The sequence below is a fragment of the Eretmochelys imbricata genome, chromosome 3 (assembly GCF_965152235.1).
Source record: "Eretmochelys imbricata isolate rEreImb1 chromosome 3, rEreImb1.hap1, whole genome shotgun sequence".
NCBI classification, from domain to species: Eukaryota; Metazoa; Chordata; order Testudines; family Cheloniidae; genus Eretmochelys; species Eretmochelys imbricata.
The window spans coordinates 47,267,011-47,411,189 of record NC_135574.1 but is presented as its reverse complement, the minus strand read 5'-3'; the positions used below and the strand labels follow the sequence as shown (position 1 = coordinate 47,411,189).

Sequence of the window (144,179 nt, the reverse complement as noted above, 5' to 3'; positions counted from 1 at the left end):
CCATCACACAAATTAAAGTTGGCTACTCAAGCCTTCTATGAAGCACTACGTCTACATCCTTTGTGGCTTCTTGTTAGAATTTTGCACAACTCTGTTAATGAACTTCTTGAATGCAGTGCATTCATCTTTGGTGGCTTCTTGTGTGTCAAGTACTTTCATTCCTTCAACTGATATGCTCATTAGTTCATTCACATGATCAGGCAGAAGGTGACTTCTTTCAGAACACAAAATTCTGTTCAATGATAAAAAAGAACACTCAACCTTAGCTGTTGTGACTGGGAGTAGCAAGAGATGAATTCCTACTTCTTTCATCCCAGGCAGCATATCACTAGTGCCTCGAGCCGATCTTTGTGCTGATAAAAAAGAAGTTGAAGTCAAATCTTCATTCATTCGTTGTGTGATATTCCACTCTGTGTTCAAATTCTCTGTTCTGTCCTGAGCATATGGCAGTCCCATTGCTGGTAGTGCCTCACTTCAATCAACTGTCGGTGTTTTATAGAACAAGGATCTGTAAAAGCTACGTAGAGGTTGAGTAGAATCTAGAAGTCACTGTTGTAGATTTTTAAGAATCAAGTTTTGTGTACTTTTTCAGTTGTCTTAACAAACACTTATTGTCCTCTTCACTTAAGGATTCAATATAAATGACTTCAGTCGAGAAGCTGACTAATGACTTTGATTCTTCCAGTACTTTTTCAATGGATAGCTCTCTGATCCAAATGTAGCTCCTATTGCTCGACAAAGGTCTACTACTGTGTGTTATAGCAGATGCCTGGATGGCATTGTTTAATGACCCAAGTGGTTTCAACAGTAGACTTACCAGAAAGAGAATGGGAATAGTCTTCTCTGAATGTAGTAGCAAAAGTAATCCACCAGCCTCACTACTTAGATCCATCCCATCTTGGTAGATACTTTCCAAAGCCAGTACTAACGGCTGGAGTAATTTTAAGACAACAGCCAAGGATCGCTCATGAGAAAGCCAGAGGGTTTTCCAAGGTTGCACTAATTTGAACTTCAGTCCCAGTGTATCTTTTATATTTTCCAAGATATTCAGTCTTTTTGGACTCTGGCTGAAAAAAGAATATAATGAAGACATTAAATGTATAGCTTTTAAAATGTCTTTTGAAGAGTCTGCAGCTCGTCCTAGTGCTAGTTGGAGTAGATGGCCTCTGCAGTGTGTATAGGAGAGATTAGGGTTACACTTTTCTCTGAGCAAAGCTTGTACTCCACCATGTCTTCCAGAGAAGTTTGCAGCTCCATCAAATGCACAAGCAGCCATCTGTTTGGGGTCCAATTGACAAGCATTTAACTCTTGTAAGATGTGGGTTGTCACAGATGAAGCTGATGTGTCTTCTATAACTTGAACTTCTATAACTTGAACATCTGCATAGACAATCCAGGAAGTTTTTGGAAAGCGTAGGGGACAATTTCCTGGTGCAAGTGCTAGAGGAGCCAACTAGGGGGGGCGCTTTTCTTGACCTGCTGCTCACAAACTGGGTAGAATTAGTGGGGGAAGCAAAAGTGGATGGGAATCTGGGGGGCAGTGACCATGAGTTGGTTGAGTTCAGGATCCTGACGCAGGGAAGAAAGGTAAGCAGCAGGATACAGACCCTGGACTTCAGGAAAGCAGACTTCGACTCCCTCAGGGAACGGATGGCCAGGATCCCCTGGGGGACTAACTTGAAGGGGAAAGGAGTCCAGGAGAGCTGGCTGTATTTCAAGGAATCCCTGTTGAGGTTACAGGGACAAACCATCCCGATGAGTCGAAAGAATAGTAAATATGGCAGGCGACCGGCTTGGCTTAACGGTGAAATCCTAGCGGATCTTAAACATAAAAAAGAAGCTTACAAGAAATGGAAGGTTGGACATATGACCAGGGAAGAGTATAAAAATATTGCTCGGGCATGTAGGAATGAAATCAGGAGGGCCAAATCGCACCTGGAGCTGCAGCTAGCGAGAGATGTCAAGAGTAACAAGAAGGGTTTCTTCAGGTATGTTGGCAACAAGAAGAAAGCCAAGGAAAGTGTGGGCCCCTTACTGAATGAGGGAGGCAACCTAGTGACAGAGGATGTGGAAAAAGCTAATGTACTCAATGCTTTTTTTGCCTCTGTTTTCACTAACAAGGTCAGCTCCCAGACTGCTACGCTGGGCATCACAAAATGGGGAAGAGATGGCCAGCCCTCTGTGGAGATAGAGGTGGTTAGGGACTATTTAGAAAAGCTGGACGTGCACAAGTCCATGGGGCCGGACGAGTTGCATCCGAGAGTGCTGAAGGAATTGGCGGCTGTGATTGCAGAGCCATTGGCCATTATCTTTGAAAACTCGTGGCGAACCGGGGAAGTCCCGGATGACTGGAAAAAGGCTAATGTAGTGCCCATCTTTAAAAAAGGGAAGAAGGAGGATCCTGGGAACTACAGGCCAGTCAGCCTCACCTCAGTCCCTGGAAAAATCATGGAGCAGGTCCTCAAAGAATCAATCTTGAAGTACTTGCATGAGAGGAAAGTGATCAGGAACAGCCAGCATGGAGTCACCAAGGGAAGGTCATGCCTGACTAATCTAATCGCCTTTTATCATGAGATTACTGGTTCTGTGGATGAAGGGAAAGCAGTGGATGTATTGTTTCTTGACTTTAGCAAAGCTTTTGACACGGTCTCCCACAGTATTCTTGTCAGCAAGTTAAGGAAGTATGGGCTGGATGAATGCACTATAGGGTGGATAGAAAGCTGGCTAGATTGTCGGGCTCAACGGGTAGTGATCAATGGCTCCACGTCTAGTTGGCAGCCGGTGTCAAGTGGAGTGCCCCAGGGGTCGGTCCTGGGGCCGGTTTTGTTCAATATCTTCATAAATGATCTGGAGGATGGTGTGGATTGCACTCTCAGCAAATTTGCGGACGATACTAAACTGGGAGGAGTGGTAGATACGCTGGAGGGGAGGGATAGGATACAGAAGGACCTAGACAAATTGGAGGATTGGGCCAAAAGAAATCTGATGAGGTTCAATAAGGATAAGTGCAGGGTCCTGCACTTAGGACGGAAGAATCCAATGCACCGCTACAGACTAGGGACCGAATGGCTAGGCAGCAGTTCTGCGGAAAAGGACCTAGGGGTGACAGTGGACGAGAAGCTGGATATGAGTCAGCAGTGTGCCCTTGTTGCCAAGAAGGCCAATGGCATTTTGGGATGTATACGTAGGGGCATAGCGAGCAGATCGAGGGACGTGATCGTCCCCCTCTATTCGACATTGGTGAGGCCTCATCTGGAGTACTGTGTCCAGTTTTGGGCCCCACACTACAAGAAGGATGTGGATAAATTGGAGAGAGTCCAGCGAAGGGCAACAAAAATGATTAGGGGTCTAGAACACATGACTTATGAGGAGAGGCTGAGGGAGCTGGGATTGTTTAGCCTGCAGAAGAGAAGAATGAGGGGGGATTTGATAGCTGCTTTCAACTACCTGAAAGGGGGTTCCAAAGAGGATGGCTCTAGACTGTTCTCAATGGTAGCAGATGACAGAACGAGGAGTAATGGTCTCAAGTTGCAGTGGGGGAGGTTTAGATTGGATATTAGGAAAAACTTTTTCACTAAGAGGGTGGTGAAACACTGGAATGCGTTGCCTAGGGAGGTGGTGGAATCTCCTTCCTTGGAAGTTTTTAAGGTCAGGCTTGACAAAGCCCTGGCTGGGATGATTTAACTGGGAATTGGTCCTGCTTCAAGCAGGGGGTTGGACTAGATGACCTTCAGGGGTCCCTTCCAACCCTGATATTCTATGATTCTATGATCTAGAAATGCATCTACTGGCCGACCACTGACATCAAGATAACGTACACAATGACTTAATACTTGATGCCTATTTGCTTTGGTGCATTCATCAGCCATGTATGGAAATTTTTTGAATGTGGTGAGAGAGTTCTTCACTTTTTCAACCGTTGAGTCTTTCACTGTTGCACCACATGCTTCTAGCCAGTCAGCTAAGTTTCTTGAAGAAAGATAGTGAGCATTTGTCTTGTTCAGAACCAGTGCTCAACTTCAGGATGAACAAGTGACAATGAACTTAACATTGGCCTCCAGTTTGTAGTGTGTGATCTCTTGCTTAAATAGAAAGTATGATGCCGCAGCCATGTGTGTCACATGAACTGGGTTGTGTCTCCAGCATTCTTAACAGCCTCATTAACACTCACCGGTGTTGTCCTTGGTCAGCGGAGACTCAGAGTTCAGAGGTGCTTTTACATGAGTTCACCTCCCAGGTGGGGGCAAGAAGGCACCTTGCTCATTCCTCCAGCTGCTTACTGTTCACTCTGGCCACTGTTGTTCGTTGTGCCACCATTCACTCCATCGATCTGTTGTCAATAGCCCTGTGCCGTAACCTTCTGCTACCACCTGCCAGTGTGACCTCTGTGAGTTGGTCTCTTGAGGTTCCACCAGCTCTGTGATTTCAGCTCTCAGTGGGGGAACCTCACTGCTAGTTCAGGCTGGGCCGTCTCTTCCACAGAAACTGTCCCAAATAAGGTCTAAGTGCTTAGACCTGATTATCAGTGATTTCAGCTGTGGTCACTTAACAAAACAAAAGATTCTCTATGGAGTCCAATCAGCTGTCTTTAAACAGTGGAGAGGGGCAGGTCAAATAGTACTTGTGACACAAGCAGACCATCAAGCAAAACACCTGTCCCCACCCTCTCTAGATGCCTTCAATCAGCACAGGCTAAGTACAGTTCTACTGCCCTTTACTCATACAATAAGAATAACACGATTTCATTACCCTCCCCCCCACATTCAAGTGATTTGTAACCCAACCCCAGCCAAAATCTATCACTTGGGTAACACAGCTCTATTTGCTGGATATCTAGGTAGATTAGGTGTGAATGTAAATACAATCTGGTCCTGAAGCCTGTCCCCCCAGCTCATCACTAGCTGTCAGGAAGAGCTCATTTAGACTTTGCTTACAAATCAGAATTTGAAATTATTAGGTTGGCCAACATCACCAAAATGAATGCACTGACATTGTCCTAGAAAACAGCTGTATAAGGAAGCTAGTCTATGTTCATACTTTTCAAATCTATTATACTTTTTCAGATACACATATTTTATCATACATGTTGTATGCTTTTAAAGTGTGTATTTCAATTCAAATTTCCAAACAATCACTAAATTGGCAACACTGCATGTAACTAGTTCACAAAACTGGGGGCGGGTTGGAGAAATTCGGGGGGGGGGGGAGGGTGTGTAGGAAAATCCCTGGGCTACCCCCAGCTGCTGTGGGCTGGGGTGGATTTGAGCACTGGAACTGAAAGCAGGGGGCTTGTCTCCTCTGCTTTGTGACCCCCTGCTGGCACCCCGATAGCATGCAGGAGGAAGCCATTTAATTTGAATGCGGAGGGGACAAAAGCCAAACCAGTGCAGAGGGAAAGGAGTTGACTGCAACAAGGAATCTGATGAGAGTGGGTCCATAGTTTCTGGAACTAGGTTTCCATCATATACAGGGTTTACAGTTTGGTTCAATGGCTCTTAGCACCCCACTATACAAATTGTTCCAGCACCCCTGACTGGGTCTGGAATCAGAGAGGGAACCTGGGACTCTGTCTGTTTGGGCAAAGTATCATGTCTGCGACCCTGGAGGTGACGTATCCATTGTGTAGAGTAATGATGAAACCAGATGTGAGTTGCTGTGTATATTTTTGGTCATGACAATACCAGACATTCTGAGAGGAATGAGAAGATACTCAGATAAAGCAACAAAAATGTGAGGTGGGGGCTATAGGGAAAGATTAATGGAACTAAATATGGTTCGTTGATCCATGAACATACATCTAATTTTTCAGTACTCTGATCAACAATAGGTCTTTCATTCCAAGTAGAAAACCTGGATACTTGTAGATATTGAAAGTGTTGCATGTGGCTTCAGTAGAATTCCTTTCTGTGAAAGAGGTTACAGTATTGGACCTAAAGAATTTTTTTTTCTTTTCACTAACCGATTTAATTGAGAGTAATTATCTGGGTAAAATTGGCTAATGGTATTTCTTCTATCCCTGACCATCACAGGAAAGTTTTTTAAGGATGTTCATGGACCTCCTATGAGAGTTTCTTCTCATGAGAGTTTTACTTCATTTGAGATCAGTTGGTGTTCCATGCGTGGGGTGGTTACAGAACTGAGTCCTCTATGACTGAAGATAAGGGCATTGGAAGACTCTCTTTAACAGTGATATAGATGTAAGCAGATTTTGGTGCCTTTCATACCACATAAACAGCCTGAGAAGACTTGAGCTAGAAACCAGTGGGAAAAAATTTCAGCTTGGTCAATTGAGGCTTTATTTGCCTACAGTCTTTTTGTCACTGTACAAGATAATACAGCCCTTCCTTAAAAAATGTTTCCTGTCCCCCATAAAAGCCTTGACTCTCAGTTTGCTCTTTTTGTTAGCAAAAGACCATTATTTCCAACTGTCGTGAAGAATCAGACGCTTAGCAAAAATCGTATCAAATAAATCAAATTGCTTTGGTCTTGATAGAACAAAACAAAAACACCATCCCATCCATGTCTGCTCAAGTTTCAATACAATCCTGGGGTAGAGAGCAGAACTCTACTCAATGTGAAAAGGAATCCTGTTAGTAATCAACCACCTGGGAGAGTATAAAACTAAAATTATAGGTGGCCACGGAGACGCAGCAATGCTGCCAATTTTAAAGGTTTAAATCCAAATAAAATGTTATGGTAGTCTCAGGTGGTAGCATCTGTAGAAATTTGGACCTCATTAGGGGAATTGTAAAACTTAGAGCTGCTTTCAGTAATACTCAATTTAGTTGGCTAAATTAAAACTGAACTAATCTCCTTTCCATAATGTGTTTTATGCAAGTTGCATAAAACCCCTCCATTAGGACTCTTGTAGGAGAGAGAAGCGGGGGTATTATACTTCAGTCAGTCAAAACACAAATTCTGTGCACATAACTCTGAAATCTGGCCATTCCCAGTTAGTTTGGTAAGGGCATTTCCATATAAGTTAGAATGATGCAAGATCTGACTGTTTCAAATCCATATAAAAATCATAGAATATCAGGGTTGGAAGGAACCTCAGGAGGTCATCTAGTCCAACCCCCTGCTCGAAGCAGGACCAATCCCCAACTAAATCATCCCAGCCAGGGCTTTGTCAAGCCTGACCTTAAAAACTTCTAAGGAAGGAGATTCCACCACGTCCCTAGGTAACGCATTCCAGTGTTTCACCACCTTCCTAGTGAAAAAGTTTTTCCTAATATCCAACCTAAACCTCCCCCACTGCAACTTGAGACCATTACTCCTTGTTCTGTCATCAGCTACCACCGAGAACAGTCTAGATCCATCCTCTTTGGAACCCCCTTTCAGGTAGTTGAAAGCAGCTATCAAATCCCCCCTCATTCTTCTCTTCCGCAGACTAAACAATCCCACTTCCCTCAGCCTCTGCTCATAAGTCATGTGTTCCAGTCCTCTAATCATTTTTGTTGTCCTCCTCTGGACTCTTTCCAATTTTTCCACATCCTTCTTGTAGTGTGGGGCCCAAAACTGGACACAGTACTCCAGATGAGGCCTCACCAATGTCGAGGGACGTGATCATTCCCCTCTATTCGATCTGCTGGCAGTGCCCCTACCTATACATCCCAAAATGCCATTGGCCTTCTTGGCAACAAGGGCACACTGTTGACTCATATCCAGCTTCTTGTCCACTGTAACCCCTAGGTCATTTTCTGCAGAACTGCTGCCGAGTCATTCGGTCCCTAGTCTGTAGCGGTGCATGGGATTCTTCCGTCCTAAGTGCAGGACTCTGCACTTGTCCTTGTTGAACCTCATCAGATTTCTTTTGGCCCAATCTTCTAATTTGTCTAGTCCCTCTGTATCCTATCCCTACCCTCCAGCATATCTACCACTCCTCCCAGTTTAGTGTCATCTGCAAACTTGCTGAGGATGCAATCCACACCATCCTCCAGATCATTTATGAAGATATTGAACAAAACCGGCCCCAGGACCGACCCTTGGGGCACTCCAGTTGATACTGGCTGCCAACTAGACATGGAGCCATTGATCACTACGCGTTGAGCCCGACAATCTAGCCAACTTTCTATTCACCTTATAGTCCATTCATCCAGCCCATACTTCTTTAACTTGCTGGGAAGAATACTGTGTGAGACCATGTCAAAAGCTTTGCTAAAGTCAAGGAACAACACGTCCACCGCTTTCCCCTCATCCACAGAGCCAGTTATCTCATCATAGAAGGCAATTAGATTAGTCAGGCATGACTTTCCCTTGGTGAATCCATGCTGACTGTTCCTGAACACTTTCCTCTCCTCTAAGTGCTTCAGAATTGATTCCTTGAGGACCTGCTCCATGATTTTTCCAGGGACTGAGTTGAGGCTGACTGGCCTTTAGTTCCCAGGATCCTCCTCCTTCCCTTTTTTAAAGATGGGCACTACATTAGCCTTTTTCCAGTCGTCCGGGACTTCCCCCGATTGCCATGAGTTTTCAAAGATAATGGCCAATGGCTCCGCAATCACATCCGCCAACTCCTTTAGCACTCTCAGATGCAGCGCATCTGTCCCCATGGACTTGTGCTTGTCCAGCTTTTCTAAATAGTCCCGAACTACTTCTTTCTCCACAGAGGGCTGGTCACCTCCTTCCCATGCTGTGCTGCCCAGTGCAGCAGTCTGGGAGCTGACCTTGTTTGTGAAGACAGAGGCAAAAAAGCATTGAGTACATTATCTTTTTCCACATCCTCTGTCACTCGGTTGCCTCCCTCATTCAATAAGGGGCCCACACATTCCTTGACTTTCTTCTTGTTCCTAACATACCTGAAGAAACCCTTCTTGTTACTCTTAACATCTCTTGCTAGCTGCAACTCCAGGTGTGATTTGGCCTTCCTGATTTTACTCCTGCATCCCCAAGCAATATTTTTATACTCATCCCTGGTCATTTGTCCAATCTTCCACTTCTTGTAAGCTTCTTTTTTGTGTTTAAGATCAGCAAGGATTTCACCGTTAAGCCAAGCTGGTCGCCTGCCATATTTACTATTCTTTCTACACATTGGGATGGTATGTCCCTGTAACCTCAATAAGGATTCTTTAAAATACAGCCAGCTCTCCTGGACTCCTTTCCCCCTCATGTTATTCTCCCAGGGGATCCTGCCCATCAGTTCCCCGAGGGAGTCAAAGTCTGCTTTTCTGAAGTCCAGGGTCCGTATTCTGCTCCTCTCCTTTCTTCCCTGTGTCAGGATCCTGAACTCGACCATCTCATGGTCACTGCCTCCCAGGTTCCCATCCACTTTTGCTTCCCCTACTAATTCTTCCCAGTTTGTGAGCAGCAGGTCAAGAAGAGCTCTGCCCCGAGTTGGTTCCTCCAGCACTTGCACCAGGAAATTGTCCCCTACGCTTTCCAAAAACTTCCTGGATTGTCTGTGCACCGCTGTATTGCTCTCCCAGCAGATATCAAGGTGATTGAAGTCTCCCATGAGAACCAGGGCCTGCGATCTATAAACTTCCGTGAGTTGCCGGAAGAAAGCCTCGTCCACCTCATCCCCCTTGTCCGGTGGTCTATAGCAGACTCCCACCATGACATCACCCTTGTTGCTCACACTTCTAAACTTAATCCAGAGACACTCAGGTTTTTCTGCAGTTTCATACTTGAGCTCTGAGCAGTCATACTGCTCCCTTACATACAGTGCAACTCCCCCACCTTTTCTGCCCTGCCTGTCCTTCCTGAACAGTTTATATCCATCCATGACAGTACTCCAGTCATGTGAGTTATCCCACCAAGTCTCTGTTATTCCAATCACATCATAATTCTTTGACTGTGCCAGGACTTCCAGTTCTCCCTGCTTGTTTCCCAGGCTTCTTGCATTTGTTTATAGGCACTTGAGAGAACTCGCTGATCGTCCCTCTTTCTCAGTATGAGGCAGGAGCCCTGCCCTCTCGCGCGCTCCTGCTCATGCTTCCTTCCGGTATCCCACTTCCCCACTTACCTCAGGGCTTTGGTCTCCTTCCCCTGGTGAACCTAGTTTAAAGCCCTCCTCACTAGGTTAGCCAGCCTGCTTGTGAAGATGCTCTTCCCTCTCTTCGTTAGGTGGAGCCCGTCTCTGCCTAGCACTCCTCCTCCATGGAACACCATCCCATTGTCAAAGAATCCAAAGCCTTCTCTCTGACACCACCTGTGTAGCCATTTGTTGACTTCCATGATTCGACGGTCTCTACCCAGGCCTTTTCCTTCCACGAGCAGGATGGACGAGAAGACCACTTGTGCCTCAAATGCCTTTATCCTTCTTCCCAGAGCCACGTAGTCCGCAGCGATCCGCTCAAGGTCATTCTTGGCAGTATCATTGGTGTCCATGTGGAGAAGCAGGAAGGGGTAGCGATCCGAAGGCTTGATGAGTCTCGGCAGTCTCTCTGTCACATTGTGAATCCTAGCTCCTGGCAAGCAGCAGACTTCTCGGTTTTCCTGGTCGGGGCGGCAGATAGATGACTCAGTCCCCCTGAGGAGAGCGTCCCCGACCACCACCACCCGCTTACTTCTCTTGGGAGCGGTGGTCGTGGAACCCCCAACCCTAGGACAGTGCATCTCATGCCTTCCAATTGGCGAAGTCTCCTTCTGTTCCCTTCCCTCAGATGTATCATCTAGTCCGCTCTCCGCATTAGTACCTGTGGAGAGAACATGAAAACGGTTACTTAACTGTATCTATGTTGCTGCTACATGGACGCTCCCCTTTCTTATTCTGGAGGTCACATGCTGCCAAATTTCATCACCATCCTCCTGTCCCTGCTGCACAGCCTGGCTCTGAATCTTCAGAACATTGTGCCTGTAGAAGCATATCCTGAAGGGTGTATGGCTTCAGATATATCCTCTATAATTTTGCTGAGGAAGATGAAAGATGATTGCTTCAGTGTAAAAGAGGCGGTGTTAAATCTTTCATTCTCATTTTGTGGTGTTCTCCATTTATTCTTCAGTCACAGAAATGGTGTCCTCAGCTTTCAGGAACTAATCACTCAACTGCTCAGAGAGCTTGTACGGCATCTGACTGGCCAGTTACAATATGCCAGTGACAACGGAGAAAGCTACCCCCCAGAATGGAGTCAGCAACCAAAGATATTCAACAAATAACAAGTGAATATTAATTAATATTAATTAATATTTGGGGGGAGGGATAGCTCAGTGGTTTGAGCATTGCCCTGCTAAACCCAGGGTTGTGAGTTCGATCCTTGAGGCGGCCATTTAGGGATCTGGGGCAAAAATTGGGGATTGGTCCTGCTTTGAGCAGGGGGTTGGACTAGATGACCACCTGAGGTCCCTTCCAATCCTGATATTCTATGATTAAGTTTAAAAAAACAACCAAACTTAAACAAAACAAAACAAACAAAAAACCCACCCAATTAAAAATTGTTAGGGAAGGGATTATGGACAATGATCTTTGGAAGTACCTGTGAGATTTCACATTCTACAAGCAATAGTCACACACACACCTCAAAACATAAGTCTAAATATTTATTCATAATTAAGCTTGCTCAATCTCATCATCTATCTGCTTTTTTGGTTTTAAATTGGTGCTATATTTGGTTTTCTCCATCCTTTATATTATTTTGCAGTTTTCCATAATTGTTGAGAAGTAATGGTCAGTGATACAATAAATGTTAGAGTGGCTAATTTGTGTATGTTCAAATTTACCATGTATTTTACTGTAGATTTCATTATAATGCTACAGCAAACATAGTGCCTTTTTGTAAAAAGTTGGGTGTTCTGGCTTCTGTGCAGTCACAATAACTTGATTTGTGTTTGCAATCTTAGTAATTGCACATATCTGAGTTTAAATAAAACAAATAAACAACCTCCCTCCACCAAAACAACCCCCTCCCCACCCGCCATAGTGCCCTTTTGGCTTTTTTGTGACTTACTGGTTTCCCTAGCTGGGCCTGGAGTCAGTACAGCACTTCAGGTGCTTGAGTACTTCGCTGATTAGGGACCCTATTTACTCTGCTGGTTTTGTGTCTTGTTCTTCAATAGGTATGTGATTTGTACATGGTTTCTATCACACTTTGTAACCAATTTCTTGTGCTTGTCACCTTTGTTCCTCTTGCAGCTTCACACAATTTCTGATCTCTGAAAGTACTCTTTGCATTGGGCGGGAAGTGTGGCACTGCAAAGTAAGAAGGTGGTTGTCCTGTGAAAACCATCTTACATCTGGGCCAAGAAGTAAGATGTGCAGGGATTGACTGGAACAGCTGAGTGTGTGGAAGGACTGAAGTGATGGAGCTGCTTTTATCCTCTGTGGAGTAAGGAAGCTGTTTACTTTCTCCAGCATACTGTTAATCAGGCATCATGTCAGACGCTCACTTCCTCCAATTTAACCTGCCTGTAGTGCACAGAATCATATGGAGGGTGAGAGGTCTTTAAAAACAAAAACAAAAAAACCCCACAAAAGCGAAAAGATTGCCTTCCCTGATATCATCATTAAGGACCCATCATCATGCAGACTCCACCCCTAGGAGGGGGAGGGATGAAAGGCTGCATATGCCGCTGCGTATGTCCATCTCAGTTCCTCTCGCTGAGCGCTGGTGTGAGGATTTGGCACATATTGCGCACAGCCTTGGGAAACTTTTGAATCTCTTTTAAATTTTGGTTTTTTTTAAATGTGGTGTCAGGGCATGGGAAGTTAAACAGAAGAAATACATTAAATACTGTTAGACATGATTTTAAAACAATACCATAACCAGAATGTTCCAAGTCAAAATTTCCAATCAGATCCATCCTGCTTTTCTTACTGTAACAATTGTAACAACTGCTACCATTCACATCCCTAAAATTACCCTCTGTTAAGGTAATCTCTGCATTCATTATTAGATACAACAAGATGGATTCAGGACACAGGTGATTCACCCCATACTTAGCATTTTGGTAGATTTTGCCAGTAGACCTGATGTCAATACAAGTTGTATACAACTTAATAGGAAATTACTTTGGTTGTTGCTTAGTCCCTGCCTTCCACCCTCTTTCCCCCGCCCCCCCTTCTGCCTACTACAGAAATTGACCTATGAGGTTACTGAACAGTTGAGTGTGGTTTTTTATTTGTTTATATGTTTTTGTAAAGAAGAGCTATTGCTCCAAGTCTGCTTTAAAGCTGACACTAATTATACTAAATAATAAATGTAACAATGCAATCTAACTTTCTTAAAGATAATCAACTAAAATCAAGGGCCTGAGCTAGCATTTTGTGTTCAGGCAAAACTCTCATCGACTGCAGTGTGGGAGTCTTGTCTGATTAAAGGTATGCAATACTGGGCCCCAAATTATAAAATCATAACATACTTTCATTGTAATGAGAGCTTGGAAGACTGTTAATCCAAAAATAAAATTATATGAACAAATCAGTTACTGAATGGCTATGTTATATTTTCAAAACTAATATATTTTTTATGCTTCATTCATATCGTATTGAGGGGCAGGGTTGTTGTTGTGTGTTTTTTTTGTTTTTGTTTTTGTTTTTAAATAACCATGTATGGTTCTCCTAAATGGCAAGAGTCTCTTTGGAATATATCTGTTTATTTTATTGTGCACTGTTTAGGTATTCTAGGGGAAAAAAAGTTACAGATGCATAATTGTAGCCATCTGTTGTGTTTTAAGTCCATTCTAGCCCCAAAGTCTAAAAAGTCATGGCAACTACTTATAAAAACAATGGCAATAATATGAACTCACTATGGTTACTGGTGAAACTTTATTTTTTGCCCAAATGAAGTAAGTTTCCTTAGAGAATTATCTTAACACTTTATTTTTTTTATTAAATTTGCCCATAATATGATCAGCATCTCAGATAAGATTGTCGTATGGCTGTCTACTTGATAGCAAACCAGCATTTCTCTCAGATGTAGGACTTTGTTGTCACTCAAAGCCAAACATCAAGAAAAGCCTCTGTGTTTCAAAGTCTCTCTTTAAAATATATTTTTCTGGAGTGAACTGAGAAAAACTTTGTTAAAAATCTGTTAGAGCTGGCTGAATAATAGTTTATTTAACCAATTTTATGATAGTTTTCAAATACATTATTTGAATATTTGCCCAATCATTCACCCAAACTACACAGCTGGCTGAATAATTCATGAACATATTCAGCAAATTTATTCAATGAATTTCATGAATATATTTCAATGAAATATTTGACAGATTTTTTTTTACCCAGTGTTAGTCCCTCTCCCACATATATCTATTATTCTTATGTATTACTCCTGGGCCGGGGGTGGGGGGAATTCTGCGCCTAAAAATTATGCAGATTTGGTTTGTCAACATAATGCAATATAATCACACCAGTTTCAATTGTTTTGGTGTTATTTAAACTACGATACAGAAAAAAGTCACTAACTATTCAGCATTTCCTAAACACGTGAAAGTTAAGTTACAAATACTTGGTAACTAATACCCTGCATTCCAGTGTTAATCCTGGATTTTCATTTAAATTACATTACAGAATACCAAACAAGGGGGAAAAAAGTAGAATGTCACTTTAAATTGTTCACACATGAAAGTCATAAAGTTTTGCTAATCATTGTCCTGGACCTAGGTGGGTACTTTGAGAAGTGCTTGGTTCTGATTGTCCTGACATTTTATTGACCGCTTGGTAAATTATTTATTTGCCCTCAAAAGTCTTTTTTTTTTTTTTTTAAATGGGTACGTAAAAATCTAACCCCATTGTGCCACTTTGGCAAAGGGAAAAAAGTGAGAGAGTGTATAGATCTTCCTAGCTGATTCCCTTACTATCATTTATAAGGCTTCCCGACACTGCCAGAGTGATGTAGCCTTCAATTTTCTACAGGTTTTTATGCTCCTGGGGGAATTGACTGAGAATGCGAACAGTTAATTAGCAATAGAATAATTAACAATTGGCACAGAATTCTGTCAGGAGTAATGTATGGACACATTGGTTCAGAAAAGAGTAATTGTTCTTTGAGTGCTTGCACATGTCCATGGCAATGTAGGTGTATGTGCTCCCTGAGCAGTTGTCATATTTTTTTCCCTTAGTGGTGTCTGTCAGGTTGGCTCTAGCACCCTCTGTTCCACACACTGATAGCGCCAGCATAAAGGGCCCTGCCGAGCCCGCTCCCCTTCAGTTCCTTCTTACCACCGGTAATGGTTGCTGGAACCCCTCAGTGCTCAGACAAACTTTGTCTCGATTGTTTTCTTTTCTCCAATCTTTAGTGTAAATAGTTGTTGTAGTTGTAGTATTTAGATATTTTCGAATGCCTCTGTGCTTTGTTTGCAGAATTGTCCACTTCCCCGGTGGCGGGGTGTCCTTGGTCACCAGGTGTCAAACCCTGCACTTACTGCAGTAAGTCTGTGCCTTTGAGTAACCTGCACTTGAGCTATCTCAAGTGCTTGGGGGAAGCTTATGGGAGAGACTGCTGCCAGATCTGCAGGGACTTCAAACCCTGGACCAAGAAGGACCAAAACACTCGACTGAAGGTCCTCTCATGGAGGCAGCCTTAAAGACCTACCTCAGAGCCACGCTCGGACTTGGCACCAAGTACCTCAGCTTTAGTGCAGAGCACTCCTCCATCGACCCATGACTCTTGGCACTGGTCATCTTCCCCGGTACCCAAGAAGAAGCATTGCAAACATCAAGACAAGCAGCACCAGTACCAAGGGTGAAAGAAGACAGGGAGACAGCGAGATCTGTGTTAGGCTGCTCTTCCTCCCTGGCACCACATCATCAGGTGCCTGCAACTCCAGTGCTGCAGAAAGCTCCTCATATACCTACAAAAGGGAGAAAGCCTCAGAGCAAATGCACCAGCCGTCAACTCCTGAGGCTTTTGCATCTGCCAGGGACCTTCTTATCCTATTGGTACCAAGGTCCTTGAAGGGTCAAGTCTCAGTGCTACCGAGTAACAGGGAGCCAGCACCAGAACCTCACCTGGTGCCCCGGCCATTTTCCCAGGGAATACCCCCAATTATCACCTTGGTGACTCTCCAGCACCTTGTGGTACGGCACTACCCTGGTCTCTGCACCACAGCTTTCCATCTTCATTGGACTTTGAGGTGGACTTGTTTTCCCCTTCTCAGCACAGCCAATCTCATCGCTCTCCGCGCCATTCATATCCCACCCATGACCCTGACTTATGCAAAGCCTCCAAGCATTTGGCCACCAGGTGGGCTGGGGACTGCCAGCTATCCAATGACTGTTCTGGAACCCTTGATGGTTTACCCCACTGTAGGGCACCCCCTCCAGATGCTCCTATTCTGTTGTCTTGGTGGTCCAGGCGCCCCAGCACTGTACAGAGAGGCTATGAATCTGGACTCTGATACTGAATATGGCACCAAGACTTGGGAGGAAGTCTAGCAGACTCCTGCAGACATTTAGGAACCAGCAGAGACTCCTCAGCGTGTTTTTTTAGCTTCCTCATCCTCTGCTCTGGACAAGGCACTAGTAACACCAGAGGTCTCCTCGCCACAGGATGCCTGCAAGGATTGCCAGGACTTGTTAAAGTGGATAGCCTTGAACATGGGAGTCCAAGCAGAGGTGGTCAAAGAGGCAGCAGATGGTCTCCTAGATATTTTTGTCACCAGTGGACACCTCAAGAGTGGCCCTACCACTAAGTGAAGCCATCATGGATCCAATAAAGGTCCTGTGGCAGACTCCTGCCTCCCTCCCTCTGACAGCAAAGTGCAAGTATTTCATACTGGACAAAGTGTACGAATTTCTCTTTTCTCTCCCTTCCCTGGTTCTAGTGGCTGCCAGTGAAAGAGATCACCAGGGACAGACCGCTCCTATGCCCAAGGCAAAGGAAAAAAGAAATTGGACCTATTTGGATGGAAGGCTTATTCTACAGGGGGCCTTCAGCTCCACATAGTGAACCAGCAAGCCTTGCTGGGTCATTAGGATTTTAATATGTGGCAGTCCCTGTTAAAATTCAAGAACCTACTCCCTGAAGACTCCTGAAAACCATAGCACCTGTCTCCTTGCAGGCAGCCCTGGACGCAGCTAGGTCTATAGCCAGATCAATGGCTACAGTGGTATCAATGTGCCAGAGCTCTTGCTTGTAGTCCTCAAGGCTCCCTCACAAGATGCAATAGACTATTCAGCACTTCCCATTTTGAGGGATCATTGCTCTTCTCAGAGCAAACAGACACTAGGCTGCATGTTCTCAAGGACTGGAAACCTTGAAATCCTTGGGACTTGGCATACCGGCAGGGTCAAGGAAGCAGTATAGTCCCCAGCAAGTAGGCTGCTACTTCTCTCAGCCATCTAGGTAAGACCAAGACAGGACAAAGAATAGGGGATTCAGGGACAGACCTCCTCCCCCATCCTCCTCATCAGGTCCCGCTCAACCTGGGCCCAGACACTTGCGATTGTCGAAGCGCTTGTTTTCATGAGGCGCTTGAGGTTGGCATTGCAATCCCCTGTGTATCAGATCCAGAGGGACCTTTCTCATGATCATCTGTTGGAACAAGAAGTCCAGTCCCTCCTTCAGGTGGGAGCCATGGAAAAAGTTGTGTTTCATGTGAGAGAAAAGGGGTTCTATTCCCATTACTTCCTAATTCTGAAAGCCAAAGGTGGTCTCAGATCCATTTTAGACCTGCGCCATTGTTACCCCCAACTTTGGATCCGGCTTTGTGGCTGACAGACCTCTCTGGGATCAGGGACTGCAGGGGAGTCCTCCCAGCACGGCATCTAATACTGTTCTCCCTGCACCCTGAGCTACCCCCCTGCCTGCACGCTGCCCCTCATACCCCTTCCCTTCACCTTGAGGTACCCCAGCCCTGCACCCACAATCACCCCCTGTGTGCACACAGCCCCAGCTACCCCTGCCTGCACCTTGAGCTGCCTCTTGTCTCCACGCAGCCCCTAGCTGCCCCCTTTCTACAATCTAACCTGGTTTCAAACTTTTTGAGCTAAGCCCCCCTCCTTTGAGTTATACGTTTTGGTTGTGCACCCCCAGCCCAGACATGCAGGGTGGCCTGCTGAAGTGAGTTGGTGGGGGAGGTGGCACTCCCTCCCTGGACCCCGCCATGCAGAGGTGGCTTAAGCCCCACTGGCCCCTGCACCCGCAAATAGAAGTCAAACTACACCTATGCCCAAGGCCCCTGCCCCGAGCCCCACTCTACCCTGCTGGGCCCTGGAGTTCTTCTAGCCTGTCGAGGAGGGCGTCGGAGAGAAAAAGGTGGAGAACCCCTGCCTTAAAGAACATTAAGCACCAACATTCTATGAGTGATGCTTAATCCGTCAGAGTGGGTGGGGTACAAGTCCATTCAAACATAGGCTTTCAGCTTTATTTACAATCATACTCATGCATTCCTTATTATTAAAAAGGAATTTTATGCTTATTTTTCTTTATAATCTCTCCATACCATCTTAAGAGTGCTTCTGTTTTGTCTGCAATTTTCACACTGCAGCTGTCACCTTCTCCACTGCTCACTCTTGCTCTTCTCCTCCTGCTGTCTTCTCGTCTTGCTCCTGCTTGCTCTCCTCCACTCACACACCTACACCCAAGCCTGCCAGTTCTCTGCCTTGTATATGATTTTTGGCCTTTTCTGATTGGTTGCTTTCTCAATTCCAGCTATTAGCATAGATCCCCAGTGGGGCAATACCTGCTTAGCCAATCAAGCTGGACATAGTTGAGAACCTCCTTCTCACTGCTTCCTTCAGGTGTTTTGGAGAAAGCTGAGCCCCACCTTGCTGAACTTTATTTCACCCTATTCTCCTGTCTGCTCTTGGTCAATTTAGTCTGAATCCTCCATTTTGATGTCTCTAATATAAAATCATTGCGGTCGCCATTTTGGATTTCAAACTATAATCTATCAATATTTATTATCCAGCTACAGGCTGGGGACCAACTGGCTAAGCAGCAGTTCTGCAGAAAAGGACCTGGGGATTACAGTGGACGAGAAGCTGGATATGAGTCAGCAGTGTGCTTTTGTTGCCAGGAAGGCCCATGGCATATTGGGTTGTATTAATAGGAGCATTGCCAGCAGATCGAGGGAAGTGATTAGTCCCCTCTATTTGGCACTGGTGAGGCCACACCTGGAGCATTGCATCCAGTTTTGGTCCCCCTACTACAGAAGGGATGTGGACAAATTGGAGAGACTCCAGCGGAGGGCAACAAAAATGATTAGGGGGCTGGGGCACATGACTTAGGAGGAGAGGCTGAGGGAACTGGGGTTATTTTGTCTGCAGAAGAGAAGAGTGAGGGAGGATTTGATAGCAGCCTTCAATTACCTGAAGGGGAGTTCCAAAGAGGATGGAGTGAGGCTGTTCTCAGTGGTGGTAGATGCACTGGTCTCAAGTTGCAGTGTGGGAGGTCTAGGTTGGATATTCGGAAACACTATTTCACTAGGAGGGTGGTGAAGCACTGGAAAGGGTTACCTAGAGAGGTGGTGGAATCTCCATCCTTAGAAGTCTGGCTTGAGAGAGCTCTGGCTGGGATGATTTAGTTGGTGTTGGTCCTGCTTTGAGCAGTGGATTAGACTAGGTAACCTCCTGATGTCTCTTCCAACCCTAATATTCTGTGATTATGATTACTTATCAAAAGCCTTAAATCTCAAACTAACTTCATTTCTATGCATGTTTAAGCATTATGACACTATCAGCACATTTGTTATGTTAATTGGGAGAGGTGATTTCTACAATGTTTTCCACCCCTCTTTGGCTGTTTACAGTTGCGTGGCCTGACTGCTTTCTATGGTACTGTTGATTTCCTTACACAGCATAGAACAGCTAAAAGCCTCTTGTATCATCATCTCAACCGGTATCTCAAGAACTTAAAGTTCTGCATGGTCTCCTTGCTTCCATCATTCCCTCGCTGGATCCCGGGGAGTGGTATGCTGCCCTCGATCTAAAAGAAGCTTACTTCCACATATCGATCTTTTGTGGCCACAGATGTTTCCTAAGGTTCATAATGAACCAAAGTCAGCATCAGTTCACAGTGCTTCTGTTTGGCCTCTCAGCCGCCCCGTGAGTTTTCACCAAGTGTATAGTGGGTGGTAGCAGTATTTCTCAGAAAAAAGGGAGTCCACATATTGCCATATCTCGATGACTGACTGGTCAAAGGCCTCTCTGGAGTTCAAGTGGAAGCTGACATCTGTCTCATCCAATCGACCTTCAGTGCATTGGGCCTCTTACTGAACGTACAGAAGTCCACCCTTATTCTGGTCTAAAGGATAGAGTTTATCGGGGCTGTGACACTGTATGGAATCTGGGGGACACTTTAGGACATTATGAATACCAATATTGTAAAATTGCAATGAGTTATGCCAGATATACCACGTAAGGTATCTGCAAAAATGTTATAATTTGCCAGCTATAATCATATCATTTATGTATTTGTATCACCTTTGCACTGTAAGTTATACGTGTAACCCTTTGGGGTTTAGAGAGCATGGCCCCTTTAAATCTTTTTCCTAGTGGGGAGGGGGAGCAGTGAGAGAAAGGAGGGAAATTTGGGGGTGTGGCTCTGGTGCTCCGGGGAGAGAAGGGCTGCAGCCTGGAGGCTCTGGACAAAGTGAAGCAGAGAGAACCTGCCTGAAGCCTGGGAAGGACAAGGCGGCCGGTCTGGTACACCCCAGGACGGGAGCCAGGAGGAGCACTGTGCCAGGGAGGAATCGCCCGAGAAGGACTGGCCGGAGCTGGACCCAGTATCACTGCCACCCAGAGCTGCAAGGGGCTGTGAGTACTGGGGCTTGTGATTCTGCACTGGGAATAAGGAGGGAGGCTGCTAGCTAGTTACGTGGGGAGGTTGTCGCTCTGTGCAGCTTTGCAGAGAGCGGCAGAAGAGGGCACCGTTGGGTTTGTTGGGGAAAGTTCACTGCTGCCGAAGATGACCAGGAGCACCCAAGACTCAGCACTGAACTGGAACTTTGCTCAGGACTCCTGAACTCTGTGCTCAGACACACTGCTCGGTGTCTGTCCTTTCAGACTGTGCTACCACTGGGCCTGTGGGGCCTTGGTTTGGATGCAACCCTGTTTTACTGCTCCCACTATACTTCCCTTGTTTTTCTCCTCTCATCCCTCTGTAAATAAATATCTCTTTGTTATATCCACTGTACTTTTCCTGTGGATGTGTGTGTTCACTCTGGGGGGTTTGGAACAGGTGCCCTTGGGGTGGAAGAAACTTTTCCTGTGGCATTCCTGCGTGCACCGTCTCTTGGCCAGAGCTGCCTGCAGAGGAGACTCCATCTTGGCCACGAGGACGCTAAAGTTACACTTGGTGGCCCGTACGGGGACTTTGCAGTGTACAGACACACACACACCCCTGCGCTGCACACCCTGGGCTCGCCTTCACAGAGCAAGGAAACTCCTGAGTGACTGTCATCTCAGTTTTAAAAAAAAAAATGGAGCGGGGATTACTAGAAGACCTGTGCTGAAGGGCATGAATCCCATGAACCAAAGCTGTGCGGGTGGTTGGGTTCCCAGAAGAGATGGAACCAAATGAAATTGAGGAGAGCCTAGTTGCAGCTGAAATACTGGGGAGAGTGAAGATCCACACTCGTATTTACAACCGCAAAGTGAAGGGCATGGTAGCACTATGTACTTACTCCAAGGAAGCAGATCTTGATAAAGTACCCAAAGAGGTGCAAGTAGGAGCTATCCCCTGGACAATTCTGGGGGCAGAGCAGTCCCCTAGTAGTGTGCTCGTGTCACTTGAGGTGGATTCTTTAGTGCAGGAATTGCAAGCTCTGATGGTGGATGAGAAGCGGACAAGAGAGGAATTAATTTTGGCATTAGGAGGGGCTCCAACACCTGCAGCATTCAGCGTGGTGGGATGGGCAAAAAAGCTGGGAAACGCTCTCAAAGATGCATTGAAGCCGGCATATGAAAGTGCTCCATACAAGCGGTTACATTCTTTCTCGGGGGTGTCACCTGTATCCTCAGGGGAGGATGATTACGAGACCGGGAGGGATTTTATGGTGCCACTTGTCCAAGAGTGGGCATGCTCTGATGCTGAGAAGTGGAAACGTGTGCTTGAACGTCTGAGGGGACTTGCCATGCAAATTGTCCGAGCTCTGAAAGATTCCCAACCAGCTGCCACAGTGCAAGACTATTTAACCGCTCTTGAGAGTGTCTACGGTTCTACTGATAGCAGTGATGACCTGTATTATTGTTTCTGCTATACTTATCAGGAGCCCCACGAACAATTGTCGGATTTCATCAGGAGACGAGAGGATTTGCTACAGCAGGTAGTGCGGAAGAAGAGAATCCCCACCAAGTGCATTGATTCCGCTAGGTTAGACCAGATCTGTCAGGGCACCCGACAAGATGGGTTAATGTTGTGGCAACTGCAACTGAGGGAGCAAGCCCAAAACCCACCCCCATTCCACAAGCTCGTTTGAGAGATATGTGAAGAGGAGGAGCGATTGTTGCAAGTGGATGCAGTGGTGCAACCGAAGAGGGCAGGGAGTCATACCACCACAGTACTTGGAGAGGTGGTAGAGGCCCCATCAGTATCTGGATGGACAACTTTATTGATTGAGGGCAGATGCATCCCCAGAAGTCTCACCCAAAGCAATTGGTGCCACCACAGAAGTATCGGCGAGGCATGTTAGAGGCCTGCCACGATAGAATGGAGCATTTGGGAGTCGAGCGATTGGAGGCACTAGTTAAGGCAAGATTCTGTTGGCCCCGGATGGGGCGTGACATTGTCCACCATGTTTGCACCTGCACAGATGTATTCAATGAAAGACTCTGCCTAAGCAGGCAGCCCATCTTGTCAGCATCATAAGTTCTGCACCCATAGAGCTTGTCTTTATGGACTTTCTATCATTAGAGCCTGACCGCCGGGGTACTGCAAATGTCTTGGTGGTCACTGACAATTTTACTCATTATGCCCAGGCTTATCCCACCAAAGATCAAAAAGCTTCCACGGTTACCAAAATCCTGTGGGAAAAGTTCTTCGTTCACTATGGGTTGCCCGCCAGACTACACTCTGATCAGGGACGGGATTTAGAAAGTCAGTTAATAAAAGAACTTTGTAAGATCTTGGGGATCAAGAAATCACACACCACCCCTTATCATCCACAAGGGGATCCACTGCCAGAACGATTCAACTGCACACTACTGAACATGCTGGAAACTCTGCAGCCTCAGCAGAAAAAATACTGGAGCCAGCATGTGGAGCATTTGGTACATGCCTATAACTGCACTCGACACGATGCAATGGTGATCACACCATACATGCTAATGTTCGGTCGAGAAGCCCGGTTGCTGGTCAATCTGGAGTGTCTTCAGATGGGGCACTCCCAGAAACATACTGGGGTATGTGACTCGCCCAAGAGATCAACTGAAGGAGGCATATTGGATAGCAACCCAAGCAGCTGGTCACCAGAATCAAAAGAATAAAACCCGATATGATCAGTGAGTGAGGCAACAGGAGATTCAGGGTGGTGACCGAGTTTTGGCCTGAAATCTTGGACTACAGGGAAAACACAAAATTGCAGTTGTTGGGAGTCAGACCCATACATAATAGAGAAGAAACTTGGGGATCTACCAGTGTATTATATATGTCCTGAGGGTAGTCACGGCCCCACCAGAAGTCGCCACCAGAATCATCTGTTACCTGTAGGACAAATATTGTTTCCCCGTAAGGATGTTTCTACAGATTCTGAGCCTCCCGGCCCCGTGAGTTGGACACAGTCCCAACGATGGAAATATACCTGTGCTCTGCAAACACCCAGCTCCTTGGAGAGTGAGGATGAAATGGCGTTTGGCAAACATCCAGTTTGGAATGCCCCAACTCTAATGGACCCTCTTGTTGTTGCACAAAGAGATGGTGAAGGGGAAGAACCCACACTGAGCATTCCCGAGGCCCCACTGTCCAAAGCTGTGGAGTGCCCCCCTTCTCCCCCCCGGAACATGACGAGGAAGGTTCAGTGCAGGCAGAGAACCCTGTACCGCAAACAGCCACTTTAAACCTAGATGCCCTCGAATTCACTCTCATTCTCTTGAACTCAGATGTGAGCTTTTCTCCAAAGACTAAACGTTTTGGAATTATCCTTAGTCTCTTTCTTGTACTTCCAGATCTCCTTTGTCTGTCAATCTCTCCGTTAGCTCTGATTTCCTAAATTTGTCCTAGTGTATAACCGGTAAAGAATCTCAATGAAGGAGAACCTATGGCTGTAGTTATATTGTCATAATGCTGGTTTATCAGTCTCCAGATCAACTCCATAACTATTCTCTTGGCTTTCAAAAATCTCCATGGACTTACTCCACCCTATTTCCTTGACCTCATATCACTTCGTCCTCCGCCTGCTCCTCTCTGTCTCTTCCTCTCAGACAGAGAGTGCTCTTTTGCTTACATTGCATCATCTGTCTGGAACTCTCCGAATAAATGAGTCACTTCCATACCTTATATCTTGCCTTTAAAACCCTCTCTCTTTCTCATGATTAAGGCCACTGGAAATCTGCATCTCAGAAAAAAATCTACAGAATCCTGCGGATTTGTTGTTCTCCACTGAAAAGGCCATAATCTCATACCGGAACTCTTGTGGGATGTTAATTCTCATGCTTCTAGCTGAGTGTTCCCTGGCTTATTGCTTGACTTTCAATACTTGGGAACTGAGCAGAACCCTGTCACTGAAATGAGCTTTCTAGTACTTTCCTCTCTTACTCATGGCAATTGAAATCTATTCTGTCATGATCATTACCTGGTAAGGAGGAACCAGTTGCTGCAGATATTTTGCAGAAACCATTTGATACAATTTCTGTGAATTTTCTATGGAATTTAAAGCTCATCAATTTTAGCTGTTTCTGTGGAACTTCAGTTCACTATTTATATTCTCTTTTCTGCAAATCTGTGCACTGAGGACATATTACCAAAAAGTTGTGTTGTACTTCAATCTTCCGTCAGCTGCTTGCCCATAGTAATAACACTATTTTTTCATAGTAATTTTAAGGACAGCTAAAGGTCTTTGATGGGTTTAAACAATTATAAGTATAAGCCTTGATTAGTATTTGCATTCAGACATCTTCAGCTATTTTCTTTTTTTCAATGGATATAGGGACACGTTCTTGTCAACCTTCTGTTTCTTTTGCACCACTCAGAAGGCACAAAGAGTAGAGACTGGCCGTAATCCTCTTGCTGAGGGTTCTCTTGGTATGGGGAACCCTGGGGTGTGGAGCTGGAAAAATTATCTCCTTTGCCATTCTCCCTGGTACAGGGAGTATGTTAGAGGGAGTGGCTGGACCATAATGTATACTGGCCCTCTCCAGCTGGTGGGTGTCTCTTGGGAAACATAGCCAAGTACCTGCTACATGTTAGAGCAGCCTCACTGTGAGGCCAGGTAGAGAGATTAGGGAGCCAACCGGTCATGTCTGGAGTGGCTCACAACCGTTAGTGCCTACCAAAGAGCAGCCATCCCAAACTGGTGGTATGTTCTATAATTAGACTTCGCTAACCCAGTACCAAACATGAACTCCTAGGATCACTATAACAGACTTACCATGGAGTCATAGACAGTCCCCTGAGACTCTCTGTTTGTAACACCTACAGACCCTGGTCATCAACAGGTGCGATCGAACCTGGGACCTCTGGAGCTTACTGCATGAACTAAAAGCCACATGGCTGTATTGCTGACTCATTAATCTCTCTAAGTGGTCTCGGTGCCACTATGAGACAGAATACCAGGCCCAGGAGGAGTGTGGGTTATACTTCCAGTCTTATCTTGCCACCCTGGCAAGCTGGCCTTGGTGATAAATGGTCACTTACACCAAAAGTCACAAAATACTCAAGTTGCTTTCAGTCCCAAGAGACTAGTCACTTACCCCAGATCAATTTGTATCTTAGATCTCACACCCAAGACGAAGCCTGTAGCCAGTCCTGTAATAAATTTAACTAAAGGTTTATTAATTAAGAAAAAGAAATGAGAATTATCCATGAGTCACCATATATGGTTCCTAAAGATGACAGAGGTTTGGTAATCTGTCAATTCAAAGTGTCTCTCATGGCAGAAGTAGTGGCAAACCCTGGGGATCTCTGCCTTAGTTTAATGTTTCTGGCCCTCTGAGAGTTAAACAGCAAAGGGATGAAAAATTTTCATGTCAACTATTTTTATTTCCCTCTTCCAGCATTTAAACCAATGAGATGAGGCACATAGTTCTCCATGGGTGGATGGGTCAATAAATAGAGCTTTTGTCTTATAATGTCCCACTTAATTTTTGATAGTCCTCCTGGATGGGGTGTGGGGGCAAGGAACAATTCTCATGCCTGGGTTCACAAGTGTAGAGCAAACATTTTCAAAGTTATAAAGCAAAACTTACATAGTTCCTTATAGCATGGAATACAGATATTACAAGTGAGATTAATGCATGCAGCAATTTACAAGCATTTCATAGTGTAAATACCAAATACGTTCTTATAAAACTAATATCTATTTTGAACAAAAATAACATATAGGTGAGCTGTTTTGGTTTCCAGCTATGAGTTCATCAGTTCTTAGCTAAAGCCTACGTCCTTGGCCAGAGCTGGCACTTGGTTTACCAGCATCACACCCCAATTCTCTGCTGCACCCAGTGAAAGGGGGATACAGAAGAAAAACTGCCCCATAGTTTCTAGTCTGGGATTCTTTTTTTAATGTTAAAGGAACTCAACCCCCCTGCCCTCATATTCACTATCTGATAGTCTGGTGGTGTTAGCAGTAATTACTTCCCCTGCTGTTTCAACCTCTAAAGTGTGTTACCCATATGCATATTCTCCACTTCTCCCTATAGCGCACATTGTCCCCATCCTGCAAACATACTCATGTACTTGATTTTAGTTGTTCCAAGCTCCACCTATGAACCTGCCTGTTTATGGCAGATTTAGACATAAAGAATTGAAAGCATTTGCCTGAAAATGTTAAGAGGTGCAGACTCAAGGACTGTATGCTTGCTGGAGAAGGTTGGGGATGCACGCCAACAATAATAAATGAGTTAAAAATAAATCAAGGAGCAGGTTTTTAAGTCTGACAAATTACAGTATATAAACACACCAAAAACTACTATTAATGGAAACAAAAACATTGTTATTAAAGCTGAGCACTGCCATTCAGTTAGCTTCAAAATAATGTTAGTGTCATGCGAATAGTCTGTGTAACCAAAAGGTGGCAGCATTCCATTCAATATTCACAAGGAACAGATCTTTCAATTACCCATTCTTTTTCAAGCTCATCCTGATAAAACAAATTTTACCCTATATGCTTCCTAGTCTATTTGAATGCCATATGCAAAATGACATCAGGTGTGAGAAGTAAATAGTTTTTAGCACCAGGAACGTAAAAACATCCCATGTATCTCAGCAATGGACAATACACAGCAGGATGCATAAGGATACAAAGCCGTGTATAAGAGTTTTACACACCAGTCATGTCATTAGTTAAGAGAATATCTGTAGCCCTTTTGGTCTCTACCTCAAAGATGGCCGTCAAATAACGAAGTTAGTAACAAAGTTATAAATAGTAGTGTGTAATCAAAAAATTATTTTCCCACTAAAAGACCTGTATGGGGGTACAGGACAAGGCTGGTAGTTGTGTATTGGAGGATTAAACTATTTAAAAATCTAAACTGCAAACTTTATCTAGTCACAGATGAGTGGAATGAAAATGTCCCCTACAGGAACTATTGGACTATTGAAAGTTACCGAAAGACAGCTAATGAGCATAAAATGTGTGCAATAATCCAGTCAATAATACTAAATTAAAAAAAAAAAATTAACCAGGAAAGACCACTTGAGGCAAGAGTCTCTTTTACAAGAGTATCCTGGCAAGAGGGTCAGCATAACAGTCAATTATTACAAACAAAATCCAGGTTTCTTAATTAAAATACAAAATACTGGCTCTGCTGTGTAGCCTGTAATAAGTTATGTCCTGAGAAGACTGTAATTATACTGGCGCCTGCTAGTGCCGCCATAGTTAAGTCTGTCACCATTTCCATTATAAACCCCATTTTTAAGCAATTTATAACTCGACCGTAAAAAATCATTCTGGACTGAATCTTGGCATGGAGGGTTTCAGACCAAGAAGTTTTCAGGGTTGGTTTTTTTTTGTTTTTTTTTTTCAACAAAAACAATGCAGTTGGTCATCCTTCATATTTTTTTAGGAGCATACTTAACAAACCAGAAATTTTATGGTTTCAGAAGCTTTCTATCCATCCTATAACATAAACATAGTTGCTTTTAAAAACTGCATCTGTTTGTAAACTGGACGAGTATCCTTTACTGCTTCTTACATAGGATTTCACCTCTTCAGAGATCCATACATACATGAAAGATCTCACAAGACCCCTGAGAATGGAGAAGTATGAATATCGCCATTTTACGGATGGTGAATATTCTCTGTGTGTCTATAAAGTCTGCTGCAGTTTCCACGGTATGCATCCGATGAAGTGAGCTGTAGCTCACGAAAGCTCATGCTCAAATAAATTGGTTAGTCTCTAAGGTGCCACAAGTACTCCTTTTCTTTTTGGGACTAAGAGAGTTTCAGTAGTAACTCCAGGCCCCATAGCAAATCATTGTATGATCCAGGATTGGAATGCAAGAGTTCCTCTCCCTCAGTCACACGCTCAGTTAATTAAACAGCACTGCCTGACTTAAATTCCAAATTATTATTGATCAAACTACTTGTGACATTCCCCAGCCTATGTAGAACAATATCCAGGGAAGATAGAATGATTGATGATTGGTACAACCTCCTATCTCTGTACTCTCTGGCCCATACTGGAGGCTGGTATTGGTTAGATACCAATGGCAGAAGGGTTGCAAGCCGGGTTGTGCTTCCATTACTGGAGAAGCACCTGTTATGGCTCTCATGGAAACAAAAAGGCTGAGGTTTCTTTGCAGATCACTAGCCTCTAGGTAGTCTCCATGCCCTGGCCCTTCTGCATCACTGCTGACCCCACAGAACAGGGAAGGGGAATACTTTCCCAAGGCCACACATTCCAGTGCGGTGGAATGTCTTCATTAATTTGTTCCTGTGCAGACCTTAACACAGAAAGGGAACATAGGGCCCACTGACAGAAGATTCTAGTATGGTTGTACTCTGAAAAGATTAGACCTGCGTCCTGAGTGTACTCATAATTCCTGCTCACTTTTCTAGCACTCCAAGCCAACAGTGCTGTGGGACATGAGCTATACCTGCTTATGCATTATCAATAGAACCGTTAATTAAGTTTCCATTGCATAACCTGCTCTTATTGATGAGGCATGAACAGACAAAACCCAGTTTCATTTTCAGATCCAAGGCTCCATTTGCAGGAAAGCTGTTAATCAAAAAGCAGAAATGCTTTTTAAAGTCTCAGTCTAGGATTTTTTACATGTACATGGTAGGGCTGTCGAGCGATTAAAAAAATTAATCACAATTAATTGCGTGATTAAAAAAATTAATCGCGATTAATTGCTTTGTTAAACAACAGTAGAATACCATTATTTTAAATAGTTTTGGACGTTTACTACATTTTCAAATATATTAATTTCAATTATAACAGAATACAAAGTGTACAGTGTTCACTTTATATTTATTTTTGATTACAAATATTTGCATTGTAAAAAACAAATTTTTTTTCAATTCACCTCATACAAGTACTGTAGTGCAATCTCTTTATCATGAAAGTTGAACTTACAAATGTAGAATTATGTACAAAAACAGCTGTGTTCAAAAATAAAACAGTGTAAAACTTTAGAGCCTACAAGTCCATTCAGTCCTACTTCTTGGTCAGTCAATCACTCAGACAAACAAGGTTGGCTACAATTTGCAGGAGATAATGCTGCCTGCTTCTAATTTACAGTGTCACCTGAAAGTGAGAACAGCCGTTGCATGGTACTATTGTAGCTGGCATTGTAAGATGTTTACATGCCAGATGCGATAAAGATTTATATGTCCCTTCATGCTTCAACCACCACTCCAAAGGACATGCTTCCATTCTGATGATGGGTTCTGCTCGAGAAAGATCCAAAGCAGTGTGGACTGACACATGTTCATTTTCATCATCTGAGTCAGATGCCACCCGCAGAAGGTTGATATTCTTTTCTGGTGGTTTGGGTTCTGTAGTTTCCGCATCAGAGCGTTGCTGTTTTAAACTTCTGAAAGCATGCTCCACACCTCTTCCCTCTCAGGTTTTGGACGGCACTTCAGATTCTTAAACCTTGGGTTGAGTGCTGTAGCTATTTTTAGAAATCTCACATGGGTACCTTCTTTGCATTTTGTCAAATCTGTGACAGTGTTCTTAAAATGAACAACATGCTGGGTCATCATCCGAGACGACTATAACATGAAAAATATGCAGAATGTGCATAAAACAGAGCAGGAGACCTACAATTCTTTCCCCCCTCCCCCCGCCTCCAAGGAGTACAGTCACAAATTGAATTGACACTTTTTTTTTTTTTAACAAGCATCATCAGCATGGAAGCATGTCTTCTGGAATGGTGGCCGAAGCATGAAGGGGCATAAGAATGTTTAGCATATCTGGCATGTAAATACCTTGCAACGCTGGCTACAAAAGTGCCATGCAAACACCTGTTCTCACTTTCAGGTGACATTGTAAATAAGAAACAGGCAGCATTATCTCCCGTCAATGTAAATAAACTTGTTTGTTTTACTAATTGGCGGAATAAGAAGTAGGACTGAGTGGATTTGTCGGCTCTAAAGTTTTACACTGTTTTGTTTTTGAGTGTAGTTATGTAACCAAAAAAAAATCTGCATTTGTAAGTTACACTTTCACGATAAGGAGATTGCACTTCAGTACTTGTATGAGGTGAATTGAAAAATACTATTTCTTTTGTTTACAAATATATGCACTGTAAAAAGGATAATCAGAAATAATAATATAAAGTGAGCACCGTGCACTTTGTATTCTGTGTAGTAATTGAAATCAATACTGAAAATGTAGAAAAACATCCAAAAATATTTAATAAATTTCAATTGGTATTGTATTATTATAAGTGCGATTAATCACTATTAATTTTTTTGAGTTAATCTTGTGAGTTAACTGCGATTAATTGACAGCCCTAGCACATGGACATGCTGCAGTTCCTCCATGATGCACAGCTCAGACCCACTAAAATGCCAGGTCAACAGCACTGAAATTTGTGAGGCTGTAGATATGTAAATGAGAGAAGAGCTGTGTGATTATGCAGTGTTTACATTATGGTGTAGTTTCAGATATGGAAGTTGGAATCGTTCTTTGACCATGCAAGGACGCAGCCTGTACATGTAAATAATTAGCCTGTTGCCTAGAGTAACCTGTGCTTTTCTTGCTCTACTGAGATGGGCCAGTTCTGTTAACCGTTATCCTTCCTAAATCTTGTCTGTTTTGGGTGGGGAGAGGGGAACAGATTACTCTACTCTAGGCCATGCGTTCTTTACCTGGGTGTCTTGGGTCGGTGAAGGGTGTTAGACTCTGTGCCATACCCATGCAATGGCTTTGCAAATCCCAACTTCACAACACTGGCTATGTGAATGGAGGAGCAGCAACTGCTAATAATTTTCATATTTGCATCTGGGAATTTCAAGGCACTGCACAAAAGTGTGTGAATATTTTCTGTTATTACAGAGGAAGTAAACTGAGGAACCACAGATCACCCAACAATAGAATAGAATAAACCCAGAACTCTCACTTCCAGTCCTGTACTTTTAACAGCCAGACCAGTCAGCTGTGCTGACGAACTTCATCGATCCAAGTAATGACAATTAATTTTAGCAACACCTGCCTAGCAATAGTGAAATAAGTTTGATCACGTGTGGCAGATGGTCCCCATCCTGCTGCATGGGGGCACTATGCCCTGGAGAGACAGTATGGTTCAGTGGCTGGGGATTCAGGACCCTTCTCTTCTATTCTCAGCGCTGCCACCTGCCATGTGACCTGGGCAAGGCACTTCACCCCTCTGTGTGCCTTGTCGAACTAGACAGTTCCTGCACTGGATGGTTTCTAGTCTTTCCCTATGTGTTTATGCAGCGTTTAGCATCATGGAGTCCTGATGTCGATTGTGGCTTTTAGGTGCTATCATGGTACAGATAATTAATAATAATAAAATCCCTGCCCTCCTGTGTCAGGATCAGTGCTGTGCCTACAAAAATCCCTTTTTGTGCGGCTCATGAGCATTTCACATGACTGTATACTTTGATTGTGTCTTGGGTGATACCACTTTTGTCTATTGTCCCAAAGCTGCTGTACAGGCATTTTGTACCCTGGTCCCTTCGTTGGCCATGAGTTACTGTTGATGATGCTCAAAGAAACCCGTGCACGAGGCTCAGTCAGCATAGTCCAAAGATTTTTAGGGTATATGTTGTGTCCCATTAATATCATGCACGTCTAGGCACATCTTTTCCTCTGGCAATATTCTTTGCACCACATGCGGCAATTAAGCTTTTAATAATTCATAAGATAGCACTTTTCTTCAGTAGGTCTGAAAGTACTTCACAATTTTTAATATAATTACCCTCACAATACTCTTTGAGGTAGGGAAAGTAGTATTATCTCCATTATACAGATAGGGAACTGAGGCACAGGGCGGTTGTGTTACTTATGGTAGTACAAACAAATTGAAAGTATTGCAGCAGCAGCTCCTTCTGTGCCTCAAGCGATGCTGATCTATTACAAAAAGAGGAGGAAGGTGCTGCTAAACAAGGGAGAAGGGAAATTGTAAACAAACAAAAAATAGAAATGACATCTGTCTCCAGAGATGTTGGAAAGAGTAGAAGAGATGTGGGAGCAGGAAGAGGAGGAAGGAAACAGTTATGCTGGGAAAGGGTTCTAAGTTAAGAAAGTAGAAAACAAATGGACATGTGCATATGGAATTAGAGAGAACACGTCAGTGCAACACTCTGTAAAGGAGAGAAACATACGGTGGGAAGATGTAAGGAAGCAAAATAAGAGAGGGCACACAAGCAATCTATGGAAAACACAATAAGACCAAAAGTTTGTAGGGCAAAAAGAGAGTGGGAAACAGTCAGATCAAAATATTTCCAGGAAAGGTGCTAAAGACGTAGGTAGAGTACTCAGTGAAAATACACAGTAGGGAAAAAATCCTGGAATTTTAGAATAAAGAATTTCAAAAGAAACTTGATCGTGTGACACAGGCATTCAAACTAACGAGCTATGATTTATTAACATAGTCATTTAATATATTGTACAGTAAAGAATGAAAAAGCAAAGGAAGACACAGAGCACAAGCTAGAGGACATCCCTGATAGAGAAATTAGGACAGCATTGGTGCAACAGAAAGGATATGGCAATCCTGAAGCTCGAGGACAATGAGTCTTAACAGGTACCAGTTTACAGCTGGGGCACAAGAAATTTTTTTTTAAGCCTAAGCCAAGCATAAACTTTGTAAAAAGAGCTAAGCACTGCTACTTACAAATGTTTTCCACGTCCAAGTGTTTTGCGTTTCCATTGTGCAATTCTTTTTACTAATTAGAGCCTTATTGTAAAGCAAAGGGGGTTACTGGAAGCTCTTTTGGTTTCTAAAATATGCAAATGACAATGCTTGGATGATGGATCATTTTATTAATTGTATGTTCTGTGGTTCAAGTATTGTAAATACTATTTGTGAAAGAAAGCTTCCAATTTTTTTCAATCATCAAACAAAATATGATTTAAAAGGCGCATTTAACACATTGCAAAAAAATTTTCTGACTCTTTTGAAACTAAAAATATTGTGGTGTTTTTTATAATAGAGACAATACCATGCTGATGGTTTTTACAGCATAGGACATGGAGCTCTAAATAGAAAAGCTTTCACAGATGATTGTATTTAAAGCTAGAGGTCCTTCTTTGCCTGTAGATTGAAACAAAGTCGACTTATTCTGTTATATGCTTTCTATAAAATGCCTGAAGACATACCACCTAGGCAGGGCTGTGAATTTGTCTGAACTTTCTAAGAATTGGATGAGAAACCTGTAGAGAAAACATAAGTTTCTCTAGGAAGTTGTGTTGTTGACCGAGTTGGTGTCTCTCAGCTGAACCAATGCCTCTGTGTAGTGGGCACTGTGGTGCAATGCATTCATCTGAATAAAACAAGAAAAAGAGGTCCTTTCTACTTGTGGTTCTCAATCATCCCATGATGGTACTGATAACAATATGGAAATTAGCAGAAATATCTCCTGGTAAAATTTCAAGGCCAAAGCTTACTCTAAATTTCCCTTGTGATTAAAATTTAATATGGTATCCTCCTTTTCCTGATGAGATGTAGTGGCAGATAAGTTAGCCCTGTCCACTATATGTAACTAGTAAATGCTTTGGGATCCTCCAGAATGAAAGATGTTTATATGGGTATGCTGCATTTAATCATATGTTGCTTCACTTGTCTCCAGCAGTTAATTTCAGCAATATCCCAGCAATTTATTCTGACTCATTAAATATAATTAAGAATTCCAAAATAGATCATATTCTCTCCTCTGCCAGCAGAATTCCCTTTCAGAGTTCTATGCATGGCTCAAGTGCAGTCCTATGCAGAGAAGTTGTTTCATTTGTACAGTAAGTAAAAATACAACTTAACACGCACTACCCTTTTCTGTTGAGATACAATTGAAAGCAGTTATGTGGATTTTATTCCTGAGTTATCTAACATGGCCAACACAGGGACATGCAAATCAAGCTCTCCATACCATTGCAAGTAAGTCTAAGTGCGGTGGTGGTGGTGGTGTAACACACGTGCATTTTTCTATTTGATGATACTCTATGCACTTTAGGTAATGATCCTGTCCCAATAAGAGAGTGGGGACTAAATACGCTTAATATATGCCAGGCTTTCCTTCCATGCTGCCTCTTGTACTTAGAAATCTCACCCTCTCCTTGTTCTTCAGATGGTTTCCCCCGGGTAGTGAAATTTCTCCATAAAAGTCTCCTCTTCCTTTTTTTTTAACCCCATCTCATGAGAGAGAACAAGTATACCAACAAAGAGCAAACCTGCACTGCTTTAAGGTTGGACCTTCATTTTATGTATGATACAGATCTGGGTGCTGGATCTATCCCATCGGTTGCATGCATAGAATTGACAGGATGATTGGGCCCTGAGCTGTATTGTCTGTGTCTAATTTAAATTGTAAACATGTGGGAAAGGGACCATGATTTCCTCTATTTTCTATGCAGCAAAACACAGTTATTTATAGAGAACCATTCCTATGATCCCTGATGTGATATACAGAATGCAGCAGGGTGCTCCTCTAGGCAGCCACCTGCTACATATATTTCTGAGCACCAGACAGTGTCCTCACGGAAAAACAGTGACAGATCCAATGACTGCTGTAACTCGCTGCAGAGTTAAGAATTTTCACTTGTTGAAATGCTATGGTCAAGTATCCTGAATCTGTGAATGGCTATTTCCTGAGCACAGGGATTATTATTTTTTGTTAATCCCGTCCAAGTTGTTGTTTGATCTGAACACACTGATGATGCTAATGTTGCCATTTGCAAGGTCTGGAGAGAGATTGCTTACATGCTCTCCTATGTAAATTCCAAGTTGAACCCCTGGGGATGAAAGAAGATCAAACTGTGCATCTTTATATTTCAGAATGAGGATTGTTGGTTTTAGAGAGAGCCAAAACTGGAACCTCAAATCCAAAGTAATCTGAATTTTGGATTCAAACACACTGCTGCAGTTTTGCTTCTGGATCAGATACAAAACCACCAGGGGCCTAGTTTCTGATTCCGATTTGAATGTAGCTAAAATCTTATGAAACTAGTTGGTTTCATACAGTTTCCATTACTTCTAAACTGAAATCTCATGCAAACAGCTCACAAGATTATGTTGTCATAAAATCTGAATCCTAGCTCTAATTTGATGTTGAACTTGAATCCTCACTTCAACCCAACCCAATCCAGATCCAAACATCACTTCTTGTTTCATCAGTAGTCAATTCTTGGGGGACATGGATTAGCGTGCATATCACACTCCCTGTCAGTACCTGGCCCAGGAAAGCTGATAATCCAGCCAGCGGACCAAATTCGGTGATGAATCCTGGTCATGTGCCACTTGAGGCATGTTGTGCATACACTAAGAAGAAGACTTGCCAATAAAAGACACCAGTATACTAGATTTGTGTGTGATGTCTCCATTTGCTAGCCAATCCACCTACAGAAGAGATAAGGAAAGGACCTTATCTACCTTAACTGCTTCAGGAGATCTCCTTTAGCTCAACTGATAGAGCCTTTAATTTTTGGAGCTGAAGGGTTCTGGCACCCTATGTGTGAGATATCTATGGTAAATGTCTGTTGTCTCTAGAACATGAACTTGTTATGGAAGGATGTTGGGTGTGTTCTGATAAAAATTAAGTAAAGGCTTTTCTTTAAAGGTTCTAGTCAAGTGGACTTGCTGGCTCAGTAGGAAACCTTTCATATATAGGTCAAGTGTTTGGTTCTGACTTAGTTTGATAGTGACTGAAATTGTCACCATCAGCTGCATGAGAGGTGGTTTATATGATTATTCTGATTCCTATCAGCCAGCTGTTTACATAATTAAAAAGCATCCTCACCACTGAGAACATTTAGTTGGCACTCTCAGGAGAGAAACCAAAGATTGACTGACTGGGTTTGTGCTTGAGGCACTTTAGCCCCCAGCTTGTCTAAGGGGCAGCAGGCAGCAGTACGAACTCCCAACATTGTTTCACTGAAGTCTCCAGGGCAATCCGTCCAAGACCTTTCATGAATGCTTAGAGGGGAAAAAAATGATGTAGCAATGTTGGTCCCAGGATATTAGATAAGATGAATGAGGTAACATCTTATATTGAATCAACTTCTGTTGGTGAAAGTGACAAGCTGTCATACTTACACAGAAGAAGAACTCTGTGTAAGCTTGAAAGCTTGTGTCTTTCACCAACAGAAGCTGGTCCTATAAAAGATTCTCTCTAGAGAAAAATGGGGACATTTTGGTGGAAAAGAGAAATAAGCAAGTTTACGAGAGATATGATGGGGCCAGGTGTACAATAACATCGTAGGCACCATTACACCCCTGTGAGTAGGACAAATAGGAGCTCAAACTTAAATGCAAACTGAGATTTACTTTGTAGTGGACACAGCAAATGGTTGCTGAGGGAAAATAAATGGAAAAAGACCTCAGTAGGGTTCTGATCATTCTCCCATAAAGGAGTTTTGCCATCAGCTTTGGTGTTAATTGTAGCCATCCCATTATGGGATAAATCCTTCCCTTGGCAATGCCCATCAACTCGACTGAACTCAGTGGGGTTGCCTGGTTGTCATCAGTGTGCCTTGAATGGGTCCTTGATTTAATGGAAAGTGTTCAGTCTACTTTAATGGGAGTTGGATTGGGCCCCAAAGGCATAATATGGACCAGAACATATGAGAAAAGCTTGTTTGTGCCTACTGTACTAGAGAAATTGTTCATGAGTGGCTTATTAGGGTGAGAATATAACTTCTGTAGTGCTCATAAGTTCACTGAGAACTATGGTCATCTGCTGAGTAGGTGCTGGTCACATGAGTGAAAGCTGCCTGAGGGCAATTTAGGAACCTGTTTTTTCTTTGATGTCCGACATTTCAGTAACTTTTTTTCATTTTTTGTCCTATTTCTTCCTTTTTCTGTATTCTTGCCCCCATCTCACTCTCCAGCTGTATCCTCATCAAGGGAAATTTCCCTAACGCTTAAACCAAATTTTAAGAAGCAGGTAACTGGCTGCAAGTAATTTTAAGCAATAGTGACACACAATACTATGATTTTGTGTAAATTATAAGAAAATCCAAGGTGCAGGCCTTAATAAAATTTGGAATGAGAACCATAATTTCAAGTAAAGCATTTGTGAGTAACTGTTTAGCTATCTAGCCAGTTATACTAAATTGGAGAAATAGTTTATTAGTAGCAGGCTATGAAGTTTAAATCTCAGTTTTGCACTTTAACTAGAAAATGCAGTACAATCATGTATTATACAAAACACACTTTAAACAAATGATTATTGCTAATTACTACCTATGTGATGTATAATTACACCATTAACTATGTGCATTTTGAATATATTGCTTGCTGACTTTAATTTAGATTGCCTTCTGTTAATTTACAGCTAAATAGAGAAATAAATTGAGCTTTAATTGATGAATTATCCTACAGGTTTTTTTTAAAGGTAATCTTTATTTATGTAAGCATCTTAAAATATAAACACTTCTCAGAATGAGATCCTAGTTTAATATGTCATGTGACTGAGTGTGTCATATTCAAATTTACTAATTTGCGGACTCAAAGACCTATATTATAAGCATAAACAAATTTAGGACATATAATTAAAGTAAAGCTAAATTATAGAGCTGGGGTTTTGTAGAAGATGTTTGTAAATGTCAAAATAGGTATGTACCCAATTTACGTATATTACTGTACATTGGGGTTCTGGGGGGGTGAAGCTTTGTCTGGCAGCAGAAGGGTTAAGGACTTTTTTGCTTTGCCCGTTTCAAATTACAATGAGAAGCCTCTTCTTTCCCAGCAGGGTTGTGCTTACATTAGTCTTTAGATCTCTGTTGAAGAGAGCTGTTATATTTGTGCCTGCTAGAGTTGGAAATAACAGTTAAGAAGCTGACAGGGGTTGAATGGATTTACAGAAGTTTTTTCAAGTAAATTCAGGGAAACATATGAATTAGATTAGTACATTCTTTAGAATTAGTTTATACTAAGGTGATTCAAAAGATGTTAAAGTTATCACCAAGCTGCTGGACAAATATAAATTATACTACCAAGGTACAGATCAAGACAAATCTGTGACTCAGGACTTTATCTTTGAAAGAGTGCAAGGTGTGAGAAGAACTCAGAATAACAAGAGAAGATAACTCTGGGAACTACAGTGTATCAGAAGATCAGCTCTTGCTAACACAACCCTGAACTAAAGACCTGGTTATCTAAGGTTTTTAATAGGAATGCCTAGGTCAGCTGACAAAATACTGGTCTTCTGCTCCATAAATGCAGAAAAAACGATAACAACAGTGGAAAATTGGAAGTCTGAATTTCAGCTTTCTTAGAAATAACTGCAACCTGACACATTCCATAATATTTAAACGGAGGGTGGGTGAGAATCACCAAAGATGTTATGTTTAGAGATGACATTGACATGAAGAATAGGTAAATTTTGTTTTTCAGCCACTGGTAAAGCAGATCTCATAGGAGCTCAGAATAAGCAGGAGAAATATTTTTGTTCTTTTTCTTTTCAACAATGAACCTAACGGCACTCAAAGCTTTCCTGGGCTTACTTTGGAATTGCTGGGTTCTAGTGGGTCATGCACAGGGAGGCTTAGGAGACAATCATGTCCATTCAAGTTTTATTTACAGGAGGCTGCGGAACCATGAGAGAAGGGAGATCCAGAGAGAGATTCTCTCTATCTTGGGTTTACCTCACAGACCCAGACCATTTTCACCTGGAAAGCAGGCTTCTTCTGCACCCCTTTTCATGCTGGACCTGTACAATGCCATGACAAATGAAGAGGATACTGAGGAACTGGAGTATTCACTGAGGGAATCAATGGGAGGAGAGAGCAAAGGGGTAAGAAAAGGATACTCCGCATCTCCAAATGGATACTCACGGAGAATACAATTATCTCGCATGACCCCCCTGACCACACAGAGTCCTCCCTTAGCCAGCCTGCGTGATACCAACTTTCTGAATGATGCCGACATGGTCATGAGCTTTGTCAATTTAGGTATGTCTAAACATTTTTTTTCTGCTCTGTTTGACAAACTATCACCCTGATCCTGTAGTTTGTACAGAGGCAAATCTCCCAGTGTGAGCTTAGCCTGTATAAACAAAACAGGATTGGGCCCTGGAAGTTGTACTACTAATAAAATAGAAGTTCTGCTAATGGTAAAGTAGCTACATTGTAGGTGGCCATGGAAAAAGGTTTTTCTCACTGTTTATATAAAGTCAGTTTCTATAACTCCCCTCTCCTGGCTTCTGTTTTCTTTCTTCCATTGATGTAATGAAAGTGCTAGCCTTAGGCCAGCTCCGTTTTTTTAAAACTAAAAAAAAAAATCAAACACTTATGTGTGTTGGTGGGTTATTTTCCCCTCCATTTTATGTAAAGCTCAAACATAAACAAACATCAGATGTTAATATTTTAAAGGCTAGAATGTGAAGAGGGTGGGGAATCAAGTAGTTTCTAACGAGAAGGTTTTGTTTTGTTTTTTTTTTCTGTTGGTAAATGTCAAATTTTTGTTATCTTTTCAGCTGAATGGCTGGATTTTGTGGCATCTGCTGCTGATTTTTTGTTGTTTCTATTTTATAACCAAGGGTTGTATTTTTAGTGTTTTGTCAGGGTGTCTGGAACCTGGGTTCGGTCTTAAAATTTTGTATGTTTATTTATAACATAAACAATAGATATAATATTTCAAAATTCCAGGAACTCTTCTTTTTTGACTTGTTTCTGATATGAAAGTGTATGTAAATTAAGGTATATGGATGAAACCCAATTATATTTGGTCTTGTGGAGCAACATGTTTACCAGTTATGAAACATTACATAATTCAATGAAAAAATCAATTGCACGTTTCTTAACTAGAATAGGCGACTTAAATGTCATTAAGAATGTTGCAAACAATCCATTTAATTTACTCACCAGTTTTACAATCTAAAAATGAAAAAGGAATATGCTGCAAGCCTGACAGCACTATTTATACAACTTCTAATTTGACTTTAGTAGCAAAAGTGTGTAAATGAAAACCTGAAGGTTTTCTACAAGTGCTGTAAAAGATCTGATAAACTGTCTTGCTTTCCAGAGTAATCGTTATTATGGTAACTTTTTTAATATTGGCCCATGTTCTGAAATACACATCATCACACACATTTTAGACTTTTTTTGTCTTCCAGGTCCCTAAAACCTGCCTCAGGATTAAACATGTCTAATCCCTAACCTTCTTAGCTACCAGAATTTGTAGGAAAATGACACCCTAGAGTTCAGTTGGCATAATAATAAAATCATATTTCACTAATTAGTTGGCAGGTTAGCGTGCTCAATTTCCAAATGTTTTTTTTTTAAGAAAAACAGCAACATATATGTGCAACTCCAAATACAATTAATAAATTAATGTAATTACATTTTTTTGTTCCCAGAAGTCAACAAGTTGAACAGAATAGAACTTATTATTTTAACGGGTCAGTTCCTTTCCAGGGATTTTCTAAATATTATACTTCTACATTATCTGCATATTAGTTTTAAAATGATTGGAAACATGATACAACTCACAAAAAGTACTCTACAGCATTTGAAGTTAAAATGCCAATATTTAAAAAAAAACAAAAAACAAACCACTATGATCTCCTAAGCAATAGTCAAGTATCCAATCCTACAAAAGTTTACATATCTACTTAACCTAATACACTGTGGTCAAATCCTCAGCTAGTGTAAATTGGTACAGTTCCATTCAAGTCAATTGAGCTACATCCATCTACAGCGGCTGACGATCTGACCCTTTGAGTAAGCCTGATGATTTTAATAGGACTTCTTACAGGATGTAATATTAAATACGTGCATAAGTCTTTGCAGGATTGGGATCAAGACTGGAATGGTCGGATTCTGCAGTGCTTACACAAGCAAAACTCCCATTCAGGTGAATGCAAGTCTTGTCTACGTGTCTTAATATTTCTGCCTCTCATTCTGGCCTGAGGTCCATGTTCCTTTAAAAACAAAAACCAAAAAAATCCCTTTAAAATAACATTATATGCTTTGTCTTACATTTTTTCAACTGAAAACTTGGAGTGAGAGTTTTCTAGTGGTTACAGTAATTAGACATGATTAAAATCTCAAGAATACTATATAAATTCCAGATTTTGTTTGGTATTTATAAGCCATTAAAAATGTATTTTAAACCTAAATTAGGTTTAACCCTGCATCAGTTTCAATGACCTTCCACAGTGTTCATTCTGTGTAATTGTGGTTTATAGCATGCTTCACTATGTAACATTCATAATAAATATTGATGACTAATATAGATTAGCTTTAACATTTTTATTAAATGAGCCCATGTTTTAGCATAATAACTTATGACTAAATAAGTCATTGAAGCAGGTAACCATTTGGTATGATTTAAGATCCCGACAGATGAGAGCAAGCTATGTTAACATATAATGGGGAAAATATGCATTGATAAATTAATGCTATCACTATACCTTAAAATCAATAAAAATTGAGGTATTGTTAGTAACAGAACACAAGTCATTTTGGGTTTGAAGCACTGAGCAACATTTATCAAATTAATAAATCTTTGTAATCCTAGATTGCACTGATAAAATGTATTTAATTAATTATATGCCAGTATTAATATGGTCAATACTGCTTCCAAAGCAGATTAATCATCCTGGCATTTTACATTTAAACCATTGTATTGCCAATTATAATTACTTAAAGCACATATGGTAAAACAACGAATGTGTAAGTGTCCTGCTGGAGAAGCCTTATTAGGTATGAGCTACAAAAATAAAATCATCCTTATGGGTAACATAATAAATTACAAAAGAAACTAGGGGAAAGTAAAAATCAGTGAAGGACAAATCACTTTCTACTGAAGAACAAAAACTGCAAAAAAAGCTACCTTTCAGAATGGAGTTCTAAACTTCTCACCTTTTAAAAATACAACCAAGGGAATTACAATTACAAGAATTTCCCTCGAGCAACCAGGAGCAAAAAATGAACATATTTATCTTGTCTAAAATTAAAATTGTAAGCACATGCTGCTTATATCAGTATTATGGTCTCTTCTTTCTCAAAAGATATAGACAGGGCAGGGACTATGTATTCTCCCATGTTTTATACAATGCTGAGCATATTGGCAACTCCCCATAAATATTGATGATTGAAACACAAGAGTTAACGGGGTTGGTCCAGAAGACAAAGAATAAAACCTCACCAAAATAAACCACAGAGCTTTTAATAATCTGATCATATAACCTACAACTTCAGAGCTTCTTTGTTTTGTTCATGGGTGGTTTTTTCCTGTTATGTTTTGACCCAGACTGTTGTAAGTGAGTGACTGCAGCTTAGAGTTCTGGCATCTTCTTTTTGGCTGATCTCCAAAATGACATATATGACACCGTATTCGCCAGGGAAGAGCTAAATCCTATAATAATTATACAGTCCTTGCTCACTGTGTCCAGTGGGAATTATGTCAAAGGAAGGACTTTGCTGGAAAAAAAACTTCACGGTTTGCCCACCCCACACCTTAAAACAAAAAAGCAAGATTGAATTAGAGAAAAAAAATTGGCTCAAGTTTGGACCAAAGAAACAGAAAGGATTTTAACAGTTATGTTCAAACATTTCCAGTAAAAGGATTACGTTTTCCATATGCCATCACAATGAGCACCGCTACCACTGTGCTTAAGGGTTTCTCCCCATTTCTATTAATATATCTATATATTTTCTTTTGTTTACAAGTCATCCGTAAAACTTGCTGTAAGCAGATATTTGCCTTTAATAAGCAATTCTGTTTTCTGTCTTCTTATATTTGGTTTGAATACATTTGGCCACTGTTATATTATGGAATACAAAAATAATCAAACCTTTGGTTTTCAATTATTTTCTTCTTGCCTAACATGAAAGTGGTTTGAATTTTTAAAAATGCAGATGGGAAGGGCATTATTATATTTGTCAGCCGGAACTTTACATGCTATTTTAAAGAAGGAACTGACTGTGATCTTTAGCTTTACAAAGCAGCTAATGTCTATAAACAGAAACTAGTCTTTCATAAGGAGTTTTTGGGCTGGATTCTGCACACCTAATTAAAAGTGTTCCCCCACTAGACCCTTTGGAGTCAGCTACTGAATCAAAGGTTGAAATCAAAGAGAGTTTGCTTGTTTAAGGCATATTTATGCTCCTCTTTAAAATGTGAATCATGTATGGACTCATTACAGCCTATTGTTTTTATATATTACAAAGATGATAGAAAACAACTTTTATGAAGTCATTTTAAGGCTGTACTATGTTTTTAGTCCATACTCAAAATACTTACAAATCTGTGTATTACTATTTGAGTTATATACAATAAAACGGGGGCTCCTATCCATATTTAGCCATTGTGCCTGTACGGTGGCTAGTTTCTTAAACCAAAATAATTGACTTGCTATAACCTCCCACACTAAAGTAACCAATCAATACTGAAGGATATGGCAAACTAAGCAAGAAAATGTCAAGAGTAGTGGAAATTGAGCTAGTTTTGATATATGACTGCAAAGAGCATCCGAAACCATTAACTTCTGTATTCGTTTAGCACTTAAGAATGGCCAAACTTTTTTGTATGGTTTAAAAAAAAAAAAGTGGTCAGTTTCTGACCTTTTAGGCTTAATTTTAGCTATGAGTGAATTTCTTTGGATGTAGTACAGTATTTACCTCACAAAAATACAAGTTTTTAATGGAAACATTGAAACAACCCTAATGAAAGTGATGCAAGTGATGTTTTTACTATCTTGTGTTAAACAGACAGATGCTATTATAGAAATGAATAAAAATTAAATAAAATAGCCCACAGATCTTAATTATTTGTATAGTTGGGCAAATGCTGCAAAAAACTTCATGACGATATTGAAGGGAAACTACAACAATCACTGTTTTTTCTTTGTTTTCTGTGAATTTTCATACAAGTGAAAATTTTGCAAGAAAACTTTGTAGCAAGTGAGTCTTGCTAATACTATCCAAACAAAAGCCATGCTGGCAACTTGAAATCTCCTTTGACTTCCCTTCACAATACAATTTTTAGTCATCCAGTCAGTGAACAGAAACAATCTAACGTGACTTAGAAGTCCAAACAAACATCACAAACAATGAGTAACAAGGGAATAATTTTATATGTTTACATGAAGTGCCCAATCGGCTTTGAATAATGAACAAATTAACAAATTTGTTACAGGAACAAAAATCCAAATTCATTGAATAACTTATTCACTACCAACAGCTCACCCATCTCTAATCATTTGTTAGTCAGGGCTAACCAATTTTGACATTATGACAGAGCAGGTTGTTAGGATTTCAAAAGGGAAATATTTGTCCATCTTTCTAGTCTGAAACTATATTGCTTTATCACTTTGTATTTCTATATTTCCTTGGAAATTTCTCATGTTACATGAATGTTATGAGTTCTATAGACATACCTCTAGATAGGTTTGTGTGTTTTGCATGACTATCATCTAACAAAATAATATTTTTATAACCGTCAGTTAATTCTTTGCCAAAGTTAACACTTTAAATTCAAGTAAATTGTTGTAGCAACTTGGCCAAAAATATGTCAAGCTCTCCATTAACTGGGGCATAAAACTGTCTAACTTCCCTTGCCGACAGATTTGAAAGAAATTGCAGATAACTGAAGAGAAACTGATTTAGCAGATGGTCAGAAGTGCATGGTGAAGGGATATCTATAATCTCTCTCTCTCTCTCAAATTGTACATAAACATATATTTAAAATATTAATATTTTCCCATTGGAAGGATGCTGACCCAGTTCTGCTTCTTTTTCTTTAATATGTGTTGCTTTTCCAAACTAAACACAGCTTGGGTTGGGGACGTAAGGATTGTGTGTATTGTACAGTACATATTTTCCTCAGAAAACACCAATTCCTAGCGACTAGCTACAAAAGAGGATGAGAGAAGCTGGTGAGGGCTCACTCTCTGAGGAGGATCTTCAGTGAGTATTAAGTCTCTAGTGGGGCTGTGGAGATGCCTTCTTGACTTTCTAGCCATGACACTTCCTTTGTGCTGGTTTTCTTGGGCCTATGGGCTAAGTTTAGCAGAAAAGTGATGATCATTTGAGGTGCAGTCTTGTATTCCCACATAGCTGAGGATGAACAGTTTATGAAGTTCCTGCTAAAGAAAGGCTCCCCCAGGGCTTCAGGAAAACTCTGGCTGCTACCAGACTTGTAATTATTTCCCACACTCTTCCCATAGTCTCCTCCTTGTCCTCCTCCCTGCCAGCAAAGGTGGGTCACTGAACTTTAATTTTATGGCAGTTTCATTTTGCTGCTCAGACAGTGAATTAGAATAATACTTTAAGAAAGCATTAAAGAAAGTATTAAGAAAAATGAATGCGATAAAGATGACAAAGGAGAGAATGAATGAGGACAGTTCAAGAGTGTGACCCCACTGGAATTGCTGATATGGAACGTGATGTATTCCCTTTGGCGACACTTGTATACCTTGTCATGCCAATAAAGTTCTTGAGATTGGAGGTCGTGTTAAAAGAGAGACAGGAGAATGAAAGGTTGCAAGATGAAGATGGATGAGGTGTAAATGGGAGGGAGTGAGGAGGTGCTCTTGAAGCCATGCAGGTGGAAGTAGGGAATTGAATACTTCATCCTCCAATTCCCCCCCTTATAGCAAAGTAACTTCTTCAATGTCCCCAAACTATTCAGTTCCAGATACAAATCCTTTCATCCTAGCAAAAGAAAATAAGCCCCTTCTACTCCAGTATGTGTGTGTAGGGAGCACAGAGACTGGCTACTGACACTATAGTCATAAATAACATAGTAGCGAGCTTTTAAAAACCACAGGTTAAAGGATGAGGGCTGCCATGACGCATACAGAGAGACTGAGATCAGAGGATCAGCTAAAAGGGATCAGGAGGAACAATGAATCCTCTTGTTCCGAGTTATATTTATGAGTACTTCATTGCACCTAAAGTTCATATTTTATTGGCTAGGCCATGGGGTTTCCCCATTTGCTCTTCTCTTAAAATAACACCCCTGGCTAAAATTTCCTATAAAACGCACAAGTGCTACAGCAGGCAAAACTCGTCAGCCCTGACAACAGCTCGTTTAGTTTGCGGGTGGGGTGCATGGGGGCAGGAGTTGGTTTGTATTTTGTATTGTATTTTAAGACTTGATTTCTGTGCAAAAATTACTGTAAAATGAGTACAATCGTATTGGTTTTATGGTCCTGTACTTTGGCCAGAGTATTACAGAGAGATCCTTCGGTAGTCAAACCAAGCCAGTCGTTTCCAACCATTTTAAGCAATTGTGCCAGTATACTAGACTATGCTGATGGTATCATCCACTCTGTCTCCTCCTATTTAGTGATGTGTATTGTACCCACAATAATAAGAGTAGAACTTGGAGCGGCCCATCCTCTTTTGCAGATAGGGGCATGCACAACTGATAGACGACAATGACACAGTGGGACCCAGCACAAAGGCACATTACTAAAGTAATGAGTGGAAGCCTAGAAAGCTAGTCAGGAAAACCTGAAGTATCAATGCTAATACATGGTATGCATCCATTGTTGGCAACCAACAAACTAGGGGAAAAAATTCCTCCAGTGCTCCCTTGTACGATATTGAAGGCTGAATCAGACTTTACCAGGATGACCAATAGTATTTTCATCCATATAAATACCTAATATTTACGGCTAAATTCTCTACTGGTGTATGTGATGTCACCTATAATATCTAATATTTTACTCATTCATGTCTGCAGAGAATTTGGCCCATGAAGACCCTTTACATGTAGTTTTTTAAATGAATTAATTTCTTCACCACTATATTATTGTTTTTAACACTCATGTATTTAAACTACAGTAAAAGGAATGAAATTAAAGGAATACCTATTGCAAAGTCCCAATGGCCTACTCAGTTGCGGCACATGAAAACATAAGAATGGTCATACTGGGTCAGATCAATGGACCATCTAGTCCAGTATTCTTTCTTCCAACAGTGGTCAGTGCCAGATGCTTCAGAGGGAATGAACAGAAAAGACAATTATCGAGTGATCCATCCCCTGTTGTCCAGTCCCAGCATCTGGCAGTCAGAGACACAGGAACATCTGGAGAATGGGATTGCATCCCTGGCCATCTTGGCTAATAGACATTGATGGACCTATCCTCCATGAATGTATCTAATTCTTTTTGAATCCAGTTAGACTTTTGGCCTTCACAACATCCCCTGACAATGAGTTCCACAGGTTGACTGTGCATTGAGTGAAGAAGCACTTCTTTTTGTTTGTTTTAAACCTGCTGCTATTAATGTAATTGAGTGACCTTTTGGTACTTGTACTACATGAAGGGGTAAATAACACTTGCTTATTCATTTTCTCCACAACCATCATGATTTTATAGACCTCTGTCATATCCCCCTTTAGTCATCACTTTTCCAAGCTGAACAGTCCCAGTCTTTTTAATCTCTTCTCACGAGGAAGCTGTTCCATACCCCTAATAGTTTTTTGTTGCCCTTCTCTGTACCGTTTACCATTTTTTTTTGAGAACCAGAACTGCATGCAGTATTTAAGGTGTGGGCATAGTATGTAATGGTTTTATGATATTTACTGTCTTGAAAATGATAACGCCTCTTAACCATTTTTTTATTTGTGAAGGAAACGGTCTTTAATCTGTGAAGTTTTAAAAGGATGGATGTGCGTATATATATCTATATCTATATATATCTCAATCCTTCCATTTTCTCTTTCTTTCTCTTTTTCTCTTTCTTTCTCGGACTGTATTGCTGTAACATGTAGAAGCCCTAGTCATGGACCAGGAGCCCGTTCTGCTAGGTGCTATACAAACACAGAACAAAAATGTATGTATTCAGTTGTAAAATACTTTCTTAAAATTATTTTATATACAAGTACAGATATATAGATATATAATGTGTGTCAAAAACACATCTGTTCATCTTCCTGATGTGGCCAGAATTGCTAATTAGTAATCTACTAACAGTATAATTTGCCTGGGGAGAAGGTTGAGCTGATTCTTTTGTTGTGGTGATATTAATTTCTGTGCTAATAATTTGATAAGGGAAGTCAAGGGACACAACGAGAAATCTTTGGCCTGCAGGTTAAGGACAATAAGAAAGAGGTTTTAAAATGCATTAGGAACAAAAAGAATACTGACAAGGGTATTGGTCCATTACTAGATGGAAATGGTAGAATTATCAGTAATAATGTAGAAGAGGCAGAGGTAATTCAATACATATTTCTGTTCTATATTTGGGGGAAAAAACAAACGATGCAGTCTCATCATATGGTGGTAACACTCATTCCACTAGTTTCTCTGGAGGATGTTGAACAGAAGCTTACTAAAGTTAGACATTTTTAAATCAGCAGTTCCGGATAACTTGCATACAAGAGTTTTAAAAGAACTAGCTGAGGAGCTAGCTGGATCATTAATATTGATTTTCAATAAGTCTTGGAGGACTATGGAAGTTCCAGAAGACTGGAACAAGGCTAATGTGTCAATTTAAAAGAAAAGGGATAAATGGTATGATCTGTTAACTATAGTCCTGTCAGACTGACATTGATCCTGGGCAAGAAAATGGAGCAGCTGATACAGGATTTGATTAATAATGAAATAAAGGAGGGTAACGTAATGAATGTAGATCAACATGAGTTTATAGAAAATAGTTTGACTGTAACTTGATATCTTTTTTTGATGAGATTACAGGTTTGGTTGATAAAGGTAATAGTGTTCATGTAATATACTTTGCCTTCTGTACGACATTTGATTTGGTGTCACATGGCACTTATATAAACCAAATTTATATAAAATTAACTAGGAATACATTAAATGGATTAAAAACTGGCTTACTCATTGGTCTGAAAAGGTAACTGTAAACAGGAAATTGTCATTGAGGGGGTCTGTTTCCAGTGGCGTCCTGCAGGGATGGTTCTTGGCCCTACCCTATTTGTCATCTTTAGCAATGACCAGGAAGAAAACGTAAAATCATCACTGACACAAAAATTGGGGGAGTGGTAAATAGTGAAGAGGACAGGTCACTGATTCAGAGCAATCTGAATCACTTGGTAAACTGCGTGGAAGCAAGCAGTATGCATTTTAATATGGCTAAATGTACATGTATACATCTAGGAACAAAGAATATAGGCCATATTTACAGGATGAGGGACTTTGTCCTGCAAAACAGTGACTCTGAAAAAGATTTGGCGGTTATGGTGGATAATCAGCTGAACATGACCTCCCAGAGTGACTTTCTGGCCAAAAGAGTTAATGCAATCCTAGGATGCATAAACAAGGGAATCTCAAATAGGAAGAGAGAGGTTATTTTACCTGTGTGTATGGCACTGGTGTGAACACTGCTGGAATACTGTGTCCAGTTCTGGTGCTCACAATTAAAGAAGTATTTTGATAAATTAGAGAAGGTTCAGAGAAATGTCATGAGAATGATTAAAGGATTAGAAAATATGCCTTAAAGTGATAGACTGATCTCCTTGTGTCTATTTAACTTAAAAACAGAAGGTTATGGGGTGTCTTGATTACACTGTATAAGAACCTCAATGTGGAAAAGTATTTAATGGGCTCCTGCGTCGAGTAGTGAAAGTACACAAACCAATGGCTGCATTTTGAAGCTAAACAAATTCAGACTGGAAGTAAGGTGTAATTTTTTAACAGTGAGAGTAATTTATTGTTGGAATAATTTACCAACCGTTGTGGTGGATTCTCCATGACTGACAATTTTTTTAAACCAAGATTGGATGTTTTTCTAAAAATGCTGGGGAAGTTCTATGGTCTGTGCTATAGGAGGTCAGATTCAATGATCACAGGGGTCCCTTCTTGCCTTAGCATCTATGAATAAAACCAAACCACAGGAAGGGAGGTAGTGGTGACTCTGCACAGGGCTTTGCTTTAGATCAGGTGGAGAATGGCACGTGGTCATGCATGATGTAAGGTGCCAAAGGATTATTTGAACCCACTCTGCAAAAGAGGTATGAAATGGGAAAAATAGTAGAGATCCTGAGGATGGATGATGGAAGAGCAGGCCCAGCATGCAGCACACCAACAGCAAATGGTTTTGCTGTGATTTATGATGGAAAATAGGAGGCTCAGGCAATTGCCCTGTAGTAAGACTGTTTTGGAACAGGTGCTCCAGAGGTTCTTTAACCCAGGGCATCTCCTAGGTTGCCAGCGAGTATTTGTCCTTCTCTGTCCTAGATTAAATAGATTGCCATTCTGAGGTCTAATCAGTAACCCTCAAGTTAGTGGTACTTGGTGTGTGGAACGTGGAAATCTGTATGGAGGCTGAACGGCTGGAGAGTCTACCACAGCCACGGTCGCAGCCCAGACCTAAAGGACAGTCAATGGGCTGTCCAAGGAAGAAAACCAGAGAGATTCACTTTCCAGACAAAGATGCCCTGCCTCAGTTTCTCCATCTGTAAAATAAGGATGCTTGTATGGAGCTTACATGCCTTGTGAGCTCTAATTCCCTTGGACAAACCTTTCCTTCTCTCCATGAGCACAGAGGGCCAAAGATGTTTCAGAATTGGTCTAGGACTGTGGTTTCACCTTTCAGTGGTGGAGGCAGAATTTGGGGGACCAACAAAGGTTTGAGCTCCCTGTTTGTCCAGTGGAGGTAGACATGGTGGATCTGCAACTACATAAATCCCGTGGCCTCTGTCCCCCACATACCCTATTTTTAATGTGGCTGTGCACTTTGTATAAGATTTAGCTCTTGAGAGCTTTGTAGCCCCTTGCACTTGTACTGTGCATTCTTCCTGGGGATTTCAAAGTGTCCTTGTTCTAGAAGGAGATGTCAGTAGATTGCTGTGAATCATAATCTTCAGGATGTATTTATAAAGACAGACAGTCATGTAGATGAAACAAAGAATTATTAAGACTAAAGCAGTAAAAGCTGTCTAACTCACTCAGGTATTGTGAGACTAGCCTAGTTTATGACTGTAAGGTATAAAATTGTGCAAACTTGCTATGAAATGTCTCTACATAATAAAGATAAAACACAGAAAGCACGTAAGTCTCTCTAGTTTAATACACTGGGGTTGTTGTTTTTCCTTTTTAAAAAAGTCCTTAAATTATACTATTTTTCCCCTCATCAATACTGTGCAGCCTTAGCAGCACTGACCTTTCCAGGCTGCCTGTTTGGACCATGGTTTATCAGATGACCATTTGACCCCTTTGTTAATTGTGCTTAATTGCATCCTGTTGCAACATTTTGAAATAAGGATGAGAGTTCATGGATCTGCTCCCAGGAGTTGAGGACTAATAACAGCATTTGAGCCTGGTGCTGTGAGATGCTGAGTAACCTCCCATTTAGTTCAGTGGGAGTTGAGGGTTGCTTAGTAGCTTGCAAGATAAGTCCTTTAAACTCTTATATTTCACAAGTAGGTTCCCAGTTACTTGTAAGACCTGGAGCTTTCCCAAAGGCCTCAATGCTGCATTGAGGAGCATAGGTCCCTTGTATCAGCTCCATTAACTGGAGTTTGAAGAAGATAACCTGGGATCTGTGCCTCTGTTCCCATGAGAGAGCTTACTCTGTCTTTCCAGAATTTCTCGCTTTTACTTCTCTAATGCTGCCATTTCTCCTGAACTGACTGTGAGTCTCATGGAGTTTGATGGTCGTCTTGGAGTCCAAGACTTACGTGAGAATCTCAGCTTTCATGTTTTTTTTTCTTAATGAAGTTTCTAATCCTATGGTTGCAAAAAAAAAAAAAAAAAGTGGCCTTTAAATGTTCAAAAAGCAGAAGGCAAGTAAAAAGAACCCAAACTTAATTTTTTTAAAATGCATGATTTTTAACCCAGTCCCATGATTTGCGTGTGTGAGGGTGTCTGTCTAAGGAATTTTGAACACTAGGGTTGAAGATACTGCTTCAGTCCCCCAGAGGGTGGAGATTTCCATGTGCCCTTTCACTGTGCAGCAAAGATGGGAGAGGCTCCCAACAAATAGCATTGCTATTGTTTTGTTGTTCAGATCTCACAAGGAAGTTCTCAGAGTGCTTCATATCTGAAAATAGATGAAGAAAAGAAGCAATAAAATTTAAAAGCAAAATCCTCAGCTGGTGTAAAATAATTTACCTCTATTAACTTCATTTGAGCAATGCTGATTAACACCAACTGAGGATCTGGGCCCAAGTTTTTAAGAAGCACAATATGGAAGAGTATGTTATCAAATGATGATTAAAAACAGAGATAATTAACCTCTTAAGTGTTTTGTGAAGAATTAACTATGGTTGTGGAGGATTGTAGAAGAAGCCCAGTTACACGATGTTTGCCATGTAGTAGTTGGAATTTAGAAATTGTTTGACTCTGGATTGTAAGAACCTAGGTGGATCTGGCACCAACTCATGAACCTGTCTCTGAAAAGAAAAGTGTTCTTGAAATAAATACTAAGTTTTAGAGGTAGCACAGGCAAAACCTGCAGGTTAGATTTCTATGTTCACATTTACTTATGGAAGATGCTATCCTTCTTTCAAGGTGCTTAGTTATGATCCTGTTTGGTTTAAAAACCAACTCCAACAAGCTGAATATTGCAGTAGTCTAATCAAAAGGAGATAAAGACATGAACGAGCTTCATGGTCTCAGACAAAAGTAAATATAATTGAAATAATAGAATATGATGTGATGACTTAAAGGAAACGCTGCCTGTATTCTGGTGATCTTTGTGAGGGATGTTTATTGTAAGACAAGATAGTAATGTTTATCAGTATGATTCACTTTTAGGTGGCACATCAGAATATAGCCATTTCCTCTTTTTAATGCCTGCAGTGTGCACTTCAGATATTTCCTATCATAGCTCATTATGTGTGCTTGTGTTCCCTTATAGCCACCTTGAAGTCTTCCAGCAATACACTTTCAATTCCCTTTTGCATTCTGGAATCGTGTTTAGTGAGGCTCCATAGCATACGCTATCATGTGGATAGAGACATAAAAAATCCATAGTGTAGCCCATGTTACAGAGTGAACAGATGACGGGGATTTTGTGTTGTGTTTTTGTATCACAATTATGGCACTGACTTAAATATATGAGAATAATATTACCCTTCCCCCTCCAACTTAAATTCTGAAACTGAAGACCAGATTTTTCAAATGGATATATACCAAAGAGCATGCCCACTTTTTCCAGCTTAATACAGATGTGCAAATACCATAAAGTGCGCATACGGTGCGGAGTTGTGCACATATGCTAGACCAGACTTGTGTGCAAGCATCTGATGATTTGAATACTAGACTCTATAATACAATTTCCTAAAAGGGGATTTCGAGCCCTATATGTTTGTCCTGTGTTTACATCACCACTTGCTGCAGTATGTGAAAGAAGCCTGCTTTGTTAACATGGCATGAACATCCCTTTGGACTAGTGGGATATATTATGGCCAGCTCCAACCAAATGGTTCAAGCTTGCCTTCAATGTATTGTCAAGAACATGAAAGCAAGGTAGCCCCAAAAGGTAGGGTACAATCATGGGCTGGGCAACAGATAGGGCTATTTTTCGATTAAATGTAATTTGGAACCATCATCAGAGATTACGCCAGTAGTCATTTTTAGTCCTAGGAGAAACAAGAGCATACTATAAACCGCAGTCAAGAAAAAGGTAGATCCTGCACTGTGTTGTAAATATCAAATTTTCCTCATTGTCCTGGCTCTACAAACATATAGTTTGAAATAAAAATACAGAGTAGCATGTTAGTGCTCAATTTATCAAACACAAGTATCTGTCTCTTAAGTTTAAGCTCCGCTAACAGCCAAGCAGCTGGAGTCGTAGCACATAAAATACATCTTAAGATTGGGTTAATTATTCCAGAGATGAATTATATTGATGAATGACTCTGCAATCAACATGGGTGTTCTGATTGTCTCACACTCCTAGTAATCCAAACAATAGACAGCTACATGCTAGGTTCGGGGTAGGCATCCATTGTGGTTCTACCCATGGCTAAACTGAGTTCTTCACAGGCAGACAAACTGGCATCAGCCATATGCTCCTACTACCACAGAGGCAGGGAGGAAAGTTGCGGGGGCTTTCAATATGCTCCTTGACTTGCAGCACCTGGAGCGCTTTGGTAATGGGGAGCAAGATAGATCCAGAGTCATGCAACCTTCCCCAAATCCAATGCCTCTCTTTTTTAACCTGGTGATAAATGTAAGGAACTGTACATTGGGAAAGAATTGTTCAAAGTGTTCATGCAGATTGGTGAGTTCTGAATTCACTTTAATCGTTCAGGAAAGAGTTCTGGGTTTCATTGTGACAGTTCAGCAAAGGTGCCCAATGTGAAAAATGTTAGGGTGCAAAAGAAATATTTTTGTTGTTCCCATCCTATCATTTGGCCAGGAATAAATCATGATCCAAACACACAGTGAAGCAAATACTGTAGTTCTGATTACGATTACAAGCATATCCGGTGTGAGGATCAGTAAGGGTAAATGTCCTTTTGCACGTTGCAGATTTTTGGTATGCTTTAACTAAACTACTTCCTTGTAGTTTTACAATAATCAATAAAGTGACATTGCTACATAAGTTGCAGAACTAGAACACGGAAGGCATAAAATATATAGGGTGGTTTAAATCCACTGGTGTAAATCGGTGTAGGTGTAGGTTCACTGATTTCAGTGGAGGTACACATATTTATAATAAGTCAGGATATGGCCCAAAATATGTTAAATTATGTTGTTTATGCAAACTTCAGCGTATTTACAATGTCTCACTAAGAAAATATTGAATGTGTCAAAGTAATTCTAAAGTGATCATCTACAATACACTTTTCTGTTTTCTCTAAATGTATGTTCTGGGCATTTTAAATTTTATTTATTTATTCATTCACTTATGATCGTTGTTACAGCTGGCTTGATTTTGTTTCGTGTTTAGACAAAGTTGAAATGCAGCATTCTAAAATGAAATAGCAGGAGGTTCATTGTTCAGCACAGTTAATAGTAATTGCAGCATAGAGTTCCCTATTCAGCCAATGAGTATTTGAAGGGTTAAACTTTAATTACTGGTTTTCTTAACCAGAAATTGTTTCCCTGCTTTATTTCTTATTTCATGTAAAATGTGATTCACTGATCATTCTAGATCGAATTGGTAGTGAGGGTAATGTTAAAACATCAGTAACCCACTAAAAGGAGGTAAACTTAAAGAGCAATACTACACTGATTCATACCTTATTAGGGCAAGTTGATCATGAAGTAAGGTAGAGCTCACATGAAAGCCTCTGTTGAACAGGACAGTGTTAAACATTGCATGAAGTTTGTCAGAAAATGCATAAGTGGTCAAATAACTTGCCGTGATTCGGTGGATTGGGGGGGGGGGGATATAGTGAGAGAAGTAACTAACAGGAGGCGAGACAATCAATGCGCTTTAGCTTCTATACTCCTGACAGTTGCCTTATGGTCCTACATTCCCCTTCAGCTCACAAGTTACACTCCATCTTCAAATTCTTTGCCTGTTAAATCAGTTATAACGTCCACCCATTTTCTGACCAACTTTCCCCCGATGTATAAATTGAGTTACTGTTCAAACTCTGTGGAACCAAAAAGCAAGCGACTTGAATGAGATTGCACTAGGTGTAGGTTACGGCAGAATTTGGTGCTGAAAGTTTCAAGAATGAGGAAAAAGAAGTGTGTGTGTGTGTATTCCTTCGATTCCTGCATGTACTGTAGACGTAGGTCAGGAATCTGGATTTGAAATATAACCTGACACGTTCAATAGCAATAAAAGTTTCAGAGCTCTCATTGTGTACAGCTAGTTCTCAAGCAGTTTTTTTCCCCCTGTGGTTCACTAATCTGCAGGCTGTTTTGGCCTGACATCCTGACCTTTAGGTTTGGAAAGAAACCTGGCTATAATTGTTACCTTTCATTGCAACCATTTGGTATGGGAGAAAACTAGAGCTAAATATTAGGAAAAATAATAGATTATTGACACACCATATCAATATGTACTTGATTTTTCTAAACCATAGCCATCAGAATAGTTGACTTAACTGAAAAAGCAGAGAAAATTAATATCCTTGCTCATGGTGTTCAGATGAATTATCTTAGATGCCTTCCTTAATAAAGGGCTGTATAGTAAAAACTAGTCTCCTAACAGGACATGAAATAAATGTGGAAAATTTGACTTCCTGCTTGAAATGGGAGCTCTAATGTATTCTGATCTAGACCTACATGATACTTTATTCATTTCTGAACGACTTATTTTCCTTAGTGAAATGGTAATGCCAGTCCAATATCTAATGGGCACACTATTTTGAGTGAGGTTATCGGTGTCTAGCATGCTTATGTAATAAATGTTGTCATATCATTTAAAGTGATGGACTGAAATAAAGGGTCTTTATTTGTTTCTCACAAGAAAAACTGTTTGGTCCAGATTCTTCCCTCAGTTGTGTCATTTTGTGACACCTCAGCAGCAGTCCTGAAACTGTCTCAGCTGCCTATGGGAGGATTAATTACCCCAGCAAAGCTAGAACTGCTGTTCGTGGCACAGAACCACAGTGACAGATCCCGTGCTAGCCCAACCTCCACCAAGTGACATGGCTGGGGGAAAGAGAGCATAGCCTCAAATGGCTCTAATTTAAGCCAGGGGACTGGACTGGTACACAGCTGGCCTAGGATTAGTGAAGTGCGGAGATAGTTGTGCTGTGTGTTTCAGCCAAACATCAGGGCTACAGGATTCAGTGGAAGTTTTGTCTCCAAAGGTTCAAGCCTTAAATACAATGGAAACAAGAAATAATGGAAATTACTTTCAGTTCGTTCTGATTTTTGTTGTGATGATGATGATAATAATACTTAGCTTGTCACAGTGCTTTTCACTTCCCAAACCCTGTTCCAGTAGGAACTAGACTCCGTATTTTTTGCTATTCCTTATCCATACTGTTGCACTGGCAAGGTTCAAACTAGCTTAGGGAAGATGAAGCGTTTTTCCACTTACAATATCAATAACTGAAAACTTTCCAGAATTTAATAAATTTTGGGTCAGCTGTAGTGTAATACTTGTTTTGACTTGTAAAGGAAGTGCATGTGACTTGGAAGGCATAAATGGAATGAATACCATATGTTTACAAATTAGCTTTTCACCAAAACAGTTAATGTAGTGAGACTGGTTATTTCTTCAAAATGTATATTTACTTCAGGGATATTTTAGCCTATATAAAGTGAATGGAAGATGCTGCTGGTAGAACATACTGGTAGCTTACTTATGATAAGATCCAGTTGTGCCTTTTTACACTGATGCACGTTGGAGTCTGTGCAGGAGAGGGGTACTGGTAGACACTGTGATGTTGTCCCTTGGAGCTCTTGGAAGTATTGCAGAGAGAGGGAACTCTGGGGAAGACAAGTCTGGGAGAATATTCTGATGACTTTAACTGCTCAGGCTTTGCGTCTTAAAGGAATTAAAAGGAGGAGTAAATAGATTTTACTACAAACCCTTCTACACTTCACTTTCTTTCACACACACAATTTTCTTTTTCTCCTGGTTGCAGAATTGGTGTCTGCCATTTATTAAAGTTGATTATGTCACATGGATGTTTTGAGAGGAATGTCACAAAGACCCAGCTAACCAATAGCTAGGACTTTTGCAAATTCATATTTGGCTAACCCATAAAAACCCTTTTGTTCTCAAAAGTAAAAAAACCCTGTGGTGTTACAGCAGTTCTTGGCAAAGATTTAAGAGCAAAGTGCTTGGGAGAGATCCTTTAATACTAAGAATTCATGGCTTTTACAAGATACTGAATACTGCAGTAAATTATTTACAAAAATTCTATGAATGATAAGTAATTAAAACTAATCTATCCTTGTAAGAAGTGAACAAAGTGCAGTTTTGTTGCAGTACCCTTGATTGATTTAACCATAGTTGTTCCCTTCCTCTCTAAGGTTCTGATCCAGTCTACTGCAGTGAATGAAAGCCTTTCCATAAATTCCACCGCTGCTTTGGGTCATGTTCTAATTCATATATTTCAATAATTCTGAGTAATTACTAAAGAGGTATTATCAAATGACTGGATTCAATAAACATTAGTCAGCTAATTTTTTTAATTGAAACTGGCATGATCTGCACAGCATTTTGTCAAACAGTTCATAGAACGTATCTTTTAGTTCAGTTGAGGACAACTGGGCAAATTCTGCTCAGCTGAGCTGGTAAACAAATAACCTCTTTGGCTTCAGTGTAATGACTCTGGACTTACGTAAATTAGTGTCACTTGCAGCAGAATTTGACCCATCAGATTTCATGTTTTGTAATTTAATAAAAAAAAGACCATTATATGTAAAATCTATTTATATTACACTTTCAAAACCACATCTGGAGACCTACAATTAGCTTAAATAAAACCAGGGCAGTAATAACAAATGCCGCATCATTTAAATATATAGTTCTTCAATAAAAGTACTCTTCAAAGACCAAAAGTGCTGCAATGAAAATTTAACTTACTGCAGACTTACACTCCTTGCTCAAGTAAAATTCTCATTGATTTTGGTTGTGGTTTTATCTGAGTAGGGAGTGCAGAATTTGGCTCCTAGTGTTCTGTCACAGTAAGCTTTATAGTATTTAAACTGTAACTTTTACGCTGTTGTTTGTTTTCTGGTAAAAGATGTTTTTATCACTTTAGTTGTTCAAGTATTTTTCGCTGCAGTTCAATTTGAAGGTTCTGTTCAACCAAAAAAATCCCTGGATCTTCTAGAAGACCGTGGGCCTTATCCAAAGGCCATTGAGGTCAATGAAAATACTTTGGATTGGGTCCTTCATTTTTAGGGCTTCCAGAGTACAGCAGAGAAACCTATATATATATTTTTAATTAAGCCTATTTCTAGCTTGTAAAATTTGGACTCCTTGCTTTCCACACTGTGCAAGCCTGTACAAAGATACACCGCTTTAAAATACAGTTTGTAGGTGTTAGCTTGGTCTCCTCATGCGCTTGAAGTGTAGAACATGAATGGGGGGGTCTGAATATGGCTCTTAATTTTTCTTCAATGCATTAAATTAAAATATTTGCATATGGGAAAACAATGGTTTTATCTTTCACCCTGCTCTAGATTAGACCACTTCTGCTATCTGCATACCTTCACTAAGTTTCTCAGTTTGTTGTGATTTTGTTTGTTATATAAAGTGTAGCCATAGGAAGTAAGAATAGATTTCTAGTCATTTGAATTTTTGGAGAGAAGAGCAAGAATGCTGTAAATAGCTGTTTGATGTCTGTCTTTTCACAGTAGCACAATAGCTAATTCCTGGGGCCTCTGACCTTTTAGTGTCCTGTAACAAAGTATTTGCATTAATCTGTTGCTTATCTGTCACCTACCACATTTGATATTTCCAGCCTCTGCTTTCAATTATCAGTCATTAGAGGTAGGACTGGGTAACTTCAGGAGAAAACTCCTGGAATCTTTGGCCTGTTTTGTCAGATAACCACAAGTATTTACTGTAGATAAACTATCATTTCATTGTATTCAAGATGTAAACGAGTGTAGTTTGTAGTATATCAGCTTACCGTAACCTCTCTCACCTTGAGGTAGTTAAAACTGACTAGTTTATTTTAGTGCTTGTGCAAAGAATTCAAACAGTGAAATTTAGTGAGATTAGGATAAGTGACCTGTTACAGTCACATGATCTATAAGCCCCACCAGTTTTGCCAGTGCAAGTATATTTAACAGTGAAACAGTGACAATAAGCTAAGTAGTAAAATATCACAGCTTTAATATGTGTAAGTATAATGTGTAGAAAAAAACTTTGTGATCATGCAGGACTTCAATTTCAGTGACATGTGTTGGAGGTCTCATGGTACAAAACCCTCCTCGGAATTTCTAAGCAATATCAATGAGAATTTCTTAACTCAAAAAGTGTTGCAGCCAACATGGAGGAATTCTCTGTTCGACCTTGTCTTTAAAAAAAGGAAGTAATCAGAGAACAAAAAATTAATGATCGTTTCGGTAGAAGTGATCATGACTTGATCACATTTATAACATGCAACCAGAGTAAAGTCCAGACTAGTAACATATACACGTGGTGCTTTAATTGGGCCAATTTCACAAAGCTAAAAACAATTTTGAGGCAGATCAGCTGGGAGGAAGAATTTAATCAGAACATTGTGAATTATAATTGGGAATCATTTTAAGACCACCTTATTAAATGCCAAAAACCACAATCCCCCATTCGGGAAAGGCTATACTGCTTAAGAAACAGATCTGGTCTACAGGGGAACTGAAGGCAGCTATTAAAAGTAATGTAATATATAAAATAAATGGAAGAAAGGGGAAGTTGATAGTAATGAATATAAATCAGAAGTTATCAATTTTCTACAATTCCTAACGGAAGCAAAGGGACATAAGAAATCTATGCTCAGCACAGTTAAGGACTATAAAATGCAGGTTTTTTTAAAAAGAGGATTGGGAACAAAAAGAATCCTGAAAATGGGTATTGATACATTATTAGATGGAAATGGTAGAATTATCAATAATAATGCAGAAAAGGCAGAAGTGTTCAGTAAATATTGATGTTCCATATTTGCGGAAAAAACAGATGATATTGTCTGATCAGATGGTGATAAGTCTTTCCATTCCTCTAGTATCTTTGAAGGATGTTAAACAGAAGCTACGAAAGTTAGACATTGTTAAATCAGCAGGTCCAGACAACTTGCACACAAGAATTTTTAAAGAGATAACTGAGGAACTAAGTGGACTGTTAATGTGGATTTTCAATAAGTCTTGGAGCACTGTGAAAATTCCAGAAGAGTAGAACAGACCTTATAACCTGGGTAGTTATAGGCCTGTCAGTGTGACATAGAATCCGGGCAAGATAATGAAGTAGCTGTTATGGAACTTAATTAATAAAAAAGCAAGGAGGGTAATGTAATGAATGCAAATCAACATGGGTTTCTGGAAAATAGATTCTGTCATACTAACTTGATATAAAAGTAACATGGCACATATTAAATGGATTAAAATCTGGCTAATGGATAAATCTCAAAATGTAAAAATGTAATATGTAAATTGGAAATTGTCATTAAGCAGGTTTGTTTCCAGTGAGGTCCTGTAGGGATTGTTTATTGACTCCATTCTATTCAACATTTTCGTCAGTGACCTAGAAGAAAACATAATATCATCGCTGTTTGTTAGTTTGCAGATTGGGGGGTGGGGTGGTAAATAATGAAGAGGTCAGGTCACTGATTCAGAGCAATCTGGATCGCTTGGTAAACTGGGCGCAAGCAAATTATATTTCTTTTAATATGACTAAATATAAATGTATACTCTAGGAACAAAGAATGTAGACAATGCAAATTCTCTGCATCTATTTCAGTGGAGCTGCCTCAGTTTACTCCAGCAGAAAAATTAACCCAATATTTTCTCTTGAGATCAATGGTGATCCGTTTTATAAAGCAACTCTTAGATGTGGCTCTTTTTTTTTTTTTTTTTTTGTAATTTAGTTTAGTATGAATGCATTGTGACACTGAATGTTTCATTGGCCATATTGATGGCTGGCAAGAAAATGCTCTTTGCCATTTACTCAGTCATTTCTTGTTAATATCCCCCTGAGCTGGTGGTGAACCAGTGCCCCAATGTAGTGTTAAACATGTATGTTGGAGGTTCTGTTTTTAAGATGAGATTTGAAACCTAGGTCCTAGGCAATTGTAACAACTTAAGATCTCCCTTTTATAATACCGTTTGCTCTGATGTTCTAGTCAGATTCCAGTTTGAGTAATTATATTCCATTTATTTAAGTTCCCCTTGCAATTTCAAATGGTTAAGATATATTTCCTCACTTCCTGTTGTTAGCTGTTGCATAGTATTGCTGTACTATATTCCATTAAACTGCTGTTGTGATCCATCCCTGTGATGGCTGCCTTTCAGCTAGTGAATTGGTGCGTGTATGTATATGATAGAGAATTGGAGTAGTAAATATTTAAGGTTGCTTAAGTGTTTCCTTTATAAGAACCTGTTTTTCAGAGTCTCATAACTTTCAGAAACTTCTGCCTCCCAAAATCTTTTTGTCATGGGACCAGATCCTGGATGACACCATGGCTCCCTTTGTGCTACTTCAGCATGCAAAAGGACCTGAAAGCTTCCCTGAATGGAAAGAAGAGGATTTCCTTGGCAGAAGGGAATCCCTTACCAGTACAGAGTTAATGTAGGGGTGTGGGGTTTGTCTTTATACAGATTCTATTATATTATCTTCTCTACTAAGAAGTTTTATTTCAATGGATTGTATGGACTCTCTTAGAAAGAATGTTACTCCCCCACTTCTATGACCTAATCTGCCCTTCTTTATAGTTCATAGATAGCTATTATTATATCACATTGTTTCGGTTTTTTTTTAAATTCCATTATGTGTCAGTAATGCCTATTTCAAAATCTTATTTGATTGCTAGGCATTCTAGTTCACCTATGTTTGCTTTTAATTTTCTCATGTTGGTATACTGAAATCTACAGTGTGAAATCCCAACCCCATTGAAGTTAATGGAAGTTTATCCGTTGACTTCAATAGAGCCAGGATTTCACCTATGGCTTTTATTTTTATTCAATTCTTTATTTGGACAATCAGTTATTTTTGTGGCATTTACCTCTGTTTTTTCAATTTGTCTGAATGTAATTTCAGTCCTGTTCAATTGAAGATCAGGACTAAAAGAATGCACTAGAACAACAGAGGGGTGTGTGTGTGTTCTCCATGTTGCAACAGTGCCTTTTCTTTGAAATAATATAAATAGATAAGTAAAATGTGTGTTAGCCCTATTTAATATATTTAATTTTGTTTAACTCAACAGGAAATAAGTATTTTTTCAGCAGTTGTGTGTGCTTCTAGGAGAATACTATCAATGCTGTAATACGGTGTGTTGTAAATACTGATCCTATTTGTGTCTGAGTTATACCATGGGGGATACTTACTGTTTCCATACAAATGTTATTAATTTGAATTTATTGCAAAGTAGATAGACATGAAAACCAGACCAGTAATTCTGGGATTTGAAATCCGCATTTGGGGCCTAATTCTGCAATCCTTTTTCACAGTGAGTAGCACTTACCCACATGAGAACTCCCTCTGAACTCCTTCAATAAGTAATAATCAAAGGGTTGCAGAATTGGGCCCTGGATTAATTCTACTTTTAAAATATTTTAAAAATGAAAACTCTTGGCACATTCTGCTCCCAAGTAGTCTTTAAATGTTCAATTATGACATTCATAATTTATAGCAAGATCTTTACTGTATTTTTTTTTAAAAAAAAAGCATCCCTGAACAATTCATTGTGATTGCATGTGCTAACTCATGTTGTACTCTGTATCAGTAATGAAAGACTTTAGTGTGTATTTTTTTAGACTTTTTGTTGAGGCACAGTTACAATAAAATGTTAATATACTACATCATACATTACTTACTACTTATTTAGGATCAGGTTAATATTCCAAGAACCTGGCTAAAGATTCTAGCTTGTTGGTTGGGGTGTCTGCCTCCTCTGAGTGTGCTAAAAAAGTTGACAAAATTTCTAAATTCTGATGCTCTTTTTAACACTTCTCTTGTGTATGTACTTGGTGTGAATGCTTTTACATATTTTTCTATACTGTAATTCCATTGAAAGAGTCCATTTTTCCATGAATGTGCAATACAAAGTCAAGCTGCGAACAATAAAACAGAAATTGATTTGTTGTCCTGTTTAAAATATAGATCCTTTATTGGAGCATTAAGTAAGCCGATCAGGGGATCTCATTTCTTTAAAAACTGGTCTGATATCAATGTATATCTTGCTGTTTAGGAGCTAGTGATGGAGGTATTAAATAGACTGTATCCTGTTTCTCTTCAGTGGCAGCCCATTTATCTTTGGCTGCAGAGCGGGTAGTTTACATGCTTCTGCCTCTTGACTTTGTCTTACATGGAACAAAATCTCAGATCCTTAAAGTCAAAATCTGTATTTGGGCTAACTAACTCCTTGAGTTTGTTTAGAGAGGAGTTTTATGGTTCTTTGTCAGTCAAGAGAAATTTCATCTTCACTGAAGTAAAGATAATACTTTCTTATAGATAATATAGTCTGTGCAGTATGTTAGACTGACAAAGCAAAACTTGTCAACAGATCTGCACATTTAAAGAAGTCTATATTAATGAAATCCATTTCCAGTTATGCTTTAAAAGACTAAATAATAGGTGCATACTTAAGGACTGGCATTGAGAGTTGACAGAGGTGCTTTAAATACAGTTCTGAAAGTAATTTCAGCGTTTTTGGAAGGACAACTTTTACGTCCGTGTTATTAACTATGCACTTCAAAACCTAGCCCTATTTTCCTTTCCTTTCCCTTTTTAACATAGAGTGCTTCAGGGCCAAAATTGTTACTCTCTTGGATCGGTGGAATGAAAATAGTAGATCTGAAAGTAGGAGAAGGGGTTGTGTGGGAAAAGAGTGTAGTGGGGCTTAGTGAGACTCAGTTTGTCAGCTCATCCCAGCCGAACTCAAGCTCTGAACCCTTTGGACTTCTCCCATCACTAGCAGACACGTGCTAACTCTTGATGAGACAGATGAATGGATCTGAATTCTTGACTCTGGACTTGCCAAATCTAGTAAGGTACAAAACTCTAATGCAGTTGGGGATCTACCACTGATTACCCCATAGGCATAAAAATGATGGGTGATCTTGTTTTTCATACATGTAAAATCACATTGAGTAATTATGTGGGCTTCTTTGATGCATCAAAACAAATATTCTGCAAAGACGTCCTCTCATACTACTGGGCCAGAACCTCAGCTAGTGTAAATTTAGCATAGTTCTGGTGATATTAATGGAGTTGTGCTGATTTACCTCAGCTGAAGATCTGGCCCTCTGTTCTTAAAATACTGTGGGATCCTGATTAACTAGTTATGAGGATAGATTTTAGCTCCTGGTGGACCTTTGCTGCAATAAAAGAAGCATTGGAAACAGTACATAAACAAAAACGTGGCAGAGAATTAATATATATGTGTGGAGAGGACTTATACTAGGAGTGTTGCTTCAATGTGCAGTTTGGGTGCCGGAACCACATAGCTCTGACTTGTGGTTCTCTTGCTCATACCACTGAAAGAGGACACTTTTATGCCATAAGATGACAGCATGTGTTAATTTATATGATGTAGTTTCTTCTTAAATATGTAGCAATTACGGTGCACTTAACGCTGTTCCAGAATTTATTGCCTCAGACAGAAGTAGTCAGCTTTCCCTGTTTTCTTTCCCGATTATTACCTACAGTCATGTACGCCAAGATCATTTGTGTGTCTCAAATAATTTTTGCTGTACATGTAACTAAACCCAAGTATCAAATCCTTCTGCAACTTTCATTTTATCCATATTTTTAGTTGCTTTACACCATGACTACTTTCAGTTTTCTTGATATTCTTTCCACTCTGACTTCTGGAATTTGTATAAAACCACAGAGGGTTTTTCCTCTTGAACTGAAGACCATTTGGCTTGTGGAGTTTCCTTTAACTGGAAATATGTCTGGATTTGTGGCTGTATTATTTGCACAGTTTTATATACTCCAGTTTGTTGGGATTTTTTTTAAACATAGTGAATGCACAGTTAATGATTGGATTGGTATATTCATTTCACTCCTTTAATTTAATTTAATTTTTTTTCATAGTTGAAAGAGACAAGGACTTTTCTCATCAAAGAAGGCACTACAAAGAGTTTCGATTTGACTTGACTCAAATCCCACATGGAGAAGCAGTGACAGCAGCTGAATTCCGGATTTACAAGGACCGAAGCTACAGTCGGTTTGAGAATGAAACAATTAAGATTAGCATATATCAGATCATCAAGGAATACCCAAACAGGTACTATTTATTTAAAAAGAAAAAGAAAAAAAAGTCTTCATATTAGCATTCTCTCAAATGGAGAAGTGATAACTGGATATCTTTCACAAATTCATCTGCATCTAAACGTCTGCAAGATATTGTCACCATCAGTTAATTTAAGAGACTGTTAATTCCTGGGAAACAACAGAAATTCAGCTACAAAAAAATCTTGTACAAAATGTCTCCATTGTTGGCAGAGTTTTTCCAGCCTGACTACCTAATCTGTGCACAATACATGCTCTCCATGTTTCTGTGTGCAGATGGGTTAAGTTAACTGTTCTGGATGAGCAAATGTCAGAATTGCATGCCCAATTTAAGTGGCCAATGTTAAAAAAGTTAACCTTCATTGAAATATGGATTCCATAAGCCAAGTTTCATTTAACTACTGTATACTGTACAGTTCAGCTTTATTTATTTTTGTCAAAGCAAGAGCTGTACTGATTTTTTTTAAATGTTATTTATTGTTTAAATACTGCCAAGGACTGTTATGTGTGTCTGTGAGTGAGTTAGGCAGTGTAGTTATGGCCGTGTCAGTCCCAGGATATTAGAGAGACAAGGTGGGTGTGGTAATATCTTTTACTGGGCCAGCTTCTGTTGGTGAGAGAGAGAGAGAGATACACATTTTGCTCCATGGGATTTCCATATGTTAAAGTTTAATGCAAATAAAGCATTACAAGTGGACAAAGCAATAATCTTTGAGTGCAAGTTTACAGAAAGCTCTATAGGACAGATTGTCAAGTGTGTCCAGCACCTAAATAAATAATTAGATTTTCAAAGGAGCTCAGCACCCGGAAGTGCTCATTTTAACCTAGCAGCAAGCCCAGTCCTGGGTTCTCCCTTTCCTACTGCTAACCCTGAAAATAGTCCTTCAAAATGATGTAGAGAATCTCCTGCTTAAATATGTGGATCCAAATAGTCAAAAGATCTCAGAACTTGGCTTTCATGGAAATTCTTCCTTTTGAGAATCTGGCCACTTCTTTAGGTGTCTACATGGGAACAGCTGGATACTAAGCTGTTTTGAAAATCTGGTCCTTCATTATTTTAGCAGGAGACTTCATACCTCACCCGAAAGGGATATTTTCAGGGTTAGTAGCGGGGAAAGGGAAATGAAAACCCAAAATTGGGTATCATTTTACAAAACAAAGGAATATTGTTAAAATGAGAATCTTACTCAGAATATTACTCACCACAGAAAATGGTCACTTGTAACCAGAATGTTGCCTCTTATAGATCTGCAGAGCAGGAGCTGATTTCCTGGGCATGCATGTTGCAAAAAATTCAAAAGAACTGTGACAACAGGTTCTAAAAAGGTACTGTGAGGAAGAGGAGAACGTGAGGGGACATCGATATCTTTAAATAGATATAAATTAAGGTGTGAATGAAACAGGGTTTTCAAATTCAAATTTGAATTCAAATTCAAACAGGATCTTCAAATTCTATAAATTCAAAAGACTGATAAAGAAGTCCAAGTCCAAAGGGCAGCTCCACTGCCATTTGCTTGTGCTGAGGTCTGAAACCTGCACAGCTTGTTGGATTCCCAGCTGCCAAATAACAGTGGTTGCCAAGAATGTGTTTATCATTTGTGCTTGGCAAGAAAGTTCTTTGTTTTGGTTTTCAGACCTGGTTACAGTTATTCATGGGTCTGTCACCTCCAGGTTGTACTCTACAAGGGGGCTACATGAGAACCATTCTGCAACTGCTTAGTAAGCAATAGGTACTTGGGGCTATCCATTAGCTCCTGAGTGAAACCAAACATTGGTTTGGACATTAAAAACCCTAAATGGTTTAGGTCCTGGTCACCTCAGAGGCCTTCCTCCCAGTATGATACCACAGTAACTGCTGTCAGCTGACTTCTTCAGTAAGATAGTCTCTTGGTTTAAGCAGGGAAAGTGCTGGGGCATCTGGGGTGCTTGAGAAGTGGTCCTAGATTCTGGAAGACACTTCTTTCCACCATTTGGACCACCAGAGCCCAGTTTTGTTGACTTTCAGGTCACCAGCAAAGACTGTGTACTCCTAGACTTTTTCTGTCTCTGTGGCTGTTTGGCCACACATGTATGTGAACGACGCTTCGGGTTTGCATATGACAGCCTGTGATGAGATGTACAGGCCCCACACGGATGAGGAAGGGGCCAGAGAAGCCCTTATGGAAGGGGTAATCTCACCCCTCTGGCTCTGTCAATCATCCATGATAGGGAGGAAGCTGCAGCCAGCAGGGAGGGGAGGAGGAGGATTGCCCTAAGCAGTAGACTGCAGGAGTGACTTCTGAAGTTGTGGAGGGAACTCCTAGGCAGGAAGCCTTCACCCCAGCCCTGAGGAGAGTACAACGAACTCCCAGGGTAAGGGAGACAGGCTGAGCTGATCTCAGAGACCCGGCCAGAGCGATTTCACCAAACTCATTGCATGGGTCTGTATCATTGGCAGTAGGGTGACCAGACAGCAAATGTGAAAAATCAGGACAGGGGATTTGGGTGGGGCAGGGGGTGGAGGGTAATAGGAGCCTATATAAGAGAGAGAGACCCTAAAATCGGGACATCTGGTCACCCTAATTGGCAGCATTATCGATGTGCCACTCCCCTTTGCAGGGAACACAAGAAGGGAGTACAGTAACTTCTCACTTAAAGTCATCCCACTTAACATTGTTTTGTTGTTACATTGCTGATCAATTAGGGAACATGCTCATTTAAAGTTGTGCAATGCTCCCTTATAATGTCGTTTGGCAGCTGCCTGCTTTGTCCACTGCTCGCAGAAAGAGCAGCCTGTTGCAGCTAACTGGTGGGGGCTTAGAACCAGGGTGGACCAGCAGCCCCCCTATCAGCTCCCCATTCCCCTAAGTTTCCTCTGCAGCAGCTGCTCAACAGGCTATCAATTGCCGGCAGTTCAGTTGTCCCTCCCCCCACTGTCATGTGCTGCTCCTGCCCTCTGCCTTGGAGCTGCTCTCCAGAGCCTCCTGCTTGCTGTGGGGGGGGGAGGGGAAAAAGTGGGGGGCTAATGCCAGGGTGTCCCCCTCCCCCCTGTTCCTGCACCCTGCTTACCCCATCTTGCATAGAGCAGGGGGGGACAAAAGACAGGGCTCAGGATGGAGGGAGCTTCCTGGCAGCAGCTGCCCTCTCAGCTTGCTGATTAACTTAACAAGGTAGTCTACTTAAGAGTGGGGTCTGCTTACTTAACGGGGAAATGCGCATCTTTCTCTCGCTCACGGTGTGTGTCTCTGTCTGCCAGGCTGTCTCCCCTCCCTCCATTCGTGCTGCCTTGAGGAGTGTGAGGCTACATTAACAATAATGCATTAACCCTGGAGGGGGTCAGCCAATTGCTAGTTCATCATTTAGCAGTAAGGCATTCCCTGGGAAATATCCCACCCTCTGACTCCACCACCTCAACCAAGCTTCACAATCATTGTCACGGTGTAGCAGTATTAAATTGTTTGTTTAAATCTGTGTGTGTGTGTGTGTGTGTGTGTGTGTGTGTGTGTGTGGTCTTTTGTCTGGTGAAAAAAATTTCCCTGGAACCTAACCCCCCCATTTACATTAATTCTTATGGGGAAATTGGAGTCACTTAACATCATGTCCCTTAAAGTTGCATTTTTCAGGAACATAACTACAACGTTAAGTGAGGAGTTACCGTATCACTGAATGTGTGGGGGGTTGTGGCTTTATTTTGATCCCCCAGCCAGAGAGACTAAAGGAGGCCCATAAAGGGCAGAGCCCCGAGGCAAATAGTGGGTAAATGGGGCCTTAGTACTGACCACCTAGTATAGCTCACTGGCTGTGGTCAGGCTCCTCCACCCACCTGAGGGAGGAACCCCTATGGACTCTGTTACACAGCCTCTCAACTTATCCCAAGAATACATAAAGCATGGGCAATAGTGCAAGATTTTCTACATAGCTTTGCCAATGTGCTCCAACCCTGAGCTGGACTGACCATTCCCAGTGACAAAAGTAATGCAATCCATCGGCCAAATACTTGGTTCTGGTCTGGTGGCACAGAGTCATGAGCTTAACTAGTCATGTGCTTTGCGGAATTGTCAGGTGCCATAAAGACGCCGTAGCAGAGCCCTTGATTCAGGGAGTGAGGGTAGGAGAAAAGGAATACTAGTGGGATATCTCTAGCTAGCTGCTGTAGTGGTCCTGAGGTGGCCTGGGACAGATCTGCCCCAGGATTCAGGGGCTCACAAAGATGATTTTGTGAACCTTTATCCTGCCCAGCTCTTGCAATCAGAGAGCAGCTCAGCTGGCCGTTGGGGATCAGGAGCTGCACATCCATTCTGTCCAGAGCTGCCTCTGCTGAGACTCTCAGCTGGGGTGGATTTTCTATCATGGACAGCTGACCACGAGGGACTGGACTGAGGTCACCAAACACATTATGCTTAGACACACAATAGCCTTTCTTGTGGTAAAATCTTTGTCACTACCAGAGTATGTTATGATGGAGGCATTTTTCCCCCCTGAATTTTGTAACCAGATGTTCACTGTTTTGTTCAATCTTTTCTTTCAGGCTACTTCATCCCCTTTCATGTTTTCATTACATGTGATAGGCTACTTTTTCATAGAAAATATGAAATTTTGCATTTTGAATCTGAATGTTGAAGCTGCCTATCATTCAGAATGGACCCATGCTTGCTTTCATTGGATAAAAGGAGAAAATCCACAAAATGTGGTGCACTTTTGGGTGAATTGGGCTAAAATTAAGGGTCACATCCTGGCCCCAGTTAAATTAATGGTAAAACTCCCACTGATTTCATGGTGGGCAGTATTTCACCCTGAGTTTGAAACAAAATGTGAAAAAAGTCAAATTTTTGTTGCAAATATTTTGAAGTTCTGTATTAAGTTACTATTTACCTGGGCTAGATTCTTTGCAGTGATCTAGAAGTGAAAGTCTCTATATTGTATTACCATTCCCTTGAGCTATCATTTCTTGTTTTCTGTAGTTCCCTAAAATGAATAACTTTTCCATACGTGAAGCCAAGGAGAAAGAGTAATCCCTTTGTTACAGCCAGTTACACTACCTGATTCTGCTGCGTGAAGAAGGAAGAACCAAAAGACCGAAGTACCAATGCCAAAGGGTAGCCAAGTTCATGTCAGCTGCAGCAGTGCAAGTAGACTAAGTTATATTGGCCAGCTCTGAGATCATTAGTTGGGCGAAACTCCCTTTAGGGATTTTGTCTCTAAGAAGGAGTTGAGGACTAGACCCATTATTAGGGGCTTGTTTCACTATTGTATAAGAATGTTCCGCTCCAATTGGCTTTTTCGTGGATATATCTGAGGGCATATTTGGAATCTTTCTGGTACAAGTCAAAAACATCGCAGTTATTAGCTTTGTGAATCAATAAGGGAGAATAACTAAGAGAGGGAGTGCAAATCCAAAGGTTCCTAACTCCTTAGGCATGTCCACACCACAGCCCTAAGTTGACCTGTGTTAGGTCAACTTCCAGCCACTGCAGTAATTACTGATGTCCACACTACCCACCTTCTGTCGGTGGTGCACATCCTTACCAGGAGTGCTTCCATCAACTGAAGAGGGGCAGAGCGGGTGTGTGTGTGCGGCGGGGGGGGCTGAAAGCCAGGGCTTGAGCTCTGGGCAGCTCCCCACTGTGAGCCCAGCTGCCCTCTCCTTTCCCCCGCCCTCCCTCAGCTTTCACCTCCCCACTCCAGCCTGGGCTTTGCAACTCCCCGCTCCCAACCCAGAGAGTGAGTGTGTGTGTGTGTGTGTGTGTGTGGCGGGGAGACAGCTGCTTGAGTTTCTAGGCTTTCTGAATGAAGAACAGGGAGCCTTCAGGCAACAGCCAGCTGGGAGTGGGGAGTCGGGGCAGCTGAGCTCTAGCTGCCTGGCTTTCTTGTCAATTTCATGGTGCCAGCATAGAGCGCTGAAATTGACAAGACAGCCAACAGCCAAAGTAAGTAAGGCAGCGTCCACACAGACACTGATGCCCTAACTAACATAAGCATATGCCTCTTGTGGAGGTGAAGTTATTATGTTGATGTAGGAGGGCACTTACATTCGCAGGGCAAGGCTGTAGTGTGTACACTGACATAATTGTGTAGTGTAGACCAGGTCCCTTGTAAAGGGCTCTCCTGCAAAAATGACAGATCTGGAATAAAGGCTAATTTGAGTCTTAAAGAAAATCATGTTTAACAGACATTATCACATGGACTCCTTGGTGGGGAGTGAGTATGAAACTACCAGTTCTGTTATCATTGTAAAGTTGTTTCAGATGTGTTTTAAATATTTACTACAAAATCCTGAGTTTTGTAAACATTTTTTCCTGTTTGTTTTTAATAATTTAAGTAATTTGTTCTTGAAGAGAATAGTAAACATTAAAACAGTCAATTTTTAAAAATCTCATATTTTTGCTCCAAAATAGTATTACAGAATTGTCATCTTTGTGTACATTTGTTACTAAGTGATATAAAAATATTTATAAATAACCATCTTAGAAGGCCATCTCATTTACAGCTAGATGTTTAATATTTAAAGTTCCGACAAAACTGCTTATTAGAGGAAAATTAGGCATTTAAGACCCCCGAGAATACCTTTTATGAGCTTGTGGTATGCTGTTAATGTGTTCAGTGCTTGAGTAGCGGGTCAGGGTCTCGTGAATTGTAGGATTTTTTCATGTTGGTTATACCCAGAGGAAGCAGTATGTTTTCTTCTTGTGTGGTCATTAACACATTTCTGCTATAATCAAATAGATAGGAGCGCAGCAGGAGAATGTCCTCACTAGCATTATAACTTAACAGAGAAATTGGGGAGCACTGGCTCAATGTGATTGATCTTGTTTTAATAAAGAGCCAGTCTCCTCTCCAGAGGTCACCTTTTATTAGCCCTGATCCTGCAAACACTTACCCACTTGTGTGTACTGTAGTCTCTTGGGGGTCAGTTGGCCTGATGCTTAGAGATGCTGAACCCTTGCAGCTCCCATTGACTATTATGAGAGCTGAGGTGCACAATATCTCTCAAAATCTTGTGTGTAAAATTACTCATCTGTATACATTTGCAGAATCAGAGCCTATGTCTGCATTTAAAACTGACAGTTTAGACATGCCAGTTTCCACCCGTCATGTCACTGTGATATCCATCTGCACAGCTGCTGGCTGAAGTATCATTTACCCAAGGCCACCATAATTTTTAACCTGTTCGTTTCATATTTTATAAGCTTGTTGTCCCTTTGTATTTCTTTAACATATAATCTTGGTGTGTGCAGTTATCAGTATAGTTTTTAGAGAAGGATGGATTAAGTTTGACTTGAATCATTTACCATTAATTCTGACAGAAATAATTTTGAATCAGATACTTTACTTACTAAAAGATTTCTGAGGTTATAAAATCTTGCCCACCATGGCAAATAGGGGTAAGAATGTTTACCTTGAACTTGCATGCTGCTTTAAGAAAAGTAAACTGATACCGATATTATTATTATTTTATTTATTTGTAGTACAGTTGTGCCCACGAAGCCCCAATCATGGATCAGGGCTTATTGTGCTAGGTACTGTACAAACAGAAAGAGATGATCCACACCAAGCACTTAGGGTATGTCTGCACTAAAATCCAGACTGATTCCTAGCTTGAGGCGACACACCTTTCATATGCGCTAGCAAGCTAAAAATAGTAGTGTAGCCGTGGTAGCTATATGACTGCCTGGTGTAGAGAACTGGCTGTGGTCAGGTTCACTCCCTGAGAAAGGAACCACCAAGGACTCTGTTATAGGCAGTCTCTTTCCAGGGGAAACAGCTAAGATATGCAAATACCCTGTGTCACAGCAAAGGAAGACCAAAAAGCTGTGCCTCATTGCTCACATGGGCCTTGTCAGATCACTCTCAGGAGTGCAGATCAACACAAGAAACAATGACTTTGCTATTGCCCTAACTTTCTGCTGTTTGTTTTTAAAATAGGGATGCAGAACTGTTCCTGCTGGACACAAGGAAGACTCAAGCTTTTAATGTGGGCTGGCTTGTATTTGATATCACTGTGACCAGCAACCATTGGGTGATTAATCCACAGAACAATTTAGGCTTGCAACTCTGTGTTGAAACTGGGGATGGTAAGTTACAGTTTATACCTCATTTTATATGCTTGGGGTGTGGCCTGCAAGCCCGCTGTGTGCAGGACCAATTTGAACTGCAATGGATAAAAGTTGTACTTGCTGCTGGTTGACAGGATGAGACTGCTAACTTACCCTGTCACCTCCACAACATGTTCTCAATGTAATAGAATATGGTGATTTTACAAACTGGAGTGAGTCTGATTACACCTAATGAACACTTAGGTAAGATTTATTGTATGGAACTGCCACTAATGATTACCCATAAGATGACAGGGACAAGACGGGTGAGGTAATATCTTTCATTGGAACAATTTCTGCTGGTGAAAGAGACAAACTTTTTGAGCTATACAGAGCTCTTCTTCAGGTCTGCAACACAGAGAATTCCCATAAGATATACATTCATAGAGTTTAGACAGACCCTTCTTTTTTTTAAAAAAAAAAAGAAGAAGAAAAAAGTCTTGCCCTAGGTAGTCATGGCTTCATTTTTCATCCAAGAGAAATTATCTTAACAGTCCTCTGTTGAAAATTATGACTTTTGTGGGCCCAAAGCTCCTACCCATGCTACCTCCAGAGCCCTGGCCTTGACTGAACTGCCCAGAGTCCTCTCCACTAGAACCACCACTGAGCTGCCGCCTCTAGAGAACGATATGGAGGAAGAAAGAACTAGGTCCGACGTTTTTTCTTTCCTATGAGATTCAAAAATGTTTTCCCATCTTGAATTGGGTCAAAAAGTTGAAATCTTAAGAAGTTTCACAAACTGTTAAGTCAAAAAGGTTTTCAGATTGGGTCAATTGATACATTTCAACCTTTTAAAAACATTACCTTTTAAAAAACGTAGATAACTAGGGTTTGTCTTCACTACCCGCCGGTTTGACCGGCAGCAATCGATCCAGCGGGGATCGATTTATCGCGTCTAGTCTAGATGTGATAAATTGATCCCTGAGCACTCTCCCATCGACTCCTGCACTCCAGCGCCGTGAGAGGCGCAGGCAGAGTCAATGGGGAAGCGTCAGCAGTCGACTCACCGTGGTGAAGACACCATGGTAAGTCAATCTAAGTACGTCGACTTCAGCTACGTTATTCACGTAGCTGAAGTTGCATAACTTAGATCAATTTCCCCGCCCCCAGTGTAGACCAGGGCTAAGATGTCAAAACATTTGGTTTTGAAACCAAAATATGAAACTTTTATTTTGAAAATATATGTTTTGAATGGGGAGGTTAGTTGAAACCTACCTTGTCCTGCAAAATTCCTGATCAGTTGTAAAGCGAATACTTGAACCCTATGCAGTAACCTGGGTTAAAATTCATACCACTTTCCCTCACCTAGCTTTAGGGCAAGGAATGGGGAAGGGAATAACCCCAGTCCCCTGCTGAATAAAAAATCTGCCATCTTACTAAAATAGCAACTTGTCTCTGCTCAACCAGACATTCACACCCCTGGTTATACTGGTCATTTAAAAGTATGTCTTCTAAACACAGCTGCATACAGTTTATGCATAAATGCAAGTTTAGTTACAAAGAATATTCTAGAGAATTTAGCCTCTACATACGCATCATTAAAAACCAATTAAAAGTGAAATACTAGTAAACTGAGTTATCATATGATCTCTGAAATGGTTTAACTAGCCCATACTCCACAAAAAGTCTTCCAAATTAAACTCTTGACCTGTCAGTTTAGTATTTGTGTCGGAGGTCAGGTGATCTATGGTGTCAGTTAATCTGAACATTAGCTGACATGACGTTAATAAGGACCAGAAGAAATTCTGGGGTCAGGATTGATATTTTTCTTTTTTCCTCTGCCTAGGCAGCACTTTCTCATTGTTAATGATCTGGGTTCAGAAATTGCATTTCTCATTCATCAGTCTGTGAACATTCCCAGCTTTAGAAAGTCTCCCCAACTCCTTCTCTGATAGGTCCCCACCCAGGCCCTTGCCTTATGAAGATATTGCCCATTTTTATTCACAGATCTAAGAGCTCCTTTTTGCTGAAGTTACTGTGGGAACAGATGTTTTCAATAAGTGAGACAATAATAAATAAATGAGGCTTCAACAGTTTTTCTGTCATTTTTTTAATCTGACACTGCATTTTAGTATATGGTTTTTGGGAGACTGCAAACCTTCCACGAAGTAGCTTGCTTGCAGGATCATAAGTTAGCAAATGCTTGCCGCTGAACATAGGCACATCGGTGGGAATATCCTTGGTAGTAAGTATGCACCCATTAGTAAGTGTTAGTAGATCAGGCTATTAGGTAACTAACACGCATTGGTGCATTCAAAGGGGGTAAATCACCATCTTAATTTTTCCAGAAAGCTATTGGTTTAAAATTACTGTCTTGCTGTATGGAAAATGCCTGTGAACTCTTAACTGAAAAACTACTTTCCACCAAAATGAGTTATTTTTCAAAAACCATATTGCAGTGCTCTGATAAAGTATCCTTCCACTGTCATATTGTCTACTGACAACTGGTGATTCTCTGCCAAATTCAGCTCTTGGTTACAGAAGTGGACTAAATCCAGAGTAGCTGCATCATCTTCTGACATGCAGCAAAGACAGATGTCAACTCATTCAAGAAATTATATAAAATTAATAGGGCTGTCAAGAAATTAAAAAAATTAATCTTACTATTAATCACACTGTTAAACAATAATAGAATACCATTTATTTAAAATTTTGTGGATATTTTCTATATTTTCAAATATATTGTTTTAAATTACAACACAGAATACAAAGTATACAGTGCTCATTTTATATTTATTTTTGATTACAAGTATTTGCACTGTAAAAATGATAAACAAAAGAAATAGTATTTTTCAATTCACCTAATAAAATCCCTTTATTGTAAAGTGCAATCCCTTTATCATGAAATTTGAACTTACAAATGTAGAGTTATGTACAAAAAACCTGAATCCAAAAATAAAACAATGTAGAATTTTAGAGCCTGCAAGTTCACTCAGTCCTACTTCTTGTTCAGCCAATCACTCAGACAAACAAGTTTGTTCACATTTGCAGGAGATAATACTGCCTGGTTCTTGTTTACAATGTTGCCTGACAGTGAGAACAGGATTTCTCATGGCACTGTTGTAACAGGAATCGCAAGATATTTACGTGACAGATGCACTAAAGATTCATATGTCCCTTCATGATTCAACCACCATGCCAGAGGACATGCATCCATGCTGATGATGGGTTCTGCTCGAGAACCATCCAAAGCAGTGCGGACCGACGCATGTTCATTTTCATTATCTGAGTCAGATAAATCAACCTTCTGCTGGTTGATTTCGTTTTTGGTGGTTCAGGTTCTGTAGTTTCCACATCGGAGTGTCGTTCTTTTAAGACTTCTGAAAGTCTTATGCTCCACACCTCATCCCTCTCAGATTTTGGAAGGGACTTCAGATTCTTAAACCTTGGTTTGAGTGCTGTTGCTATCTTTAGAAATCTCACATTGGTACCTTCTTTGCGTTTTGTGAAATCTGCAGTGAAAATGTCCTTAAAATGAACAACATGTACTAGGTCATCATCCGAGACAGCTATAACATGAAATATATGACAGAATGCGGGTAAAACAGAGCAGGGGACATACAACTCTCCTCCAAGGAGTTCACTCTCAAATTTAATTAATACATTTATTTTTTTAACGAGTGTCATCAGCATGGAAGCATGTCTTCTGAAATGGTGGCCGAAGTATGAAGGGGCATATGAATGTTTAGCATATCTGGCACGTAAATAACTTGCAATGCCAGCTACAAAAGTGCCATTCAAATGCCTGTTCTCACTTTCTGGTGATATTGTAAATAAAAAGAGGGCAGCATTATCTCCTGTAAATACAAACAAGCTAGTTTCTTTTAGCTATTGGCTGAACAAGAAGTAGGACTGAGTGGACTTGTAGGCTCTACAAGCAGGCTTTACATTGTTTTGTTTTTGAGTGCAGTTACGTAATGCAAAAATCTACATTTGTAAATTGCACTTTCTCAACAAAGAGATTACACTACTGTACTTGTATGAGGTGAATTAAAATACTATTTCTTTTGTTTTTCATTTTTAAAGTGCAAATATTTGTAATAATAATATAAAATTTGATTTCAGTTACAACACACAATACAATATACAGTATGTGAAAATGTAGAAAAACATCCAAAATATTTAATAAATTTCAATTGGTATTCTATTGTATAACAGTGTGATTAATCACAATTTTTTTAATTATTCATGTGAGTTAACTGCAATTAATTGACAGCCCTAGAAATTAACAAATACATGATCATTCTCCTTATAAAAATAATATGAAAAATAAAAATAGGTGATTTCCTGCCTGCCTCCCAAAAATTGATATTGCATTATTTCACCAATGTATTTTTAATTCATAAATTACTATTCCTATCCATCAGCAATTGTTGTAAATTAATATAATCTCAGGATGTCTACCTACAAGGTGATATAGAGCAGAACACTGAAAAGCAGTATGTGTTCGAATTGTGGCGCTGCCTAAAGTTATTGGTTACTTGACGCTTCCCATTATGAGACTCTGTTTTTGGCAAGTTATAAGCAACCGAACTTTAACCATTTGGGCTGAAATTTTCCATATGAAGTGTATGCTTGAGGCTGCATTTTTATTTTATTTTTTAATTTCAGCAAAATTGGTTCAGCTCTTTGCTAGAATCAGAAGAGAAGCAGGAACTGACATTGTTTTGCCCGTGTTAAAAAATGCTTACAGCCGTAAGGGTATGGAATGTAAGAACAGGGTTTGAACTCAGGCCCAAGCCTAACCCCCCACCCCCCCATCCATCTACACACAAGTCATGCTTGAGACCAGGGCCTGGTCTCAAGATCCCATGGGGTGGAGGGTCTGAGACTGAGTGAAGCTAGGATCTAGGATTCAAGCTCTAATGGGCCTGAGTCTACACTGCAAAGCAATAGACTCATACTCTGGGAGTCCATCAAAAGTGTTCCACGATACCAGGGGTCCGATTTTTTTTGTCTTCTGGACATTGAAGTTCTGTGGACAGTCAAGTTTTCCCACACAACACCATGAATGAAGGGCTAGAGTGACCACAGTTTGGGAGGGTTCTAGGAAGTCCTGGGATATGAATGGTAGGTCTCGGATAATAATGCTGGAGTCCCAGGGTTCAACAATTCCTAACCTGGAGTTACGAATGAGTGTAGATGCTCAAACCCAGGGTCTACTCACCCTGTGCTTACATAGCAGTGTATACATACATTTAATGTTCTTTAAACATAGGTTTTTGGGTATAATCATGGATATAAAACATAGTATTGGATATAAAATAATATTCCTACTGCAGAAGAAATTTTAGCTGCTTTTTTTTCAGGAGCTTCATGTAAATTCATCTTCTTTTAAAGAGTTAAATATTTAAAAGTTAAATATTCTTGAATACCCTATGGGAGGCATTCAGTAAGAAAATTTGGAAAGAAAGAGGTGAAGCAATTTGTTGGCACTAGCATCAAAATTCAGTTAATAATGAGAGATTGTATAGGTAGAAAGTAATCTTTTAACTTACACATTAGAGAAATTGTCTAAGTACAGCTCATCTTTATATAGATATTACTCCTGTCTTGTTCCCAAAATCAGATGACAGGTAATTTTCCGCTTAAGTGCGAGTGCCACAGGCAGTTTGAATTTCTATGCCTGACTTGTCTGATTTCTGTGATGTTTTAGCTAAATGAAGACCTTCATTTTGAAAGGTAGTTCTCCTCTTTCCTCACTTTTTTAACTTTTCAGTTGATTCATGCCAGAAGAGTACACATCCATAGTGAGTAAAGATTTTGGTAAAGTTCTAGGAGAGAGTTATGCTGTGCAACTTCTTTAGTTTAGTAATAGGAAAATCATCCTTAGATACTCTTAGAATTTTGGTCTTAAGGTTTTCATTATTTTTATTGAATTGCATTTATTTCTGGAACCTATTATACTATAAACATAGACCACTGAATGACGTGTTTGTGCACAGATGGAATATGTATTTTTACACTACTCAGTATGTAACAGATTCTGTCCATGAGTCAGAGAACCCCCTCTTCCCGCCTCCCAGCTATTTTATATATGCACATGGGGCTTGATCCAGGGCCCATTCAACTCCATGGAAAGCCTTCCATTGACTTCAGTGGGCATTAGAACAGACCCCTGATCCTGCAGTCCTCAAGAAAAATTCCCTGTAACTTCCACTGGAGCTCTAAGTGAGTGAGGAATGCAGGACTGGGCTGTGCGCTGGAAAACACTGAGAGATTTTAGGCCCTGCTTCCTAGTTAAGATCCGTTGGTACAGAGCATTGCGTCCATGTGGAGTCCCAGTGGAATAAACAGGATTCTGCTTGGGTGCTAGGGTCCATGCCAGGGGATCTAGATGAAGGATTGGGACCCAAAGTGATAAGCTCTTTGAGGACAAGACTGTGTTTATTTGTATTTATTTCTATGGCACCTGCTCAATAGGGCCCCAATCATGATCCAGCCTTCCAGATGCTACTGCAATACAATATTAATTAGTAATTATTTTCTGAATGTCATTTGTAGAGGAATTTTCAGGGAATTAGAAAAATGGATATTTTCCTTGTGCCATCCCCCTTGGTGAAGTCTGAAAAATAATGTTTAAATTAAAAATCAAGAACATTACTATTTTAAAACAATAATGCATTAAGAATAAGAAATGTTTGGTTATTGTAGTTCATTTTTTTGCCCTTGAAAATGCTGAAAATGTACAAATGTTCACATGGCATTGGAATGTGTTGTTTTCTTTAAGATGTATTTGGTATCACAGGCATCCTTTGGTATGAAATGTAGCCATTTTTCTGTTAATGGGACATATATTGAATAGTAAAAATGAAGAGTTGCATAACACACATGGAAGCTGTCAACATATAATTTACCATTTCCCTGGAGCTGTGGTAAATTAAGGATCATGTTTGGGTTTTGTTTTTTTTTTAAATTCTGTCTTTTTTTAAATGTCTACATATATCTCCTCGGCATTCTTCATGCTGATTCCATCCTTTTGATGCTGAAAGCCTCTGTGGTGTTTAAAATCAGGTGATCGCTATCACACTGATACGAGTGGGGTACTAGATGAATTCCAACATATAATTTATGCAGATGCAGAAACAATGTGAAAATTCATTCATTTTATGCTTTTCCTGTGTATCGAGCATGCACCCCATAGGCCTTTAAAAATAGTGTGAGTGACTCAGCACCTTTTGTTTTCACGCTTAACATTTGTATAATTGGAAATTAGTGACAGTTTGCACATCATTTTTACTACAGGAACGTAAGAACCCAGGGGAGATGAAAAAGTATCAGTATTTCTTTTGCTGTCATATTGTTCACTCTGGAGAGAACTCAACATGTTCTCTCCTCAATACAAAGGCGAAAGAAAATGTATCTCTGTAACATCAAGGACAGAAAATCCACAGAGAGAGCAGACTGCAGACACATAGATCTCAGCTCAGCTTCAAGGAGAGCTTTTAGACCCTGCACTTTCCATGCAGCTTTCTATGCCCATGCTGCTCTTGGCTGTTTCTCCTGTTGCTGAGCATTGTGGGCTTAGAATCTTAGAGTGACTTTGAAAGAGTTAAAGCTGCTTCTAGCAGCGTTTATTATTGTGAAGATTCCCCTTGGGATTCTGTCAGGGTTTGAAATGTGCGTGCTGTGTGGAGCAGCTGCCCCAAGTCTGCCTCTGTTACCTAGGCTGTTTTCTCAGAGGAGGGGATGTGGATTACTGGGTCCAGGGAAGCCCAACTTGGAGTGGTGTGCTCTCTGTCCTCTCCCCCAGATTTGCAGTAGCTCCTGTCCCATGTGCTGCCCACAGAGTGGGAGATTGGACACTTGTGCCATGTGCTGGGTTTGGGGGGTGGTTGTGGGGAGCCTGGCCTGCCTCTCTCTCTTTCACACCTCCCCCCATTAGCCTCCATTTCTTACCACCCGGGAGTTGGGGAAGATCTTGCCTCCTATAGTGCCCCAAGGGTGGGAGAATAACTGGGCCGCTGGGACCACATGCTGCGTTGGGGCTAGTCAGCTTCAGTGCAGCATCTGGTGGCAGTGGAGCTGATGCTTTCATGGCGGCATGAGCCCGGCCTTTGAAAGTTCAGTGATTTGGGCAGGCTGCCAAAGTTTTCCTGAGGCTGCAAGTCAGAGAGAGTTTTACTTGTATTTTACCTGTACTTTTGTTTGTATTTTTACTTTGTCTCAGCCAAATTTGAGTGGCATTTCCTGGGACAAAGAAAAGGCATTTTATAGCGCAAGTGGATCCTCCCACAAACAATTTAGGTGTGGGAGCTTCTCAGAGAAAAATGGTTGCAAAAATGCTTTATAATGGAAAGTCTTAGGCAACCTCAATATATGGGTCCCTACTTGCTCCCCCTATAATTATTATTCTAGTACTGCTGGAAGGCTAGAGTGAGGATCAGGGCCACATTGTACTGGGTGTCCATTACTCTTAGGATTCCACCTGTCTCCTTGTGTGTCAGTGAGCAACCTTTCCTTTTAAATCCTTTCTTAATTTTTTTCCTCCATGAGGCCCATCAGTATTAATCCACCAAGTATGGAACATTTGTATAATGTATTGCCCATCTATTAGCTGTATTTATAGGTAAACTGAGCCACATGAGTCTGCACATTCAGTGATGCCTCTTCTTGTAGATAAACTAGATTATGAGCTCCTTAAAAGAGGGACCATATGTTACAGAACTGAGTACACATTTGATACTTAAATAGTAGAAACACTAGGCCTGAGTCTGTAGTCACTTATACTAAAGAGCAAGGAGGTAATATCTTTCACTGGACCAACTTCTGTTTGTGAAAGAGACAAGCTTTCCAGCTTAAACAGATAGAAAACATCAAAAGTGATTTCACAGTGATCAGTTGACTTTCACTGGGATAAATATGAGTTCAGAATCAGCCCCACTGCATCACTTAAATAAGTTGCCAGCATGCCAGATGCAAAAATAGGAGTTTGGTTAGTTTTATTTGGAAGACTATTGGCTCTTTTTAACTCTTCCAATGGATGACTGAAGAATCCAATCTCTCCCTATTTTATCCTCTTGCTGAAAATACAGTAAGCATGCCAAGAAAGTTGAAAGACTCCCACATACCATTCACAGTTTAAGTGCATTAAATGTAAAGAATAGGTCAAATATTTAAAGGGCCATATTTTTATATGATTACAACATTTTTCTTTTAAATAATATATCATACTGTAGTAGAATATACTGTTCCATGGATCCTCAGATGTTCATAAATTATCCAGGGAGCTTGCCTTAAAGTGCTTTTCAAATACCACTTTCAACATGTATAGATAAATGACAAAAAAAAAATGTAAAATTAATTTTGCTGGTCTCACTTAAGGCAGCAACAGGAAGATTGCCAGAAATTAAAGCTAAAACTTCAGCTTTGACTTTGGCCTAGGCATGGTGGGACTTTAGTGGCCTGACTTTGTTGGGCCAAAGCAGTGCAACACAGATTCTACATGATCACACATTGTTCTTGAGTGGGGTTTGTGTGAGTGTAGTTAACTGCAATGAAGGGGAAAATATTAAGGGAAAGTTTTATTTGTGCTGTTTAGCTTCATTGGCCCAACGCTGCACAGATTCTTCTGCTTGAAGTCAATGAGACTGCTCTGGCATAATGATCCTCCCAAGCAGATCTCTCCATCCTCACTAAATTTTTCAGTTTAAGCTAAAAATATATCTAAATACTACAAGAATTGCTACTATCCTCCTAAGCTGTGGTTAATTTGTAAAATGTGTTTTGTTGCTTATTGAACACTGTTGAAGGTAAATAAGTACTTTCTGTTTAAAGACAAAATGAGTGCCTTGCTGCAAGTGGATGACTCAGGACATAATAATGGACTTTGTAATTTTGCTGGCTGCTTACTGGCCACCTGCTCACTGCTCTCATAAAATATCAGGGTTGGAAGGGACCTCAGGCGGTCATCTAGTCCAACCCCTTGCTCAAAGCAGGACCAATCCCCAATTTTTGCCCCAGATCCCTAAATGGCCCCTTCAAGGGCTGAACTCACAAATCTGGGTTTAGCAGGCCAATGCTCAAACCACTGAGCTATCCCTCTCATTGTTCCCCCTCCACCAGCCACCCTGTTGGTCACTTCTCTCTGCTGCTGCCTGCTCATCATGCCTCTCTGCCGCCGCCCTGCTGGCTGATCATTCACCAGCTGACTGTTAGTCACTTTCTGCCTCTCTGCTGTGACCTCTGCACATCAGTCTCTCAGTGATTTTAGCTCTTAGCAGGCAGGGCAGAAACACAGTCCTACCACAACTGGTTTCAGCTCTAAAATGAGCAATTAAATTAACAAAAGAGGCTCCTAATGAAGTCTATTTAGCTCTATTCTTTGAAGAGTGGGAAAGAACAGAGGACCCCTTGGGGGGGGACAGGGGTTGTGCAATCTCCTGACCAAGACTCCTATCCCCATCCCTCTTATTTTCACAGGGCTCTGACATTGGAGCCCCTGCTTAATGAAGTTCTTTCAACTGAGGGTGCCCCCCGCTCATTTTGGACAGGTTAAGAACAGTCCTGCTTTCCTGTATTCCTACAATAATTACAACATTGGTAACCATATTTCACTACCCCTGCATTCAGTACTAAGATCATTTGTACCCAACACCAGACAAAGTTGATCATTTGACACAGCTGTAAATGATTATGTAAACAGAGCCGGAGCAAACTGTATTTACATAAACACACCCACAGTCTTTTCCCCTTCCAACTAGCTATCAGGGAAGCATTCATTCAGACCCTGCTTACATCTGGACAACTATCACCTTGGACATGTGGATTTTAGACACAGTAATGGAAGGTTATTCCATCCAATTCAAATCCTTTCTGCCATGTAGCCCCCCCACTGTCCTCCCTTTTCATGAGAGATTAAAAGCAGAAGTACAAGCTGTACTGCAAGCAGGGGCTGTAGAAGAAGTACCTTTAATTTACAGAAACAAGGGTTTCTACTTTCTAATCCTGAAGAAAAATTGAGGTTTCAGACCAATTATGGATCTCAGGCCTCTAAACAAATATGTCAGGAAGTTTTAATTCAGAATGCTATCTCTGGCTCTGATTATTCCCTCCCTGTCAACCCTGGATTGGTTTGCTGCTCTTGACCTCAAAGATGCATATTTCCACATCCCCCTAAGACCATCTCACCACAACTATCTACATTTTGTCCTTTGGTTTGGATCATTTCCAATACAGAGTCTTACCCTTTGGCCTCTCCACTGCACACAGGGATTTTATCAAATGGCTGACTCCAGTAACAGCACATTTAAAAAGACAAGGGATCTTTGTTACCCCTTACTTAGATGATTGGGTGCTCAAGGCCTCGTATGTAAAGGATTTAAACAAAGCCATTCAGGTCACTTTTTCTCTGTTTGAAACCATAGGTCTTCTCATAAACAAAGAGAAGTCCTTTCTGATTACATCACAAAAGCTTTCCTTCATTGGGGGAATCCTTGATTCCATAAAGGAGACAGTTTTGGAACTAAAGACCACTATACAGAGACTGCTGCTACAACCCTCTCAGAGGATAATGTATTTCCCAGAGTTAATGGGCTTCAGGGTATCCACAACGTATATGTCCTCAATTACCGGACTCAGAATGAGGCCACTTCAGCACTGGCTATTAAAGAACTTCAAACCCACTATGGACAATATGCTCAAAAAACTCACCATTCTGAGAAAGGTGGTCTTTCTAATATGGAGACTGAAACCAAAAAATGTCCTCAAGGGAGCATCGTTAAATCCACTTCCTCCTTTGCAAATGGTCACCACAGATGAGTCCAGAATAGGCTGGGGTGCACATCTCCTCAACCTTTACATTTGAGGTCTTTGGAATGATAAGGAATCCTTACTACACATAAACGTGTTAGAACTGAAGGTCAGTCAGTGGGTTCTCAAGGCATTTCTTCTGGAGATTCAGGATGTGGTAATCCAGGGGACAAAACTTTAGGACTGGCATATCCTATACAACATTTCCCCAATTGCCTTATGTGTTGCAGGACAGCACAGTGAGCTTGCAGATCATCTGAGCAGAGATTCCTCGCAGATGCATACATGGTCTCTAAAGGACTCAGTGATTCAGAACATTTTCAACCTTTGGGGAAGTCACAACCTAGATCTATTCACTGAAAATTCATTACAAAATGTGCTTGTTTTTCCTTGAGACTGGGCTCAGACAAACAGTCATTGAGGAACACATTTCTCTTAGCCTGGGGAATGTAGCTGATGTAAATGCATTTCTCCTAACCCTCAAAGAAAATAAGATTCACCAGGATGGTTCTAGTTGCCCCAGCATGACCAAGACAACAGTGGTATAATGAGTTACTCCATCTGTTCAGTGGAAAATACAAGATTTGGAAAAATCAGAGAATAATAGATTATCAGGGTTGGAAGGGACCTCAGGAAGTCATCTAGTCCAACCACCTGCTCAAAGCAGGACCAATCCCCAACTAAATCATCCCAGCCAAGGCTTTGTCAAGCCTGACCTTAAAAACCTCGGAGGAAGGAGATTTCACCACCTCCCTAGGTAACACATGCCAGTGCTTCACCACCCTCCTAGTGAAAAAGTTTTTACTAATATCAAACCTAATATCCAACCTATCCAATATCAACTGCAACTTGAGACCATTACTCCTTGTTCTGTCATCTGCTACCACAGAGAACAGCCTAGATCCATCCTCTTTGGAACCCCCTTTCAGGTAGTTGAAAGCAGCTATCAAATCCCCCCTCATTCTTCTCTTCCGCAGACTAAACAATCCCACTTCCCTCAGCCTCTCCTCATAAGTCATGTGTTCCAGTCCCCCTAACCATTTTTGTTGCCCTCTGCTGGACTCTTTCCAATTTTTCCACATCCTTCTTGTAGTGTGGGGTCCAAAACTGGACACAGTACTCCAGATGAGGCCTCACCAATGTCAAATAGAGGGGAACGATCACGTCCCCTGATCTGTTGGCAGTACCCCCACTTATACAGCCCAAAATGCCCTTAGCCTTCTTGGCAACAAGGGCACACTGTTGGCTCATATCCAGCTTCTTGTCCACTGTAACCCCTAGGTCCTTTTCTACAGAACTGCTGCCTAGCCATTCGGTCCCTAGTCTGTAGCAGTGCACAGGATTCTTCCGTCCTAAGTGCAGGACTCTGCACTTGTCCTTGTTGAACCTCATCAGATTTCTTTTGGCCCAATCCTCTAATTTGTCTAGGGCCCTCAATATCCTATCCCTACCCTCCAGCGTATCTGCCACTCCTCTCAGTTTAGTGTCATCTTCAAACTTGCTGAGGGTGCAGTCCATGCCATCCTCCCAGATCATGAACGAAGATATTGAACAAAACCGGCCCCAGGACCGACCCTTGGAGCACTCCACTTGATACCGGCTGCCAACTAGACATAGAGCCATTGATCACTACCCGTTGAGCCCTACAATCTATCCAACTTTCTATCCTCCTTATAGTTCATTCATCCAGCCCATACTACTTTAACTTGCTGGCAAGAATACTGTGGGAGACCGTGTCAAAAGCTTTGCTAAAGTCAAGGAACAACACGTCCACTGCTTTCCCCTCATCCACAGAGCCAGTTATCTCGTCATAGAAGGCAGTTAGGTTAGTCAGGCATGACTTGCCCTTGGTGAATCCATGCTGACTGTTCCTGATCACTTTCCTCTCCTCTAAGTGCTTCAGAATTGATTCTTTGAGGACCTGCTCCATGATTTTTCCAGGGACTGAGGTGAGGCTGACCTTTAAGGCTGACTGGCCTGTAGTTCCCAGGATCCTCCTCCTTCCCTTTTTTAAAGATGGGGCACTCCATTAGCCTTTTTCCAGTCATCCAGGACCTCCCCCGATCGCCATTTTCATGCTCCAGTGAAGTGCAGTAAATTCCTATTAATGCTCAAAAACCATCTACCAAAACAGCTACAATTTCAAATGGAAGAGATATGTTATCTGGACAACTAATAGGAGTTTCTGTCTCTATGCAACTGGTTTTGTAATACTTGATACACTTAAAGACAATGAGCTTGTCTCTCTCTCCTCCATTAAAGTCCACTTAGCGGAAACAGCAGCATTCCATACTTACACTGATGGTAAATCCATAATGCACAAATAATCTGGCAAGAAAAACTTTTTAAAAGGTTTATTGAATCTGTAGCCCCCAATTTGAGATCCTGTCCCTCCGTGGAATTTAAACTTTGTTTTAATATGGCTGCTGTGTCTGCTGTTTGCACCACTAGTAAGCTGTTCTTTGTTTCATCCCTCTGTGAAGACAGCCTTTATAATAGCAGTCATTTCTGCCAGCAGTGTCCACGAGCTCCATGTGTTGATGCTGGACCCCTCTGATACAGCCTTTCATAAAAAATAAGGTGGTTCTTAGATCAAACCATAACTTCCTTCCAAAGGTGGTTTCAGAATTTCATATAAATCAAAGTATAAATTTACCTATTTTCCCTCAAAACTATTACAAGTAAAGGAGAATCTAGATTATGTTCCTTAGATGCGAAGAGAGAGCTCTCATTCTACTAGGACAGAACTAAGAGCTTTAGGTCTTCTCCCAAATTATTTATTTCATATGCTGGCTCTTCAAGGGGTCAGGCCATTTCAGCACAATCCCTCTGTAGCTGGGTCAGGCTGTGTATTGAAGAGTGTTACCGAGCAGCTTCACTCTCTCCTCCTGCTCCTCTTGAGCACATTCCACTAGAGCAGTTGTGACATCTGTAGCATTCACTAAGCATATTCCCCTTATTGACACATGGAAGGCTGCCTGCTACATGGAACTCCATGCATACTTTTACAAGACATTATGCACTGGCTAGGACATCCAGGTGTGATGCACAGTTTGTCAGGGCAGTACTTAAGTCATTGTTTAGGTAGGACTATGCTCCCTCCTTCCAGTTTATGGTACTGCTTGCCAAACCAACCCAAGAATGGGAATATGCAGAGGATTATCGAAGAAGAAATGAACATTACTTACTTGTAACAGGAGTTATTCGAGATGGACTCTGCATATTCACTTTCCCCATCCACCTTCTCTCCTCTTGCAGAGTCCTAATTTAGGGTTAGTTCATATTCGACTTTAGTGATTGGAAGTAACTGAGGTGGCAATGGGTGCCATGCCCCTTCTATGACCAAGCCAAGGGCAGGGGAAGGAAGGGCGGCACTACAAATAGAAGATTCCACCATCGCAGATGCTCTTGGTCAATGCATCCCAAAGAAAATGAATGTTCAAAGACCATCCTGAAGAACACTGGTTACAAATAAGTAACCATCAGTTATCTTCATTGGGTTGCGAAGTGCATGCTGGCATATTTAGGATAGAGAAGGTTATGGGGACTCTCTGGATCCTCATCTTGAAAAGTAATTCTTGAATGATCTGCATATTTTTTTCGAGAGTAGGGATTGGTCCTTGTTGCTCAGTGAGCTGAGTGCCGGTTGATCACCAGCTTGCTGCCCTCCACTTCAATGTTGATGGTATTTTTGTGATTCTGTATGTACATACAGTACTGGAGATATGTGCTTTGGAATCTTTCAGGATTAAAGGTGCAAGATAAATGTAACTGTGATCTAATTATTAATAGAAGAGTTAATTGACGCCTGTGAAGGGTCAGAGAAATCAGCTTAAGGATCTGGACTGCTGCACTTTGCCATTTGATATGACTCTGAAAGGGATGATGCAGCCTGAGTGATACAACAGTTTTTGGAATATATCACACTAATAGCATAACGAGGAGAATTGTGTCTCAAGAGGACCAGAACCTGCAGTTCTCCTAGTGAAGTCAAAAGGGGGTTTGCTGGCACGTGGAGTAAAAGCCAAAGGTTTTGGCTGCAAAGAATTGGCACATTAGAACAGCTTTCAAAATTTTGCTAAGTGAATCTGTGTATCTCTCTCAAGCTAATCCATTTAGATATATTAAGTTTTGAGTGGTAACTGTCCCTGTCACTAGCCGTTCAAGACCTTTTGATAAACTAATGTTGGCAGACCTTGTTAAGCATTAACTTATCCATTTCCCTTGCCACAGTGTAGAACACCTCCTGAAATCGGCACTACAGATGAAGGTTTAGTCTCGGAGCAGTGGCTAACAAGCAACCTTTGGCACATTGGATGAGGTAGAGTAGGGAAGGGAGCTTGAGGCAGTTCAGAGGCATGGGGTTTGAGGGATCCCCAGGTTTATGGAGAGGCAAACTTTTATATTCTTTGGTCTAAGGGGGTTCCTGTTCTTCCCAGGGAGCAGTCTTGTGGATGCTCTGCAAATGCAAATTCTTAGATTTTTTTCTGTAGTCTGCACAGGAGTAACCTACAGGAGACAGTACATAGTTTGATGTGTATTTTGTGTAATTACCCTAATCTAGCTAATGTAAAATGTAGCTAGTACTACTTGTGAAAAGTGTATATTTATAAGGAATCATCTTCTGATGATTTAAATCTAAAGCATATAATAAACCAAGGTAGGTAATGGGACTCAGTGTTTAGAAGTAAAACTTCAGTTGGACTTTTACCGTTGACTTGAGGTCTGGTAGAATTGTGTCCTTATCCACAGTAGGGTTGGGGAAAAAAACCTCTTTTCCTAAAAAAACTTAGTTTGGCTACTCAAAAGATCAAATAAACAGAAGGTATAGAGCCACATAAACTGCTTCTGTGTCTAAAAAGAGTGTGGGTTATGGGCTTCAATTTTTTTTTCATGGTTTATATCTCTATACCTTGAGTAAGTAAGTAAACCTTAGCTTGTGGAATCTTAATAGTCATCTCACTGCTGAAGTCTAAAGGAAACCAAGAGGAAACTTAATAATATTAAAAGTTATTTTAAAGGGAGTTCACATGGGTTTGAAGGGTATTTTGCTTCTCACACAATATCCACCTTTGTAAATTCAGTGAACCTAGATTTAAATTTAGAGAACTTACACACATCTTTTACAGTCCTCAGTACATAAATCTAATAGGATTCCTAAAATGTCTGCCAGTAAGGTATTAATCTTTTACAGATAAAATTAAAATTCTGAAAGTCACTGGAACAAAAAGAATTCCCTCTAGAAAAGTAAAGGAAACTTGGAACTTTGTGGTAAGTGGCTGGTCGGTCCATGTTGTAATGAATAGAGAATAGTCTGTACAGTGTTTCATATCTGACCTGCTACAAGACTTGAACATTCAGAAATTAATTTTAATGTGTTATTTCATAGTCATTTAAATAGATGAAGAGAAGAATTAGATAAACACAGAACTAAAAAGCCATTTAAAAATGAAATCAGTAGCTTCAACAAATAATTTTTTCCCTTCTAGTCAAAAAAGCAATTATCAAAATTGTTCAGAATATGTTGCCAGTTACTCTGCTCCAAAACTGCTAACTTTCTCAGTTCTTCTTTTGCCTTTGCTGGGCTCTCTGTCACTGGAAACATCTTAAACCAATTTAAAGTGCTACACCTGAATAAACATGTTGTAAAAGTGTTTATGTATTGAAGTGGGTCAGTTCAAGGTATGGTATTTGGCTGGAACTTCTAATTTCTCTTTTTACAGCAAAAGGGCTGCCAGAAGGAGGAAGTCTGAGCTGAATTAATACATTTGTTACAGTGGAAGTAGAATGGAAACTGCTTTAACCACAAATCAAACTGCCTCTTTCATTTACGCCAGTGATAGAGTTTTTCTAAGAAATATAGACTCTGGCACAGAGCCATTGTAAGTTTGCATTCAAAAGGAAACCTATAGGCTTATTTGTTTAAGGTTTACTCCTATGATTATTGGTAAGGTCTTTTTCTGGTAAAATTAAGTTTAATGGCATTATACCGTACATTTGTGAGGCAGATGCTCCTTTATTGTCCTTGTAGCTATTTAACAAACCTTTCCAATCTATTAGTACCATAGTTGAGTGCCCTGATGCTGCCCACACCAGTGCATAGACTATTTCTTGACCAATACCTTCACATTTACTGGACCTCTGTGTCCCCCAGCCTTGCACAGCTGCACAGCTTCATGTGACACGGTCTCCTTTTCTGACGGTTGAAGGGCTCTGCATAATACACGTACACACAAGTGTTTATGCTGCCAAAGTCAATTCTGTTAAGAGCAAGGGTTTATTTGTTAAAATGTCACTGATGCAGTTTCAATGACTTGTTTTGCTTACTTTTCTTCTAGGGAGGGTCAGTTCCTCCAATACAGTGAGGTTACCACACAGTCCTGACTGAACAAATATTTTAAAGAAGTACGTACATCCCTTAGGAGAAGAACTGGAGTCAATCGTGTACATATTTCAAACTCTCTTATATTTCCCTTGAAAGACTGAGTGCCCCTGTATATGTAGTGATGACTTCACATGAACTTGGAGTAATGCTTTACATTGTTTAAAGCGTAAATATATTGATTGCCTATGCTTCTCGTTCCTATTGATTTGAGTTGGAGAAATAGAATTCCAGATTTAACATACTTGTGATGTATGTTAAGATGACTGCATCATGTTATCCTTTTCCAAGAGCATAGAAGTTAATGGAGTTGATTTATTTCTTTGCAGTAGATCAGTACATATACCACTGAATTAATATATCAGGGTTTTGTGTAGAATGCGTGGACAATGTTTTCATGTAGTGGGAGTCTGTGAAGTTATTGAAACTTTTGTAAATAAATCTGTTGAGTTCTCTGCCTTTTAGATTACATTCAACAAAATAAGGTTAAGGTTTCTAATATTGTAACTTCAGGATCATGGGTAAAATCCTTTCCCCAGTGAAGATAATGGCAAAACTCCCATTGACGTCATTTGCGCCAGGATTTCACCCATATATTTATCTGGCAACCAGAAAGAGCAAAATTGCGTATGGTATTAATTGTATGTCTGCATTATTTTATAGGTCGCAGTATCAATGTTAAATCAGCCGGCCTTATAGGAAGACATGGGCCTCAATCAAAGCAGCCATTCATGGTTGCATTCTTCAAGGCGAGTGAAGTGCTTTTTCGATCTGTCCGAGCAGCCAACAATAAAAAGAAAAATCAGAACCGCAACAAATCCAGTAGCCATCAGGATTCTTCCAGGATGCCCAGTGTTGCAGGTAAGATGAAGCCATAGTACCATCTATGCAGTAGGCATCTGAGAGTACAACTGTAAGGTGGCACATTTCAAAAGTTAGGTACTGTGAAATAAATTTGTGCATTCTCACATTCAGTGGTCCAAATGAATAATGCAGTGATGATTCAGCCGCCTCCGTCTTCTTGGCTGGTGAATTATTCACTGCGAACTTTGGCTGGGAAAAGGTGAAAGATCCAACTCAGATTAAAGAAACGGTCAGTAATGAGATTGAAAATGTGTAAATCAGCCACAGCTACCAGTACACGTCTTGCTGAGTTAAATGTGTACTGTGCTATGTGAACTTTTAATATACTAGCCGGTGAGTGGGTAATTCAGCACACTTATTCAATGTTTGTGCCAATGCAGGTGAGCCATCCGACTAAAATCCCTTCTCGCAAATAGCCGTGTACATGCTATGCAGATAATTAAAGGATTTCTTATCCCAAATGTGGCGAATTTGAACCTTTTGATAAGTCACTTGAATGTTTTTTATCTGAAAACTATTTTCCATGTCTCATCTTTCAGAGAAGAAAAAGCAATCTATTGGGATGAGTGCAATCCATTTGTTGTTTTAGATAACTGAGATTTCTCTTGGTGTTATAAATCCACATGGTATCCCTAAATGCTAGTATGCCTTGTGCAATCTGATCTCTTTCTTACTTGAAAAGTGTTGAAAAACTCACATAGTCAGACACTAATGCATACGAGGATGCTCAAGGTGGTTGTTTGTTCCATTAGGTGTCTGGAATTAATTATGGTCTATACATTATTTCCTGGTATGTTTCCAGTTAGAGGAGTATGAAGAACTTGTTTGAAATTCAAGATCTCCCCCTTTTGGAGAAACCTTGTCTTTCTTTTTGGGGACAGGACCTGCACATCCAAATATGTATCTTTTAGAGGATACTGTAGCAGAGTATAGTATTAGTGGATCAAGAATTTCTCTTGAAAGCTGTTGCCAGCCTCTCAAACATGTCCATTATGTAAGTAAATTAGTGCCCCGGAATGCAGTTTTGTGACCAGAATTCAGCCATAGGGTGGTATTCATGTATTTGCAGAGATTAGTATGTCCCATTCAGACCCTCAAAATAGCAGGTTAAGTTGGTCTTAAGCAGTGTATAAGCCTTGTGCTGGCCCTCTGCTCAGGGATGGATTTCACTTTCACTTGATTTCATGATCACTTGGGACTGGCTGTCCAAGTGTTTCCGTCAGAGGCTATGGAGATTTACCAGGTGATCTACTGGATCCCAACCTGCTTTTAAGGTATAAATAAATGTCAACACCCATAAAACGCCACACACAAAAAAGGAAAAAAAGCTCAGTCAGTAGTAGCTATTATTAATACCTATCATGGTGGTGATGGATTTTATTTTTACGTAAAATATAACTAAAATGCTATGCTGTCTGCTGGAGCAGGGCTTCTTCCTCTTTGCTCCACTCTACATTGAGGAACTGGAGCAGAAATTATCCTGAGAGGCAGGCAGCAGAGAGATAACATGCATCTTTTCATTGTGCTCAGGGATTGAGAACCCTACAGTCCAGCCTTTGAAAAGCCTCCTGTCCATATATTCAAAAGCACTTGCAAGGTGTTAAGACTTAGTGGTGCTTTACTTATAATTGCTCTCTTGCCTGTCCCTTTTGGGTATTGTAAATTTCTTTCTTTTACTGTTCAAATGATCTCAGGAACAACTCACCTGCAAGAGCACTTTATAGCCCAAGAAAGAATCACGCAGAGGAACAATTATCAATAAATAAACCAGACTGGACAGTTTTAAATTATTACTGGTGGAAGAAAAAAAACTACTTATTGTTGCTGTACATCAGAAAACCCCATTTGATTGTTTTAAAGCACATTTACTAAGAAATGAAGAGTAATTAAATGCTTTTAAAATTTCAAAAAGGGGCAATCCATTGAGGTTTAAAAATCTATTAAGCATGTTTTAAACCAGCTGAGAAATTCAGATCTGGTATTAGCAGGTGTAACTCATTGTGTCAAGTCAATGGAGTTTTGCCGGCTTACACCAGGTCTGAATCTGTCAAAATCCATTGACTTTAATAGAAGGAGTTGTACCTGTTTATACCAGATCTTTGTTTGTATCTGTGTGTGTGTAATTGCAAGATGGTCAGGAATGGCTCTAAGGAACTGTTCCTTCACAGTAAATAATATTGATATAGAAAGATGCATTTTCCTCTTAGAATAAAATGGCTTTGAGTAAGGTGACATAAATAGAAGTTTTGAAAAGAAACCTGCTCAGATACATTCAACCAGAATGACTCCAAAGAAGCAATCACTGATTTCCAGGGTGAATAGTACTTCATACATAAATTATATATAAAACTCATTGTTGCATATTTTCCACAACATTTTTACTGATTCTGATAATCATAATTCAGTCATGTAGGCCTGTTTGGTAGTTCTGTTCCCCAGTAATTATGTATTTTATTCCCATGCTTTTCTCTCAAGAAACTAATTTTAAAATAAGAGGTAGGTAAAGAACTGTTCAGAATTTTAGTGGTAAAAAATTCAAATTGTTTTGTGAGGTTTATCAATGATTTTTGACCAACATCACCAAATTTTATGAATGTGCCATCATTTTGTAATTGTTTTAGTAACTTTGTGAAAGCTCCTCTAAAAGCTGGATTTTGTAATGATTCATAAAAGCCATTCATCTGTAGACAGCACTATTCCCTTTAAATCAACCAGGCTTCAGTGTTGGAGATGTCACTGTGATGTTACAGAGGCCGTTTGAATAATATGTAAAGACAAATTCCTAAACTCCAAAACCTTATAATTAAGGCTTTCCTGGCGCTTTTAGAAAGAGCAGTGGTGTTTGCCCAATGTCCTGATCAAATTCCAATTTGGGTATTATATTCTGCTATTACAATCTACTTATATTTTTCCTGCCACCTAAATTTAGTATGTACTACTTCTTCATTTCAAGTGTTGTACTGCACTGTTAAAAATAGTCATGTTCCACCCTAGAGATGCTTGCATTTCAGCGGTTAGTGAAATGATTCCTACATATTAACAATGACTGCACTTATTTGACCGTTGGTTAACTGATGGCTAGTCATATCCCCCACACTTATATGCTGTGAGTTGCTCCTGTGCTTATCCCATGACCCATATTTCCCGAATTTCAGGTCTGTTCAGAACTCTTTTGAAAAACGGTGCTGTAATTATATTTAGCCATCTATATTTCATGTTGCAAAGTGCCTTGGGATTCCTTCAAGTTGAAAGGGTGGGCATGAGAGAGTTTTCTAAGTCTGAAATTAGTCTTGGAGTTTGTTTGCATATTTTCACAGTATAGCTGAAGAGCTTTTAGTTTGCATCTCAAGAACTTTCTTTCAAGTATTAAATGGTGCAGCTGAAAAGAGACAATCAAGTAACGGGGCCCTGTAAAACAAAACTGTCCTGAGAGGTAAGCCAAGGTACCTACTTTTACCATGGCAAACCAAGCTGCTCTTACATTGTCTTGCTTGCATCTTCTCTGAACAGTTTCCAACAGTTTCCAGTCCCTTTGGTTAGGGTGTTAAGTATCAGTTATAAGAGTTGAACAAAATCAACTTTTCAAGATCTATAATAGCTATTGCACTAGTTACTGTCTGCAAATGAAGATATCAGTCGGTGCAAGCTTAGTGACTGATTCTATTCAGCTGCTCTAAGGTGTAAGAAGGGGGAGAGGAGAGCAAAATAAACCACTAGCCTTCTTGTCTCCTTGCACAATGGCAGAATGTAGTCCCAATCCCTGGGTTCCTCTGCCCATTTACCAACCACTGGAGCTGGGAGGTTCACAAGGAGGAGTATGCTGCATCCCCTGCAGGGATACGGAAGAAGGCACAGTCTCCCAGTTTGCAGGGGTGCAGCAGTTCTGCACAGCCCCTACCAATGGCCAGTATCTAAAAGGTACAGTAAACTGCTGTAAACTGAATAGAAAACCTAATAGTTCTGCCCACTATGCTCATCCTTGCCCATGCATAGGCAATGGAATTTGCAGATTATCGTAGCCTAACTATTGACGTTTATTAGAGAGACAAGGTGGGTGAGGTAATATCTTTTATTGGGCCAACTTCTGTTGGTGAGAGGGACAAGCATTTGAGCTACACGGAGCTCTTCTTCAGGCCGGAGAAGGACCTCGAGGAAGATATCTGAGTCGCTTGAAATCTTGCCTCTTCACCAATAAAAATGGCCCAAGAAAAGTGTTACCTTACCCCTTGTTTCTCTAATATCCTCGGACAAATGTGGCTACAACAACACTGCAGATACCTAAGCTTATGTCAGTAGGCCAAATTCTACTCCAGTTTATATCCCATGCAACTCCATCAAAGTGAATGGCATTGTAAGTGGTGTAATTACAAAATTTGGTTCCTTATCTCTTTACCTGTTGTGAAACCCCTGGCCAAATGCCTCAGAGTCAAGTAGTTTTGGTGGGAAATGCTGTTCTGCATAAGCCACATGACATGCTCCTGTTATGGTTGCTGTCATTTGTATAGCACAGGGTTTAGTCTTATTTCTTTTTCATTTTGCAGAAGACACTAGTTTGGGGAGTTCCTTTCTTGACTTTAACCTGATCATTCTTACCTTTTGATTTTGTTCTCACAAGAATTAAGTTCATTTCACTCTCTCACCAAGTCAAGAAAGACATTCCTACTTGCCATAGTTCACTGCCTTCTTTTCCCCCTTACAGTTAATTAAAATTGTGAAACTCCTTTTTGAAATACTCCCGCACATGCATGCAAACAAACAGAATGCGAATAAGAACAAAACCTATATAATATAACAATCTGGCAAAAGTTTTCTTCTTGATGTTGACAGGTCTGTGCTTAACCTTCCTCTATTGAGTGAAAACTTTAGGGCACATGGCTTAAATGCATGCAAGAACACAGTGCAGAAAGCAGAATGTATCCTCCAGGCCCTCCCTTCTGTTCCAAGCAGAAGGGTGAAATTTTCAGTATTTCTTCAGTTCTGACTCAGGTGCTACTTCCATTTTGGTCAAACTGGAGTTGTCTGGCAGATAAGGGACTAGAGGAAAAGTATTTTTTCTTTCTTTAACTTGTCCTGAAATCGACAAAAAACAAAAACAAATCAACCTTTTCCTCAAAAAGTGGTTCTGAAAAGGGGGAGGGAAATAGTAATTTGGCACAAAATGAAATCTATATTTTAATAATGTAAAGGCAATGATGCAAACTGACATCTACCCAGAAATTCAAAAGCAAGGCTGTGGTACTTTTCATTCCTGATGCTATGAGATAAGAATGGAAAAACATGCTTAACTGTGTATTTCCTGGATTTTATTGGTTGCTGTCACACTAATTAATTAAACATATGGTACTTTGTGATAGTAAATGCAGGCAGGTTCCTATGTTTCAACTTCCATCTCATCTTTAGAAACCAAAATCCTCTCTGAGTGCCAGTGAATATGAATAGGAATAAAAAATCTGATTCCCTTGCCCTACCCCCACAGCTCCTCCTGCCACATACAGATTTGGAACACAACTGCAGTCCCTGGATGGCTTAGGTACAAAGTTTACTCAGTCATAATATCCCATGGTTTTGATGCCTGACAGAATAAGCATATGGACCTTGAAGCAACAGAATGTGAAACTGGATCCTTGGCACCAGATCCTGTTGTAAATGTCACCGTGGCTACTTTTATGTAATGTTACATTACACACAACATTTGTCTTATATAAAAGGCAGAATGTAGGGAAGGAATACGAATTTGCTTTAGTAGTTTAGCATTCTAAATAGGTGTGTGGTTAGGTAGGTTTCAGAAAGCTATATATCAAATGCATGTCTGCATATCAAGTATCCTGGGACTTTTTCACATCCACACAGCATTAATCTGTTTGTTTTTTTTTTAAGTAGTTTCTGGGATTTTCAAGACTATGAAGATATTTGAAGGGATGCCATACATATTTATTATGGAGCCTTCTTCCCACAGGCCTAGGGTCCCCTCCACATTCTTTTTGGTGCTGAAGGTTGTGTGTTAAACATGAAAAGTTCAAAAAATTAGAAATTGATTCCAGAGCTCACGCTGATGGAGAACTTAATAAAGAATAATTTATTCACCAGCTTCCACCTGTTTTTCTGTTTGTGGACCATCTGCAAATGGATTGTGACTTTCTCCTGTGTGTTTCTTTCTGAAATCATTCAGTCATATTTTTCACACATTTCATTTATACTATGGCTTTCTATTCTAAATTTAGTGCCTGAAATTTGAAATGACATATGGCATTGTCTTTATTTCCTTGTTCAATGAGTAACTCATAATCTAGTTTCTTGTGTAGATTTTCATGGAACATGAATTTAAAATTGATTCTGAGAGTTTGAGCATGCGAGCTCAAAATTCATCTTGAAGGAGCATTAAAACTAGTAAAATATTCATAGAATGTTATCAAAGAAAACTTGTTTAAGATTTTGAACTAATATTAGTCAGTGTATTTGCATTATTAACCAAGGACACACTCCTAGCTAGTGGTGAGCATGCCAGCCCAAAGTAGAAAAAAATTATTTAAAATTAAGCTGAAGTTAATGAGACTATTAACCTCTTTAAAGCTAAGCACATACTTCAGCATTTTGGTGATCTGAGCTGGAGAGCACTGTGCAGAATCAAGCCCAAGTTCTAACCAGAACCTTTAATGGCTGTACCTATCTAACGTACCTGGAGGACATGCCAGAGCTATTCCAGGCAACAGAAAGTCTAACCGTGTCATTAGTACATTAAATAGAGCAGGCTGTCATTTATCATCAGAAATTTAAAAAAAGGCTCCCTGCATTTCCCAAGAAAATGCGTTGTTAACGACAGACACACAATCCCCCACCCTGAAACCTCCAAAACTTTTGTTTTTTGAAAACCATTCTCAGTTTTTAAAAAAGTCAGTTTGGTAAATTTTGGGTTTTGAATAAAAATTTCAATTTTCAGAAAGTATTCTGGGTTTTCAGTTTCCAGGTGGGGGGAGCGCGTGGTTATGAAATTTCTACCAAAATGAAAATGGCCCATGAAAATGTTTGGTTTTGATCAAAAAGCCATTTTTTGTCTTAAAACGTTTTTTCACCAAAACCATTCTTTTTTTTAACTGGCAGGAATACTGATCATCATCAGGAGACATAATCACTCTCCCAGATCCCAGGCAAACAGGAGAATGGACTAAGCTGCAGCATCCCTTGAGGTTCTACTGCCTGTGGCCTCGCATTCCTATCCAACCGCTCAGATAGGGTGGTGATGGGATGGGACCAGGACTTCCCCACAGCTTTGTACTTCCCCAATGAGAGATTATGATTGTCCCTGGCACAAGAGTGTAGAGAAGGTTCTGTGGGTCTTCCCATTTTAGCACACCTGTGCCAGGGCCAAAGACAATCAGGCCTTTAAAGTCCATCTGTTGTGCTACTTGTTTAATTCGTATTAACAGCTAAAGGTCATTAGTTAGGCGGATATTTTTTACAATGGTAAAAAAAGTAGCTGTACAAAATGTGCTAAGATTTAAATAACTGGAATTATGCTTTTTATATTTTTAATTTGAAATTGGGGTCTCTCCCACTCTTTGTCTGGCACTTGAGACCTGATCCAAAGCCCAGTGCAAAGACTCCAACTGTCGTCAGTGAGTTTTAGATCAGGGCCTTGATGTTTTTTTTCCAGCTTGCAAAATTACACCTACCTGCTACTTCGATAGCTAGCAGCTAGGCAGCATAAAAAGTTATTTCCCCTAATCCTGAATGCATCGTTTCCGCTCCGTACGCAAACTATGCCAGCCTGAGATTGGGGATTCAGAACTTCAAAAAATGATATTGACTTTATGGACCAGCCCTAGCTGTAGAGTATTTCTGTTCCTTTGCTTTGTGCAAGTTTGCCAAGGAACTTAAAACAGCTGAATCTTGTCTTCCATAGCAGTGTGTTTGAACAGTGTCTTTTTCTTTCTGTAGATTACAACACAAGTGAACAAAAGCAAGCCTGTAAAAAACATGAACTTTATGTGAGTTTCCGTGACTTGGGATGGCAGGTATGGATACCAACGCTCTTTCCTATCAGTGCTAATTTCTATAATCTCTTTTACAATCTGCCATCTGTTGTAGAGGGATTTTCCCTGGTGGTAACTGGTGCTGCACTGAAGAGGCAAGAATTCTCAAAGTGCACTTGGTAATGATGTGTGATCCTATATGCAATCCTTTGATAGCAGTTATAGAGCGATTCATGTTTACAGCCCACTGAGCCCTGTGGGAAAATAGCTGATGAGTCTGTGAGAGAAATATCCCAGGCATAAATAGTTTTATAGCCCTGATAAATTAATAGGTTTTACTAGGGATAGGCCCTAACCGTTACTCCAGATCTGAACACCCTGTGCACACTGGTGGTGGTGGGGTTTGAATCTGCATCAGAATACTGCCACTCAACCCTCTTTCAATATTTGATCAAACCAAAATCCCAGGTCTGAACACCCCTAAACTTCATAGCTGCTGGAACTAGGAGTGCTGGGGGTGCTGCCGCACCCCTTGGCTTGAAGTGGTTTCCATCATTTCCAGGGTTTACAGTTTGGTTGAATGGCTCTCAGAACCCCCATTATACAAATTGTTCCAGCGCCCCGGCTAAATTGTGGAGTATTTGAAATCCAGATCCAGATTTGGCTTGAGTCTCTTTCTAGTTCCTGCACTTGCTGTGTAATGACAGATGAGAATTATACCATCTGGGTTTGGAGCCCTGTGGAAGCAGAGCTTTCAGCCCCTACAAGGTGTTCTGAATCACTCAACGGCAACCCCTTTATGCAGTCGTAGTTTAATGGAAAAGATGGTGCCTATGGGGCCATGAAAGCAAGGTAAGGCAACAAAAGACAGAGGCTTTGCTGGGTTCTTCCAGGGAAGCAACAGCTGTTTGCAAAGGAAATATTTTATTAAGGAAATAATGGGAAGGCCATCAGCAACTGATTTCGATAACACACTTCAGGTTTCCATGTGTACTTAAATTCCCTCTGCAATATCAATTTAATACAGAATTCATTTTTGCTTCTTAGATGTGTAGAACTGCGGTGCGCTCTTAAACAGTTGCAACATTATACCCCAGAGGTGGTTTCATTTCAGTGATGGTTGATGTGATTCCTATAAATAATATAAAACATTCATGTTAAAACTAAAGTGTTCATTGTTCGGTATAGTCAGGATGTAATCCCTAAATATGAGCTGTGGCATATACTTAATTGCCTCTAATACCGTACTTGGTCTTAGCTATAAGGCCAGAAAGAATCAACTGGCTAACATTTTCAAATTGGCTTACGTTAGGGCCCTAAATTAATATTTAAGCGCATAAACAGAAGTTGAGTGGGTAATATGGATATAGATATTTAACTGTAGGCACCCAAGTTTTAAATTTTTGGCCATTGTTCTTAGGGTTATGTCAACTGCCTCCAATGTTAGCCATAAAGGGGATTAAAGTACTGGAAACACCACTAAAAAGGCAAAAAAACTGACAAGGAGTATTGAACTCAAGCAGCATTAGCTTCTTTTGACTCAGCAGAAGTTCCTTTATGTGGTTTAAAGGAGAGTCACTCTGTGGCATCATTCCCACCAAAGCCATTAACGTTAATTCCTTTGTTTTCCTGCTCAGTCTGGCAGTCTCCTTGGAGGGTGGAGAGGCCAGCCTAGGGCAAGAAAGAACTGGACTCATGGCTCATGTGGTGGGATTGTGATGAGGATCTGAGTAGGAATGTGGACATAGCAGCTTTTGCACAAATGCCTCTGCCTTCTATGGTGTCCCTATACTATTTGTATGTGGTTCATGGCGCAGCTATAGGACTAGCATGTCAAGGACCCTTCCAGCTCCATAAGCGACAGGCCCTGACACCCTCAACATTCTTTGGAAACTCTCTAGCTTCTAGATATCTGTCTTAGTTATTTATAGTGCTCCTATTATTGTAGTATCCGAGAGTTTTAACCTCACAAAATCCCTGTCAGGTAATATACTACTGTTGTTCCCATTTTACAGATGGGGAACTGAGGCACAGAGAGGGTAAGTGACTTGCTCAAGGTCACACAGTAAGTCTGTGGCAGAGCAGGGACTTGACTGCAAGTTTCCCAATTCCTAAGCAAGTGCCTGTCTTCTGGACCATCCTTCCTCACTACATGCGTGTTCAGAGTTTTCCAAGTACTTGTTCTCCCACAGATTATTTCCACAACAGGGCCCATCATTTGTAAGGGACTTTGAGATCATGGGCAAAGCAAGGTGTCACAGAAATGTAAAATATTATTATTTCATGAAAATGTTGCAGCTTGTGTAGCTCAGATTTCTCTAAATACATATTTATAAAAAGAATAGGTAATCTCATAATGCAAGCACCTAACCAAGTATAACAATTCAAAAATGGATCCGTGAAACTAATGGTGAATGGGACTACAATGAAAATTGGGTTAACCCCCAAAATATGTGCTTAATGCTCCCCCCTGCCTCCCCACCTCAGCTGGGCCATGGGGGAATTCAGCCAAGAAAAATTCTCTAACTAAACTTTTAAAAATACCTCTTTCTTTCTGTGAAAAATTATCTGCTTTATGGTTTGGTGAAGACCCCCAAAGTTGATCATTCTGTGACATCACTAATGCCACCATCCTCCATGCAACTCCTGAGACCATGAATACTTTTAGTCTCAAACAAATCATCGGGATTAATGACACTGGATATGTCAGAGAATGATACATTGTTCCAGCGCCCCTGCGAGAATTTCAAAGTGGGAGGAAAAGTATTTTAAAGGCTAGTTTCAATGTATTTCTTTGCTAAATTCCCTCACCGGTTGGTTAGTTGGGGGTATTCAGTACATAGTTCTAGGTTTAACTCAATTTTCATCTTGATTTTGAAGGAAAAGGGATTTGGACTTTTTTTTTTTTTTTCCAAAATATTGTATTTCTGAATATGCCTTATTCAGTCATCCTGGATCCAAATTAGAATGACGTGATACAGTTTTCAATTGATTGAACTGGGAAGGATTGAGAGTGTTTGTGTTTGTTATTATTTACTTTGCTTGTGGTTTTATTTTTCAGGATTGGATAATCGCACCAGAGGGTTACGCTGCATTCTACTGTGATGGAGAATGCTCCTTTCCACTCAACGCCCACATGAATGCTACAAACCATGCCATAGTTCAGACTCTGGTATGTCTGCTAGATCATTTTTGTAACATGCAAATAACTTGGGACAGGGAGCTATGTCTTCCTCTCAGTTTATTATTATTGGTTTGGGGTTAATTTTATTGGATTTGGATTAATTTTGTTTAAATTACACCCTTGTACAAAAGCATTCGTGATTGCAATAGCTAGTGGATGAAATGCCCAGAAAGCCCTGTTTTATATATTTACGGTCGGTTTCTGACCCAGTAATGCATGAAAAAGACTGTGTCACAGCACTGAGGGGTTCTGGTGATGCCGAGACGGATTAAGGTTTCATAGGGCCCTGGGGCAGAGCAAGTGGGGGCCCCTCCTCACCCCTTCCATCTCTACTCCCTCCCCCATTCTGCTCCTTCTGTCTGCGGCCCTGCCCACAGCCCCACCCTATTCTGCCCCTTCCCATGGCCCTGCCCCATTTCACCCCCTTCCCGCTGCGGCCCCATGACTGGAAAAGCTCTGTCCTCTCCCTCCCCCGGCCACACGCCTGGGGCAGCAGCAGCGAGTGAGAGCTGCCCCAGCCCTGAGGCCGTGGCAGGGAACTAGAGCTCCTCCAGTCCCGGGGCTGCAGCCAAGATCAGGGCACAGGGGCTTCCCCCACCTCACCTGGCATTCCTGCCAGGGAACAAGGTTGGGGTGCCCATTTTGGGGGGTCCCCCAATTGGCCAGGGCCCCGTTGACCCAGTGGCTAATCTGCCGCTGTGCTGATGTAAAGCAAAGAGGGGCTTCCTTCCTGCTTCCAAGTGTTTTATGCAGCTTTTGAACTTCCTCATCAACATTCACAGTACAGTCTCTGGTAACTTTGACCTATGCTGCACGGCAGCTCTCGATTTTCAGCTGTTATCGGAAAAGCCTCAATCAGTTGACTGGACTGAAAAATACCTTTTCATCTAAGATGTGTGAGTTGATGCAGTTGCAAGCAAGAAGTGTGCTGTGTGCCTGGCTACCAGTTATGGTTAGAAATATAGTACCATTTGGATTTGATTCTCCGCGTGGTGCAGCTGAAGTGGGAAGAGCCTTACAGCCGCCTTTCGAACTCTCCCAGTCCTGGTTCTAGCTGGGGGTCAAGCCAGCCCCCCGCACAAGATGGACTGCCACAGGATGTTCTGACTTACATTTGCTGGAACAGTCCCCTAGGAAAGCTTCGGTGGGAGCTACTGGGTGCTCAGCAATTCAAAAAACTAGGGAACTTATTTATGTGCCTATATGTGGACATAGGCGTCCAATGTTAGGCTCTTATTTTTCATTTACATCAGCTGAGGATACAACCCGTGCTCTGCACAACATAGAAAATTAAAAGACAGACCGATGAAGGACAGGGGAAATGGCTTCAATGGGCAAGCAGGTGATTGGGATCATGGCAGGCACATTTCTTGTTAGTTCCATTTTTAACAAGCACTAAATGTGCCTCTTCTCCTCCCACCATTCAATCCCCTCACCCCCAGCAGTCCCCAACTACAGAGCCAATGACCTTATATCCTTCCATCCCAACATTCAAGCCAGCAAGATCCTATACAGAGAGGCAGAAGGGACAGGAGGAGGGGAGGGAGTCAAAGGTGGAAATAAGCAATGGGCGGTGGGAAAGGGATTCATTTGGAGAGGGAAAGTAATGCTCTTTGGCAAGAACTAAGGCAATGCACATACGTGATGATGAAGAAAAGCATATTTACAATAATAAACTGTTGTTTCTCTTCAGCTATTATGGCAAAGATTGCCTAGAAAGGTTGCCAAGCTTCAGTGAGACCTTAGATTACAGTTTCTCTCATGCAACTATCTGTCATGCAAGATAAAACATAGCAGTCCAACTTTCATGTGTGCACCTAGCTTTTACTGAAATCCCCCATAGTTAGTTTCTTAAGGGCAGGGGGTTCAAATTGTACTGCACACACATTCTATTGGGCAGCCAAATATCCATGGGGCTAATTGAATTTTAAGTGCACATAAATTAGCTGGCCAGCCACTTTATGTGCACTTAAAAGTACAAAAGTGTTCAGCAGTAGCCAAACACTTTGTTTGAAATTAAATCTAAATAATCTGTATACTCAAGGTGTTCACACAGGGAGAGTTCGGGAAAGAATTATTCATACACTCTCCCCCAATCCAAATGTAATCAATTCCTGTCCATGGTGATTGCACCATTCTGAAAAAGCAGCTTTGTTTTGGGACGAGATTGTTCCTTGAAACCCTTCCAAATATAACTGACTGTTTTGGTTCGTTTTGTAACAATCTTTGGTCCAGCACATCTTCATTTCCACGTGGGGCTAAGCTGCTTTTTCGAAGGTGTATCCATAGGAGTCAAAAAAGTGCTTGAGTAGAGCTAACTCTGCTCCCACTGACATCTGTGGGTAAACTCCTATTGACTTCAGAGGAAGCAGAGTTAGGCCAATGCCAAATGCTTTTGAAAATTCCACCCTAATAATACTTGTTTAAACCTTTAAAAAGTGAATCCTCACTCCAGTACAAATACTAGTATCAGTATTATTAGAGATTGTAAAATTTGAATCAGGATATTGCACATTGAAAGTATGGCTGTGTTCAGATACAGGGGTTGGCTTTGGTTCCATCTCTAGTTACTATTTCCATTTTGTAGATGGGGAAAGTAAGGCAGAATGATTAAGTGACTTGACCAGGGTCACAGATGCAGTCAGTGTCAGAGCCAAAATTCATGAGCAGGAGTTCCTTGCTTCCAATCCTGCATTTAATCCTGCTGGTCAAGCTGCCACTCTCGCTGCTGAACTGTCAAACCTGCTCCCCTTCTCTGTCCTATAGTGGTGGGAGGCCAAATTAGCTGCTTAAAAGAGGAGCTGGCTCACTGGCAGGCAGCCAGGGAGTAGCTTGTGGAGACACTAGCTTCTTCAGCAGCAGGAGTGGCATCCCTAAAATATCACAGAACTCAAAAGCTAGGGGGTTCAAAGGCTCAGGAGGCTGACCCTGGATGGCTCTGAGTAGAGATTGTAGGCGCAGTAGAGATAAAATCACTGCGGCAAATTCCAAATCCTCATGACTAACTTACATTTTCAAAACTATCTTTACAGTAGAATAGGCAAGAAATGTATTTAGTGAAAGCCAAATTTAGCCCAGACATCCACACGGGGTTCCCAGAATTGGGATGCTGGTGGCTGTGGGCTTGATAGAATCCAGAGGCTGGCTCTGGGTGAACATCTGCTTAGAAGGAGGACAATTTTTTTTTCTCCAATATTTTGCTTGTCATTAGTTAATCAGTTTTGAAATGTGTGTGTCTTTACATCCTTACTAAACTGCTACTTTGGGATTTATTATTGCTCATTTTGAAAGATCTTCTCATGGTAACAGTTACATAAAAATCACTTCCTGATAGACTGTTATTGGTCTGGCAAAGACCATAGGCTTATATTACTGCTAGAAAGATGGCTATAACAGATTTTAAAAGACTTCACATACGAATGAAATCCATTACTGCTGAAGTCTTCATCCGCACTGTAATAGTCTCTTACCTTCTATATCACAGCTCCCTTCTCTCTGGCCTCCCCAGTCTCCAGCTATCCAGCCGTGTAGAATATCACTTCCAACTTTTTTGGAAGGATAGAGAAAGTATGTTTAATTGCCCTTATTTTCAGTTATTTTCACGATATCTCCATTCATTTTGAGATGCTGCTCAAAATAACCTCTCTTTTATTTAGCATTCCATTGGAATACCGCAGCCTACCTCAGAGAATACCCTCTCTTTACCCTTCCCTGCATCTGACACCCAACTTTTAGCTTGATTCTGCTCCCCTTGACAAAATTGACATTGACTTCAGTGGAATCACTGATGCCAAGGCAATAGAAACCTTAAAAGAACCATGTTCTTAGAATCTTCATGGAATCCAGACATTCTGTGTGAGAGCTTTCGCCTCTACATTTACTGTATGGAACAAACTTCCTTTCCCCCTCCCCATTGAGGCTCTGATTCAGGAAGACAGTTTAGTAACTAAGGTCAGGGACTTAAGCACATGCTCAAATTCTGTCCTGAATAGTGATGGTATTAACCACATGTTTAAGAGCTTTCCTTAACCAGGACCTATCTCCATTTCTTTTTCAAATCTCATCTGAAAACCAATTTTCTCTCTTGGCTATTCCTCCTAATTTATCCCTCCATCTGCTATTATTGTATAACTCTATTATGTAAATCAGTAGAGCATTCTGGAAGTGAGCTTTGTATGAAAGTTGCTAAATGAAAGAAAGCGGAAACTACAGAACTCTGCAAATTGAATAGAAGTGTTTTCCATAGATTTGCCATTACACCTTTCTATTTTGATATATAAGCAATTTCGCTCTCTCTCTCTTTCAGGTTCACTTGATGTTCCCTGATCATGTACCTAAGCCATGCTGTGCACCTACAAAACTGAATGCAATCTCAGTGCTCTACTTTGATGACAGCTCCAATGTTATTTTGAAAAAATACAGAAATATGGTGGTGCGTTCGTGTGGCTGCCACTAGAATAAAAAACAAGAAAAAAATCAAACCCAGTGTTTGTTCAGAATTGTAATCAAGTCAAAATGCAATTCTTGCTAGTGAAAAGGCATCCCTAAACTTATTCCATTTCATGTCATCTCTCAGTTAATGTACAGTAATGTATATAGTAGCTTTTATTTATTTAAAGGTATATCGTTTCTTTTCTATGGGTGAAATTTCAAAACAGTTTATTTTATGGGTCACCTTACTATGTCGGAGAACCTCCCAAGCTGGTTTGCAATCAATCTCACTGAGACCTTTTTCTGTCCATTTCAACATTTTAAAGTAAGACCTTTGTATAGTTTTTTTTTTAAGTTAGAAAGCCCAGAACTCCTGTGATTGTTTTATGTTGTTAAAGGAAATTGAATACATTTGGTTATGTTGTGCAAATGAAATATATACTGGGATATTTATTTAGAAAAGGCACTAAAAAAAGAAACTGAAGAAAAAATCCTTGGTGAAACGTAATTTTTCTTTTAGAAGTTCTAGTCCATTAGACAAATTGAAATGTTGAACCGTGTTTAAATAAACAAACAGTCGGTAGAACATAGAAGCTGAAAGACTGCACATAATTGTTATAGCTATTTTCTTTAACAGAATCGGTGTAACTGGAGGAACATGTTACGTCTTGGCTTGTGGAATTTTGCAAAAGGCTCAAAGCTTCAGGAATTCTGTGGAGAGAGGCTTTAGTCTGTGCCTATAGCTTTCCAAGTTAACGCTAAAAACTTGTAGTACAACGTTCTTTCCTCCGATAAATTGTCAGTATATTATCTATAACACTACGGCAGCCGATTTTTTTTCATGTTTAATAACAACCCTCCCCCCCCCCACAAAAACAAAAGAACCCTCCACACTCACCTGAGCCCCCTTACCATATGGGCAAGAATTAATATATGTGTGCAATGTGTAAAAGATTAAAATCTGGAAGGAATTTGTTTTCTTTAGCTTCCTTTTCTTGCTGGGTTTGATAATTGGTGCACAGTAAGGCATTTAGGAACATTGGAATTGCCATATGTAGTCAGATTTGTGGTCAGTCTAGTACAGTGTCCTGTCTCTGACAGTGGCCAACAGCAGGTGCTTTAGATGAAGGTGAAATAAATCTTATATGGCAGTTTTTAGGATAATCTCTGTGCACAGTAGGTCCTCTCCTAATCTCTAATCCTACTATCTCTTCCAAAACTTGTTTGCAGTAACTATTATATTCTGGATATTTCTGTTTTACCCTATAAATGTCAAATCCCTTTTATTGTCTTGCTAAGTTTTTTGCCTCAATTACATTTTCTGGCAGTGAGTTCTACAGTCGAATTACACATTGTGTGAAAAAGTAATTCCATTTATCAGTTTTCAGTTTACCATCTTTTAATTTCATTGAATATCCCCATGTTGTTATGGGAGAATAGAAGGTCCTGATTTCCCGTCTCTACAACCAGTCATCATTTTATATAGTTTTGCTGGGAATTGCCTCAGTAGACATATTGCTATATTAGAGTGTTATTTAAAATGAATAGAACACGCCCATTTCTTATGCCTTAGAGAATCTTTTCATTTAAATCCTGATTTCTATGGTTATTTAATGCACATTCCACAAAACACAGACTATTGCAGAATAATATAATCAGGTGTGTGTGTGTTTTGCAGAAACTAATTTATTTTATCTCACTGTCGGAGTATTGTCTTAAATTGTTAAACATACACTTAACTTTTTGAAAAATTAAACAGGGTGTTTTTTTTTTAAGTCATAGCATTTTCTCCAAACATTACATTTCAATTACTATTTTATACTTTATGTACCTCCATAACTATGTCTAATTGCAGTTCATGTACAATAAGGTATATTAATAAAGTTTCGTCAATGAATTGCTGTTTGGGGACCACTTAGATAATGAACGTTAAACTGCATGGGGGATACTTTCAGAAAAGTTATGGGTTTGTTTATGAATCGGGTAGATGGTTATGATGTTTTGAATTCAATTTATTCTAAATAAAATTTAATGGAAACTGAATTTGGTGTACATTAAGTAATATATTTTTGAATAATGGTGTACTATTTTGAGAATAAGAAACTGAAAATTATATTATTCTTTAAAATGTGCTGTTGGAATATGTTTCTATATTTTAAGATCTAATAAACCTGTAATACTAATTTGCTCTGCTATGCTTTTTGATTCTGAGCCATGTTATACTGGAAAGTCAAGTTCATGTTCTTTAAAAGCTAGAACAAAAGAGAATGGCCATTACTGAGGATAGTGTTTGCTGAATTTTGTGTCTTAATACTGTCATGTGTTGCAAAATGGCTTTCATTTTGTTGCTTTAAAGACATAATTATTATTTGAACCATGTACAGTATTAATCACAGTTTTACAACTCTCTAAGCTACTAAAACAGCAATTGAAGTAAAAATATAGCAGAAACAAGGAAGGATGGGGAAAAATATGCTCTGGAAATTCCTTACTAGTCCTTCCTCTGTTTGAGAGGAGAGGCAATTGGCATTACTGTTTTCACAGACTCCAAATAAATGCATACATATACCTTTGGGTTTTAAAACCCACATGTTCAACCACACCTTTTTCCCATAGTACTTGATGTAACACTTTCCACATGTCTGTCTTTTGAAAAATACTAAGTAAATGTCTAAGGTCATTCCATTTCCATTCAGAATTCATAAGAGAGTATGTTCCCATTTTAATCAGTTTTACTTTCTTCATCATCCTGAGAGACTGAAAAAAACAGCGGGTACCTAATAAGCCTAATGAGCTAAAAACAAAAAGAGAGAACATATATATTTTCTCTTAAAATGTATGGGCCAGATCCTCAGCTGGTGTCAATCAATGTATTTCCAATGACTTCAATAGAGCCAATTGCCACTTATACTCTTAGGGCAGGTCTACACTTAAAAAGCTGCAACAGCGCAGCTGCACCCCGTACCGCTTCAGTGAAGACAGTCCTTTGCCAATGGGAGAGCTTCTCCCATCAGCATGGTTAATTCACTTCCATCAGAGCTAGTAGCTATGTCAAAAGGAAAAGCCTTCCCATCAACATAGCACTGTCTACACCGGGGGGTAGGTTGGTATAACTGTGTCACTCAGGATTGTGGATTTTTCACACACCCTGAGTGACACAGGTATTCTGATGTAAGTTTCTAGTGTAGACTGGGCCTCAATCCTTATCTTATTCATAATGTTAATACCATGGGCGGTGTGTGAACCGCTGGATGGGGGAGGCTAGCCTCCAGCCTTGCTCTTTCCACCTGAGCCACTGCCCCTTCCATCCCCCCTGCCGGAGTCCAGAGCTCCTCTTCACTGTGGCCACTGGCCCCTGCCCCAGGCTAGTCCCGCCCAGCCCCAGAGCACCAGGAGGGCAGGCAGCCGATGTCTTCCCCCTCCCCTCCAAGCCTTGGAGCACTGGAAGGGCGGGCAGCACAGGCCACTGCACAGGAGGACTGGAGCCACATGCAGAGTGGGTTGGGGAGGCCTGGGGGTGGAGCATGGGCAGGGTCACACCTGGCTGTTTGGGGAGGCACAGCCTCCTCCAGCCTAAGGTATCTGCCACCCATGGTTAATATCATTGTTATAAAATCTCAGCTAGAATCAAGCTACTACCATACATTTCTAGTACACATTACTTACTTTTCTTTTTTAGCCCTACTCATCTAAGTCAGGGTCGGAACTGGCCCTCTGAGTGCATATTTAACACTTCTATTGTGGTAGCACCTGGAAGCCAAAGAGGTTGGGACCCCATTGTGCTAAGCACTGTATAAACTAGAGTAAATAACAGTCCTTGCCCCTCCCCAAATGTTGTTACCTTGATGATTGTGTTATAGCCGCTACCTTGGTAGGTTGTCAGCCACGTTCTATTTGGAATCTAACATTCCTTTCCACTTGCAATAGAGGTAACGGGGCATTTTTTTTAAATATATTTCTTCTGTTCCATTTTCCTTTCCCTGAGTTCTTTTGTAACAGCTACGTAATTAATTTTCTTTGATTCAGGAAGCTTGTAAGATATTGACAATAAGGTTTTTGTCCTTTATTCATAAGTCTCTGAATTGTTGATCCAAATAAAGCATTTTGAGTGCTGTGAGATTCTCTAACAGTTCGAAATATGGATCCCTTGAATCCAGGGCTTTTGTCAATAAAGTTCTTTGCAATTAGTACTGACTTTCTTGTTCACACATTGGTCTGTGCATATCAAGAGTTTGATATATTGTACTTGTCCCTGGTATATTATAGAGGCTTCTCTGTGATTGCTGCATTACATCTGTAAACACATGCCCTGTAAACAGCAATCTTCTTCAAATAGTGTCCCCAGGGGTGCTCCAGTAGAGGTGTGCTTGCTTCCCTGCACTGCCGTTTGGAGAACTTTAAAACAGTGTCCATTTGGCCCGCACATGTGCTGTCCCTGCCTCATGCTCTGCCACATTGCTAACCAGCAAGCATGGCCAAACCCCCCTCAGTTCCTTCTCAACCACCCCGGCTAGAGACTGAGCTATTAGCAGTCCATTCATTGGATCATTATCTCTCTCTTAGGTTTCAGAGTAACAGCCGTGTTAGTCTGTATTCGCAAAAAGAAAAGGAGTACTTGTGGCACCTTAGAGACTAACCAATTTATTTGAGCATGAGCTTTCGTGAAACAATACCTCCTCCCACCCCACTGTCCTGCTGGTAATAGCTTATCTAAAGTGATCATCAGGTTGGGCCATTTCCAGCACATCACCAGCAGGAGAGTGAATTTGTGTGGGGGGGTGGAGGGTGAGAAAACCTGGATTTGTGCTGGAAATGGCCCAACCTGATGATCACTTTAGATAAGCTATTACCAGCAGGACAGTGGGGTGGGAGGAGGTATTGTTTCATATTCTCTGTGTATATATAAAGTCTGCTGCAGTTTCCACGGTATGCATCCGATGAAGTGAGCTGTAGCTCACGAAAGCTCATGCTCAAATAAATTGGTTAGTCTCTAAAGTGCCACAAGTACTCCTTTTCTTTTTATCTCTCTCTTAGCACTTCAATAGTTAGTTAGTCCTTTTTCTCTTAGTTGTAGAGCTTGCGGGGGAGGGAAAACTTATTTCCCCCTTTGTCTGGGGTTGCCTCAGCAGACAATACATTTGGTTCACTGAGCTTTAAGAGGTGCCTCTCATGCAAGTAGGCCATCCCTGTAATGGATAAGCATTGCTGCTGTATCTGGTGCCTTGGGGAAAACCACATTTCCTAAAAGTGTGGTCTCTGCCAAGTTCAGATGTTGGAAGGACAGAGAACTGAGACTAAAACTCCTTCTCATGGAGGCAGCTCTTCAGCCTTCCCTGGACCTGCACCAGGAGTCACCAGATGGCACCTCTAAACCTCCAGAGGAGATCATGGAGAAAAAGGAAGGCAGATTCGAAGAAGTCGTCACAGCATAGACCAATATCTCTTTCTCCTCTCCAGACAAGGCAGTTATGCCCTCACCACCATCCCTAGCTGATGACTTCAGGCTGTTTCAAGATCTAGCTAAAAGGGTGGCAGACACACTGCAGATACCCTTGAGGAGGTAAAAAACACACATAGTAAACTCTTGGATATCTTTCACTCCTCCTATTCCTCCAGAATAGCCTGCCCCATCAGCGAAGCCCTTCTGGACTCAGCCAAACTTATATGGCAAGCCCTAACATTGGTCATGCCCACCTGTAAATGGGCCAGTAAGAAACATTGTAGCCTGGCTAAGGGTATGGAATTTCTTTTTCCTGCCCACCTCTAAATCCATTGTGGTGGACGCAGCAAATTCACAGGGTCACCAACATCAGGTGAGCTCCACCCCCTGTGATAGGGATTAGAAGCACCTCAACCTGTTTGGGGAAAAAGACCTATTCCTCCACCACACTGCAATTCTGAATTACAAACTATCAAGCTCTGGCAGCAAAATATGACTAAGTCGGTTATACCAAGCTTAAACACGTTTATTGATCAGCTCCTGGAGTCACACCATGAACATTTTGGGCCATTGTTACTGAGGGACAACTGGTGGCCAAGACAGTGCTCCAGTCCGTGCTTGATGCAGCCTACACAGTAGCCTGGTCCACCTCTACTATAGGAAGTCCTGTTAAAAATAGAGAGAGAACAAACATCATACTGATTGCTCCTTCCTAGCTGAGACAGATGTGGTACCATTACCTGTCACAACTGGTGATGTGCCCACCAATTTCTTTCCAACCTACTCTATACCTCCTCTCTCAGAATGAAGGATGTGCTCTCCATCTCAGTCTGCAGATACTCCGACTCAAGGCCTGGCTCCTTCATAGTTCCAGCACATACAAGGTCCTGCTCTGAGGAGGTACAGAAACTATACTACACAGTAGAAAATCTGCTACCCATCGTACTTACCTGCAAAAGTGGGCCAGGTTTCAGGTCTGGTGTAATTCCAGCCAAATTTTGCTGACATCTGCTACTCTCCCAATGGTCTTAGATTATATACTGACTCTCAAGTAATGAGGACTACCTCTCCGTTCACTCAAAGCTCACATAGTGGCCATAGCAGCCTTCCATCAACAAGTAGGGGGATACCCAGTGCTCTCACACCCAATCACAAAATGATTCCTCGGGGTATAGTAAAACTTTTTCCTCAACCCAGACATCCTACCCCAACATGGGACCTAAACCTAGTACTAAAGAGCCTGACTAGGCCACCCTTTGAACACATGGCTACTTGTTCGCTTGCATATCTGTCTATGAAGATGCCCTTCCTGGTGGCTATCACCTCAGCAAGAAAAATAGGGGAAATAGCAGCACTGATGGCACATCTCCCTTATACAATATTGTTTTCGGACAAAGTTACTCTCAGACCACACCTGAAGTTCATCCCCAAGGTGACCTCATCTTTTCACATTAAACTAACTGATTCACCTCCCGACCTTTTACCCTAAACCTCACCGTTATATCAGGGAGGCTATACTGCACATGCTAGGTGTTAGGAGAGCCCTAGTTTTTACCTGGACAGAACAAAGGTCTTCAGGAAATCTCCTAAGGTTTTTCCTATCCATTGTGGAAAGGTCTAAAGGTGCAGCAATATCGGCCCAGAGACTCTCCAAATAGTCTTGAACTGTATCAAACACGGCTATCAGGTTCACAACATAATAACTCCATCCAAAATCTGCACCAACTCCACAAGGTCGGTTTCCTCCTCTGTCGCCTTCCTAAAGAATGTCCTTATCTCAGAAATCTGTAGAGCCGCAACCTGGGCGTCTGTGCATACCTTCACAGAAACCACTGTGCTTACCAGGACTCTGCTTCCAGTGCTAGCTTTAGCTCTGAAGTATTGTTATCCAGAACAGACTCAACTCCGAAACCCCAGCCTCCCACTGGGGATACTGCTCGGGAGTCACGTGCAGTAGAGTACCCTCAAAAGAAGAAGTTACTCTTTACTTCTCAAAGAAGAAGTTACTCACCTTGTGCAGTAACAATGGTTCTTCAAGATGTGTGTCCCTATAGGTGCTCCACCAGCCACCCTCCTCCCCTCTACTTCAGAGTTCTTGTCAAGGACTCTGCGTTACAGGAGGAACTGAGAGAGGTTTGCACACGTGCACTGGTGATCCTCATGGCCGAGCACAAGGAAAAGACAGTGCATGTGTGGGCCAAAAGGACACTGCTACCAAAGTTCTCCAATCAGCAGCGCAGGGAAGCAAACACATCTACAGTGGAGCACCCATAGGGATGCACATTTTGAAGAACCATTGTTACTGCCCAAGGTGAGTAACTTCCTCTTCTGCAACAATTCCATTTAATAGAAAAAAACTAAGGATTATTTTTTATTATAATTCAAGTAGCCCAGCACCGACCATGGACCAAAGCTGACCAGGAATCACATGTTGAATTAGTGGTTCTTTTGCATTGGTTCCTGTATTTATTGTAGATTCCACAGTTGGATACTTTCACTGGCAGCCTATATTCCTGGCCAGAATAGGGCATTTGGGGCTCTGGTCTTGCACTGCTTGCTATCCAGATGGGCACAATGGATTAATAATACTACTAGAAAGCTTTTCATCAGTAGATCTCAAAACACTTTACAAAGGAGGTAAGTATCATTATTCTTATTTTACAGATCGGGAAAGAGGCACAGAGCAGTGATTTGCCTGTGGTAGTATAGGGAATACAACCTAGGTCTCCAGAGCTCTTCAGTCCAGTTCTCTGTCTTCTAGGCTACACTGTCTGAGCCATATATACATTTTGAACACCTTCTCCTACAGCTCCTTACGTTTACTAATTATGGACATTCTTGAAAACGTATCTGGGCCTGTGTTATGCAGTTAATGCATATTTTTCAGTTTCATGATTGTTTTCTGAAGTCTGGGCAGTAGCTGCTGTTAAAGCCAGTAGCAGTGACATGAAAGGGCTCCTCTTTGCAGACTACACCCTTTCTCGCTCTTTGTGTGTGTGTGTGTGTGTGTGAGAGAGAGAGAGAGAGTGAGTGTTAGCCACCCCTTCACAGAACTGATTGTTCCCTGCCTCAGATCTTGCTGAGTCTCCTCAGAAGGATTTGGAATCTTCCGCAGGAGGACAGGGTTAAGAGCAGTGGTACGTGTATTTTTCCCATGCTCAATGGAATGCCCAGTAGTGAGTCAATGAAACCTGGGGACCAGGTTAATAATTTTGCATGGAGGAATCCCATGCAGCATGGAGGGGCAAATGCTCCTCAGTGAAATGGAGGGACAAATGTTCCCAGGGAGAAAACTGTGAGGAGATTCTTGTGAGGCGTTCTATACCTCAGGCCTCCTTCTATGACAGTGGGAAATCTGGGCTGAGAAATCTTGAGTATTGCTAGCTAGGGAATTTCATAGAGATTGAAGCTGGAACAAGATAGGGTGAAGAAACATGGTGTTTGCATCAAGATAGCCCATGTTGATCTTCTTTAAAAATACTGCCTATCAAATCATCGTGGCTGTGGTGTTTTTTGTTTTATTTTGTTTTGGTTTTTTTAAATGATGGAGCCCTCTTTTACCATTTTACCACAGGAAACTACATTCCTTTCTAGTGGGCCACCTGCACTTCCATCATTTTGATTCATTTTAAAAACCAGCATCTCTCCTTTAACCATGGACATAGCTTTTTTCTACCCTTCTCTGCATTGTATCTGTTCTATTATTCAGGGCTAATAACTTCCACCGGGAATGATTTTGCCTGCACTGTGTTGCAGGGATAGAAGAGAGACAGGACCTGTCAAATTGGATAGTTGTTTAACGGGGATGTGCAGCTTAAATAAGTGTGTTTTGTTACTTTTTCCCTTTCTCCTTAAACATATTTGGATAGTTTCTTGGTGTACCCTTCATATAAATGCTCTTAAGGAAAAAAATATATACATAACTAAGTGCAGGGCACTCCATGCTATATTGTTTTGAATTATACTTAAAGCACTTAGCCATCAAGAAATATGTGTAATAGAAAGTAAAAGTGGTAAATGGAAGGCAGCTTGATCCAAACAATCTGGAGTTAAAGGAGTCATGGGCAGTCATCAGATCCCAGTCAGCCGCCTCTCAAAAATCAAAACCAAAAAAAAAAGATGATTATGCCTAGTGAAAAGTTTGTATTCCCATTCAGGAGGCAATTTTACCTTGTTATTGAGATTATTTGAATTTTATTTACTGTAGCTGGACAGAGCAATCACTACTAGTTTAAGTTACAAAATGAAAAGGGGTTTCAATAAACAGGAGCATGAATAAATTGTGTCAGTTAGGATGGAAAGGGCCAGATTTCTGGTCTCAGTTATGCTGGTATAAATCCAGGAAAAACGCCATTAAAGTCAGTGGTGTTACTCCACATTTACTCTGGCATAAGTGGGCTCCGAATCTGGCCCAATCTATTCTACTTTCCTTGATCCATTTTGCTTACTTCTGTTTAACAATAAAGTAAGAACAACTTCAGGCATTGCTTATAATTGGAAAAGAAATAACTCTTTCATCTTCAAAGTTCTTGTCCTCTCTGCAAGGCCCTTCGCAGCTCTGCTCCTCACTATTTATCCACTGCTGGGCCAAAGTCTCTGCTGATGTAAGTGGGTGCAGCTTTAGTGACTTCAGTGGGTTTTGCCCATTTGCATCCGTAGCAAGACATGAGAGCTTTTCTATTAGGAGAGAGTACTCTGTTCAGTGGTAAAACCCATTTTACCTTGTCCATTTGTGTCTACGAACTTGCTGAGCTGTGGCATGGTTCCTTCATCTCCTAAAATAGCACATTCCCTTGTTAAGTAGCTGTGGTTCTATTGAGCATATCCAGAAGATTCTTGGTAGTTATCTCAATGAGAATGCTACTACAATGGTGATGAAGGTTATACAATAGATAAATCAATGGTGGAGAAAAATTGAACCTCTTTTTTTCCTTGTCCCCCTCAAATAAAAAGGGGAACTTGAATAGCCCTTGGATCACTTTTATTGTGAACATAGAAATTGCCAGGCTGAGTCAGACCCAAGATCCATCTAGTTCAGTAGCCTGTCTCAGACAGTGAGCAACACCAGATGTTTTAGAAGAAAGCATAAGAACCCTACAGTAGGCAGATGGTCTCATCCCAATAGAGATTGTTCTAAAACCTGGTGTAGGAGGTTAATATCCTTTTCAAAATTCGTTGTCGCTAATTATGAAAACTCTGGATATTCTTGTTATTCATAAAAATGCCGAATCCCTTTTTAGATCTTGCAAAATTCATGTCCTCAGTGTCTTCCTGTGCCAATGAGTTCCATAATTTAATCATACGTGGAAAAAGGATTCCCTTTGATTTGGTTTTGACTTTCCCACCTTTTAATTTAATTGAATGCCCCCATATTAATGTATTATGAAACAGGAAGAATAGAAGTTCTGATTTATCTTCTCTAGATCATTCACTATTTTATATACTGTTATTGTATTTTCTTATTTGTCTCCTTTCTAAAGTCAACAGTCCCAATCTCGTGAATTTCTCCCATAAGAAAGTTTTCTCAGGAAAAGTATCATAAATATTAGCATTCTTTTCACCAACATAGAATAACATAATTCCTCTATAATATGAAGCTTGCATATTTTGACACATCAACCATATGACAGTGTTAAAGATATATAGCACAAAAGTGGTGAATTAACTTGTGTAACTCACAAGAAATTCACATTTTATGAGACATAAATAATTGGAAATTCTGTCTTGAGACTACTGTAATTTACCAGTTATCTATAAAATAGAAACAGCTTCATAATCATTAATTCACAATCATCATTAATGATCTGGAGGATGGCATGGATTGCACCCTTAGCAAGTTTGAAGATGACACTAAACTGGGAGGAGAGATAGATATGGTAGGGATGGGATACAGAGGGACCTAGACAAATTAGGGATTGGGCCAAAAGAAATCTGATGAGGATCAACAAGGACAAGTGCAGAGTCCTGCACTTAGGACGGAAGAATCCCATGCACCGCTACAGACTAGGGACCGAATGGCTAAGCAGCAGTTCTGCAGAAAAGGACCTAGGGGTTACAGTGGACGAGAAGCTGGATATGAGTCAACTGTGTGCCCTTGTTGCCAAGAAGGCCAATGGCATTTTGGGATGTATAAGTAGGGGCATTGCCAGCAGATTGAGGGACGTTATCGTTCCCCTCTATTTGACATTGGTGAGTCCTCATCTGGAGTGCTGTGTCCAGTTCTGGGCCCCACACTACAAGAAGGATGTGAAAAAGTTGGAAAGCATCCAGCAGAGGGCAACAAAAATGATTTGGGGACTGGAACACATGACTTATGAGGAAAGGCTGAGGGAACTGGAATTGTTTAGTCTGCAGAAGAGAAGAATGAGGGGGGATTTGATAGCTGACTATCTGAAAGGGGGTTCCAAAGAGGATGGATCTAGACTGTTCTCAGTGGTAGCAGATGACAGAACAAAGAGTAATGGTCTCAAGTTGCAGTGGGGGAGGTTTAGGTTGGATATTAAGAAAAACTTTTTCACGAGGAAGGTGGAGAAGCACTGGAATGGATTACCTAGGGAGGTGGTGGAATCTCCTTCCTTAGAGGTTTTTAAGGTCAGGCTTGACAAAGGCCTCGCTGGGATGATTTAGTTGGGGATTGGTCCTGCTTTGAGCAGGGGGTTGGACTAGATGACCTCCTGAGGTCCCTTCAAACCCTGATATTCTATGATTCTATATGTACCATTTGTTAGGTGTTTTTCTTTTTCTTTTATGAACAACACTTGTTTAAAAAAATGCTCTGGTCTTTGCACAATGAAGTTTAAGATAAATTTCTGCCCAATGCAAACTGCTGCAAACCTGATAAATTTTCTCAGCTGCTATTGTTTGTAGAGTTGGTGTTTCTGAAAAACAGACAACACCAAAGGTGTCTTTCAGTTCAGTGAGTTTACTCTCACTTACATCTAGTTTTCTCCTCTGCCTTTTTGTCTGTACTCTAGTTCAGAGATTGCCAACAGTTTGCAGAAGTAATTTCACACATCTTTAAACATTTCTTTAGTCACAACTTACTCTTCCTTTGGCTAACATATTTCTAGTCACACATTTACTTCCTGACATGGTGCCACACTCATTTATTGTCACCCAGAACTTTTGTTAATCACTTTTCCCCTCTTCTTACGAATTACTGGCACATCCCAAAACCATGCCACAATACAAATCCATGGTATGCCCACACCTTGAATACTGCATGTACCCCAGTTCAAAAAAAGTTCTATTAAAATTGGAAAAGGTACAGAGAAGGGCAACAAAAATGATTAGGGGCATGGACCAGCTTCCGTATGAGGAGAAATTAAAAAGACTGGGACAGTTCAGCTTGGAAAAGAGATGACTATGACTATGGGGGGATATGATAGAGGTCTATAAAACCATGACTGGTGTGGAGAAAGTGTTACTTACCCCTTCATGTACACAAGAACCAGGGGTCACCCAATGAAATTAAGAGGAAGCAGGTTTAATACAAAAGGACATATTTCATCACACAAAATGCAGTCAACCTGTGGAACTCATTGACAAGGAATGTTGTGGCTAAGACTATAACTCAGTTAAAAAAGAATTAGATATGTTCGTGGAGGATAGGTCCATCAATGGTTATTAGCCAAGATGGTCAGGGATGCAACCTCATGCTCCAGGTGTTCCTAAGCCTCTGACTGCTAGATGCTGGGCCTGAACGACAGGATGGATCACTTGATAATTACCCTATTCTGTTCATTTCCTCTGAAGCACCTGGCATTGGCCAATGTCAGAAGACAGGATACTGGGCTAGATGGACCATTGACCTGACCCAGTATAGCCATTCTTACCTTCTTTACAATTTTCCTTTTCACATTTACTCATTATTCTTTAAAACCAAGTTCTGTACCTAAAATCACAGTGACTCCTCTCCTGATTGTGTGATGTGTGGGCCCCTCAACACCCATTTAAATGAAATTTGATTCTTGAGGGGGAGAAAAGAGCATGCGCTACACCCTGCCTGATGATCTGCTAAATATCTTGTAGCTCCCTATATATTCTCTGCTGCCTTTGGAGTCTTGTTGTAAGACTGCCATCTTCTGACCGACTGACTTCTTATGAATGCTCTTCCCTGCGTTTAGCTCTGCTTCACTTGGTACTTCTATATGTCCCTACTTTGTAGAAAGATGTGGCTTTCTTGCTTCTCTTTTGCTACAAATACCTGACGAGCTGGTTAACTGAGTGAGATACGAAGTAGTACCATCATCTGGGGCCAGCTGAGCAGTCCTTGACTTTGGCAAACTCTTAACATTTACACCTACAGGAAAGGAAAAATCAGGCACTAGAAAGTGAAATGAAAATACAATATGTTCCACTGAGATATTTTCGAGGCTGCCTTGGTACATTCTGTAAGATTATAGCACTGTCCCCTCAACCGCTGCCAAGGTCCAGATCAGGTGGTACTGTATCTTCTGTTGATGTAGAATCTATTACACTAGGGCCTGTCTACACTGGCAAGTTTCTGCACAATAAAGCAGCTTTCTGCACTGTAACTCCCGGGGTGTACACACTGCCAAGCCCCTTAGTGCACAGAAACTGTGCAGTTGTAGCGCTGTAAAAAAACCACCCCGACGAGAGGCGTAGAGCTTTCTGTACGAGGGCTACAGCACTGTGGTGCCATTGTAGACATCATGGTCAATTATAGCGCTGCTACTGGCCTCCGGGAGGTGTCCCACAATGCCTGTTCTCACCTCTCTGGTCATCAGTTTGAACTCAGTCTGCCCTCAGGTGACTAACCATCATCCCCACCCCGTACATTCCTTTGGAATTTTGAAAGTCCCCTTCCTGTTTGCTCTCAGCGCATCTTTCCAGGTGGCCATGCCTGCTCCATGCACCAGGTGATCCCCTGCTTGGAGCAATGCGGAGCTGCTGGACCTTATCAGCATTTCGGGAGAGGAGACTGTGCAGTCCGAGCTGCACGCCAGCTGTAGGAATTATGATACCTACGGACAGATTTCACGATGCATGACAGAAAGGGGCCATGACCGGGACACATTGCAGTGCAAGGTCAAAGTGAAGGAGCTGCAAAACACCTACAACAAGGCGCGGGAGGCAAACTGCTGCACTGGTGCTGCGCCCATGAGCTGCTGGGAGCTTCATAGATATGTCCTTGGGAGCCCAGCCTCCCTCTTTGTTTTCAGCGGCTAAACGGCTGTGCAGAATTAGCAAGCAGCCGAGAAGCACTAAGGAGGACTTTCTGCGTGATGTTATGATGCACTCCACTGCTGAGAAATAGGAATTGAAGGAGTGGCGGGACAGTGATAAGATGGACCGGAAGGAGAATGCAGCACACCAGAATGAAGCCACGGAGGCTCTTAAAGGTTATAGAGCGCCAAGCAGACACGCTCCAGGCCATACTAGCTCTTCAAACCGAGCAGCTCCGCGCCCGCCGTCCCCTACAGCCACTGTCGCAAAACTCTTTCCCATGATCCCCCCCAGACACCACCAACAAACTCTTATCAATCTCCTGGCTCCAGTCTATACCCATGGCATTCCACTCCTCCCCCCTGACAATCCAGCACTGTGGACTCCCAGTACTCACTGAACTCAACACCCGTCCCTCTGCAGTTTAGCCCTGCTGAAGTACAGTACCTGGTGCACTGTACTCCAGAGGAGAAGGCTGGATATGATTCCTGGACATACACAACTCTTTAGCCATCCCGGGACCCCTCTTCCTCCTGGGACCTTCCCTTCCCCCATCCCCCTCATTGCTGTTTTTGTTTTGTTTTTTGTTTTTTGTTTTGTTTGACTCTTTCCTCCGGTTATTGTTTTTTAATAAAAGATTTGTGTTGGTCTGAAAGCACTCTTTATTCTATTGATTGAAAGCAAACAGAGCCCTGCAAGGCAACATACAATTATGTTAAACCCACATATTGCATCGTCTGCACCAATCACGTCTAGCATTACAGGCACTGCACTCCCAAACACAGCAACAAATATTAGTGGTTTTCAGCCTCAAATTGCTGTGGCAATGCTCAAGGCATCCCTTACCCTTATGGCCCCATGCTGTGTCCCTCTAATAGCCCTGGTCTCTGGCTGTTCAAACTCAGCCTCCAGGCACTGAGCCTCTGTGGTCCAGCTCTGAGTGAAGCTTTCACCCTTCCCTTCACATAGAGCATACAGCACGTGGCTGTAAGCATAGGAATATTGTCATTGGCCAGGTCCAGCTTCCCATAAAGGCAGCACCAGCATGCTTTTAAACAGCCAAAAGCACACTCAACAGTCATTCTGCACTTGCTCAGCCTGTTGTTGAACTGCTCCTTGCTGCTGTCAAGTTGCTCCGTGCATGGCTTCATAAGCCACGGCATTGGTTTCCATAAATTTTAACAATATGGTTGTGACACAGTGCAGAGGCCCTATATGATGGACAGCAAATAGGAGGTTAAAAACCCATTTGGCTGAAGGAAATTAGATAGAATGGCAGCCTCATCAGGCTCACAAAATGAAGACAGGAAACTATATAAGAATGGCTCTTCTGGAGTAAGAAGGCTGGGTCTACACTACAGACCTATATCAGTATAACGATGTCACTCAGCGATGTGAAAAATACACACCCCTGAGCGACGTAACTATACCAACATAACCTCCCATGTAGACAGTGCTATGTCGATGGGAGGGCGTCTCCTGTCCACATAGTGACTGCTTCTCAAGGAGGTGGATTAACTATGCTGATGGGAGAAGCTCCTCTGTCAGCATAGGAGTATCTACCCTAAAGTGTTTCAGTGGCAGGGCTGTACTGCTGTAGGCCATATGTGAAGACAAGCCCTTAGTACCTCTTCCAGACCTGAAGGAAGAGCCTGTGTAGCTCGAAAGCTTGCCTCTCTCACCAACAGAAGTTGGTCCCATAAAAGATATTACCTCACCTGCCTTACCTAGTCTTGTCTCTTGTTGCTTTTCCATCCTTGGTTCCTCTTCTCCATCAACACTAGCCTTGTCTGTCTGTTCCTCAGCTTCTCATACAAATGTCTCCATATCTTTTTCAGTGTTGCCTTCTTTGAACTGATCCATACAGGTTCCTATGCTCTTCTCCTTCAAATCGCTCTCTAAGGTCCACCACATATGAGATGTGAGAAATAAGCATTTTTCAGTTGGAAGTGCAGAGTTCAATATGTATAACCAATAAAGACAACATAGATATTTATCCTTGTTACTCACACCCTACTTGTAACTGCTACAATCAAAACTTAGTTATCACTCCAGCACCATCTATTATTCAGGACCAGCATGCCACAAAATGCTGCAAAACTTCTACTGAATTATATTTGGATTAAATGAAAAATATTGCACATGTAATATGTAACAGTTATTAATTTTGATTATTTTTCTCTTTTTAATAGACCCTCCATAATCTCATAATCGCCTCTTCAGTTTTTCTTTTTCCCTTTCCACACAATATACTCAGAGGGGCAATAAATACAAAAGGTTCTGACAAGCTGAATATGTTAGGGAGTATCTTTTAGCTGCATTATTTGTGAACTCCTCCTGCAGAGGTGCAGATATGCTGTCTTTGGAATTGTTGAAGTTGTTTATCCATTTATAAGTAGAAAAGTATGTCTGACAATCAAAGACACTACAGTTGAGTGTAATTAATTGGTTTATGTGCTCTAAATCCCTCAGGTAGGGTCAGAGATCAATATGCTATTTTCAAGGTCTGGATTTTGTAAACGGATTTCCAAATTAGCTGGACAGTATGTAAAAAATCACATGTAGGCAGATTGGTCCCACTAGGCTTTGAATTTGAGCCCAGCTGAAGCATGGGGCTTATTCTAGTTAGAGTATGCTTATGAGGAGACTTTCTTCCTATAGGATTAGGCAGATAGATGTACAGTGGGTAGGGCTATCACCTTCTCATTTGGACTAGCTAGGCCCCTCTTCTGGGACACTTGAGTACAGGTGTGATGGCCCCATGTGTCTGTCCCAATCCGTACAGACAAAAGACAGCAATATCCTGGCATGGCTACTCCTTATTGCTTAGGCTATTGCGTGTCACAATCCCGCTTTACTTTTGGGTGATGCACAAACAGACAAGGCATGAGAATCAAGAGTTCAGTTCTTGGGCCAGATACTTAACTGGTGTAATTTGGAGTATCTCCGTTCACTTCAGTTGACACCAGCTGTGGATCTGGCCCTATGTTTTGTGACAATGATTTCCACTCTTGCTATATCAATATCATACACACTGACAGTGTTGTGCATACGGAGATGGAACCTAGTTATGGAATTTATCCAACAACCTACATAAATATAACTGACAAATAATGGAAAAAAATAACAGGCCTACTATTGAATCGTATGGGATTCCACTAGAAATGGAAAACAACTTTAGATCACAACAATTTACAAGTTCCTCCCCCTGCCTCGTTTGATAAATTTGCCTTTACAAGAATGTTGTTACATGATAGAATACTTAACCAGTGTCCCCTCATCGCCCCCTTCTCTTTCCCTGACCTCCACATGCTTTTCTAGTTTGGCTGCTGTTGGGAGTCTTATGGAAATAGTACAAAGGAAAAAAATATTTTCTTTCCATTTTTCATCTGCTAAGTCAAGTCTCAATGTTCTTTCCTAGACTTCATACCAAGCTTGCTGGTGGTCCTGGAGGGCTATGTCATCACACATAAATGAACAGGAGAATGCTGTTTGCAGTGTTGAAGAAATGTTGACATGCTGACCTGAAGAAGAGCTCTGTGTAGCTCGAAAGCTTCTCTCTTTCACCAACAGAAGTTGGTCCAATAAAAGATATTATCTCACCCACCTTGTCTCTCTAGGAGAATGCTGGCAGCAAGGATGAAAATGAGCATCCTTTCCCCTCCTCAGTTATGTTGCTAAAGCTTTGGCTACTGCTATAAAGGGAGTTGAAGGCTTATGCTCTTGCCCTCTTCTTCCATAAAAGTTTGAAGAGATATGTAGGAAGTAGAAAATGACTTCCTCTCTTTGTACAGCTTAAGGTTCCTTGGGGACTGAGGGCCTGTAAAGTCTTTGCCTGTGCATGGAATCTTCCTGAAGTGTTGACGCAAGAGTTCTGCAGGAAGCAAAACATTACGTCAGACCATATTTTATATTGTCTCCTGTTTAACAATAAAATGAATAGGTTTGTGTGCCTATAACTCAAGCTGATTAAGTGTGGAAACAGGTCCTGGTCTGTAGCTGCTGCAAGCAGTACAGAAGCAGTTTGTTAAGAAAAGCAGTTATGGCAATCAGTCTTCCATGCAACCTCTCACTGAAAATAGTAACAGCATCTTGTACAATAATTATAATTGCTATTGGAAGAACGGGTGGAGAATTATTCAATATAGGTAATTGTTCCATATCAGTAGCCACATGTTAAAGCATAGGTTCCCAAATCCAGAATCTGGATCCTCAAAACACCCACTGAGCTGTCAGATTTCAGCTGGTTGGCATACATAAAGCCACCTCAATCCTGACACCTAGTGCCTACCTCTCGCGTAAGCCTCAGGGGGAGCCTCAAGCTAAGTGTTCACCTGTCTATCCGGCCCACCCTTTATACCCAAATAGCCCAGTGGTTAGAGCACTTACCTGAGAGGTAGGGAACCAGACTCTTCCCCCTCCCAACTAACCACTGGGCTATGCTTGCAGGGGAGGAGGGGGCTGTTCCACTTAACTATTCATTGGGCTAGAGCGAGAGAAAGTGAGAGATTTGGTCTATGGCACAGTGGTGAGGGCTCCCTCCCGGGACGCGGGCTAGTCAGGCACGAGCGCTGCTCCACTGAATATTTAATGATTTATACAAAGTGGAACAGCTCCAGCATGCGAGCTCGGTGATAATGGCATCCTTCTGGGAAATAGGAGACCAGGATTCAATTCCCTACTCCAAGTCAGGCAAAGTGCGGATTCCTACCTCACTCTACCACATTGAAGTTGTATGTGCTAACCACACTGGGCTATTGGTTATCAGAGGACACAGGTGCCTGTATTTTCCCATCATTTGTGCAGGGCTTGAGCTGGTAGAATTGCCACTATAAATGACAATGAATAGTCATTGGCCAGGGAAAAAGAGGACAAATGATTTTGTAACGTGGTGGGTAAGGCCCACACCTCGCTTGTGGGAGACTGACATTCAAGTCCCTGCTCCAAAGGCCAATTAATTGTTTATAAAAAGTGAAGCAGCTTCAACAGGACAGAGTGAGAGGGACTCATCCCTGTGTATCATAGAGCCTAGTGGTTAGGGCACTTTCTTCTCATGTCAGAAACTAAGTTCAAATCCCTTCTCCACACCAAATAGAGGAGGAAACTGAGTTTCCTGGGCTACGTTTCCAGGTGGACCTTCCCACTGTTTCTGAATCTACCCTTTAAAACATGCCCAAAACAAAACATTTCGAGTCAAGCGATATATGTCATTTGACCCACAACAGATTATTTTTTCAATTTGTTGACAAATTGTGTGGACAGTTTGTCACAAGGTTGGCTTGGGGAATTGAGGAGGCAGCTGCGTCTTACAAACTCTTCAAACTACTGCTGTGACTGCCAAGAAGGGTGCCCACTTATGGTGCTGGTTATGCGGATATAGACCCCTCATTGCTAGATCAAGATTAGCAAAGGACAGGGTCTTCATTTCATCTGGAGAATAGTCTAAGTAAGCAATCACCTGGAGCTCCTCAAATAAAGGGAACAACAAACAGAACTGGCATCATCATGGTCACTCAGCAATAGGCCATACTCTTATTTGTCTTCAGTGTTTCTGCCCACTTGATTTCCCCTAACTCTATGCAGACAGGAGAGAGAGACACCATTTTGATAGTGCTATAGTGAAGAAAGGAGCAGGAAGCAGTCAGAGGAGGGGGAGCTAGAAGCTGAATGCACCTAGTACTGCCCTTGATTTCAACAGAGACTCAAATCATAATAATAATAATAATTAATAATTAATTAAAAAACAAACTAAATAGCTGTAAAAGGTAGGAAAAAGACAGCTTAATTACAGAGCTGTCCCCAGCTTATTTAATGATTGACATTGTGTCAGGAACCGTTGAGCTTACTGATTTGGAAGAAGATACTCTGTTATAGAGATTGATTATTCATGCTGCTTCTATCTATATTTTCATGACCCTTATAGGATTATAAGGGGTGACATATTGTATCAGAGCAATGAGATGATTTTGAGAAATATACCCTGTCTACAACACATTTTTTTTCTAACTCATTAATTAGAGGTTGGCTTAGTCCTTAAAGCGTGATGGTTTATTTCCCTTCTAAAACTCTTGGTTATTTTTAAAATCATTACTGTTAACTCTGGATGTTGTTATTATCCATGTAAATGTCCAATGCTTATTTGAATTATGAGTAGCTCTTAGCCTCAAAGATCTCTTGTGGCAATGAGTTCCACAGTGCAATGTGTAAAACTGTATTTCCTTTTATCACTTTTAAATTTGCTACCTCCTGATTTTGTTGACTGTCCTTTTTTTTCTTGTACCCTAAGATGATGAACAGATATTCCTGATCTACCTTATTTATATCATTGATTAATTTGTATACCGTTATCATTATCCCACTTATTTGTCTCCTCTCCAGGGTAAACAGATCCAACTACTCCAATCTCTTTTCATATGATAAAGAATCAAAAGGGACTCTAGTGAAGAGAATTTCTTATCACCTGTATTCTGTTCTCAAGGAAGGGAGCAAATTTTGTATTTCTCCAAATCAATGACAGCCAGAGTAAAGCAAAGCAACTAAAATATAATTTTCACAAAAAGTATTTCTGGGGAAAATATAAGCAAACACTAAAACTGGCTCTTAAGGGAAAAGCATTTGTTTCCTTAAAAGAAAGGAAGAAGACTCCATAGTAAAAGTACTTTCTCAATTAATAATTGCATAAGAAAACTGGTATTTTTCTAGATGTGGTCCGTCATTATTTGCTGTAGATGAAAATGTTAATAGCATTAACTTTTGGAGTTCATTGTCTGCTAATACAACAACTAATTCAGTTTGCACAGCTGGGAGACTTCTATTTTTTCAGCCTTTTTTCCAGCTCTGATTTGTTATTGTTTGAAATTCTGAGAATGCTTAACACACATTTACAGTGTACAACATTTGGACACTGATAAACGAATGACAAGTATGATATAAAGACTAATAGAAGAGCCTTTAGGGTCTAACCAGGGAGAAGTGCACATCTGTCTCCAGCTGTGCAGCTATTTAGAAGTGAAATGACTCGTTCTGGACTGGGGGGAGATGGTAATTATTTTTGTTGATGATGTGAAGATCAAAGGTTATTCTCAGGAAGTAAGGACAGGGACTTTGGTATTTAGCAGGAAAGATTTATACTGGGCAGAATTTAGTCCATGGTTTGCACATTAACCTGGTGCTAATGCATGTAGATGACAGGAGTAATGTAAACAGTCCTGATATAAGATTAATTATAATTGGTGAAAAGCAAATTAATCTACTGGTCTTGAATCTCCCACAAGTTAGCTGAATCTCCCACAGCTGTTACATTCCAATATCACACTTGGAAGAGAGGCTGCTTAATTTAAGGATTGCTGGCCACAGTGCAAACAGTGTATCCTCTTGCCCTGATGCAGTCTTTTAATAATGAAACCTCTACTTTTAAAACAGCATCCAGTGATGGGGTAGCATTACTCACAAACGTCTTCCTTTAAAAGTAGAATCCTAAGGGTTTGTAATGTTTATAGATGCAAACTAAAGGAACAGCAGTAATAGTTTATAAATGACTTTTCATAATTGAGCATACTATGACCTCATGGTCAGTAGATGAGATGTAATGTTTACTTCTCCACAGTTTCCTGATACTAGGCCAGAATTCCATGAAGTGGCTTTCTCATATTTCCAGTTCCTGAACTGACTTACATATGCAAATGGTATTTCTCTGTTAAAGGTGCTTCAGTATAACATATAAATATACAAATTGTTTAAGCAAAGAGGAACAGGAACAAAATAAATAACCCGTGTAAGAGGGAAGGTTGGGTCATCTGTAAGCCAACCAACATCAGCTGAGATATTTACCTAAAGCATTGTGATGTGAAAGTCCCATATTTTTACAGTAATGTTGACTAATGCACAAAAGCCCTCTGTTTAAAAATACCTGCTTGCATATATCTCTCTATGCATTGGATTAAATAGGGCCTTGGGTCTCCTCAGTGGTCCCAATTCTGCTTTCACTACCCCAGTTTAAATTCGGAGCAACTCTGTTGAACTCCGCAGGGTTACATCAGAGGGAAAGCAATATAAGTTACTTCAGAATAAGCTTCTAAATAGTTAACAGATAACCATTGCAGGTACCTATAACACGACTATCATAAAACTAGTGCTTTCTTTGGACTTCATTATATATTTCACATAACTTTATTTTTATGGGAGGGGACTTGCAAAAAAGTGTGGGTGGAAATGACATTTTATAATCAGAGCTCATTTATTTTAAAAGCATATAATATAGTTACTTCTTTCCAGAGTATGAATGAGTGCATTAAAGTTCCAGGGATTGCCAAATGAAGACATCTGTTACACCAGCTTTAATATTTAAAAGATTTGTGAACTATATACTATGGACAAGTGTCTAAATGGTAAGGGGGGTAAGTCATATGCAGTTAGCTGTGGTTGTTAGGGAGTATGCAGAGATATTATGGATTAGAATGGCTGAAAGGCAATTAACAGGGAGAGTACTTATAGAACCACTGGGGGGAAAATTGGTGTACCTGCTTTTTTGTATCTGCTCGCCATGGTAATACCTCCATGATTCAAGATGCCTTATCAAACCTATTTTAGCAATGTAATAAAATAAGCACAGAGAAGGTGAATATAGCCATGTTCCCATAACTAGTAGACAGAGACAAATTTTGACTACATGAGTGTCACAGTTCACTGAATAAACATGGCTGTTAAACTATCAGCCTATGTGACCCTGATTCTCTCTGTGAAAAGTTCAAAATGAAATGCTAAAACTTGAAATATTTTTTCATTCCATTTTGAATTGGCAAAAAGGTTCCAACCTATGAATTTTTAAAAATGTTACTTGTTTATCCCATTTTACATTTTTTGTTCACTCAAATGTGCTCTTGTTTTCAAACACAAAACCCTAAGGTCTTCAAACAAAAATCAGCTTAGTATCAAAAAACATGGGAAAGGTCACATTTTTATTGTGGCCATGGCTATTTCACAGAGGTTTCATGGTAGGAAAAAAAACCTGACAACCCCATTTCTGGCTTACCAAATAGTCCATCGTGACACTTCTATAAACTTTTCATACAAAATATTTTTGGGAAAAGTTTGTCGCTTCTGTGAAGTTCTAATCTCTAGCTTTCACAAAGGTCACACAGGAGGCAATGTATAAGCATATTGAACAAATCATTCTGTGTGTGGTTTACCTCCCAAGAGCAAGATGGGCAATTCCCACATATGTCATGTTTTCCAGACTGAATCTGTGCTGTATGATTTTTCCTATGTTACACATCTTGTGGTAGTAGCTCATAAAAGTCTACAACAATGTTAGTCATTTAATAAAGACTCCTAACATTATTTGGCAAGTGCTGGGGAAAATGCAGTCTATACCATCAACAAGCTAACCCACAACAGATCTCCTTTTTGCACGCCTTTAGGGTGTTAACAAACTGCTTCTTGAACAATCTTTGGCAATAAAACAAGATAGTGACAATATTAGAACATAGCAGACTTTGAAAACAGTTTTTATTTTTTATGCTCAGAAGTATTTTCTCACAAACCCAGCACCACAGATAAACATTTGTTCCATGATAAACCATTGGGTAAAACTGCATCTGCTGCAATTCATTTAAATAACAATAGCTTTTTACCAATTAAAGTGTAGCAACAAGTGCACCATCAAATTCAACTCAGAAAAATGTTTTTTCTTTCTCCCAAACCATGCAAAGACTTGGTGAGCACTGGAAATGTAGCTCTCACAGAATTTATCTATTTATTTATTTTTTAAGACAACTGTCAGAGGTCTGTTAACGAAGACTGCCATTAGACAGGAATGTTTATGGTCATCAGCCTTCAGGCTAGACTCATCAAAGGGATAATTCACAGTTACTTTTAAAAATGCTTTACAACTAAATGGCATTCCAGTACTTAATTTATCTACATTCAAAATGTGGACTAGTACTAGTGGTTACTGCATAATCTCTATATTTAAAGAAAGCAATCACAGATGTAGCAGTCCCACACCTATATGTCAGTCTTCTAAACCTATAGGGGCCTGACTTTATAGAATGTTTATTTGGCATTCCTAGCCATGCAAACTACAGAACACCACAGGTGTACCAATATTCAGGTCACCCTATTCATTGGAAAGATCAGCTAGCTGAGGCAGCCCAGGAAAAACAAAGTGGTTCCATGGCAGAAAATGTAATATTGATATAAGGATTTTTTTTTTCATGCAATGCACAATTAGCCTGTGGAACTTTATTTCTACTTGGGCTCATTGAGGGTAGGAACTTAGCAGGATTAAAAAAAAAAATTGGACATGTATATGGCTAACAAGAACATCCAGAGTTATAATAGTAAGGGTTAACAAGAACTAGCCAAAAGTTTCAAAAGAGACATAATCCCTCAGATTTTAGGATGTAAACCAACTTCTAAAGGATGGAAGGTAGGGAGAATCTGCTGGCATCATATAGTTTAACCTGGCTACTATATGTAAGCATTTTGAAAATAGCCATGATGATCCAACAAGGCTTGCACTGATTGTCACAAAGTGTCAGCCTTTCCTGTTCATATACTCGATTGATGGGATGGGCACATAAGAACTGTTGAAAATGTAATATTGATATAAGGATTTTTTTTTTCATGCAATGCACAATTAGCCTGTGGAACTTTATTTCTACTTGGGCTCATTGAGGGTAGGAATTTAGCAGGATTAAAAAAAAAAATTGGACATGTATATGGCTAACAAGAACATCCAGAGTTATAATAGTAAGGGTTAACAAGAACTAGCCAAAAGTTTCAAAAGAGACATAATCCCTCAGATTTTAGGATGTAAACCAACTTCTAAAGGATGGAAGGTAGGGAGAATCTGCTGGCATCATATAGTTTAACCTGGCTACTATATGTAAGCATTTTGAAAATAGCCATGATGATCCAACAAGGCTTGCACTGATTGTCACAAAGTGTCAGCCTTTCCTGTTCATATACTCGATTGATGGGATGGGCACATAAGAACTGTTGAGGGTACAGTTTGGGAAGTCCAGCTGCTCAAAAAGCCCTTACTAATCTCAGGTTTCAGAGTAGTAGCCGTGTTAGTCTGTATCCGTAAAAAGAAAAGGAGTACGTGTGGCACCTTAGAAACTAACAAATTTATTAGAGCATAAGCTTTCGTGAGCTACAGCTCACTTCATGGATTGCATCCGATGAAGTGAGCTGTAGCTCACGAAAGCTTATGCTCTAATAAATTGGTTAGTCTCTAAGGTGCCACAGGTACTCCTTTTCTTTTTACTAATCTCAGGCACATTTCACAGTTGTTTAAATGCTCCTACAGCACTTGATGTATTGTCATACACATGTCCAACCAAACAGCGCCAAAGGTGGATTTTCTAATCGCAAACTGATGCCCCATGGACTGGTAAGCATGCGAGCATACTTCCAGCTTCCCTAGGGCAATCATCAGTTTCTTCTTCACGCTAACAGGGGCTCTCATCTTAATGGTCAGGTACTTTTTAAACATTCTGCCTGTCTGACAACTAGGGAAGAAACTATACTTTGATTGTAAGATCTTTGTGGCAGGTATTGTCTTTTTATTCTGTTTGTACAGAGCCTTGCACAATGGGCTTTTGGTCCTTGAGTGGGCTCCTAGGCACCATGATTATACAAATAAATAATTACTATGATCCCATATTAGATATGATGGAGGTCATTTGGCATGCTTAGTGAATTTCTCCAACATCATTCCTAAGAGTCTGCTTTCTGGTAATTAGGCCCAATAGAGTCAGAGAGCTAGATTCACATCAATTACTCCAGTATACAAATGGAATAACTCTACTGAAGTTCACAGTTACTCAGTAGTGTGTGAAAGATCAGAATGAATTATATAGATGCTTACCCATAATTTCATCTACTGAATTTTGTTACTTTAGTTAGAATTTATTTATGTTTTGATTGTATAAGTGATAATAGGTTATTACTATTGCTGTACTGATGGAAGAGCATAAAAATGTATAGGATATGGCCTGAAGTAAATGGGTCACCCTGGCTTTATGGGTAGTGAACTTTGGTAATTAAATCAAAGATCATCAAGAGGATAGAGGGTTCTGTGCCTATGACTAGAGCTTCATCCTGACAAGCAAGCACTGTTCAAGGGTCTACTTTGGCTTTGAGTTTCCCCACTGGAGATTTGTGCCCTCTGAGGAGTGAATCTGTGAGACTAGACAGATTGGACTAGTGGCAATGCAGAGCTGATTTTGCAGTGTGGCTTGGCCAGACCAACAGTGAAAGAGAGCTGATTTCACCTCATAAAGGTGCACCAGCCTGCCAGAAGCAGAGCTTATACCCCAGGTATCTGCAAACTGTGACAGGACCTGGCAGAGCAGTTCTCTCTGAACTGGAGCAGATTGGCAAAGCAGAACCACACTTTGATGCCCTTTGACTACCACTGAGTCTAACTGGATCCGTGAGTTGGGGTTTTAGGTGGTAGGGTTTGTGGTGGGACCATGAGTTCTGGATCTCAGCAATCTGTACAATTACTTTTTGGAACTGTGGGGCTGACCAAACTCGTGAGGTACTATTGCTCCATTTTGTTTCATGTTTCCTTTGTTTTTTTTCCCTTCCTTCCTTCCCCTCTCTCCACCCCCCAGAAAAGATACTTGTGGTTTCATGTTCCCAGGGGTTCTGTGTGCTTGCTAGTGGGGCAGAACCATCTGCAGAAAGGAGCAGAGAGATTCTATTTTAACTTCCCAGAGACAAAATAAGAGTATATGGCTTGAACCCCCACCCAGAGCCAGTTTTATTTTAAAAGACCCAAAGATTTAAAGTTGATGAAAGTTATAAACAATTGAAAACAACAGGGTCTTATAATAAAAATCAGGCAACCTAAACTATCACTGACAGCCTCCGCATATAATTTCCTTACCCTTGTTACTAACCTTTACCTCCTATTACTAAAATAGAAAAGAATCTTTTTATCTCATTTACTTTTCACTTTCTACGCTGCTTATTTACATTTTGCAAGTCTTTCAGCTCAGAAAATGGAAATAAACCAGTTATTTTCCATTCTGGTTCTCACACACTAGTATAGTGCTGCAGGGTTTGACTGGGAAACACTTCAGGAAGGAAGTCCTGGGACCAGTGATATTGGATGTGCAATAGAAAGGGTTGTTGTTGTGGGTTTTTTTGTAAAACCCACATTTTGGGCCAAATTTGACCCAGCACTGTCACTTAGGCACATATTAGGGCCAAATTATCAGGCTCAAGATGAACTGAATTTGTAACATTTCCAGTCAGTGTAGGTTCTCTGTTCCACCCTAATGTGGGGACATGATGCTATAGTCCATTCAGAGTCCATTCAGAACACAAACTGCAATGGCACCAAACAGTAAGAACTGGGCAGCACAGCTGGGCTAAAGCAATGTAAGAATAACAGACACGATGAAAGATGATGTTTGTGTTTAATGAACAGACAGGATAATGCGATGCAACCAAATGTCTGGAAATATTCCATGAATACAAAGAAACAACATGGAAAATTCCAATGTGTGTACTATGGAGCAGAGGGCTTCTCTTGGCATAGGAATAATTTTTTATTTTATTTTGATTTTTTGAAATCCCCAAATTGCAAAACCCCAGAGAGTCTGTAAATTAAAGAAGGGATTACTTTACACCACCAATGAGCACTCTAAAGAGAGAGATTTTTTTGGAGAATAAGAGTTACACATGTATTAAGTCAAAGTACAAAATAGACATTCACTGTGCTCTAGCAAAAGTAACCAAACCCTTTCAAGAATAAAAAATAGATTTAGGTTTCTCAAGTTGCAGTTTTTAAATGGTTTTCCATATATTATATATATTGAGATTAATCATAATTTTAAATTGGTTAGAGGGCCCTTCAGTATTAATCAACTGATTTTTCTTAAGGAATATGTTTTTATGCCTTCCTTTCTTTGAGTCCTTGAATTTAATAATGTTGGGATTTCTGCCTCCAATGTTGGATCTGCTAAATAAATTAGAGCAAACTCAAACATTTAAAAAATGAATAAAACCCATGACAAATATATATTCAGATAGCATCAGGAATCTGATTGAATCTACCCCTTTAAACACGATGGTTCAAAATTAAGCCTGAAACTCAAGCCTTAAGCTTATCCATTGTCATTCACTATTTTTATGCACTGTAATGCAGAGGTCCCCAAACTGTGGGGCATGCCTCCCTAAGGGGCACTGAGGAACACTGGGGGGCATGGCACGGCTGGGCTGGCCCCCAGGTCCTGCCCCATCCCTGTCCCCAGCCTTGGTGCAGCTCTGCTCCAGCCCCTAGTTTCGGCCCCTGGCTGCAGCTTTGTCCCCACTCCTGGCTCGAGACCCACTCCCAGATGCGGCCCCAGCCTTGGCCCCCTTACTCCTGGCTGCATCCCCCCATCTCTGGATCCACAGCCCCACTCCTGCCCTAGGCTCTGGAGGAACGGGGGGCATGGACATGCTGTAATCCCATGTAATGCCAGTTAGACTTTTGAGGTCTGATTCTCAGCTTTGACCAAGCTATGCTCAGTGCAAGACCTGAGGGATGGGGCAACGGTGCCTGTTCACCATCTGTGGTAGCTCCATGAGTTTGGAGCTAGATGAGGGTTAGTTTGGCCCTCAGGAGAAGCTAAAGCAGCCTCAGTGCTACTCTAACTTACAGGAGGCTGCCCATAGTCAAGAGAGACTTACAGCCAGAAATAGCCAGAGCATATCTATGCTCTGACCATGACCCATTTCCCCCAATATGAGGGGACTTCATGTATGTGTAAGAAGGGAGGTTGGCGTAGAGCTCCACACCACCCAGAGAATTTTCTTTATAAAAGGAAAGTTCTGAGGTGGCTGCTCTACTGACTTAACTGGTACTTTTTACTGGCAGAGAAATGCAAAGGGGCCTATTGTAATGGAGAATAGGGCCCTAAATATTATTTATCTTCTGCAATAGTAAGATAAAATGCAAGGAGATGAGACTAGCATCCCCTAAAAGGGGAGATATGTTCCAGTGGAAACACCCTGCAGGATAAAATATCACCTGGAAAATGAGTGGAATCTGAAGTCACACCTGACAACTGTGCGGTTTTAAAAATTGACGATGGGGATAATTTGTATTTTGCATTTACTCTACTAGCCCGCAGAACGCTTGGAATTTATGAAAAAGGCAGAAAAGGGACAAAAAAAGTAACCAGCCAAGGTTAATTGTGAGGGCACGTATGTGTTTGTACAGTGCTTAGCACAGTGACACCTGTCACAGTTCAGGACAACTGCACTTGTATTTTCCCTTCATGGTCCACCGAGGACACCCACTCTTGGCTCCCAGCTCCTCAGCTGTTCCCTCCCTTGAGTGGAGACCTGTCTCTTTTTCTTGACCAGGGTTTTTCCAGGCTGCACAGTTTCCTGCCCCTGTTGTGCTATCCCCAGCAAGCCAAAGTGCGTAAGCAGGCCAGCATCTGCACTTTGCTTTCTCTTCAAAGGCTTATGGACAACACAATTACCAGCTGTTATAAGGTACCACACAGACCTTTCTAAGTAAGTACATCTACTTTTAAGGTGAAAGCATTAGAGAGAAAAGATATTAAAAACAACAAAAGTTCCCATATGTGTGGTAACAGCTTACCATAATCACTCATCAGTCTGATGGGGCCTCAGTGGACCCAAGTCCTTCCAACACTTCCCAGGCAGGATTGCCTCCCAACCCTTGGACAAAAGTACCTGTCCATTTGCTGGATCACAAAGAACACCCTAAGTCAGTTTAAACTCAGGCTATTTACCCTTTCTTTGTCTGTTGGTCCAGACCAACAGAATCCAGTCTGAGCCAGTATATGCGAGCTTCTCCAGGTGATGGTACCTCTCTAGAGATGTTGCAACCTGAGTGAATTTGTCAAATAACCCCACACTGTTCTTAATTTCTGGAGAAACCGTGGTCACCCTCCTCCATGGAATTACATACACTCCTTGGCCCACAATGATACAGAAACTTAAGGCAGTAAGATATCCCAAAGATGTTGCAGGAAATTGCCATATCTGTCACAGCTTGCAGCCTGACTGTGGCCGGAAGTAGCTACCATAATATAAATGTTAAATAGTAAATATATATGTACTTCTAGACTCATATGCTGCAAAAGCTGCTTTGCAGATTTCAAAGAATTATTTGACACTTACTCATATACAATATCAGCTCTAGTAAGCAGTTCTTGTGGTGTCATGCTCAGTATGATTCTGCTAACCTGAAACTGTAAACATGATATGGTGTAATGGCCAAACTGCAGATATTAATTCTGCCATATTACACATGTGGTAGGCAATTTACCATGTGCATTTAAAATCAGACAAATGAAAAATGTATCTAAAATTGATACATTTCTATTTTCTTTACACTTGGGCGGTCCTATGGTTTACGTATGGCCACATAGGTTTTAAAAATATTTTTAGAAAAACAAACAAATTGCACCCTAGGTGCAATCAGTTGTCAGGCTTGATCCTACACTATATATTTTTAGAGACAGCTAATAGACCCATGTGAAAGTGCTCTAGGTGTACATAATGGAAATGCTGACAGCCCCTTCACCATAGCTGTGCTAGCAAGCCAACTCTAATGCAGTGGCATTAATTAAGTAGCTGACATGGAAAACAGAGGGGAAAATTAGTTCAAGTTCAGTGGTTACTTGTTACAGTTTGTAAATGGGCGCTCCACCGTGGAGATATGTAAAATAATGCTCTTGTTAAGAGTTATGTGGAAAATAAAGGTTCTCAGCAAGCTAATTTTACTCAGTTACAAAGCACAATTTCAAACTATTCTTGTTAACCATCCACCCACTTTCCTTTCCTTCACCACCTCAGATTTACAGATAGGAGGTACAATTACAGTTCTTTGTTTCATCCTTAGATCTCTTTACAAAATAAAGTCTGCTTTCAGCCTGTTGAAACCTATGTGCTTTCCTTCATTGTGTGAAGCTAAAGGAGCTGAGGTCTTACTTAAAAAGTTTAAAGTAATCCTTTGTGTTCCCCCCCACCCCCACCCCTCAACCACCTCTTTGTGGTAAATATATTGTAACTGTGTGCTTTCAGCTGAATATTTCCCCCGGTAAGCGAAACAGCTAAAGTAGGCTGAAATCCTGCCCCCACGCAAGTCAATGGCAAAGCTCCAATTGACTTAGTTAGGGCCAGGATTGCACGATAGAATCACAGAATATCAGGGTTGGAAGGGACCTCAGGAGGTCATCTAGTCCAACCCCCTGCTCAAAGCAGGACCAATCCGCAACTAAATCATGTGTCCACATTTATTGGTGTTGCTTCCTATAGCCTTGACAGAAAAATATAGTGTGAGTTACCTTGGCTCATACACATTCTGCATTAAACTACTTTTCTATTCCTCCTACAATGCTGCTTCTTTCCCCTCTCCATTTAATTCTTTCCGTTTTCTCAGGTTAGGCACAAGGGGAGGCATGGAGAGGGGCAGTGGGCTGTGCGTTTGTGGGGGGAAGATAAAGAAAGTTGCATAACCCTGAATCCATCCTGGTGCCCAATTTCTCTCCTAAATACTTAAGAAGAAGGATGCTTCTTGGAATTTCCTCCATTTCCACTGTGGCCCTAAAGAAGCCAACCATGGAAATGGGCCATGTTTACAGGATTGTAGATCCTCTTCTCTGTTTGCAGGGAACTCTGTTCAGCTACAAAGTACCCCAGCTTCATAGAGGCAGCAATGGATTTCCAACCTCACTCATGTAGACTTTCAGGGAGCTGGGGTATGAGTAAGGAGAGCCACCTAGAGAGTGGTGAAGCCAGGAAGGGGAGTAAAAATAATTCTGAAAATAGAAAGCAAAACAAACAAAACCCCAATTCAAACAAACAACAAAAACCAAAAGATGGTGACAATCTTTGGAATTTCAAGCTGACCAAAATAAGGAGAAGGGAAAGCAGCCATCTGCCAATCCAGCACACTGGGGTGCTCCAAGAAAAATAGTTTGGGACTATTGTGCTAGTGCTTTGAGTGTAAGGTGAGTAGGTATGCCTGAAAACCGGGAATATTCCTGTTTTCAGTGCCTGGCCTAGTGTTCTTGACAATTTTCACAAAGGCAGCATTTCCGCCCTGTTCTTGAAGGAGCCATCAGGCTGGCTAAATGTATGTGGCCCTGCAGGTTAGCCCTCCCTATCTTCTCCAGCAGGCCTGGCATATGCTGGCTTCCTGGCCTTCTCTTTCACTCCCATAAAGCCTCTTATTGATACCCCCCACACTATATGGAGGACTATAAGTGTCCTCAAGGCCACACTCTCTTGTATGTGGTGTCAAATGCACCGGATCAGCGTTCAGGGCACCAAATCCCTGTATTGTGGTTGGTTGTCGGGGGTCGGGTAGAATGGTTGCATGGCAGTTTTGCTTGACTGATGGAGAGGGGCGAGGGGAAGGGAGTGCTGAAAATGTTTTCTGCGCTGGACAGCAAATCGCCTACGGCTGGCCATTCACAGAACAGCAGGGAGGGAAGTTAGGGGATGTGATTTGTTTGACTAAGCAGGAGAAAAGTATTCCCTCTTTCTCTCCCCCCACCCCGTCTCTTCCCCTGCCTTTCAGTTATCAGAACCCCCTCCACATACACCTTCCTGAATCTGCCACCAACACCCCCACCCCACCCACCCTCTCGTCATCCCCAGGACCATTATCCCTTTTTGTACTCAGCATTCGTCTATACTAGAAACACTACAGTGGCACAGCTGCAGTGTGGACACGTATTATAGGAATGGAAGGGGTTCTTCTATTGCTGTAATAAATCCACCTCTCGAAGAGGCTGTAGCTAGGTCAACAGAATAATTCTTCCATTGATCTAGTAGGGTCTATGCTGGGACTTAGGTCTGCTTAATTGCATTGCACAAGATGTGAAATATTTCAGAGCCCTGAGGTACGTAGTTAGGCCATAATGTAATGTAGACCAGCCTTTGGTAAATCTGGTCCTCTCTTCAGCTTTAGCAGCACATTTCTGAAATCCATGTTGTAAGAGTGTATTGTGGGGGTTAAACCTTAATAAACTACCTCTTTATAAGCTTTTCCCTTCCGAAGTAGACTCACAGAGCACTTTGACTGTATTCACAGATAAGCTACTTCATAGCTCTGGCTTTTAAAATTCATGTAGGCTCTGATTCTGCTAACACTTCCAACTGTGCTTAACTTTAAGCACATGAGCAGTCCCATTGAGGCCACAGTCTGTCCCTTCTCCTTTTGCTGATTCACTTCCTAATTTTTTTGCCTCTTCTCTTCCCTTCCTACCACCTTGGTCCCCAAGAGCACCTGCCCTGAGAAGCCATTGCTTCTAGCATTATTGTGCACTGCTCACCACCACTACAATCGGACCCTGGTATTCGCTTCCCTACTCACAGAATCATCCTGAAGGCATCTACAAGGTCACCTGTATGCAGAAAACACTTAAAGACCCCAAAGGCAAATACCTGGGCTAACTCATTATGTTGTTAGTGACTGTTTATGCCTGTATAGCTGTCATTATGTTAATGACTCATGCAAAGAAGACATTCCCCCCAGCACCTTTTATCTTGTGAAGTCACAGGGATCAAAAATGCAACAGGACTCTGACATTTTCTGAGCACATTTTGGGGATTTAACCACCTCACTCCCGTCAATAGAGAAGTTAGATCTTATCACACACTTATCAGAACTTACCACACACACTAGGAAAAGCAGTAAAGGTTTATCTTATAATTGTAAAATAGCATTTTTCAGCTTATTCTTAGAATAAAGCTTTGATAAGTATATATAAGTTATGTGACAGAACCTTTTGAGACAATGAGTTGTTCAGGGTCACACTACTCCCCATTCCCAGGCATCTGGATTTTGGGGTTTAGATCTGGTGAAGATCAGATTTAGAAAAAAGAATACATTAGCTCTTTTTGGAGAGGTTTTCAGATTTACCAAAATATTATTACCACTTTTGTTTAAAGGTTGCAGGAAATGTGTGTGTGTGTACACACAATATATATAGTATATAACAATATAACATGCACACACAGAGATATTGGATGTGTGAGTGTTGAAGCAAATGAATCAGGGACAAAACCAAAACTTGGATTTGTTCCAATCCCAATCTTAGCGATATTACTGTGTTTGATGTATCTCTTGGTACCTGCATTATGCCTTTTGGAACCAATGGTATTATTTATCCCTCATTCTCCTGAGCACCAAATTCAAACCAAAATGCTGGTTAACAGTCTTGAGCAGCAGTACTTAGAGTATGGTATATAGACTACCAGAGGACTATAGAGTCCTCATGGTGGCCTGCAAAATTAAGAATTTGGCAAACTGGACAGTCATGATTGGGAAGTGCAGCTGGTTCAGGAGAGGATCCCTGTCTCACAAAGTGGTCTGAAGAATGTAAACATTAGGGGAGCAAGTGACAGACAGCATGAGAATGTGAGTTTTCACTGAATTTCCAAAATACCTTTGTCAAGATCTAAAATAGTCATTAACATACCTCACCTGTCCCAGCCCTAAATGTACATTTGAATTCTTTTCACCATAGTAATTGACACAGCATCTTTAATCTTCTCTCTTGCATTTTTAACAAT

At 40.9% G+C, this 144,179-nt stretch overlaps 2 protein-coding genes across 4 annotated transcripts; both read left to right on the top strand.

Moving 5' to 3' along the window:
• The first annotated feature begins 21,387 nt into the window (after positions 1–21,387).
• LOC144262363 (paraneoplastic antigen Ma1 homolog) lies at positions 21,388–22,299 on the top strand. Its single transcript, XM_077812123.1, has one exon. The coding sequence runs from the start codon at positions 21,388–21,390 to the stop codon at positions 22,297–22,299; it is 912 nt and encodes a 303-aa protein (XP_077668249.1).
• Positions 22,300–39,072: 16,773 nt separating this feature from the next.
• Positions 39,073–109,007, top strand: BMP5 (bone morphogenetic protein 5). Of its 3 annotated transcripts, XM_077811590.1 has the most exons (8): positions 39,073–39,556; positions 66,131–66,323; positions 74,231–74,379; positions 93,197–93,394; positions 95,528–95,530; positions 101,333–101,409; positions 104,429–104,539; positions 108,858–109,007. In XM_077811590.1, exons 1-8 carry the CDS (start codon positions 39,073–39,075, stop codon positions 109,005–109,007), a joined length of 1,365 nt encoding a protein of 454 aa, XP_077667716.1. The 3 variants fall into 3 exon arrangements, with proteins under 3 accessions (XP_077667716.1, XP_077667717.1, XP_077667718.1); XM_077811591.1 differs by lacking the exon at positions 95,528–95,530; XM_077811592.1 differs by lacking the exons at positions 95,528–95,530; positions 104,429–104,539.
• The last annotated feature ends 35,172 nt before the right edge of the window (positions 109,008–144,179 follow it).

Excerpts from the sequence above, each read along its gene's own strand:
- LOC144262363 (XM_077812123.1), top strand. The coding sequence starts at position 21,388 with ATGGAACCAAATGAAATTGAGGAGAGCCTAGTTGCAGCTGAAATACTG.
- BMP5 (XM_077811590.1), top strand. The coding sequence starts at position 39,073 with ATGAACCTAACGGCACTCAAAGCTTTCCTGGGCTTACTTTGGAATTGC. Across the intron at positions 39,557-66,130 it reads CATGAGCTTTGTCAATTTAG|TTGAAAGAGACAAGGACTTT; the intron begins GTATGTCTAAAC and ends TTTTTTTCATAG. Across the intron at positions 104,540-108,857 it reads ATGCCATAGTTCAGACTCTG|GTTCACTTGATGTTCCCTGA; the intron begins GTATGTCTGCTA and ends TCTCTCTTTCAG.